Source organism: Arachis hypogaea, chromosome 2 (genome assembly GCF_003086295.3).
Source record: "Arachis hypogaea cultivar Tifrunner chromosome 2, arahy.Tifrunner.gnm2.J5K5, whole genome shotgun sequence".
Classification (NCBI taxonomy): domain Eukaryota; kingdom Viridiplantae; phylum Streptophyta; class Magnoliopsida; order Fabales; family Fabaceae; genus Arachis; species Arachis hypogaea.
The window spans coordinates 91931641-92075819 of record NC_092037.1 but is presented as its reverse complement, the minus strand read 5'-3'; the positions used below and the strand labels follow the sequence as shown (position 1 = coordinate 92075819).

Below are 144179 nucleotides of genomic sequence, written 5' to 3'. Positions count from 1 at the left end.
GTTTGACTTTTTTTTTGAAAAATAAAATTAATTAAAATTAACTAAAAAATAATAATTAAACAATTAAATCAAATAAAAAATAGTCAAATTATAATATAATTTTTTTACTATCTTTTTTTAAATTTTTAACTTCAATAAAATTGTTCAAAATAATATTTGTCAATAGAACCATCTTTATTTTAAAAAATAAGTCACATAATTTGAATATATATACGAAATTGTAAAATAAAATAAATAAAGTCACATAATTGGAACATATATACATAATTTGGTGAATTTTTTAATTTGACAGGTTTCAAATTCTAGCCCGACCCACCTTTTTTAGTGGGTTCGGTGGGTCGATTCGACAGGTTCGACCCGTTTTACCACCCCTAATATATATATATATATATATATATATGGTGTAGTCTATGGTGGCCACAAGTTTTGGTGTCTATGGTGACTATGGACTTCATAAAATAATATTTTCAACCAAATAAAATAAAAAATTGAAGCGCGTTTCAGTTCTATTAATAAATAATGACATATTTATGAGTGTAAATAAAAGAAAAAAATTAGACCATTGATCATATTTCTTGGCAAAAAAAATGATCTATCGTTTTCTCTCGTCGTCGGAAATGAAGTCACTACCAATGCCCAAAATTTAAAAAAGGATAGTATTTAAAAATACTTACATTGCATTAATATTTTCATTATCTACTTATACTTTTCTTTTTTGTAATTAATAATTTTAAATTTTACTTTACTAATATTAAAATTTAATTAATAACAGTAACTTTAGACCTCAAAATTTTTATTGCAGAATAAAATGATTATTTTAGTTAAAAATAACAGATATAAATAATTATTTATTAACGTGAGAAAAAAATTAATGCAATGTAAGTATTTTTAGATACTATCATTTTTTAAATTTTGGGCATTGGTAGCGACTCCATTTCCGACGACGAGAGAAAATGATAAATTATTTTTTTTGTCAAAAAAATGATAAAAGGTCTATTTTTTTTTTTTATTTACACTCATAAACATGTCATTATTTATTAATAAAACTGAAACGTGCTTCAATTTTTCATTTTATTTGGTTGAAAATATCATTTTGTGAAGTCCATAGCCACCATAGACACCAAAATTTGTGGCCACCATAAACTACACCATATATATATATATATATATATATATATATATATATATATATATATATATATATATATATATATATATATATATATATATATATATATATATATATAAATAAAGAAGATTATCACATATTTTATTATATAAAGATAGAAATTATTTGTTCTAAAAAATATAAAATAAATAAATATAAAAAATATAAGTTTTTTTATTCTTTAAGATTAATTATTATACAATTTTTTTATAATATTAAAATAATATTTTAAATTAAAACATAAAAATATAAAATAAATAAAATTTATTTTATATTAATTGATAAATAATTAGTTTATTATATTTAAAATTTATTAACTAATTACTTTGTTAAATATATTATTATATAATATAATTTTTTATCAAAATATTTGTACAAATAAAATTTATTTAAAACATTATATATAATGCATAAAAATATTAACTTTTTTATTTAGGTATGTATTTAAAATTATATTATTTATTCTATTTTTTTAAAAAAATTAAAAAAATTAAAAAATTAATATTTTCATGTATTATATATAATATTTTAAATAAATTATTTTTTAATGTATTTTTATAAAATATTATATTATATATTAATATCTTTAATAAAAGTAGTTAGTTAATAAATTTTGAATATAATAATCTAATTATTTATTAAGTAATATAAAATAAAATTTTACTGTTTTATATTTTTATGTTAGTTTAAAATATTATTTTAATATAATTTTTTAATATTATAAATTTTTTTTGCATAATAATTAATTTTATTAAATAAAAAATACTCATATATTTTATATTTAATTATTTAAAAATAAAAAATTCTGTTGTCGTTTAAATTATTGTGTATTAAAGTATTGCTATTTAAAACATTTATTTATGTATTAGGATATTCTATATTTATTAAAGTCCATCAATACTCTTCTTTTATATTAGCCTTTGATTTTTATCTAATAAAATCTAATGGCCTATATAAATATAGCTCATTCAATAAACACATAATTGTTGAGCTCGTTTTAGACATACCCCTCAAAAAACTAAGTGACAATGTACGGAAAACAAAAACAATTAAGTGGCTGTATGAAAATGAAAGTGTGCTGAAAATATTTGATCTATAGAAAAAAATAAAAAATAAAAACAAGAGAATAATGATTGGGAATTCTAATTTATTCATCCTATTATTCTTTTAATACTCAAAAGAGTTAAAAATTTTAAAATATGTTATTTTTTAAAATATCAAAACAAATAAAAAGTTTAAAACTTTTTAATTTAAAAATTAAAAAAAATAATTAACAGGATAAATTAATACTTTTAATTATTTTTCGAAAGCAAAAACATGTTATGCAGAATAAATCCAAGAAGAGACAATACACAAAAAGGAAAAAGAAATCGTAGAAGAGACAAGAGACTTCTATTAGCATTCTTTGGACCTGTCAAATTAAGCTACTAGGAGTCTAGGACTCTACAAATTGAAAACAAAAATACAAAATCACCTACTACATCAACCAGCATTAAAGTTGAAATATAACTTCTATTTGTACTCTTAATTATCAACCAATAATCAATTGAAGGAAATGAAAATAGTAAACTGCTGTATTTCTTAAAAGGGAAATTCTAAGGTGCCTAACACATGGGTGTTTCATTTGCCTAAAAGTTGAAAGAGGCAAAAATAGACCTTACTTTTATTTTTGTATTCCATAGTTAAAAAAAGTTAGACACCATAGTAACACACTTTCTTAAAATTTGATATTCACAGACCAAGTTTATTTTGTAAAAAATAACTAGTCTCAATTAATGCTCAAGGTCAGAAAAAATTTTCCTTTTTCTTCTCTTTCATATTTGTAGAATCATCTTAGCAAAATCAATTAAAAGTGTTAATCAAATCAAACAGTGGCACAACATGATGCTGAATTGATCTGCCAACTCAAATCATAATGCATGGAGTTAATCATGGTATCATTGTAATCATGTTCAGGATGCAAGCAATGAGACCAGACAAAATTTAAATAATATCCAAAACTTTACTGATATTCCACCAAAAAAGAATAAGAATGAAGAGAGACCTTGATAGTTACAGCTCTCCAAAAATTGCTTCAGTACCACACAACAAGTTAAGTGCCTAATCAATCCAAGATGGTAAAAAATTGCATCACCATCTCAAATTCTCAATATCCCAATCATAAAAGAAAAATCTTCTCATGACCACCACAAATATTACACATATCTTGATCTTCAAGTCAAATGCACCTTCATCCTCTTGAAAATTATTATAGATACAAATTTAACACACTCTTTTTCAAGCACACACATAAAAATTGATAGGATCTATAAACAGTGAAAGAATATTAAATGAAATTAGCAGCACTCACTTTTATTGCATAGTGTACTTAAGAAATGGTGTGTTAAACTTGTGTTCATGCAACTAGGTCTGAATTCTCTTACCATTGGAATCTTACTATGATCCAATCCTTTCAAGATTTTCAGAGACAGTTTTCATTCTAGGCCTAACTTCAGGGTCACCTTCAGTGCATGCTAATGCTACATGAAAAACAGCCAACACTTCTTTCTTTACACGCACTTCTTGTAGCAATGATGGATCAACCATTTCGGACAAGGGACTCTCTTGTTCAAAGCCTTTCCTTACCCACCTCACCAAATCAGGAACTTCCACAGAAGAAGTTGAAGTCGTCGGAGAAGATTCCGGCGTCCTGCCAGTTAGCAATTCAAGCAGAACAATCCCAAATGAATACACATCCCATTTCTGTGTTGGTCTGGAGCTGGGGAAGCGCGCCTCGGGCGCCTTATAATTGTTGGTCTTCTCTTTCTGTGATGAGTTCATGTATGGAAGAGCACCACCCATTAGGCCACCAGTCGACGGGGTGTTGCCGGTGATGCTGATTAGCCGGTTGAGGCCAAAATCGGATATGTATGGTTGGTAGTCATTGTCAAGTAGGATGTTGGAAGGTTTGATATCACCATGGACAAACTTTCTTGGACTGCATTCATGGAGATAGGACAAGCCTCTTGCTGCTCCTTTGGCTATTCTAAGCCTTGTCGACCAAGAAAGGTTTGGAGATGGTTGTCCACTTCTCCCTGTATTTTCAAAACGAGGGATGTTATTTGAACATATTTTAATACAAAAGATAAATAGATTTAAACGTTGAAGTGAAAAACTGCATAAAATCTCTAAAAATCACAGAGTAGATGTTAAAGAAACATTTTTCAATCAAATTAGATTAAGAGTGTACTAGGCAATTTCCTAAGGTGAATTGTTTGTTATTAGCAATGAATTTAGTGAATTTTATAACATCTAGAACATATTGCAAATGCAGATTCTTGAGTAGTTTTAATTTGCCAATTGCAAATTTATGCTGGCTTTAAATATTTTCTATCAATGTTAGGATTGGCATATGGTTGCATTGGAAGCAAGGAAAGGGTAGGAAAAAGTTGTAATAGGGACAGGGTTGAACCAAAGAGGTTAATGATCTTGTTGATGCTTTTATGCTTCATACGGAAGGAAGTTTAATCCTAAAAGACAAAACAAATCATGAAACCACAAAAGGCACCCATTTTCCACTAACAAATGTAACCTTGTTTAAGCTGAATGGAAGGCAGAAAGTGGCACAAATTGCGCCTTCTTTTAGCTTATGCTTTCAAGTACAACACCTTACAAGACACAACGTCAGATACTAATTTCAAAATGCGATTCAAAGACTTTAAAGAGGGTGATCAAGGAAGGAAGATAGGGATTCAAAAGTCAATAAGCAGACAATTGAAAGAAAACAAATATGACATTGAAGTTTGAAGGAGCTTTCCTAACTATTATGTCCAAGCTTTTTTTAATTTATCTTGGCGGTTAAAAGCTATGTATAAGCTGTTTTGGTCCCAAACAAATATGATTGTGTTCCTATAATTCTATCACTTCATCTCTCAGACAAATTGATGGAATAGGGTGGTCCAAGTCATCAATGAAGAAGACACGAAACTTCCATTTCCAACCCCCTCTTCCTTTCTATTTCTAATTCCAAGCAAGGAAATGTACTATAAATTGTATTTGTACAATATCATTTCTTTAGAAATAAATAAGGTGTACCGATTTTCTTCCTCTTATTTTTTTTTCTTATGATTTAAAATTATACACAGGAATTGAAAAGATTGGACCTCATGTCCTCATCTACTACACAATACAAAATTACCCATGTGCCATCTCTTTATCTCATTAAAACAAATGGGACCAGATACAGTCAATTCACAATTCACATACCGTAATAGAATCTAAATACTTGTTTTTGATGAGAAAAGAAAATTTAAGCCATTTAAAAAGTTGAAAAAGATATTATAAACGGTGGTGTTTGACAAATGATAGAGTCTTAGTGCACCCATAATTCCAAATAAGCAAAGGAGCAAAAATAGTTTATACGCATGTTTGTTAAACTCTTCTCATGTGTCACGTGGCAGTTGAGTCCCAAATTGCCATGCATGCATCATTAATTAATCGGTTCAACTCGACCATAAGTTCAAAATTTTAGCCAACCATTAGTCTTCTTTTACCCCTAATTATTGTTACCTATCAATATCATTGTGATTACGTTTTTCTTCAATTACAACCTACTATGTTTGGTTAGGTAGGCATGTCCCTCGATTGAAAGAGTGAAAATTTAGAGCAAACCCCCTTCTCCTTCAATCCAAACCAATACATCAAACCATTCTTGCATAAAACATGCCTCTCTCCTATATTCTAGGCACATTGTTAACAATCAATTACTTATACTCTACTATAGTGTAAACAAAGTATATCAATTACACATACATTTTTAGTATTAAATAAAGTATAAAATTTATATAAGTTAATGTTACATCTTGTATAATAATGTATAAATATTTCACTCTACCATAGCAGCTAAAATAAATCAAATCACACACATTAAGGATGTGAAAATGAAAGAACTAACCTCGAAGTGCTTGAGCCAAATTACCATTAGAGATGAAATCACTAATGAGAAGCTTCTCATCATGTGCCCAATAATAAGCCCTCAATCTCACAATGTTAGGGTGCCTAACCTTCCCAATGGCATGAACCTCAGCAGCAAACTCCTTATACCTCTGATCACCGCCCTCTCCCAATCTCCTCACTGCCACAGGAACACCATTAGCAAGCACCACCTTGTACACTATCCCCAACCCACTCTTCCCCAACACATATGCCGATGCCCTTAGAAGCTCATCAAGCTCAAACCTAAACCCTTTGTCTATGTTCACCAAACCCCCTTCAACTCTTCCACCTTCCCCCGCTTCCTCTTCCTCTTCCTCCTCCTCCTCGTCGCTCTTCACTCCATTCATGCATTGCAGTGCACACAGATTCATCTTCTCCTCGCCACCGCCGCTGCCGCCAAATTTGCTCTTCCCTGCACAGCTACAGGCATTGCCATCATCCTTCCTCTTCCAATAAACATATACGATTACTAGCCCGATGAGGGCGACCCCAGCAGCGTCGGCTGCTGAGATCAGGATTATCAGGCCGGGACTCAGGCCTTTTTCTGAATGGAAGGTCCCCGCGTGTGCTGCTGCGTCGGGACCTTCCTGTGATCCCCGGCCTGAATCCGAACCGTTGCATGATTTCCTCAATGGAAATCCGCAAAGGTTTGGATTCCCAAGGAACGCAGTGGGGCCCTGATTTGAAAATGAGCCTGTTTGGGGAATTTCTCCGGTTAGATTGTTGTTCCGGAGATCGAAGCTCACGGTCGCCGGTAACTTCCCAAGCGACGCCGGAACCTTACCGGATAAGTGATTGAACGAGAGGTTTAGTGTGCCAGAGAGAGAACTCAAATCGCCGAGTTCGTCAGGGATCGGACCTTCGAATTGATTATCGGAGAGATCGAGCTGGACGAGCTCATCCATCCCCGACCACACATTGGCCGGAATATCGCCGGAAAAATTATTCCTCGCCAGAATCAGTCTCTGAAGCTGCTTGCAGTCCTTGAGCTCCGGCGGCAGGTGGCCGGAGAACGAATTCTCGGAGAAATCGAGGTTCTCGAGGCGGCGAAGTGTGCAGAGCGACGGAGGAAATGGACCGGAGAGGTTGTTCCGGTGGAGGTACAAGCTGTGAAGCGCGGTGGCGTTGAAGAGCTGCACCGGAACGACGCCGTAGAACTCATTGTCGTGCAAATTGAGTCGCCGGAGGTACCTTAATGTCCCAAGCTCCGATGGAATGTATCCCCGGAGTGATTTCCCGGCAAGCGCGATGCCGACGACGCGAGGTTCAGGCTCGCCGGAGATGCTCGAACATGCGATACCAGACCACCGGCACGGCGTGCTATCGCCGTCGTTCCAATCGGAGAATGTGACTGCACCGCCGTCGACGGCAGATTTTAGAGAGAGAAGCGCGAGGCCGTCAGAGGAGAGAGAAAGCGCGGTAGGAAAGATTAGTAAGAGAATATAGAGAAGCGTAGACGGTGTCATTGAGTGATACGGCGTCGTTTTGTGTGATGAATGATACGGCACCGTTTATTATGGACCGTTTATGTTAGTGAAGTTGCAGAGCTTTTGAATGGCGAAAGAGAGTGAAAGAGAGTGTAAGGGAGTGAGAGACAAAGAGAGGTAGTTGTGTTGGTATTTATGAGAAAAAAGAAGATATAAATTTGTTTTTAATATTGGTGGGGGTCTATGACCCGCCAAAATTAGTGAGGGACTTGCTAACTGAAATTGTGAGATGAGACAAAGAGTGAAGTGTAATGTAAGGAAAAAAAGTAACACAAAAACAAAGGGGGAGATTTTTGGCTTTACACTTGCAACTTCATCTTATGTCATTAGATTTGCTGAATTACTTTCTTTGTAACAATGTTCAATTATTGGGGTGAAACTGTAATCTCACTATTCTTTCTTTTGTATTATCCTTTTTTTTATTGATGATTTAATTGTATTGCTGCAAGCCTACAACACTCTATTTCTATCTTAAAACATTTATAATTGAAAGTTTAAAAAGTTAAAAAGATGAAGATTTAATCCTCTCTTGATACACTTTAATCATAATGGGTTGGCAAATAGTTAATGAAACATTAACGAGGCTTATAAGAAAAAAAAAAACAACCATGCTATGTAATGAAATTATTTTGCTCAATTGTGTCAACTCTCAGAAACAAAAATGTTGGACATTATTCCTTATGTTATATCATATTCGCTGGAAACTAAGCATGATTCTTGGCACTTATCACCACAATTAGCATGACAAAGAGATGTTGATAAAAAGAAAATTCAACCTTTTTGTAGAAAAGGAGCTTTTGTCTACATCAGCATATATTATGTCACATGTAAATTTCTAAGAACATTAATTCTTAATTATTTTTTTTTGGGTGAAGTAAATCACTAAATCCTCAATATTTTTGCTTATTTCAGTAATGCCCTTTCATGTAAATTTTATCTTTATGGATAAACAAATCACTGGGTTAACTAATGAAAAACAAGGGGGGAAACTAAGTACAACAAAAAAAAAAAAAAAAAAAAAAACAAAAAATAGATTAACAATAAAAAACAATAAATAATAGTTACCAAGTTACAAGAAACAATATCAACATAGAAAATTAATTTTGATATAATATTAGTGTAAAATGTTATATACTACCAATAAACATTTGCTATTGCATCTGTCATCAACTACTACATTTGTTACAGCCTTTAGTACTTAATTATTTATATAATTTCTAATCATTATAACTAAAATTTTCTCCTTGAAATTTATGTATTCTAAATAAGTTTAAAATCTTGCAATCATCTACCTTGTTAATTATAGGTTTAAGTACTCTGTTAATTTCTATAATTTTACTAAATTTACAATCAGATTCTATTTTTTTTTTCAATTGGGTCCTTATATTATTTTTAATTTTATAATTAGGTCTTTCTTAATATAAAAAATATTAGAACTAATTGAATATTTGTTCCGCAAATTAAATATATCTACAATTAAAAATCTAATTAGATTATTTACTCCGCAAATTAAATATATCCACAATTAAGAATCTAATTAGATGTTTAATTACATATTTTTTGGGAGAAATATTCTACTAATTTTAATGTTTTTGATATAAAAATGATCTAATTATAATAAAAATAGTATAAGAATATAATTAAAAAATATAAAAATTTAATTACAAATTTAATAAAATTATAGGAACCAATAGAATAATTAAATCTTAATTATGTTATATATAACGCATGTGGTAGCTATCTAGAACAAACACTTACAAGAAGTCACGATCATTGTCAAGACATTTCAAACTGAAACCTCCATGTGCTTCGAAAAGGTTTGTTACAATTATATAAATTTAACTATGTAAGTCTGGTTTGGTGACTCATTACTTAGTTGTTTAACCAAGAGATTGAGAGTTCAAATCCCACCATGAAAATCGAAAGCATCATGTGGTTAGTGTTTGTCCCTTAAAGAGAATATTAGCGACGAAGGGTTAATCACTGTATTCGACGGTTTACATATTTGAAAAACCAAAAAAAAAAAAACCATATGAATTTCAATGGTGCAAAAAGAATCCTAAACTAAAAGTGGATTTTGGTTGAACAAATACAAAACGAAGTTTGAATTATCATAAGTTCAGCACCCTTTTTGTTTTTTTACAGAAAGATAATTAGTTCAACAAATTTGCATTATATTTCCTCGTTGACCACAATTATTTTTTATAGACAAATGTTATTACATTTTTGTGGGTGTGAAAATTTTTCCATGTTTAGTAAAAAGTTTCGAAATATACAAAACATTTTTAAAAAATTTAATTTCACCTACTTAATCCTCTAAAAAAAAACATATTCATGAAAGGGAGAAAAAAAAAGTCTCAAAATGTATAAATTTGAACTAGTACAAAATAAATGCCACAATAATATCATCTCTTCTAGTTATCATGCTTTCTCCATGATATTTATCCCAAACGACTAGAATTTTAAAGTGCCATCCTTTTTCCCAAACCAAACACCACTCATACTAAATAAATGAGTGAGGCCTATACCTTAAATTCTACTGCAAATACTACCGTTTTTGTTCATTCACTTAATTGGGCAATGCCCAAAGACAAAGCCTCTTTTCTAATTATTAAATCGTTGAGTTGAACTATATGCACGACAATTACACATCTTTATCTCAATCATGCAAGACAAACTTAGAAGCTAACAAAACAAAACCACACACTAACCACGACATAATAACGCAATTTCTTTTTGTACTTTTTTTTTCTGTGCTTATGATTCCATTAATGATTTCTATGAGCCACGAAAATGAAAGAACTTAAGCTTGGCCATAAAAACAATTAAAATCTTGCCCCATACGTCTAACGAATTGGTCTAACCCCGAAAGCAAATATATATATATATATATATATATATATATATATATATATATATATATATATATATATATATATATATATATATATATATATATATATTGCTTCGCTAATTTGCTTTGTACCGAAGGGATATATAAAGAGTGGTGATGAATCAATTCAACGGTAACAAATAAATATAGACGTGTTTAAAATGAAAAATTGGAAGAATTGGGTATTAAGAATGGGGCCAAAAGAAAATTAAAAACTGTTTGCTGAGCATATTGTACAAGTATTTTTTTTATTATTAACCAATGATTCTGAAATTTAAATAATCTATTTTGATTAGCTTGATCAGGATAAAGACCACACCAAAAGGGGAAGAAAATATGGAAATATGTGTTTGTTGGCTTAATTTACAAGAAAAATTAAAAAATTAACAAAGACATACCTCTGAAATTTGAATAATCTATTCCATTTGGATGAATGCTCAAGAAAAATAGAAATAGAAAATGATCACCTTTCCACTTACAAGGCGATGCAAAACACTCAAAATCAGAGAACCATTCTATTTAACACATGGGGAGCAATTCCAAAGTGCACTACTCAACAACACCACCTCTAAGTTTGTAAATGGATTTTTTTGTTATTGTTGTTGTTGGTATTTTTTCTTTTAAAGAACTCAATTGGATAGTGACACTTAGCATTGTGAGCTAATATAGATATATTATCATCTCAGACAGACAAGAGGGCATAAGTTATCTACTTATATATTATCAAAACCAAGATTAACAGAAGAGTAAGGTAGTCTGACTTCAGGATGGTCAACACACCACATCATATAGCATCCACCATCTTTAGCAGCAGTTCATTAAGGTTAGTAACACTAATCATTGTTCTCAACTCAATTTACCTAGCTCAATTTGCATCTTCTGGTTTGAGCCTTTGATTGTTTTGGGACCTCTCCTATAGACTGGGAATTAATTCTGGGGTAAATTACATCGGCTTCCTCTGAGGTTAGGCAATATATGTGCGACACTCCTTCATTTGTAAAACTATATACAAACTTTCCTTTAAATTTAAGTTATATCTTCCATGACACCAAATACCCATTGTATAAGAAATCAAAGAATGTTGTATGTAATATTACCTAACTCTTGGGAGTAAATATATGTTAACCTCAATTCTATCCATGAAGCCTTCCCTGCAATGTCATTAATCTCTCACTCTAATGGGTAATCCTATTTTTCTTAACAGGGGATTTTCAAGGTGGAGGGTAGAAGTGCTGTAAAAATAAGTTAATAATAATAAAATCTTAGGCTTTTATTTAGAGAGAAACTAGAGGTGAATACAATACAGAAGTGAATATATGTAATTACCAAAGAAATGTTCTGAAAAATATGCAACATAATCATGATAAAAATTTATCCCTTTTTTTTTTATCATAGTACACTACAAAACCATTTGCATAGATGGTAATAAAAATCAAACATTCACGTTAACTTGGCAACCTAAACTCTAGCAATACTTATGTGAAAATGAGATTGGGGAAGATTTGTTTCCAAACCATCAAGTTACAAGCTAATCAACCTTAGAACGCTGCACAATAAATTTCTCCTGCCATAACAAATTTAGAGATGATGTCAGAATCTCAAAATGGAGAATAAATGGGGTTTTGGATTTCTTCTAAGACGATGACAGCACCAGAGGTTACATTTCAAGCTTTCTTACTAATAGTAACAAAAGAGCATAATCAAATTCAAGCTGCAAAAAGTATGCATATAAACCATTTCTACTATACTTGAATAAGGTATCAAACTACTAGCTGACTCTACTGTACTTTATTTCCAGTTCCATTTACGTCAACAGCAAAACTGCTGTAGATTTGACAACTAAGATTCTTTCAATACCTTGCACCAATTTAGGAAGGAGGTGCTTCAGTGCTGGAGGGTACATTCTCAGATACTGGTGCGGTGGGAGGAGTATATATGCGTGCTTTCTTGAGAATTTCAGCAACAATCCAATGTTTGCGCTTGCTCAAAGGCCTAGAAGGATCCAGTCGAACCTGAAAGAACAACAGCAAAAGATATTGTTACCAAGTTTTCTTACAAAATCTAGAGAGTATATTAACATTTAACCATCAAGTGATAAGAATAATACAACAACTACCAAGCCTTATTCCACCAAGAGAGATCAGCTATATGGATCAAATGCCATCATAATATCCTATCATAAACCACGTCTATAGTTAAAATACTAAAATCCCAAGCTACAAAGACAATACTAATAACTAAGTTCAATATTTTAAGAAATAAACAAGGACTGCAAATTAGATAGGTAAGTAGAAAGTTGTTACTAACCCGATCACCAATGTTACATTGATTGTGCTCGTCATGCGCCATAAATTTAGAAGTTCGCTTGATGTAACGGTTGTACACTTTGTGGTGGAATAGCCTGTCCACTGCCACCACCACTGACTTCTGCATCTTATTGGAAACCACCATTCCTACAACTTGCTTCATTGTTCTAACCCAACCTACACAATCTCTAAGCCAGATTCTGATGTACAGCAACTACAACACAATAAAAAACAAAAAACATAAATAATGAATTCCAAAATTACATTTCGGGAACAATAACCAAGGACATAAATTCTGATGTATCAGAGCATGTTTTCATTACAATCACCACCCCCCCAATTTCCATAGCATAGTAGTTTCATTTATGGCTAAAATTTCAAAATTATTGAATTTATTCATTTCAAATAACATAGTTTCATGTTCAAATAACACAGAAATCCCAGCACATACACGTACTCCATAACAAATAAGTAAAAGGCATATCAATAACACAATAGAAATCAGGCCTTGATTGCACATTTGCACATAAAAACCTAACAAAATGAAGAAAGCATTCTAAGTTTCTAAGTACTCAGCTCAATTGACGCATTTTATCAAACAGGTAAAGGGCGAGGCTGTGACCACAACAATCTCACTCGTTTTGTTCTGTAATTCTTACAAGTCTCATGCTAAGTACGTTTCAGATTTACATAAAATCGTTAAAACCCAAAGGTTTCGAGAATTTTCTTAATCACTCAAATAGTAGAGTGGTTCTCAATCTCCCCCACGTATGTATTTATCTACGTATGTAGGTACGTACAATTGGATAAAATACGAGAGTGGAGCTTACTGAGATGAACGGGAAGATATTGGCAGAGACAAAGAGGGCGACGGGCGGCGGCTGAGGGCAACAGCTGGCGGTCGACTGGCGGCGACACTTGCGAGAGAGGGAGACTGCTGCACTAATCGCTTGTGAGTGTATTTTATTTTAATTTAGTCTTTTATTTTTTATTTATTTATTTTTGATAGAGATCTTTTATTATTTTTAAATTTTTTTTCTCTGGTTTGGCATGGGCTTGGGTATGAGGAATATGTAAAATCTTGAACAACAAAACAATGGGCTTGGAAATGTTGGATGGTCAAGCCAACTTTGGTTGACGCACATGGTTAGGTTCCAACCCTATTTCGAGACTCTCAATAAAGACAAAAAAAAAAAAATACTCCATGAACGACATATGGTTCAAGTCCTCCTAGAACCAATAAGTTTTTAGTAAATGGGCTACTTTCATGGGAAGATCTCTTATAAGAATAGTTCGAGACTCTATATAAAAAAAAGTTTTTGACTCTTTTGAGTGATCTTGAGCTATCCATTTTGAAGGGGAAAAGATGTTATAGAGTGAGGAGATTGGTAAAATATTAAGGATAAAAAACTAAATTTTAATTAATTAATATTAGACACAATTTTTATTATAAAACTACTTTTTTAACCCTCATTATTTGGGGCATGTTCCAAAAAAATATCTGAAACTGAAGTGACATGGGTCTAGACGTGTGATCTAGACTCTTTTATGAAAGACTCTGATTCATTCGTTTGAGTGGTAAAGTTACTTGACATCTTCGAATGAATGACCGTGAAAAATGCTTGAAAGAAACTCCGATATTTAAATTAACAAGAATTTTAGACAAATTTTATATAAAATGGAGTTGATCAGTATTAAGGTTACTGAGATATTTATAAAGAAAGTGATGGCTTGACCATGACTACAAAATCTTTTCTTTTAGGAGTAGTGGATAGTTGTTCCCTTGATATTTGGGGAGTTACTCCATGTAAGAGCAGTTACTAAACTTGTAGATATCATTAGGAGTAGTGAGATTACTAGTCTTTTTCTTGCCACGCAGGTCTTGTTGGTCGCAAGTCTTGGAGCCAATACTTTGAGTAAGTTGAGTAGGTTAACCCATGTTAATTATGATCCTGTTGATCTGGATCAGCAAGTTTGTTAGACTTCTTTACGGTGGTCCAATTTTTTCGACTCCATGGCCCTGAGTCATCTGGGCTAGACTATGAACAGAGAATTTAGAATTTGTGAGTTAAAATTTAGGATTTAAGATCTGAAATTTAGGAACTAGAATTTAAGATTTAGGATAAAAGAGTTATTCAAATCTTAGTTAGGGGTAGCCCATTCTATCAAGTAACATCTCACTCAAATCGGACCACTACTCTACAACTCAACACAAAGTGGCAAATCTAGACTTCTGATCCAATTTACACAAGTCGGATCGACTATGCTACAGAATCCGTATCCAGCCTAACTTCGAGAGCAAATCAAATGCATCCCACTACTTCAATTATCATCACTCAAGTGATAACCACCTCTAATATGGAGTGCAACTTCTCACTCTACGAGGGAATAATCACCCATAATTATCTGAAGTCATTTTTAAGAAATAACTCTGATTTATTTATTATTCTATAAATATTTCAACACTCACGTATTTTTTTTAATTTATTCTGCACTTAACCTGCTAAAATTTTTACTAATTTAAGTATTGGAGTCATTTGTAAGTACTCTCACTACCGTTCAGACGAAAATATTATCAACACTTACAAGACGCTTAGACTTTACGTCCAAGTACAAAACTACTATCCGAATTCAAATCAACACTTTGAAATAAAAATAATGTAAAGAAAATGGCTGCAGTTGACAAAAAATAATTGATCTTTTAGTTAATATTTCTTTATTAATATTTTTCAATTAAAAAAAATCCACAGCCAAAATATTTAGTTAAAATGTAAAGTTAGGTAAAGAAAAAGGCTTCATTTGGAGAAACAGTTCTTTTTAGGTGTATTATTCCTTCAATATTGATCATTACTCAATCATTCCCTTAAGTTAGGAAATTGTAGCAAAGTTAGGAAAATTAAATGTGATAAGAAATGTATGTCCATTCAAATAATCAAGACTGAATATATTACTTTCAAAAACTGTGCAATCACATAGAAATAGTCCATCAGATATACATTCTAATACAAGTAAATGGAAATGACATATGCCTACCCCAACTGTAACATGTTACTTTAAGGTTCCATCATGAAATTTTTTGCATGCAGATATATTTCCCCTGTCAATCTATCCCTCAATCATATGAAATTGATAAATGGAAATGCCTCTTCCCGAGACAAGAATACCATGTGGAGTAATAGAGAGAAAATCAGATCATTAGTAATGATGATCATTTTTTCCTTGCATCATTCAATGCCAAAATCTTTCATGACATGGGTTGCTATGCATTGTTATTGTTAACATTTAAAAGTAGCTATTGATGATAAACACCATATAATGATCACGGTTTTCTGGAGAGAATTATATATATCTGATGAGTTATGTACTTACGTTTGTTTCAAAGTATTTTGACTAACAAAATGTTAATTGTGATTTAGTAAATCACTAAATCGTAGTTTAGTATAGTGCGCGCCATGTAGTCATTAATATATGAAAAAGTTATAAATAGATAACAAAAAATTAATTAAAATTTAAAATTATTTTATTTAATATTTATTAATTATTGTCAGAATAATTATGTAATTTTAAATATAATAAATATATAATTATAAATATTATATATATAAAATTATAAATGTTATATTATATAAAATAATTTTAAATATTGTCTTTTTAGTATTACTAGCTATAAGATATTCAAGTGATAATGTAATAAATTTAAAAAATTAATATTGTTATAAAAATCTCTTTAAGATGAAACAATTTTATTGAATTGAGTATGATTATATATGTAATAACATCTATTAGTTATACTAGGAATATCAATAAATCTGATTATTAAAATTATTTAGAAATATCCTTTTTTTAGCTTCTAAAACCTATTTTTTAGTTGAAGATCTGACCCTTTTTATCTCCTTTTTTTAGTGACATAATAATAATAATAATAATAATAATAATAATAATAATAATAATAATAATAATAATAATAATAATAATAATAATATCACCCTATATTTAAAAAGTCATCATGATATAAAAGAAATGTTATTTAAATAGTTTAAAGATGTCAAATTATTTGTAGGTTAAACTAATTAAATATGTGGGTTTCGTTTATTTTTCTAACTCATGTTGTTGATTAGGTCAATCCAAAGTTAGTGGAAAACTTTGGGGTGTTTAAACTTTAAATAACATATCTTTTAATACAAAGACTTTTAAGATACTCAATTTTCTATATCTAATAGTTAGTTTTGAAGTATAATTCTCTTAAAAACTCATACTTTTTATACATCTAATAAAATAGAAAAGCAAAAAATTCTGAAAATATAATAAAAATTACGTCAAAATTTAAAAGTTACAAGATAGGTATTTTTTTTTCGATCTTTAGTTGAAAATTGAAATCTTCGACCATAAGCAGGGAGAAAATTCAAGAACTCAATGAAACAACACAAATAAAGCCAAACAAACAAAACAAGATCCAATCTCACAAGTCCACACAAACAAAAATCAAATCAACACAACATTTACAAAAATAATTCATGAGTACAAAAAACAATCATAATATATTTGTGTATATTTATATTTATCAAAATAAATGGTTGCAATGATTTACGAAGAATATGGATTAATCTATCTTTTGTATCTCCAAAAACTAAAAAATAACGTCTGAGAATAATTAAAGCGCATATTACTTTTCACAACTTATAAAATAAGAAAAGAGTCAATAAAGACGAATCTTTTGCAATCTATGAAAAATTTAGGAAGACGACAGGTGTAATTTGTTGCTTTTTGCAAATTACGAAATGTTTTTGTGTTAGATAATGGTGTTTTTGCAACCTCGCAAACTCAATTGGGTAGAACTCCCATTCTAAATATATATTCAATTTTTTGAGACTCAAAAAACGTTTACTTAATTTGGTCTCTGAATTTGTATATAAGTCTTAATTTAATTCTTAAAATTTCAGTTGTCTTTATTTAATTCTCAAACTTTACAAATACGATTCATGTTAGTCCTTAGAACAATTTTTAATGTATACACGTTAATAGAGTACTGTCATGGACAGGCGAATGACACACTAGATTCTATAAAATGATGTTTTGGTTTTGACACTCAAATAATTAAAAAACATCATAACCTAACAAATCAAGTGATGTGATATCATTTTTGAGCTATTTAAATGCTAAAATTAAAACTATATCATTTTACATATTTTAGTGTGGTATTTGATTGTCTATTTCATTGCTCCATTAACTTTTTTTAACTAAAAATCGTCTTAGGAACTAATGTAAGGCACGTTTATAAAATTTAAAGACTAAATAGAGGCTTCAGAAATTAAATTGAGACTTGTATACAAGTTTAGAAATATTAACTCCAAAAAAGTTAAAAATATTTATATATAAAGAACTTATTCGGGGCTATTTTTTATGTTAATAAAAACATTTAAAAATCTTAGAATGTAAACTACTGCTCAAATTGGTTAACTAACAAAGCCAATTAAGTTTGAAAACTAATTAAGACCTGAATGAATGCCTCACATTATATTTTTTCTAAATGTTGATGCCATTCAAGTCCAAGTCTATGTCAATCAACATATCCACATGCGATGAGCAGCAACATTTATCCATTAATTCTCACATCACACTTTTTGTTTCCGTTAGAATTTAACAAAGGAATAAAAAAAGCTCCATCAACATGAACTGTCAAGTGGCAACAACAACAACAACACTACTCATCATCAAACATTCAATTCAATTCAAATCATTGCTCTTTTTCTTGTAATAAATTAAAACCTTATGGCAATACTCAACCTCCTCCTAGAAAAACGAACACAACAAATTTTACCAAGAAAAGTTGAAGAGAAATTATGTTAGACCTGGCACTAGACCCATGAATATAGGAGCTACACTGTTGATTGAAATTAATATGTGACAGGTTTCGTAAGGGGGAAGCAGACAAGAGTGTCAAATATAGGAATCAAAATCAAAACCCATTTTTAAATTAAACCTCTAAATGGGCCTTGTAAGTTTTCCACCGGGTCTCTCTGTGCACCATGAATGAGGCTTTTATTTCAACCCTATGAGCCCACCAAATTAAAGATGGGTGGGCCCACTTTTCTTGAACGGGGTACCACTCAAACACCACATTGCATGGTGGTCCATCATTTGCTTTCATTTTTTTCTCAAGTTTTGTTTGTTTCCTAGGTTCATTGGTTTCATAGGTTTTGAACATGGTGGATATTTTAAATTTTTAATATTAATGTCTTTACATAAAAATCACATTGTAAATAATTTGATAGTTTAGTCAAATATCTTCAATTAAATATATTAATTTATTTAATGATTTGTAATGTAATCTTTATATAAAGACATTACTTGAAGTAACCAATTTGGTCGAATAATTATTTTACTTATCTGTTTAAATGTTAAAATTTTAAATTTTGGTATGTATATATAATAATTTATTGGTCAATAATAAATTCTTAAATAGAATTTTGATTTATAATAAATTAATTTTTAATATGTCTAATTAAAAAATATTGTAAAAAATTAAAAAAATATATTTATATATTTAAATTGAAATAATTCTCAAATGAAATCGAAGTAAAAATACTTTTTAGATAAAGTATTACGATAAAATAATGAGAATATGACGTGTGAATATTTTATTACTATTTGTAGATATAATGTTTATTACTAGTCATATGCATTTTTGGGTGAAAATTGTCGATATCGTTTCCACGAATCTGATGCACTGAAGTGTATAATTGTGTCTAAATGGATTAGTAATTACATTATTAGTTACAAATTACTATCACTAATTAGTTATTACTAATTATAGTAGTCAAATATGAGTAAATAATACATCAATCATGTATATCAATCTCATATACCAATATAGCGTAGGCGCATTTAGGGTAGGTTTAGCTTTTTCAATTTTTCTCCCCATAAACTATTGAAAAGCTTTAATTTCAAGTATATCATTACACTGATATTTCAATAAATTTTAATTGTTAATTTTAATTATATATATTCTTTATAATAAAAATTAATAATTAAAATTACTAAAATATCTATATATTAATATATTTAAAACAATTTAAATTATTAACAGTAAATATTTTTAAATATTAAACAAAATTTAGTATAACACTTAGTGATTAAATTTTATAATATTTTTTAAAATTTTAAGAGTAAAACAATACATTTTTTGTATATTGTATATTTAATATTAAAATATATAATATACTTTTTGCATATTATTGCATATTTAAATATTAAAAGTACAATATATTTCCTGCAAATTATCTCATCTCTAAAATTTTAAAAAATATCATAAAATTCGATAATTAAATGTTATACCAAAATTTGGACAATATCTAAAAAAATTAGCCATTATTATCATAGCATTAGAGTTGAGCTTATTTTACCTTGTACTATTGGAATTGGAAAATTTGCACGTATGCCACTTGAAAAAGTGAAATACGATATTTATATAATGAGGGTTGAAATGACTAAAATAACCCTAGTTGTAGAGGCAAATGCCATGAACAAATAGCTCTAAAATAAGGATGTGGCTAAGTGATCAAGGACATAAGGAGACTATGTATTCCTTCAATTTCTTTTAAAAGTGGATTGACTCAACTTGAAACATATTTAACAATAGAAATTGATTGGGAGTAATAATTTGGAAATCAAAGAGAGTCACAATTTGCTCTTTTTTTTGTGTTTTTTAAATGTATTTATTTTCTTATTTTATATTTTTAATTATTACTAAAATAAATAAATAATTTTATATAATATATATAAAATTATAAATATTAAATTAAATAAAATAATTTTATACTATTATCTTTTTAGTATTATTTTTTATAATCAATAGAATATAATTCATTCTAAATTACAAATTACGTCCTAAAATACACTTTACTATTTACACAATATTTGATCAAAATAAACGGAATATTAAACCAAAAGCCGTGATTACAAAAAATGAAAAAAGGGCAATACAAAAATAACATGTAGACTTTAACAGTAGATTGATATATTATTTCGGAAAAAAAAACATATTGTTCATCTCAAAATTTTTATTTGGTTACAAATATTGTTTTTGTATAAGTATGTGCAATTTTTTTATTGTTGACCTTTTATATTATATCTTGTTCACAAATAAAATTGAAAAGATTGAAAAAAATCGTGAACAGAAAAAAATCACCTTAAACATTGTGTATGAAAAATATCTTTTAATATTTTGTTATTTAGATTTAGCTTTAATACAGGACAGTAATTTAAAAGTGAAAATAAAAAACTAATTAGAATTGTTTATACTTTCAATTTTGCCACTCAAAATAATACATACATAATGTATAATAAACAAATATAATAAATACAAATTTTATATTTATCAAAATCCATTCAATTCAATTTAATGATGCGCTCACCCAATTTTTCTCTCCTCAAAAAAATCTAACTAAATCTTTGACCGCATGTATTTTGAAGAAATATTCTATTAATTTTACTTGCAAAAAGTGCTAAAGCTAAACCTAAAACCTCCAGACTTTAATTTCATCAGTTCAGACATTATGATAAAAGTTTTAAAGAATTACAAAGCACAACACCCTGACCTGGAGCAACAGAAAAGACATGAGAAGCAGATGGAAGTGGAAGGAGTGGAAGAGCAACCCACAAGTAGAAATAAAGGTCCTGAAGAGAGTACTATGCGCCTGAAGGCCTAAGATAGCATATTCTCTTATTCACCGTTAAATAATTATTCTTTATTGGAATTGTAGAGGAGCGGCCAGTCGAACCTTTTGCTGCACCCTAAAAGAAATTATTCGTATGAATAAACTAGATATAGTGATTTAATAAAAATTTGTTGTAGTGGGTTGTGGTAGATAGAATTATTAGAGATTTAGGGTTCGAATATTGACATATGGAAGAGGTGGTAGGATATAGAGGGGCATTTGGATGATGTGGAGAGATTCTAATTTACAAGTAAATGTGATGGAATCAAAGAATCAGTTTGTGCATATGAAAATTAATAAAGGAGATGAGAAAGCTTGGCTGTTAACTGCGCTGTATGCTAGTCCTCAAGAGAATAAAAGAAGAAATCTCTAGAGAGACCTTAAACAACTTAGTAGATATATTAATTCTAAATGGATGATACTGGAGAATTTCAACGAGATTATAGATCCAAGTGAAAAGCAAGGAGAAGGGAGAGTGGATTCAAATGTCTGTAGGAGGTTCAAGAACTGAATTAATGAATATTTTTTAATTGATTTAGGGGCTGTGGGTACAAAATCATGTGGAGAGGGCCTAAATGGGAGAATTTAGAAACGGTGTTTAAGAGGTTGGTCCGAATACTGAAAAATGCAAAGTGGAGAGTGAGATTTCAAGAAGCGAAAGTGGAAGTTTTAGTTAGGGTAAAGTCAGATCATCACCCACTGTTGGTCTCGTTGAAGCTAGAAGAGTTCATGATAGGAGAGAAACCTTTCCTGTATGAGGCAATGTGGAACTTGCACTCTGATTTCAAAGACTTTGTGAGGCAACAATGGAACTATAACTATCAGGAGGACAAATCGCTCAGCAACTATTTTGAAGAGTTGTTGAGATGGAACAAAAATATCTTCGGATATATAGGCAAGCAAAAGAGAAAAATAATCAATAGAATAGAAGAATTCAAAGAAAGAAGACCTATGAAAGAAATAAATTTTTAAAAGAGTTGGAAAGAAATTTGAATAAAGAAGAAATGACGTGGAGGCAAAAGTCGCGAGAACAGTGGAAGGGATCGAAATACAAAATATTTCCACACAAAGACAATTATTAGAATAAGAAGAAATCGTATATTGAAGTTAAAGACTGGTGATAGAGAATGGATGTCAGATCAGAATAGACTTGTGGAATATATCACTCTTTTTTTTAAGGAGCTATTTAGAGAAGATAAAAAAGGTATACAAAAATAGATGAAGACTATTGTTATCCACCTTTGGAAGATGAAGTGAAAAGGAACATGATCAGAATTTCAACTGATAAGAACATTAAGGATGCGATCTTCAATATCGGATCCTTAAAAGCCCCATAACTAGACGGATTTCCAACTATATTCTTCAAAGAAAACTGAGAGATAGTGGAAGGAAGTTTAGTGAAAATGGTGATATAATATTGGAAGAATCCAAAACTAATTCAAGACGTAAATGCCACTTTGATATCCCTTATTCCAAAGGTAAAATTTTCAGATTCTATAACATAATTTTGGCCCATTTTTCTATGTAATGTGACATATAAGTGTATTTCTAAAATAGTGGTAGATAGGCTAAAATCTGCTCTAAGGGACTGCATAGCTCCTTTCTAGTCAAGTTTTGTCCCAAGAAGACAAATACATGACAATATAATAATTGTTAAAGAGCTAGCACATATTATGAGAAAAGTGAAAGGGAGAAAGAGATATACGGCAATAAAATACGACTTTGAGAAGGCGTATGATCAAATGAGTTGAAAATTCTTAGAGCAGTGCCTTATAGAGCTTGGGGTGGAGGAACAACTCATCAAAATCATCATGAATTGTGTGAGTTCGATTACTTATAAAATTCTTTGGAATAGGAGAAAGACTAATAACTTCAAACCAGCAAGAGAAATAAGGCAAGGTGACCCAATGTCACCTTACCTATTCGTGATTGCTATTGGCAAGCTATCCCAAATGATTGAAAAGGAGATGGAAAGGGGGCTGTGAAATCTGATTAGAGCAGGATGACGGAGTCCCAGCTAACAAGAAATAGATAGAAAAAGTTAAAAACTGCTTGAAAAAATTCTGCAACATATATTGTCTAAAAATCAGTGTAGCAAAGATTGTCCTGATCTTCTCCAATAATGTCACCAGAAAGAAGAAAAGAGCAATTTTGAAAGTCGCTCAATATCAAAAGAAGATAAGCCTCATCTGTGGAGATACATCAAAACTATAATTTCAAACCACAACAAAGGAAGCAAGTGATTCAAGAATGTCATTAATAGGGTGAAAAGCAAACTCAAGGGATGGAAGGCAAGTTGTCTTTCCCTTACAATGAGAATTACTCTAACAATAATTTTGTTGAACCCCATCACAAATTTTGAGATGCAACACACAAAGATCCCAAAAGGAATACGTGAGCAATTGGAGAAGATGCAAAAAAGTCTTATCTAGGAAAATATAGAGAGATAGAACAAGCTACATCACATTAGATGGGACACTCTATGTCTACCAAAAGCTCAAGAAAGAATCGGATTGAGAAAAACAGAGAAGGTCAATGAGGCTTTCCTAATGAAGCTAATATGAAAGATCATGATAGTACCAAAAGCAATTAGAACGCATGTTATAAAATAGAGGTACGTGCATAGAGGTGAAGGAGAGAAAGGGATTCAAAGTAAGCAAACAGACTCCCCACTTTGCAAGGAGCTAGTAAGGTTATGGCCCAAGGTTATAAAAAATTGTTGCTGCATCATTAGTAATGGAAAGAATACGTTATTCTAGTTTGACACGTGGGTGAGAGATGAGAATTGTGTTGTTTATAAGAGACTTGACACAACACCAATCAATTAGCAAGAGAAAAGATTGGTAGATTACACAGATGCTAGAGGAGATTGGGACTATTGCAAGTTGCGAAATGTGATTCCTCTACAAGTGGTGGAGAAAGTCAGGGCGATTCCTCCTCCAAGACATAATATGGAAGACTCCTTCAAATAGAAACATTCAATGAGTGGTGAGTTGATCATAGCCTTAGCATACAGACTGCTAACAAGAGATGAAAACAAATATGCCCTCGAAATTTGAAGCACTATCTGAAAATGTAAGGGGTTAGAAAGAGTTAAACTTTTTATGTGAAAGCTAACTCATGAAAGAATTCTCACGGCAAAAAGAAAAGTAAAGATGATAGGATCTAGCCTATACTGCATTGCTGCCCAATTAGAAAGAAACCATTATTCGTGCGATAAGGGTTTGGTGTCACCCACGGCCACTGTAGCTTTTTTGACTATCCTATGTTTGATTGGCAAAATCTTAATCTATGCTGTAATTTGGGTAAGTCATCAAACTTTTCTTGAATTGATAAGTTCTGTATTACAGCATGATGAATGTGGAGGTAGAGGAATGAAGAAATCTTCTCCCGACCATTTAGGAGGCCAAAAAATGCAATTTAGGTGATTAAAAATTTTATAGAGACAGATGAAGCTGCTGACAGAAAAAAGAAAGATGAAAGAACTCAAAAGGTAGCTGAAAAAGAATTAACAGAAAGAATCAAGTAGAATCTCCCTTGAAGAGGATGGACAAAGTTAAATACAGACGGAGCAGTGAGAAAGATGGATAAGGTTGTGGGGTGCAGAGGGCTCATAAGGGACCAAGAAGGCGGATGGGTTGGGGGTTTTATGGCAAAGATTAGAAAATGTGAAGCTTCTCAAGTGGAGTTATGGGGCGATTTTTTTACGGATTCAAAGTGGCATTAACAAAATGTCAAGAAGAGTCTCAAATACATAATATTCTCTTAAGATATATTAGAGTTCAAGAAGAGACCCTGAGAGATTACATTCAAGCATACACTAAAGGAAAGTAATTATTGTGCAGACTGAATAGCGAAATAGAGTGTCAATAGTTTCTATGAGATGCAATTTTTAGATTCTCTTCCGATAAGGTAAATCCCATTTATTGTTGAAGAGTCAAATGGAGTTGTAACTCCAATTAGTTAGTTTTGTGTTTTGTTTTTGGGCTTAGGCCCCACTGGTTTATCATAAAAAAATTTTAACATTTTTTATATAAAAAAGATCTAATTTTAAAATTAAAAATAGTATAAAAATTTAATTAAAAAATATAAGAATTTAACTAAAAATTTAGTAAAATTATAGAGACCAATATAGTACTTAAACATATTTATAACTAGTATAAACTTAGTTCTATTGTATATAAAAATTAAGAATAATGTTACATGATCAATAAAATTTATAAATATTTTATTTATACTTTATTAATAAAGATATTTTTATACTAAATTTTAAATCACAAAGCTTAAATTCTAAATTAAATAGTATAAAAATAAAATATTAATTTAAAATATTGGATAATGTATGTTAATAAAAATTATTGTGAGTGACTTTTGCTTAATTATTTAGCTTGGGTTAACCACAAAAACGTCCCTGAATTATTCAAATGCTAACAATAATGACTCTCATTTTTGTTATTGGCAAAAATAACGTTAAATAATTTAAAAATGTACACAAAACACCCATCCGTCAAGAAAAACGTACTCCATTAACAGAAATGTCTGACATGGTAAATGAAAAAGCATATGTGGCAAACAAAAAAGCTGATGTGGCCCGTTATATTTTCATTCCCAATTTAAAAACCCTAGACCCTCCAATTTTCTCTCACCCTCTTCTCTCCTCTCACTTAGCTATCGCCTAACTCATTTACTCAGCCACTGTCGTAACTCTATCTCCTTCCCTTTCCTTTCCCTCTCATCTTCTCTCACTTCTTCTAACTTACTCTCCCTTTCTGTGTTTGCATTATTTCATCCATGTCTCTGTATGCTTGCCTTGCTCAACATTTGATTTGAGAAAACTTCTAGCAAAAATCTTTGGAATCCATGACTATCGAAAACTTCTATATACGGTAACTGAGACTCCAAAATATTTTTTAAACGATTTTTTGTTTCAGGTAATGTGGACAATGAAAACCACCTAAAAATTCATCTGCCGCTATGTCGCTTCGAATCAACTAGGTTTTGAGATGATTGATGCTTGAAATTCGACTTCTCACATTGTTCCTTGCTCTGATTCAAGGGGGAGAGAGCTCACTGGAGGGAGACTACTAAAAACAGTGTCACGCGAGATAGAGAATGGAGCAAGGAGGGGGTCTTCATTGCTTTCATGGCTGGTCGTCCATGCTGGTGCCATCGCCGTTTATTCTCAGATCTTCTCTTCTTTAATTTTATCTGCTTTTCAATATTTTTTAATGATTGTTGTGTTGTGGTGGTTACTGATTGTTATGTAGTAGTTTCTGGCATCTGGAAGAGAACAAAGAGTTCTGACAGCGGCAATGGCTATGGCACCGCGAAAGTGGAGGGGTGGAGGCTGAGAGAAGAGTGATTTCAGGTTTTGAATAAGGGTGGTAAAGTGGGCTGCCCCGTCCCGTCCTGTCCCGCCCCGCCAAAGCCGCCCAAAAATGGGATGGGTCAGCCCGCCCCACCAAACTAATATGAGTTTAACTCGCTATCCTGCTCTGCCAAAGGACGGATTGGCGGGCCGACTCACCTCTTTTTTTTTGAAATATTTTTTAACAAAATTTTTTGTTATGATGAAATTCAATTTAACATACTAACGATTATTTTATTTTATTTTATAATAAAATTATTTTGTCGAATTAGTTTTTTAATATATAGAATAATATCTTAAATTAATTATTAATCCATAAAAAATTTATAATTAACCATAATAACTTTTTTGATGTGAAATTAACAACAATAAAAATAACTTAACAAATAATAAGTCTCAAAGTCTTAAATATAAGTGCATAACAATGATAAAACAAACACATAATCCACACATAAATCCATTTCAAATAATTCTACTATACTTAAAACAAAACACACAACATAATCCACAAATCAATAAGACACCAAAAAAATTCATAAATCAACACACATAAATCAATTATCAACTTCCAAATTAATAAAATTTAAATCTGATCTAGAAGTTGAAATACTGACTCGCCTAGCACCTTGAGAAATCTCATCTTCACCTTCACATTCACCTACAATTAGAAGAATACCCAAATTTAGAATAAGATATAAATACTTAAATATTATATAAATATTAAATTAGTAACTAACAATCTAATTACCATCAACAAAGCCTTTATTCCAATTGCAAGTACAATCACAGCCTCAATATTTTCTAGCAACATACGACTTCTATATTTGTTAATGACATGAGCTCCAGTACTAAAGGCATATTCCGAAGCAAGCGTAGTAATTGGAATACTCAATAAGTCACGCGCCATGATTGATATCTTCGGATAACAATTTTCATATAATTTCCATCATTCCAAAACATCTAAATCTTTAAAATAATTCTTTGATAAAAGTGGCTCCTCTAAATATGTATCAAGTGGATTTTTTTTTCACTAGAGACCTCAGCTTGATGGTTATATTTCATCAATTTCTAACAAAATAGAAATAATCATATCTTGTTAGGATAGAAAAATGACAATTAATAATATAAGAGAATTAAAATATGTTAAATATTACTTACACCAATAATTGCAAGTCGCTTCTTGCTTGCACTTTCAGGGAGTATGGGCCATGGATGAAGATTGAATACTAGGTCCTTATGCTTCAACAGTTGAAAGAAAATTCTTGTCATATTTTTTAAAAAGTTTGTATAATTCCTTTTTCACATGTTCCACCTTTCCTTTTGTAGTTTCAGCATCAATTTCTTCATACATAAGTTCTAAAATAGAAATCTTAAGTCTAGGATCAAGAATAGCACCAAATGCAAGAATGACACTATACTTTTTCTAATACTTCTTAAAGTTGTTCATCATATTTTCTCCCATGCTCCTTAGAAGCTCATCTTCACTTTTTAAACTTCCCATAAAAACACATTGAATATGATAGACTTGTAGAAAATATAATTTTAAAGTAGTGTAAGATGTTCCAGAAATCAAACTAGTAGTTTCATAAAAGGGGTATAAAATTCACATATCCTTTCAGCTCTCCCGCATTCATCAACCAAATGATAATGCTTATAAGCATGATCGGTTGCCTTCAAATACTCAAAGACCTTCCGATACTTGATAGTGCTTTCGAGCATAATGTACGTAGAATTCCATCGAGTAGTAACGTCTAGATGTAACCCACTTGTAAAAATCAAACCCTGAATTGTTGAAACACATTCTTTAAACCTTATCATTCTACTTTTCAATCTCCATACATATTTCACACTTTCTCTAATCTTATCTAATGCATTATGAGCAATTTTTAATCTATCTTACACAATAAAATTTAAGATATGAGTAGAATAACGAATATGAAAGAATTCTCCATCACACAACAACCAATCATGCATATTTAAAGTACTTTTCAAATAATCTTGGCATGTATCATTAGCAGATGCGTTATCTAATGTAAGAGTCATAATCTTCTTTTCAATTTTCCACTCATTTAAAAGTTCAAAAATCTTGGAAGACAATTCAAATCCCATGTGAGAATGAGGCATATGACAAAAGCTCAAAATTTTACTTTGTAATTTTCAATTCAAATCAACAAAGTCAGCAGTTAAGCATAAACAACCCTCTGTAATGATGGATGTCCATAAATCAGAAGTCAATTAAACTCTATTAGAAATGACTATAAAAGTACTTTTAAGCTTTTCTTTTTCTCTTGAGTAAATTTTTAGCACATCCTCCTTAAGAGTATTTTTAGTCATCAGGCCTAGAGTTGGACTGATGTATTTTACTTAATTCCTAAATTTCTTATTATCAACAATAGAAAAGGGAACATCACAATCAATCACAAAGGTAGCAAACATCTCACACGATACATGATTATCTATTTTCAGAGCCCTTATTTTATTTTGTATTTCTATCAAAGTTTGATCAATATTCTCAAAGTCTATTTTCACATACCTGTCCAAATGACGCTTAAGTGACGATGTCCCATATTATTTACCACTAGCCTTAAACTTCTATTTGTATCTAGCATATTGAGTATGATCTATACCATCATCATCAAGTTCAAGCTTTGTGAAATATCTCTACACATCAGATATTGTTGCCTTTGTCTTTTTTTTTAATATCTTTTGCAGTTTCAGATCTTTCTTTATTTTCAGGATTTTATGTTACATTCTCACCATCAACTTTCATAGAGATAAAGTTATCCATAACAAAATCAATAACTCAACCTAAATAACACAAAGACATAACAATATCTAAATCAGTAATAAATCAATAAAAAAATATTGAAAAAGTAAAATTTCAAAAGCATGAAAGAAGCTAAGCATCAAAACTGAACCATCAATAATCTTCGCTAATGTTGCATCAGAGCACATACACCAAGCATCCCAGAAAGCAACGAGTTAAAACTGAAGTTAATTGATATCCTCCTACTAGTTGTATATTGTTGGAACCAACACAACATGTACATTGAATAATTTATTTTAGCACTGATCAGAGTCTCTGAAATACCTTTCTAGTACCCATTCAAAATCAAAGAATGCATATCAACTAGCACACATTCCGCAAAAGAAACCATTGGGAACATATAAAAATGGCTTAAATATCACATAACAAACTGCATGGCGAGATGAGAATAAACATTTACCACCCAATAACACCAACCATTTACCATTTTGTAGTGTGTTAGAAGTTAAGAATAAACACACACAAGGGCTACTTACAAATTTCATAAACAAATTTCAAAAACAAATACCAGAAAAACAAATTTCATAAACAAATCCACGAAATATTTCAAAAGCATGAAAGAAGTTGTCCACAACCACAAACATATGAATATATGATAGAGGCATAACAAAAACAAATGATAGGTAACTGTAATCACAGTTCCTTACTCAAAAAAAAAAAAGAAAATAAAAATCTTCACTTGCTGAATCACAGCCGCCGAGAGGCAGAGGAGGAGAGAAGAGTGCTGCCAGGAATCCACAGAACATAAAACTGCCGAGGCCCGAGAGGTAAAGGAGGAGAGAGGAGCAAAGGGCAGAGTAGAGGCAAGACGAGATAGCGCTGCCAGGACTTCGATTTGGTGAGGATTGACGAGATGCGACGACGATGAGCTACTGAAGGCTGAAGTCGAGGGTCAGGGTTTGAGGGTCTCACCGTCTTAAGGTCAGGGGAAGGGTTAGGACCGGTTGTTGTTTGTGGGAAGGAAAATCTAATTTTCTATTTAAGTAATCATTTATACCATTTGTAAATTTACAAAAATACCCTAAAAAAAACAAGATGGCAGCCCGTCCCGCCTTGGCCCACGGTTTTGGCGGGTTTTTAAAATTTGGTGGGTTCAAAATTTCGTTCCGATCTGTCATTTTTTGCGGTTTGACTCGGCGGGTTCGACCCATTTTGCCACCCCTAGTTTTGAATAAGGGGATTAGGGTTAAGAAATTGGAAATTTTGGGAATGTATTGCTAGTTAGCATCTCTATTTGTCATATATGTTTCTCCGTTTGCATATCATACATTTCTATTAATGAAGTACGTTTTTTTTTACGGATGTATATTTTGTGCACATTTTTAAATTATTTAAAATTATTTTTCTTAATAACAAAAATAGAATTATTATTGTTAGCGTTTGAATAATTCAAAAACGTTTATAGTGGTTAACCCATTTAATTTTTATTTTTTTTTACCCTCTACCCTAATTTAACCATATCCAAGTTAAGTTCATCATCAATTGAACAAAATAAACTCTCAAAGGCCATATCACATGTAATATTTTATTTTTCTTGTTATTTACAAAACTTAAACTTAAAATCTTACTCAAACATTACAAATAATAAGTTAGTAAACCCAACTTTACATAGAAGATTACGCCAAAGAGAAGAGAAATATTAACATAGCTTTCAAACAAAAAGTACTCTAATTTTATTTTCAAAACTTAAGTCGAGAGAAGAGATTTGTAAATTCTTTTTATTTTCTATAATATTTTTCAGTTTAATAAGTTAAAAATTAATCTTTTTTAAAAATAAGTTTTATTTAAGAGTTTGTTACTAATGAATAAATTAATATATACACAAAGCAGAATTCAAATCCTAATACTTATTTAAACGAACTAATGTATTAATCACTTAACCAATCCAAATTAGTTAAAAAAATATATGAATGATTACTATATCTCTAACATTCCTCTGTTTTGCTTTTCTTTATTTGTGGCAAGTTACTAGATTTGCGTGTCTTTTATAAGTTGTTTTTAATTCGTCGAGTCAACTATTTTTGTATAATAGAAATCTTGAATTCTATTTTTATTTTGTAGTAAAAAATTTTAACTAAACATCAAAAAAATATCTCTAGCATTTTTGTTCAAGTAAGATTCTCTTTTGAATTTGAAATATAATTATATATAATTTTTTAATTAATATATATATATGTATATATATATATATGACCTATTTTTAAATTAATTTTTTTATGATAAAGATTAAATTTTTTATCTTTTAATTATAAAAATATTAATATTACATTATCAAATTATTTATTAAAAAATTTAAATAATAAAAAAGATATATAAATAATTATATTTTTAATATAAATAATTAAAAAAAACAATACACCATTATGTATGCCATTAATCTAGCAGCTTGAAATTGTGTTGGCTACATTTCACCGAAGGTAACTCAAAGGGAAACAACATATATATTAAAAATATGTAGAATGCAAGGACTAAAGAATAAAGATATTCCCACTTATAAAGTTACGTTATACTATATTTGACTATATTTTTATATTTTGACCATTGATAGTAGTGGCATTATCGGAAGTACATTTACCATAAAAGGAAAGAAAATAAAAATCTGTTTAAGAAATGTTTGCTGGAAATATATTTATTAAATAATACTGTGTTCAATTACACATCATCAAATTACACATCATCTTTATTGATTTATTGCCGAACAGTATATATAAACTTCAATTACATGTGGCACGATGTTATATGCATCGGTATTTTGTAACTAAATTTAATTAAGTTGACACAAATTTAATAAAACGTGTATATATATTATTATTTTTTTATATTTTTTAATACATAAATTTTTATTAAAGTACATAAAAATTTATTAAAATAATATTTAAATTTTTACATATAATACATAATTTTTTATACATAATATAAATTTATTGATATAATAATATAAAAATTTTACATATAATAAAAAATTTTATTTATAATACATTTATTTTTATACACAACATATAAATTTTAGCTGCAAATATATTTTGTTAGTTAGATGAAACAATTGTAATCTTTTAAAAATTTGTGTTATACATTAAAAATTTTTGTGATGTGTATAAAAATTATGTTATGTATCAAAATTTTTGTATTGTATGTATTTTTTTTGTTAGATGTCAATATTTTAGACATAATCCTTCAAAGATTTTTAGTATTGTACACAAAAATTTCTTTACACTTTACACCAAAATTTCTGTATTATTTACCAAAATTTATGTGTTGTGTGTATTTTGTTGGTTTGATATTAATGTTCTAGGTATGTGATCCTTTAAAAATTTATATTATGCACCAAAATTTTTGTAGTTTGCATCAAAATTTTTGTGTTGTAAATCAAAATTTTTATATAATAATTTTTTGAATATATATAAGAGAAGAAAAAGATGAAGAAAACGATGATGATGACAAAAAATAAGAAGAAGATAGCAGAAGAAGAAGACATTGAAGAAGAACAAGAGAAGAAGAAGACGACACGAGGACAACGATGGAGACGACGTTGTTGAAGAAGAAGTGCGAAGAAAAAGAAGACAACGACAACATTGAAGAAACGTGTGTATAACAAGCAAATTTGGTTGGATTTGATTTGGAAATCGCTTTACCGCCTAACTTTATAGTATGCTGACTTGGTAAAATATAAAAGTTTTAATTTTGATATATTAAAGGCGTAAATTATTTTGTACAGTTATCTATATAATTGTAGAAAGAAAGACATATAGTCTATTCCTTAGTTAGATTTGTTATTTTTATTTAAGCAAATAGGTCCTTAAAAGTGTGACCAAAGGACATATATCTCTACTTTTTGTAAAGTTCAAGGATCAATCTCAATGTAATAAATATTTTTTGGGAATGAAAATGTCCAATGCAACATTTTTCAAGGACTTATTTGGGTACATATTCATAATTGTATTTAGAATAAAATACTATTTTTATCCACAATATTCGGTTTAAATCCTAATTTGGTCTCTAACATTTTAAATATTCTATTTTAATTCCACAAAATCTCAAACAGATTTAATTAATGTTGTCCTATTATTAATTTTGATTTGAATAATTAATAAAAAACTTTAACATTAATGATCATTGGTAGATCAATTTTACTAGGTCGATTTTACTTACCTACTGTAATCAAACGTTACAGTAACTTTTAAATATGTTAATTGTTTATGTCAAAATTATTAACAGTGGGATAACAATAATAGTATTAAACTCATTTAAAAGTTTTTGAAATTAAAATAAAGCGTTTGAAATGTTAAAGAATAAAATAGTACTTTATTTTTATATTTATTTTTTTAAATAATTAAAATAAAGATAATTTCTATTGATGTTATGATAGTAATTAAATATATATATGTAAATTTAATTTCCATTGTAAATACATTAAAATTAAATTAAATTTTTATTGTATGAGTTGAAAGTGAAAAGTGAAAATTCATACTCCTTTTACTTTATTTTCTTAACCCTAATGCATATAAAGGCTTTAATATGTGCGTACAATTTTGACCCTATATGCTCACACAGTGATTCGTTATAAGAAAAATGGCGTCTCCTCGGTATAATGTTGAAATCTGAAAATAGATTTATCTAAGTCAAATTGAAAAAGCAACTTTTTGAAAAAGAAAACATTCGATTTTTCGAAAGAAGAATACCATGTCAATAGGTTAGACAAGTGACTTTATCAATAGCAAAGGAATATATATACATTCATATTTTATAATTATAAATATTTTAAATTAAAAAATGATTGAACTTAAATATGAGTTCTATCAAAATTGATTATATTATATATAAATTAAACAATTACAAATGCAATCAAAATCTAGTACAACAATAATCGATTATATAATAATAAGTTAATAACATAAGGATGATAAATTCTAAAATTAATCTTAAAATAAAACAAACCCTAAATCCAACCCTAACTAATTTTGGTTGTCTATCAATTCAATTATAAAGATTATTCTCTAATTAGAAGCATGACTATTGTCCACTACTACTGTATGTATGAACATATATATCTTTATTCAATATATATTTAAATATAAAGAAATATTGAATATACGTTTGATTTGATTTAATTTATATACGTGAATCAATCCCAAATACACGCAATGATGTCTCCACAAGAGTCCATTCATAATTATTGAATGCTACAAACTGTATATCACAGAATTAAGGAGAGTGTGGGGGGTCATAGATACAGATAGAGAATTCAACAAATAAATATACATATACATAACATAAAATGAGCTAAAATAAATTAAATTATAATAATAAAAAAGCTTAGCTTTAAAGTTAGGCAATGTAAATGATCATGGGAATTTGGACTGAAGACCGTGGCTTGCACGAAGTTGAAGTTGGGAGTAGTCAACATCCCTAGTCTATCAAATATCAATACGCACGTGATAATGTAGCTATGTTTGGTTTATACTTAGGTGATAATAACTAGAATAGAGTAGGGTTTAGATTTAATTTTAATTTTAATTGCTGTTTGAAATGTTTATATAAATTCAATTTTATTTTATCTGTAAGTTGAGAATATTTTAATTTTAATTTTATTTGTTTTTAACTTGTGAGATATAAAAAAGATGTAACATTATTATATAATTTGATGATTATTTAAAATAAATCTAATTTTTATATAAAAAAATCTATTAAATTATTAATTAATAATCTTCTCTTAATGATTAAAGATCTTTTGCATTAGTGAGAGGTCTTTGATTTAATATCTACTTAAAACATATTTTTGTATAAGTATATAACATATACATGTATAGAATGCGAGTTAGTCAGGGTTGAAGTTCAATCCACACTTTATTCAATCTGCATGAAAATCATATTCATACTCTATCCTACTCACTGCAGATCGAATTGGCAACCCTACCCGACCGGATTGGGTCGGGTTGAATATCCACAATGTGCATGTTGCCACCTCTATATATATTTTATAATAATATTTTTATTTTTATTTTTGGGTTATTAATTAATTATAATATTATATGTCTATTATTTAATTTTCCTTTTTTTTATCTTCTTCTTCTTCTTGAATTCCTATCCTTTGCGCAATTTGAGGATGATGCCAAGTTATGTCAACAGTGAATAAAAGGGCACAAAATAATGGAAATTAAAAAGTACTACATACCCTATAGTACTCTTAGATTTAAAGCTATGCTTTCCTCAATAATGAAACTCAGATATACCTCCTCAATAAAATCAAATAAACCCTTTTCTTGCTATTTTGATGACTTCAACAACACCACAAGAAACGTATATTATGGTGATGAGAATATAATTAGAAGATCTCAACTTTTTGTGGTGTATCATCATTGGACATATATATACACTACTTCAATAATTCAAGTGATACATTTATTACAACCTTTTAAGCAACTAAAAGAATACTTTCAAAAATAAAAAATTATATATTTGTAAACATATTCTATCTCATGTTTGTATCAAATCTTTGATGTGATGCTAAAGATGAATATTATACCAAAGGACACACAAAATTAATATAAGTGAATACTTTGATGAAAACAAAAAGAGAAAGAAAATAAGAACTTGATAATCTATAGCCTTACATATTTTTTTTTCTCTCCACCATTTTTCTCCATATTCATTCTAACCAAGCTGCTTGCTCTTGAGAGGAAGCAAAAAATAGAAGGAAAAAAAGAAATAAGATAAGTAGTTAGTCACTAAAATTTGCATAACAATAAAAAAACTAATAAAAGAGAAAGTGGGTAATAAAGAAAAAGATCATCAACAAAGGAAGAACGAAAAGAAATAAAAAATAAAAAAATATATGTCATTAGTCACTAAAACTAGCATAACAAAAATGAAAGAGAGGACAATAACTATATATAGAGTAATCAAAAGATTCATCACCTTGTATAGTGCATGATTATTATGAGGGACCAATAATCCAATATTGGTGTTACGTTTTTCTTCTTCTTATGATGAAAGCATAGAACATATTCATCCACACATCCCAAAAAAAAATCCAAAGATTCATTAGAAGCAGTGTGAAGAACCCATGAAACTCAGGATGGATAGCGCTACAGAAAATCAAAGAGCATAAAAACTCTTCACAAACAACGGATCATCGCCGATGCTTTCGTGGCGCTATCCCTCCTGAGCTTTACAGATTCTTCCACACTATATTAAAAAAAAAAAAACTCACACCATTGTGAAGAAGAAGATGAAGTGCTATATATGTATGTAATAAGATCACCAATACTACCCTTTTATTGTATATATATATAAAAAAAATTGAAATGAAATGGTAGAAGGATAGCTAGCAACCATTATGTGACATTAAATGCTTCTGATACATGGTGGGGAGGAACGTAGCAGAGGTATTTATAGAAGCAGAAGAGAGAAGGGGACGTTGCAATATATATTCACAATCAAAATAGTAAAATATATTAAAAAAATTAAATTGAGAAAGGAAATTAATTTTTAATAATTAATTAAATTGTTTGTGGACACTCCTCAAACCTACCTGTAACCATATATAGTTGTTTAATCAAATATAAATTTTAGGGTTAATTAGCTGACCTTTTTGAATATAGATTAGGTGATATTACATGTATAGCATGTATCTTTTAATTTGTTGTTTGTGCTCACTTTTTTGAAAAGGGATCAACTGTGTTATATTCTATAAAATATATAAAGATATTTTGTAAATAGTCTTTAAATATTTTTTTAGAAAAAGTTCCTCAACACTTGAAAGTTGAAAACGAAGAGGTGTAGCTACACTTTATTTGAATAAATATTTAAATGTTATGTTAACTAATAATACATGTTGACATATATCATTAAAGGAAACCTTATTTGATTAAAGAAAAATATTCTAGATTTGATTTTGACGGGTAAATCAAAATACCACATATTTCTGAATTATTGGAACATGAAACTCATGTTATGTGGATTTTATATATTACTCGTGTATTTTTTATTAATTTAAATTTTTAAAATAATTAATATTATAACATAATATTAAATTTTTTATGAATAAAAAATTTAGAGTTTAATTTTTATAAAAAATAAAAAAATGCAAAATTTTATGAATAAACTATCAAAATTTTTTTACACAACAGTATGTTAAAAATATAATTATTTATGTGATAAGTGATATTATAAATTTACAACAAATAAAATATCTAAAAAGTTAAAAGCATTTAAAGACAAAAAGATAAATAACATCTCTCATGCACGATTTTTAAAATATGTTATTTTTTGAACAACTAAAAATAATGATCTCTTTCGAATTACTATTTTACTATTAGTTAATTATATTTTATAAGTTAAAAATTAATTCGTTATGAATTTAAATTTTATTATTTAACAGTTTATTATTAATTAATTAATTATTATATATACAAAATAAAATTTAAATCTACTCTAATATTTATTTAATTAGATAAATAAATTAACTATTTGAACAACTTAAATCAATTACTATTAGACAATTATTCTATCACCACCATCATCATATGAAATAGCGATGGACTGATTTTCTAAATAAGACAATCCTCTGATAACATTTTTGTTATTGACAGCTACATTTACTTAAACCATACATAATTAATAACTGCATGAGAGTTTTGATAAATTGATGCTTTAATTACCAATAACAACTTGCTCATTTAGAAAACAAACTAAACTTCTATAAATGGAGCAATGTAAAAAGCTCATCACTGTTAACGATGCTAGTAAGTAGTAACCACCACCACCAAATTGACATTTTTTAATTTTTAATTTTTAATTTTTTTTCTTTATTTTTACATTTGGTTTTACTATTGAGTAAATAATTGGTGGGTCTTAGTCTTTCCATTTTCACTATTTATCTTAGTTTTGTCCTTGGAATACCCCTGCCGACTACCATTATTATTGAGTCCATAATTTTTCATTCTGTTCAAAAATACTACGTATACAACTTTTAGAGACTTTGAATTATTATTATTATTATTATTATTATTATTATTATTATTATTATTGAAACTAGTGATGATATTTGCTCCTAAGAAATCAAATGATTATTTTTAATGAGAATGAATGCTTAGTCTTATTTGGGTAAGCAAGGGGGTTTTATCCTGAAGTCTCCCCTTACTAATGTCTTCACCTTGTTCCTTCTTTTTCATTAATCCAATCTTATCATTGCATTATTTCACTACTTTGCTTTTTGTGGGTACATAATTCAACAACTTGTCCCCTTAATTTATTTTTTACTCTATATCATAGGAGTTAGAATCTCGATTTAACTCTTAAAATCTTTTGATATTATGATTTTAAACGAGTCTATCAATTTTATGAAATTTGTACTAAATCTAATAATTTTATGATAAGATTTTATATTTTTTATGTTTTTAATTTATTTTTTTGATGTTACGTAGAATCCAAATTTTCTCTACCTGCTTTATATACAACGTTCTTATGTTTTTTTAGAACATCTGTAAAAGTTTTTTTTTCACTTAAGCCTTATAATGTTATTAGTTGTTTTCTAAAATTTCTAATTATATTATTTTTTAGAATAATGATTTTGTAACTCCTATTTTTTATAATGGCAATATTTTTTTTTGGTATTGTATGTTATGCCTACATGATTTTGCAAAGAAAAAGGAATAGCATTATTATCGAAATAGAAATAACAATATTTATTCTTTATTTATTTCAAGTTAATTTAATTTTTACAAAAATGTATTAAATATTGACTAAATTGAATAAATTCACTAACTTTTAATATGATATATATTTGGTGATAGTGAGGGAACACATGCTTAGCATTATTATATATGTATTTCAAAATTAGAGTATCTTATATTATTATAAACTTTCACCTTATTTTATAATTTATAGCCCTCTGTTTCCGTACCCTATTAATTATTTTAGAGGCATCTAATATTTGCTTTTTATAGTAGCTAGTCTCATATTTCGTGTGCTCATGTTCATACAGTAGTGTGTGTTAGATCTCATCCAAAAATAGAATGTTAACATCTGCTCAAAACTCACTCTTCACTACTCATATAAATATATCATAAAAGATAATACGTGTAACTAAAATGATTAAATATTGGGGTTTTTTTTTTCAAAATAAAGGAATTATTGTTCATTAGATTGTTTATGGGATCAACCATAAAAATAATGTTATTTGATATTATATTAACATTAAGAATGAGCCTCTTTATATACATATACATTTAGGGTTACACAAAACTAAGTCTGGCATGAAATTTTCGAATGGAATCATTTTTAATCAAATTTAATATAGCTTATTTAAAATTAGGCCCGATCCAAAATTTAAATAAATTATCCGGCCATTGCTTTGTAACCATTGCTTTGAGAATGCTCATCACTGTTACCATCGTGTCCTTTGTGATTCGATTTAGCATGTGCTGGCAAAATTTGTTTTTTTTTTATATATATATGAAACTATGAATGGTAAAAACTTTTTCTTTACTTTTTTGTTTTGAAACTATGAATGATAATTGTTGTTACTAAAATTGTTTCCATTAAATTAAAGAAATTTTAATATTTTATTTTTTGTTACATTGTTGATATTGATCTATTTATCATTAATTTTGTTGATCATTAACTTTGATTCTTAATGTAATTTTTTTGCAATGCTATTGTGGTTTTATCCATCTTTTGCTATCTAGATTATTTCTTTGTCAATTTTATTAAATTTAAGACTCGTATTTTACTCCAGTATAAACTCTGTACGAAATAAATTGAATTATTCAAGTTTTATTGAATTTATAGGTCAGAAAATGAATCTAGAAAATAGAACTAGTCATAATTTATGGTCGAATTTAGATCGAAATAAAGTCGATTTTATTCAGCATATAAACACTCTTATACTCCCATAAATTTATTGACCTTAATATTTAAGGACATCAAGTCTTTTGATCATCTACATCTATTTTTCGTTAAAAATATAATTATTTATGTATTTTTATTTATCAGTTTAATTTTTTTAGAATATAATATCAAAATTTTTATGAACTAAAAATCTAAAATTTCATTCTTTTTTATCTCAAAAAAATAATCTAAATAAATATGAGACAAAACAAAAAAAATATATATACAAAATTCACAAAAAAAATCGTACAAAAAAATGTGTTAAAGATAATTATTCATGTGTTTCTACTTACCAATTTAAAATTTTGGACAAATAATTTTATAATAAAATAAAATTAACATAAGTATTTTAAAAGAAATAAATAAGAGTCTTTTACATCGTTGTTATTGCTAATTATATATTTTATCACATATAATTTTTAATTTTTATAATGAAAATTAAATACTTTAAAATGTACTGCATGACTATTGGATTAAACCATATATTTTTTCATATAATATTATAAAAAATAATAATAATTTATATATAGCATATTTTATCTCGCTTAAATAATCATGTGAAACTGAGACAAGCATTACTGTTTTTCATTATTGTCTTGCAAATTATTGTTAAGTTTTACCCTTTTATTTATAAATAACACCGAGTAATTTCAGTTATATAAAGAAAGGGAACCAATATATTCTTTAACTTCATGATTACTTTTGGACCACTTTTTACCACTTATCTCCGATTTAATGATTAAGTAGGTATCTAATAATATTCTTAATGAGTTAAACTTGCACTATGCAATGGCATTAACACGAATTTATCGGAACATAGATATAATTAAAATCAACTTTTACCATAAAATAATAAAAACAAAATAAACTTTGCTTTCCAAAATAATCATAAACAAGCATACATTTGCCTAGTTGCCAATTGAATTTCCCTTTCATATGACTCCTTCTTGCTAGCATCAAAAAGTTAATTGTCCCCCACTATATGTAGAGAAATCATGAGATATATATTTTGCACGTGAAAATTTTAACGGCATTTAAGTGGAATTGAATATACTTATCAATTATAAATTACAAATAAAGTTTAATTTTAATATATTAATATTTTTACATTATATATATATATATATATATATATATATATATATATATTCTTCGATACGATTATATTCATGCATTTAAATAAATTTTTTTAACTAATGCGTTTAAAAATTGGTTACTTTTAATATGTAGTCATACACAAGCATGATAACTGTTAGAAACCAAGAGAAGAGATTAGAGAAAATGTTATATATATATACGAAAATGTTTGGTAACCAAAGAAAATCAGTCAAAACCAGACATAATTTGCCTTATTTAATATTTATTAATTGTTGCGATAATTAATAAATGTTAAATAAGACAAGTTCTGACTGTTTTTTTTTGTCATGTAAATCTATTATTGCCTATAAAAAATGTATTACCTAGCTATTTATATGTGTCAAACAAATAAAAAAAATCACAAAGATAATTATCTAATTTAAATCTAAATATAATTATAATTATAATCTAACTAATTAATATTCAAATTAAATGTTATTCCAACAAAAACAAAATCCTTAGTAACAAGACTGGTGTCCCAAATATAAAAATTATTAATTAGAGCATAGTTATAATAAATTATGTATGTATATCATTTATAATGGATATTCCAGCAGTTGCTAACTTGTATAGCTGGATTTCATTGTATTGGGCAATGATTTTGAAAGCATCGTCAATAAATCATTTTGCCACCATTAAAAACCGCCACAAAGTTATAAAAATATTACTAATATTTATGGAAAGTGTTGTAGTGTGTGCATTGTTGGAAATTATTGGTTTCTTTAATTTCAATATCATCTATATTAAATCATTAAAAAAGAAATATTTGAGAGTACAAAAACGTATCTAAATTTGTGAGTATAATTAAGAGAATTTAATTCTTGTAGTTCTTTGATTTTTTAAAACTGAAGTCTTTTATATTCTTGATAAGACTAAATCATAACTTTTTTAATGGAAAAATGACTGCAGAAACAATTTTAATGTGTTATTAACCAAAATCTTAAAATTACTATTTATATTTAAATGTGATATCTATTAACTTTAAAGTCCAAATAAAATAACATATCTTATTTTAATCTTATTTAATTATAACTTAAAAGTAATAATGACTTACTCAATTCATTATTTATTTATGATAATAAATAAGATCACAGTTGTATAAATTATTTAATGCAAAATAACTTAATTATAATTATAATTAATCTATGTATTGCCTATAAATAGATTAAAAAATTATATTTGTATGTGTTTAGTGTAATAATTAAACATTTTGGCCCCTCTATCAGTTGCCTTGCTCCTTCCCTACGACTTAGTAATATAATCTTTTCACTTTAATTTCTTTGAGTCCATCCGATTTAAAATTCAATCAAATGTCTATGATATACAAAAGATTATTTCAAATAAAAACATCGCGTTGTGTGATTATTGACATATAGAGCAAAACATAGGGCAAATTAAAACACCACCATATATATTGAGATAGAAAAGAAAAAAAGTTTATCTAAAACAACGATAGGGCATTATTCTTGGTGGTGATTGAGGTTGAGCGTTTTGATGTGTATGCAATTGTTGCGGCGGCAGCCGGGTTTTGAGATGGAAGTTAAGGGTTGTGGTGGTTGAAGTGTTAGTGATCACAAGGTAGCTATAGATATTGGAGGTGCTTTGTTTTCACATGGTGGTAGGGAATGAGCGATAAAATATTTCATCCAACGTTATTTTTTTTAAGGAATTGATTGGAATGGTTTATTTTTTAATTTAGTTTTGATACACTAATTATGTAAATAGTGTGGATTTAAAAATTAGATTTTTTTCTCAGATATGTTAATACACAATTAGATATATATGTAAAATTATTTATATTAACATTGTGTGCGAAAATTAATTTCTTCTTTTACTAGCTCTTAAAATTTATTTAATAATGTCATTAACATGCAAATTTAATCCAAAACAAGAATTAATATTATAGGAATTACATACTCTATTTGAGTATTTGTTCATATAATATATTTGTTATTTTTTAAATAATCAATTAAAAATTATTTATCAAATTGTTTCGGTAAAAACATATAACTATTTATGTAATTCTCTATATCATGCCTAGAGTGTTAGGATAAATGTCATAAAATTAGAATTTTTATAACATTTTAGTAACATCAATTCTTTTTTTCACAATTATATTCTTAATCCACTCCAACTTCAAATATTATTTTAGCAGAAAATCTGTTTTATTAAATTTTGAAATAATTAATAATTGAAAATATAAAATGAAAATTTTTATTGGACAGAAATTATAACTTTAAATTATAGTTATTTATGAATGGAGAGTATTCAATAACATAATTGAGTAAGAAAATAAAAAGAAATTATAGCATAAGAGAAAAGAGACAAATAATTAAAGTAAATGAAACAATCAATTAAGGAGCTGTCTTATACAATAATTTTCAATTAGGGTATTGATAAGAGAACTTCTATATAGGGCAATAAAAAAAATTCTCATTGAAAATCTTTTATACTTCTAAAAATATACCGAATACATAAAATAATATATAGATTAATATATAAAATTTTTAAAAAATTGTTAAATTACTATTCTCTTCACATTACTATGTTCCATAAAAAAATTCAATTGTTAGAATTAACAAATCACTTTGGGTTGGTTATTTTATTTGTCTACTTAAATAAGTATCAAAGATTTAAATTTTACTTTGTGTATATAATAATTTATTGATTACACAAATCTTTAAATAAAATTTAAATCTGTGACGAATTAGTCATTGATCTGTCGAATGAAGAGATATTTGGACAGTAAAAAAAAATGGTTAGAATTAACAAGAAAAAAAGGAAAAAGAAAAGAAGATGTCACTGATTCAGAGGGTGACCTCGGAAATGTAGAGAGTGTGACTAAAGAGCAAAGATCTTAGCATTTGTAAGCTTCCCTGCATGGTGAACATTACATCTTCTGTTCTCTTCTCACATTCCCCAACGCACATTCTTCCCCATTTTCCCCCTTTGATAACGACCCTACATTATCGTATTCTTATACAGCATACGGTACGAAAAATACCAGGGGCATTTTCGTCCACTTGCAATCAATATCGCACGATGATTTTGAATTTAATGACACAACCCTTTCGTGAAAGGTGTTAGGTGACTCACCTTTATAATCCATCATTGTGACTTCCTATCCGTTGGATCAATGTGGTGGAGGATTGATCTAACGCTCAGAAATTACCAATGATGCTTTTCTAGGTTTTACCGTCATGGATTAGTTGCTAATTATGGATACAATGCTTAACATCATAATAATAATACTATTTAATTATGACTCTGAAAAATTGAGGTGGATGGGATTGTGATCTAACAACTGAAAATTTGACTCTTCACTTTATTTTCCTCCAATGGGTTCGTTTAAGCAAAATAATTCTCTTAAATGTATATTAAAAATTAATTATTAAATTAGTTATTCGAATAAAATATAAAATATATATTAAAAATAAATTAAATAATATTTATATTTATATATAAATATATGATAATTAGTTTAATAACTAATTTTTTTAGATATATTAATTTTTAAAGTCAATTTCATAATTGACTTAACACAGTGTTCAATTGTGTCAACTAAAGTTAGGCATATTTGATATGATTAAATGATGTTGATAAGAAAAATTTTAGATTCGTATCTTCTTGATGGACTCTTCTTTCTTTAATTTCTTTTTTTCTTTTTTTTTTTAATTTATATTTGTTGATGGACGACTCTTCTTACTCATAGCCATATAGGGTATATTATCTTTATAAGTAATAATATAATATATATATGTCATAATTTTTAAAAGGTGTAGCATTTTCGCTAACTCATGTGATAAACCTTTTTCTTTTTCTTTCTTTCTAAAAAAACAATGGTTAGGTGAGGAAGCCAAACAATTGAAGATTTATTAGTAGTGTGTTTTAAACAGTATGATGTCACCTTTTTTAAGAGAGTTTTCCTTAAAAAATTATGAAAAAAACTTTGAACTTGCAAATAAATTGTGCTCCATGAGAGATTTATCAATAGACCGATCAAGTTGTTTTAAAGCCAAAAAGTTGAAAAAATTATAAAATAATGCACTAACACTGTAATAATGTGGACTTGTTGAGTAATATTAAAATATTTTTAAAACAATTTCATCAGTTAAATTATTGATGAACTTAAGGTCTCAAGAGAGCAAAAACCATATTATAGATACTCTCCTTTAATCATAGTTTATTTATTTAGTTAATTTTTTTTCTTAAGGTTTAGTTATTTTATTTAACATAACTTCTTTTTGTATGAAATTTTATAGTGATTTTTGATATTTACCGTTTTTACTATTTTAATTTTTTAATTTTAAAATTTATTATATTAGTATCTGAAATTCAGTTTTAAGTACTATATTAGTTCTTGAGTTTTTTTTGGCATTGAATCAATGAATAAAATGTTGAATTAACTCTAGTTTGTCATACTAGACACGTAGTTAAATGAATCTTTTTGTTTTGACGCTTAAATAATGCAAAAATAAGGTCCTTTTAGAGAAAGAAAAAAGAAAATAATTTGTACATTATATAAACTCTTATTCGTCTTCTCTTTTTATCTTGTTTAAATGTCAAAACAAAATACCACTGTTTAACCCTGTATTTAGTGTGATAATTCAGAGTCAATTTAGCACTTCATTTGCTAATTCAGTACTAGAAAAGATCTAATGATTAATATAATACCTAAAATTAAATTTCGAAAACCAATATAATTAATTTTAAATTTGAGGAAGTAAAATAGTAAAAATTATAAATCTAAAAAGGATCGTTTTAATTTGGAGTTTTAGTCCTTCTTTACACTATGATCTACAAAAATTGGTTTGTGTGCATCTCGTCCATTAGTTATGAAGCTATATTTTTTTGGTTTTTTTTTTTTAATTTTTGAACTGAGTGTGATGAAACTATATATAAATTTAAGAAAAAAAATAAAATATAACAAATATGCATAATAGGATTTCGCATAAATCCTATGTTAATAGATTTGTATTTAACAAGATTGAGCTTACTTGTAATGGAAATTTCTAATAATTATTATTATCATTATTGTATATTTATTAATAAGATATTCTGATAAAAAAAAAAGTCCACTGTTACAGTTATTTTAGTTTTAACCTACGACTATCATGATGATAATTTGCAAATATTTATTATATTTTAATAGAGGCCACTCAGATAAAGATGCTTAAAACGTCTTTTTTTTTAAGATGCTTTTATGTTGTGTTTTAATTGGTTTTTGTATAATTTATTCGGTGTTCCTCATCACATATTATTAAATTTCTCAAAAGATTTTCTTTCCAAAAATAATAAAAAATATTTAATTTGGACTAAAACAAAAAAGATAATAAATTAACTATTAGATTTTTTTAAAAGATTATTTACATAAAAAATATATCACATTCATCAAAATATATATATATATATATATATATATATATATATATATAAAACAAGCTCTTAAAATTTTTATAAATAAAAAAATAATTAATTTTTATTCGTATAATACATAAAATAATTACTATATTATTATTATATTATACATTAAAATTTACTAATTTAAATTTTTTTTATTTTTAATATAAGCATTAAAAATAAATAATTTTTTTATAACAAGATGTAATATAACAAAATATATATAATATTAATTAGTTTTTAAAAAATTCTGAAAAGATGGTTTTTCTAATAAAGTGTTATTAAAAAATTAACATTATAAAAACTAATTTCAACCAATATGATATAATAGGTTATTAAATATATTTAATACAAAACACATTGAGTATAAATTTTTATTTAGTTTAAATTTTAAATAATTTTTAATTGAATTTCGAATATTTTTATTTTAAAGGGTTAGAATATTTTAACATCATTTTTTTCGTATCTTTTTAATTGAGTCTTTGATTTTTTAAATTATAAACCTTATCTATAATTAAGAATAATATTTTAACACCACCAATTAGTCACACACATAAAAATACAAGAACAATTCTATTGTCATAATTATAATCTAACTTTATAAGCAATACAATACAATAAAACTATATATAAGTAATATAACTAAATTTTATCTATCTTTATAGTTATATTCATAAATAATATAATTAAATTATATTTATGTTTATAATTAAAATATGAATAAAAATACAAAAAATTATCAGGATGGTTAATTTGTTTCGTTCATAATTTTTTTATTATTTTTGTTGTGAAAAGTTTAATTATTTTAATAATTAATTATTTTAAAAAAAAAAAAATTGAATAACACAAAAAAGTCTTATTAAGAGTAAATTATTTATATATGATTAAAAAATAATTGAATAATTATATACTGTAAAAAATTAATATTATTAAAAAATAAAATTAAAATTTATTTTAAAATTAAAAATAAAGTTTATTTAAAAATAAAATTAAAAATCATGGTTTTTTTCTTTTTTGCAAAATTTATCTACAAGTAATTCTATAAATATTTTATGATGAATAAAAATATTAAACTCGTACTAAAATTTATTTTTATTCTACTAAACGTTAAATAAACTATTGAAAAGAATTTTGTTTTCTCCATTAGAGATCAGAATGATAAACTTCCATACTTCTATTATGTTTTGACAATAATTTGGCCTGTTATTTTTTAATGTACATAATAATAATAATAATAATAATAATAATAATAATAATAATAATAATAATAATAATAATAATAATAATAAAACAAGTATATCACAGTAAAAAAGAAAGCATGTCACCAAATAATTTATCATACGAATTATATATAATTAAATTGATAATATGAGGGCTAACACTACAAAAATCGATAACAAGGTTAGAGACTTACAAAACCTTTCTTAAGATCATAGAATTTTTTTTTTATATTTGTGTGATATATAAAACAATTATCATATTATTATTATTATTATATTATATATATATGAGAAAAAAAGTCCAACTATTTTAAAGTAACTTTTTTTTAATATTTGATTAAATGTTCTTGTATTTAGTACTTTTTTTTGCCACTTTCTCTTAGTTAAAAATATAATCATTATAATTTTTTAGTTATTATTGCTAGGGGTGTTTACAGATGGGATATGGCTGAAATTTCGATCCAATCCACACTAAACTTATTAGATCAAATTCGATATTCGCACTTTTTATGTTTGGATCAGATATAAAATATATCCATAAAATAAAAAATATTAAAAAATTTTATTTTTATAAAAAAGTCAATAATTTTTTTGTTTATTTTTTAAACATATTTACTTCTATCTGATTAGAGTGTGGATCCGATTCGATCCAATCCGATCATCTTACAGATCAGATCATATCCTCAAACTACAGATTAGATACGGATAAATACAGTGGATTTATATGGATATGATCTAATCTATGAACACCACTAACTACTACTATAGGTTTATTGTTGTAAAAGAATGTTTCGTTTATTATAAACCATTATTAGATCTTAATTACCATTAAAACAACTTAATTGTCAACAAACAGATAATACTTATTGGTCTCTGAAATTATGTTCGTATTTCAATCCATAGTTGTAAAAGCCAAACTGGATCGGCTGGTTCGACCAGAAAACTAGTGAATCGGACTAGAACCGGACCCTAATCCGGTTCAGTTTACTCCTTGGAATGTTTAAGGAATAAAACCGGTATGAACCGGTACAAACCGGTCTAATCGAACTAGTCTGCTTAAGAAAAATTTTTAAAATGTCTCCACAAGGTCTCAAACCAAGAATCTTGGAGCAAAAGCAACCTCTACTTGCCACTTAGCCATTGCACTTCTAAGTACTATATTTAACAAATACTAATTATATAGTATACATAAATATCTAATTTAATTTAATTATTATTTTTTCTATCATTAAAATTAATTATATTTTAATTATATACCATTATTAATATAAATATAAATTTCACTAAAAATTTATTAATTTACTTGATCTATTTTATTGCTAGTATTGTGATTAAAGTTATTTATTTTGATGTTAGTGTTAAGATCTACTGATATTATAGTTAGATGATAGGCTTTGTGAATTAATTATTTTTTTATTGTGTCAAAAATCAAAATAAGATACTATTGTAGTATTAAAATTTTATAATTTTTTTATATTAGTTATTTTTATAAGTTGAGACTTGATTCTTCATAAAATGTTAGTGAAGATATGTATTTCAAATTTTAATTTTAAGTTTTTAACTATTTTATATTTTATATTTATGTGAGACCGATTTTATCGGTTCAACCACTGATTTATCGGTTGAACCAATAAATCAGTGAACCAGTGAACCCGTAGCTTTACCAGTTTCATTACTGGTTCGGTTCTAACAACTATTTTTCAATCTAATTTCAAAATTTTTTATTTACTCAATTTAGTCTCCCAACTTAATAGTTATGACTCACATTGGTTCCTAATCTTATTTTTGTCACTGTCTCACAAAATCGTTAACGACATGCTAAGATGGATTAACGACTGCTACATTATACATTCTAGCGACTATTTGATGTGATAATTAAAAATTTTTTTAACTTATTTTTTTTTCAACTAAACACTTAAAACCATAATATGAGTCACGGATACCTGAGTTAAAAAATCAAACTAAGTAAATTGAAACTTTAAAAATTAGATTAAAGCTCGAATATAACTTCAAAACAGAACTTTAACTTATGTAGTGATTAATTTAAATGAGAATCAAATAAATCAAAATTCAACATAATTTTTATCAATGTTTTCAAATTCAAAATTTCTATACCAAAATTAACTAGGATTTTTTTTAAATTAAAAATTTAATGAAATAGTAAATTTAATTATCTTAACCAATGTCCTAATTAATTACTTTTATATCTTAAAAAACTGTATATGAGAAGAAAATAATTAATTTGTCTACTTTAATAAATAGTTATTTTACTAAAATGAAAGAAACCATTTTTTAGAATTTTTTAAGAACTAATTAATATTATATATATTTTATTACACTACATTTAGTTATAAAAAATTTATTTATTTCTAATACTTATATTAAAAATAAAAAGAAAATTTAAATTAGTGAATCTTAATCTATAATATAATAATAATATAGTAATTATTTTATATATTATACGAATATAAATTAATTATTTTTTATTTATAAAAATTTTAAGAGGCTTGAGCTTGTTATATATATATATATATATATATATATATATATATATATAAATGTTTTTTATTATTTTTGGAAAAAAATCTTTTGAAGAATTTAATAATATGTGATGAGAAACACCGAATAAATTATATAGAAACCAATTAAAATATAACATGAAAACATCTTTAAAAAAAGACATTTTAGACGTCTTTATCTGAGTAGCATCCTATTTTAATTTTAGATATTTAATATGTTAAGATATTAATTGAATGGATATTTGATATTATTTAAATATTTGTAAAATCAATAAGTAGCCAATAAAAAACTCATTAATTCTAAGCAATGCGTTTGATCACTACGAATAAATGGCTGAGTCTGAACTAAATAAAGCTAAGCATTGACCATGGGAATTAAACGAATTAATAAATTAATTTTTTGGTCATTCATTAATTTATTAGAATAATAATAAAAAATTAGAGCTTGATAGTTAATTATATGTCACAGTCTAAAGATTAACCAAGGATTAAAAATACAGAATGAATTATATTTTTTTTTAATTTAATTCAGATTAGTAAAATTATATTATTTTATATTGTCAGATCATCGAAAAATATTACTAAAAATTAATCTTAACTAATAAATTTAGTATGACAGATTTATTATCTGTTTAATATTAAAACTATAAAATCCGACACCAATAAATATTTTGATCTTAAAAACATTATTTAATTATTATGCTGATTTGACAAAAGAAATAATTATCTTAACCCAAATAAAATATTATTATACCTTTTGTTAGGATTAAGAATATAATAATAAAAAATACTAAATATCAATTAAGAATAATTAATTATTTTATTGTGGATTTCAAAATTTTAAATTTAAATAAAATCTTAATTGAATCTGATTGAAATTGATATATGATTTGATTTAATTTAAAAATAAGATAAGATTTAAATTTAATGTTAGAATTGACGTGATAATAAATATATATAAATATTTCATTTCGTTCATTCACATCTATATGTATAAATATATGTGAGTCGAATTTTTGGTAAAAACTTTAATGCAAGAAATTGTAAAAAATAAAAATTCAATTCAGATCAGATCAAGCTTCCATCAATAAAAAATTGACAACAATAATTGATATCGGTGTGAATATTTGTAGCGCATTTGTACTATATATCAAAAGAGAAAAATTAATTTTATTTATCATTATAGTGGCTTCAAGTACTTACATCTAATATATATATATATATATATATATATATATATATATATATATATATATATATATATATATATATATATATATATAATATTCAACTTTTACTTCACAAACCAATCTTAAAAATAAAAATGACTAAAATAAAAATAGAAATTAAATAATACACGGATCAAGATGAAGATTATGTCTCCCTTTGTTCCTAATCTTTTGAGTTCAATTCCATGCATCCACACATATAAATTAATTAAAGTGATGGTGTTTTATTTGATATGCGAGAGTTGAGTTGACAAGTCAAGTTTGTTGTTACATGAAAACCTTTTTATTCAGGCAAAGGGAACTTTGCATGTGGTGTGGCCGCACACAGTTGAAAGAAATGTTCTACCATCCATTAATTAATTTCTTATTATCAATTCAGAGAAATGGTCCAATCCGCATCCCCACATTATTTCATATAAGGTTGTAGGGTTAGAATTTAAAGCATGAATATAAATATATAATGATGGTATTGTCCTTCATGGCTTAGAAATATTGATCAAATATATAATAATTTAGTGAGAAGCCGTGGTTTATTTCGCTTAAAATGTGATATATATAAAGAGAAACGAAAAAGAAAAAATAAATGATGGATTGAAAAAGAGATGGAAAGTTTTCAATGGATTTAATATACAGTAAATTTATTTTAATTGTATCCGACAATGGAACAGAACGGACACGAAATTTGCATGAGCAAAAGTTGCACAAAAATAACGTGATCTTTTATTTATGGTTACGTTTTTCCTTTCATAAGAAAAAGACCATAATCTTTGTTTAAAAGACCATGATCATTGAATTATGGTCGTGATTAGGACTGGTAATGGTAGAGTAGAGTTTGAATCCTACCCTAATTCTATTCACAAGTTGAAACTTTTATTAAAATTCTATTCTATTTTACTTTCGAATTAAAAATTTCTCCATTTTAACCATATCTGCATTCTAAAATTTTAAATCCTACTCTATTCTACTCTACTCTATCCTACTCTACCTGTAAAATATCAAATTTTTTTAAAGTAAATATAAAATTCAATTCTTTTGAATTTTATACATATTAATAACATAAAAAATAAAAAACTAATACTTTAAATTACTAAATTAACTAATTATTTTAGTGGTTATTCACTTATTATAAGTCTTTATATAAGGAAGGTTGTGAGTTCAACTCTCACTTCCTTCACTATATACTTAATTTTTATAAAATATATATTATATATAAGGTGCAGGTAGGATAGGGTAGCATATTCTACCCGAATTATTAACCACGATAAAAATAGTAATTTTTGCTAAAAAACAGTGATCATAAATCAAAGCTTATTTTTCATACTTATAGTTACGATTTTAAAACGTGATAATAGACAAAATATTAGTATTAATACGGTTAGAACTTTATTATAAATGTTTTTTTAAATAAATAAAAATATAAGAAATTAATTTTTAGTGAGTCAATATTAATCAATTTAGAATTTAGTATTTATAATTTAAAATATAGAATTAAAAATCTAAAATTTAAAAAATTAGTTAATATTAATTAAAAAATTAGTTTCCTAAATTTACTCTAATTAAATTATCTAAAGTTTATTATATAAAAACATAATTATTAGATATTAATATTTTTATTTATTTTATATTTAAATTAATAATAGTTAACTCTTTACAATACACAAGTCAAAGTTACTGTCGTATATGTAAAATTAGAATTTAAATTTGCACCAAACATTATGGTATCAGAGCAGTTTATTCTTGTTAGAATTTTGGGAATGGACTGACTATGTTTTACTGCATACTCTGAGTATTTGTCATGCAATAGGACTTGTCTTAATGACAAGAGTTTGAGTTTTAGATGCATGACTGTCTATTGATTAATGTTGTTAGTCGACCGTTGCATCTCTCATGGTATTAGGTTTGGCCAACTTAATACTAATGATTCATGTATATGGAAACACTAATGGATTATCATAGACAAAATCAAAATAATAGGTAATGCGAATCACGAGATTTGTGGATGTTAAAGGTTACTTTTGAGGGTTTACGCCATTTTAAAGTATAATCTTTGTTCATGCCGCATAACTCAGTGCTCTATTTCCTCTTTTATCATTTGCATTGGAGTTTCTTGCTTCAGATTTTTCTTTTGGAATATGATTTGACTATATTTCAACCATTCTTTATCACTCTTACATATCTCTACTCGATTATAATCTTAACTATTCATTTGATATATTCATCCTTGATATTGCTCATATTCTTCTTTATGAACCATGTGTTATTTGATTTGGCTTTAAACTTAGTTTCTATTAATAATGTTCTTAAACCTTTGAATATGTTAAATGTTCTTTCTTGATTAGTTTGCACCAAAATATGTAATCTTACCGTGTCACATGATAGGCATACTATTTATTCATTTATTTTTTATATCTTCCGCCCCCTATTTCAATTCTTTTCGAAACCATATTTGATTATCCATCTTTATCATTACTTGTACACTTCTTCATAATTCTGTACCTTTCAATTTGACCATGAATTTATTCTGATTCAATGGATAATCCTTAATTCTTGAGAGATTTAAAACCTTAAGAGTTACGATTCATAGCAAGCTAATTATGTAATTGATTCTTCTGCTTCACATTCTGAAACTTATGCGCTTGCTGCTCAGCTTACAACTCTTAACTTTGTGTTCCTCTACATGAATGATATAATCCATCGATAAAATTTTCGAACTTGTTTCGATAAGATAAACCATTTGTAGTACTTTTTTTTGAAAGTTTTTATTTTGAAATCTTTTTTGAAAAGAGTTTTGTTTTGACTCTTTTTCTATCTGATCCTATCTGTTCACTCGAATATTTTTGTGTATTCATCCTTGACAATAATTTTATTTTTCTCGTGAATCTGATTTCTATTTCATAGATTTTGAATTTATTTTATTGTATCAATTTTTGAGAACGAAAATTTTTATAAATGAAATAAGATGTAATATTCAGGATTTTTAAAAATTAAATAATGAGTTATTCATAATTTATTATTTTATTTAAAAAAAATTATTTTTTCTAAAAGTAATTAAATTAAATGATACTTTGAATTTAAAATTTATTAAAATTTTTAAATTATTTTTATTACAATGAAATATTTTAAAAAAATAAAAGAATTATTATTCATTTGTCTTTATATATATATATATATATATATATATATATATATATATATATATATATATATATATATATATATATATATATATATAAAGCATGACACATCATTATCATTAAGTTAGATAATTCTCAAATTTCCTGTTACGGCCCGGCTCAAGAAAGAACTTGGACCTATCTGACCCAAGCACCACCCGACCTCAACGGTCAGGTGACCCGAACCTGTCCGACCCGCGCATCCGTTCGGGACAGCTGGCCGCCACAGCTGTGCAAAGAAGCTTTGAAGAAGCTGGGTTCTACTCTCTTGGGACCCACACCTGACATGGTATATAGGGGAAGGGTCCTACCCTCCCCCAAGGTACGTCACACTTTCCACCTAACCTATTCCCCGCCTGCACACTAGCTGACTAGAGCGTCGGAGTGTCTTTGCAGGTGGCACCCCCACTCTTTCCTCAACAAGAGCTCGACTACCCGGCAGATCCGAGCCCAGTACGACCACGATTGAAGCGTTCTCACTCCCCCAAGCATCCACCCGAATTGTCCAGTAACCGCCCTACCGAACATTGGCGCCGTCCGTGGGGACGTTATGGAAGTTGTGCCGGGCCTTGGAGACCAAGGCCGGGCAGCCGGGGCAGAGGCAGCAGCCTCTGTCGCATCACCGGGAGGACGGTGAAGGTCTCCCCGGCAACAAATTGGACAGCGAACAAGGACGCGAGAGACGCGACCTTTCGGAGGAACTGGCGGTGACAGCGCCCGAATAATGCAGGAGCTACGCCACAGAGTCGAGAATCTGGAACGATAACTAGTTGATCAGGAGCACGATCGGCGGACCACCGATCCTACTTACTCCCCATCCCAGGAGAGCCGGGAGAGGGATTCCTGCCAAAGCTACCCCCGGCACGCCTCCGCTTCCAGAACGGAAGCGGAAAGCACCCGAGAAGACTCTCCCATCCCGAGGAGATGAAACGACACAATTATCTACTCCCGAGGTAAGGAAACGTACCACACCGGACGAGATCGAGAAGGCGGGGAAGGAAGGCCTGTGAGGATGCGGCAACCCGTGATAATGGGCGCCACCCCGTTCCATCGGTCCATCCTTGAGGTCCGGTTGCCGAAGCACTTCGACAAACCGACGGACATGAGGTACGATAGAACTCAAGACCCTCTGGAACACCCCACGGCTTTCGAGGCTAGAATGAATCTGGAGGGAGTAGGGGACGAAGTGAGGTGCCGGGCCTTCCCAGTCACCCTAGCCGAGCCAGCGATCCGGTGGTTTAACGGCCTCCCGCAGGGATCAATCTACGGATTTTCGGACATCAGCCGTGCCTTCTTGGCTCAGTTCACGACGCGGATAGCAAAGGCAAAACACCCGATCAATCTGCTCGGGATAACCCAGAGACCCGGGGAGCCGACTAGAAAGTACCTGGATCGCTTTAACGTCAAATTCTTGGAAATCGACGGCCTAACCGACTCGGTGGCCAGCCTTTGCCTGACGAACGGCCTCCTGAACGAGGACTTTCGAAAGCACCTTACCACGAAACCGGTTTGGACGATGCACGAGATCCAAACGGTGGCTAAGGAATACATAAATGACGAAGAAGTCAGCCAGGTCATGGCCGCCAATAAACGGCACTCCGGCTACAATCAACCAAGGCAACAGGGTAACGGGGAAAGACACAAAGAACAAGCCAGGGAAGCAGGGCCGACCAAGGTACACAGATCATTTCCCCGGATCGGGAAGTTCACCAACTACACTCCACTCACTCTTCCCATTGTGGAAGTTTACCAGCAAATAGCCGAAAAAGGGATCTTGTCGAAGCCCCGACCACTCAAGGACCGAACAGGGGGGAACAAGAGCCTCTACTGTGACTACCACAAAGGCTACGGACACCAAACACAAGGCTGCTTTGACCTGAGGGATGCACTAGAGCAAGCAATAAAAGATGGCAAACTCTCTGAATTCTCCCATCTCATACGGGAGCCGAGGAGACGACAACGCGATCAAGACAGCGAAGAGGCCAAGACTCGAGCGGCAAAGCGGCGACAAGAGGCAGAAGACAAAGACCACGGTCTCACGGTGATAAACGTAGTAACCGCCGAAAACTCCGCACCGAGGTCTAAGTCAGCTCACAAGAAAGACGCCAAAGTCCTAGCGATCTCCTCCGCCCCAACGCGAAGTTCTAAGAGGCCCCATGCGTCTCCTTTGGCCCCGAAGACCAATGGTTCGACGAGGCGCCCGATAACCCACCTATGGTCATTACGGCCAGGGTGGGAACCGGCCTCGTCAAAAGGATCCTTGTCGACATGGGGGCAGACTCGAACATCATGTTTCGCAATGTGTTCGACGCTCTAGGATTAAGGGACGCCGACCTATCATCGCACCAACACGGGGTCATCAGATTAGGCGACCATTTCATCAAGCCAGACGGAGTAATATCCTTGCCGATCTCTGTGGGACAGGCACAGGGCCGAAGATCGGCAATGGCCGAATTCGTGGTTCTCCGAGATTCCACAGCCTACAACATCATCTTAGGGAGAAAGACGATCAATGATGTTGAAGCGATAATCAACACAAAGCTTCTAGTGATGAAGTTTGTTACCGACGACGGGTCCGTAGGGTCCATAAGGGGAGATCTGGAGACGGCGGTCGCTTGTGACAATGCTAGCCTGTCCTTAAGGAAGAAATCTAAGGAAGCGTCGGGGGTGTTCCTAGCTGACCTAGACGCCAGGGTAGACGACAAGCCCAGACCGGAACCAGAAGGGGACCTGGAAAAGTTCAGGGTCGGCGACACGGAGGAAAAGTTCACGTTCGTCAATAGGAACCTCCCACATGAGTTGAAGGAGCCCTTGGTAGAAATGATCAGGGCCAATGGGGATCTGTTTGCTTGGACACCGGCCGACATGCCGGGCATAGACCCCGAAATTATGTCACACCACCTGGCCGTGAAGTCGGATGCACGCCCAGTAGCCCAACGGAAATGAAAGATGTCGCGGGAGAGGGCAGAGGAGGTGGCGAGGCAGACGGCCAGCCTCCTAGAAGCAGGTTTCATACGAGAACTAGACTACTCGACATGGCTCTCGAATGTAGTTCTAGTAAAAAAGCACAACGGCAAATGGAGAATGTGCGTAGACTACTCCGACCTTAACAAGGCATGCCCAAAGGATTGTTTCCCCCTTCCCAACATAGATGCACTCGTCGACGCTGCGGCAGGTTACCGCTATCTAAGCTTCACGGACACCTACTCCGGCTACAACCAGATACCGATGCACCGTCCCGACGAGGACAAGACGGCGTTTATAACGCCGGAAAGAACCTTCTGTTATAAGGTGATGCCATTTGGGCTAAAAAATGCAAAAGCAACATACCAGAGGCTAATGAACAAGATATTCCACGACCTCATAGGCAAGACTGTAGAGGTCTATGTGGACGACATCCTAGCAAAGACAACGCGACCCGATGACCTCCTGAATGATTTGGCAAGTGTATTCGCCTCTCTCCGACAACACGGCATGAGACTCAATCCCCTCAAATGTGCCTTCGCCATGGAAGCTGGAAAGTTCCTGGGATTCATGATAACCCAAAGAGGGGTAGAGGCTAACCCGGAGAAATGCCAAACGATCCTCCAGATGAAGAGCCCAGGTTGTATCAAGGACGTCCAGAGGTTGGCAGGACGGCTGACCTCATTATCCCGTTTTCTCGGAGCCTCGACAGCAAAGGCCCTGCCTTTCTTTAATCTCATGAAGAAAGGGATAGCGTTCGAGTGGACGCCAGCGTGCGAGGAAGCTTTTACACATTTCAAGGAAATCCTGGCGACACCCCCAGTTCTCGGAAAACCAAAGGTCGGGGAGCCGCTGTATCTATACCTCGCCATAACAGGAGAAGCCCTGGCTGGGGTTCTGGTAAGAGAAGAAGGGAGGGCTCAACAACCGGTCTATTTCGTGAGCAGAGCCTTACAAGGGGCAGAATTAAGGTACAGTAAACTGGAAAAACTAGCTCTAGCGCTCCTGACCTCTTCACGGAGGTTAAAACAATACTTCCAAGGTCACCGGATAGTCGTAAGAACGGACCAAGGGATCCGACAAGTGCTACAAAAACCCGACTTGGCGGGAAGGATGATGACTTGGTCCATCGAGCTTTCTCAATATGACATACGATACGAGCCCCGACAAGCAATCAAGGCGCAAGCAATGGCAGATTTTCTAGTGGAAGTAACGGGATACCCAACCAAAGAAGCGAGCGCACGGTGGAAGCTCCACGTGGACGGAGCCTCCCATCAGACCTCTGGGGGCGCCGGAATCATCCTGGAGAGCCCGGTTGGAGTCATATACGAGCAGTCGATCAGGTTCGAATTCCCTATTTCGAACAACCAGGCAGAATACGAAGCCCTCATAGGGGGCCTAACCCTAGCAGCGGAAGTCGGGGCAACAAGGCTGGAAGTATGCAGCGACTCGCAGGTCGTCACCTCCCAGGTAAACGGGAGCTATCAAGCCTGAGATTCATTATTACAAAAGTACTTGGAAAAAGTCAAGGAGTTGAGCCAAAAGTTTGAGGAGGTCACGGTCCACCACGTACCCAGAGAAAGAAACACACGGGCAGATCTCCTATCAAAATTGGCCAGCACTAAACCAGGAGAGGGCAACCGGTCTCTCATCCAAGGTATGGCGAGGGAGCCGGCGGTCACCCTACACCTATCAAGGCTGGGTTCTTCATGGATAGACCCCATCACCAGCTTCTTAGAAAATGACAAACTCCCAGACGATGAAAAGGATGCCACAAAACTGAGAAGGGAAGCAGCCAAATACGCGGTCATTCAGGGACATCTATTCAAGAAAGGGTTCAGCCAGCCCCTACTGAAATGCTTACATCCCGACCAGACGGACTACGTCTTCAGGGAAGTCCATGAAGGCTGCTGTGGACATCACATAGGGGGCAAAGCCTTAGCAAGAAAGTTAGTTCGGGCCGGGTACTATTGGCCATCAATGATGGCAGATTCTAAAGAATTCGTCAGGAAATGCACCAAGTGTCAAGAAAACGCCAATTTCCACAGGGCACCGGCCTCCGAGCTAAGCCTGCTAACGGCCTCCCTACCATTCACACAATGGGGAGTTGACCTCCTGGGACCTTTCCCTGTGGGCCCTGGACAAGTCAAGTACCTTATAGTCGCCATTGACTACTATACCAAATGGATAGAGGCCGAGCCGCTGGCCAGCATATCCTCGTCCAATTGCAGAAAATTGCTGTGGAGGCAGGTGATAACGCGATTCGGGATCCCGGAGGTCGTTATCTCATACAACGGCACACAGTTTACCGACAAGAAGTTCACGGAGTTCCTTACCGGCCTGGGTATAAGACAGAAGTTCTCCTCGGTAGAACACCCCCAAACGAATGGACAGGTGGAGTCCGCGAACAAGATTATCCTGTTAGGGCTTAAGAAGCAACTGGATAATAAAAAAGGCATTTGGGCAGACGAGCTCGCCTCGGTCCTCTGGTCTTACCGAACAACCGAACAGTCCTCCACCAAGGAGACCCCATTCCGACTAACATACGGGTTAGACGCAGTAATACCCGTAGAGGTCGGGAAACCGAGCCCGCGACTACTTCTGAAAGGAGTAGGAGAAGCCGTGGAGAAGGACCTGATAGATGAAGCCAGAGAAATGGCCCATCTGACAGAAACAGCGCTGAAACAAAGAGTGGCCCTACGCTACAACGCCAAAGTGCTCAAAAGAGAGTTTGAACCAAATGATCTCGTCCTAAGGCGCAACGACATCGGCTTGCCGACCCCAGGAGAAAGCAAACTGGCAGCAAACTGGGAAGGCCCCTATAGAGTCAAAGAAGTGATGGGTAAAGGCGCTTTCAAGCTGGAAAGGCTCGATGGCAAAGAAGTCCCAAGAACGTGGAATGCGAGCAACTTGAGAAGGTTTTACTCCTAGCACATGAGGCGACATACCGACCATCCGAGCTAAGTATTTAACGCGTCTGAATTGTACCTTTCGTTAGGACATTTTACGCAATTTCCGAATAAAATATACTTGTGCAATTTTCTCTCTCTTTTGTTTTGTTCCACTACACAAGCGAAAACCCCCTACTCAACAACAACGCGCAACCCCGGGACTGATCACCCCGAAAGCCCATCAAATACCACAACACGAAACGGCTACACGAAAAGCCACGACCCGGCTCAACTAACTTAGCCAGAATATTACCAGTACGGTAAAACAAATGACAACCGCAAACCAATAACGGTGAATGTAAATAACTACACAACCAGACGAATAAAAAAGTGTTGATTATAATAACACGGGCAAACAACCCGGTAAAACAACAGTTCGCAAAAGCCAAAACGGCCAACCAAAAGTTTCATACAAGAAAGGAATCATTTTTTGGAAACGTCAACAATCTTGCCGTCTTTGATCACCTTGAAGACACCGATTGCCGACGTATCGAAGTCAGGAGCAACAACTTTGACCTGAGCTTTAAGGGCCTCCTCAATTGCCAGGATCGCGCCCTTCCCCTGCTTGACAACGTCTTTGTACTTTGCCTTCAACGCTGCCAGTTCAGTTTCCACAGCTTGCTTCTCCTTCTCCATCGCAGCCACCTGTCCTTGTGCCGCGCCGACCTGACTCTCTAAAGTCATTTCGCGCTCAACAAGTCGTGAAACCGTAGCGTTCGACTCTTCCAACTTCTTCTCAGCAGTAACAACCTTCTTCTCGGCAGCAGTAGCTTTCTTCTCGGTAGCGTCAAGCTTCTCATTAGATTGGGTCAACTGCTCCCGGAGAGTTTCAACTTCGCGTTTATTGTTGGCCTTCCCAGCAGACTCCAGCCTCCTGCGAAGAGATTCCATCCCCGACAACTCGAACTCGGCCTTCCGAGCTATCACTGCGCCGCGCAAGAGGGTACGATACATCCACCTCGCTTTCCCGGCAAGGGATGACCCATGAAAATGCTCTTCGGTACCAGGAATCAGCTGGGAATCTATAAAGTTCCCGGCGTCGAAATTCTTTTCCATGACAGTAAGGACCCCCTCAGGACTGGAGGACATCTTCCTCTTCCTTTTGAAACTAGGGACCTCCTCCACCTCGTCATCGGCATCAGGGTTAGACGTCGAACCCCCAGTGCCGACCACCTCGCAGAAGGGGGAAACGTGAACCACCTTGTCACCTTGAATCAAGGCACCCTGAGCCGAGGTACTGGTCTCGTCGACCGCAGCTCCTTGCTCGGAAGCGGCCTTGTCCTCCGGGGGAACAGCAGATTTCTCATTACCTCCCTCGTCATCACTCGTGCACAAGAAGGTTTGGAACAAGTTAGGGAGACCCGTTATCTCGGCAGACATTCCCATTGAAAAAAGAAAAAGAAGTCCGTTAGTCACGATGAGTTATTAGGGAAAGCAAGAAGCTAAGAGACAAAACAAGCAAAGATTTCTCACAAATATAGTTCCGACCGGCCTCCCAGTCACCCATGAGGAGGTGAGGATTCATATGATTCCTCCCAAAGATTGCCAGCAACACGTCGGCAATCCTCCTGTCCATCATAGACATGCCCTTATAGGATACTTTAGTAAAGGCATTGGATCCTGCCCCGAAGCTCCAATAAGTCGGGATGAGGCGTGCCCCCTCCAACGACAACCAAAATGGATGGCGACCTTTGACCAGGCGGACCTTGAAGTATTTATCCTTGAATCCGTGATAGGTGTCCTCAAACAGACCAAAAATCCTCCGACCTTGGGCAGACCGGAAGGACATGAACCCCTTTTTATGTTTCCCCTCCTTCGAAGGGTTTGTAAGATTGAAAAAGAAAAGAAAAACATCTACAGACACCGGCAGCTTGAGATATTCACAAACCATCTCGAAACAGCGGATTGAAGCTCAGCTGTTAGGATGCAACTGCGACGGCGCCACGGAAATCCGACATAGAAGCGCCATTTGGAAGGCGGAAAACGGAATACGGACCCCCACTTGAGTAAACATGGATTTGTAGAACCAAATCCAGTCGGCAACTCGGGGAGTGTGGAAATTGAGCTCGTGCAAGCGCTCATGAGGAGCCGGGATGAAGACGTCGTAATTGGCCTCCTCGTCGGTCCCTCCGCACAAGTACTCATTTTGGCGGAACTCAGTGAGCTCCTCCTCGCCCATTTGGTTAGGAGAGTCCTTTACATCAGAAATAACCCAGGCGTAGGGGTCATACACCGCGGGAGAAGGGGAAGCCCGGGAGGCGGTGCGAGCCATACCTACATGGGGGGACCATCCAGTCAGACTAAGAGGTCGGGTGCTCGGAACGAAGACAGAAGCTACCCTCACACTACTCCCCAACTAAGGATAAACACGATTAAGAAGTAAAGGGTCCAAACAAAGTCACACTAAGAATGGCAACCCCCCCTAGGACCTAAGATCAACCATCATGCAAGATAAACATACAGCATGCACAGAAAGAAGTCATGGCAGAAGCAAAAAAATGACAAAAAGATAAAGGAAATTACCTGTGTTGATGACAAAAATCTGGAAAGAAGGCAGCAACAAACACCCTGGAATTGATAAGGAAGAAGAAGATGGAGGACAGCAGAATTGGAATCAGAGGAGATGATCGCCGAATAAATCCCAAAAGTGCTACTGAACAGTTTTAAAACCACCATCAAAGGAAGCGCGAAAGTCGAAGGGCATATCGGTCTTTGAACAAAGGGTTTTAAACCCATTATGAACATTTAATGCTCGACGCAAAAAACGAGGCAGTTACCAATCACCCCAACAATAAACAGGCACACGTGAAAGGGGCACGTCCTCCCCACGTACGTCCGAATTAGAGACAACACAAGAGGTCAAGAACGTCGCGTCACCAGCAGCCCACGCGGCTGTTGCTCACGCGTCGGGGGCACTGTTACGGCCCTGCCCAAGAAAGAACTTGGGCCTACCCGACCCGAGCACCACCCGACCTCAACGGTCAGGTGACCCGAACCTGCCCGACCCGCGCATCCGTTCAGGACAGCTGGCCGCCACAGCTGTGTAAGGAAGCTTCGAAGAAGCTGGGTTCTACCCTCCTGGGGCCCACACCTGACATGGTATATAGGGGAAGGGCCCTACCCTCCCCCAAGGTACGTCACACTTTCCACCTAACCTATTCCCCGCCTGCACACTAGCTGACTAGAGCGTCGGAGTGTCTTTGCAGGTGGCACCCCCTCTCTTTCCTCAACAAGAGCTCGGCTACCCGGCAGATCTGAGCCCAGTATGACCACGATTGAAGCGTTCTCACTCCCCCAAGCATCCACCCGAATTGTCCGGTAACCGCCCTACCGAACACTTCCTTTCTGATCAATTAAAAGCCACCGAAGCCAAGAAAGAACAAATAGAGAGGGAGAGATCGTGAGTGAGAGAGAGATTCTATGGAAGCCATGAACCTTCGGCTTTCAATTTTTTGAGATCCGTAACTCTAATAAAAAAATTAGTGCGATAAATATGTTAGTATCTTTCTCCTTTTTATATTGGCGTTACTTTTGTTCGGTGAAAGTTGACGGTGACATAGTTCTTCTTTTTGTTAAGTTTGGTCAATTAGAATTTTAGGAGGTACAAACGATTTCTGACGTTTTCTTCTTCAACGACTCGATCAGAAAGCTTCTCCAGAGCTTCCGTTATTTTAATTTCGTACCGAAGTAAGGTTTGGTAACTTTATAATAATTAAATGTGAATTTGATAAGTAAATGTTCATTTGATTGATTATTGTTTGAGTTTGAATGAGTTAATTTGGTTGAATTATTATTGTTGATTGTGATTTGTTGGTTCAGCTATATATGAGCGGCCTGCTGGGGTGTTTTGATGAATTTTGGGCTGGAATATCATTGAAAATAAAGTATAAATTTAGTGAGATTTGATGGTCGAGGGATTAATTAAAAGTTACGAAGAATCGGTAACCGAAACTCGAGAACGGTTTAAAATAAAAGTAATATTTTGAAAGGAAAGGGCTAAGGGTTTCGATTTTGATATAAGAGAAAGATTAATAATTAAATTATATTTTTCAGGGGGTAAAAATGGATATTTTGTAAAAGATTAAAGTTGTTTTATAAATATAAAAATAAGTGGGGATTCAAATATAATTTTATAAAATATCGAAGTTAAAAATAGAATATTAAAAAGTTCGTGATTTAGAAAGTAATTAATAAAAATTTAAAAATAAAATTTTATTAACTAAGTTTTAAAAGAAGATTATAAATACTATTTTAAATACTTCTTTAAAATAATTTATTTATATTAAAATAAATTATTATTTTAATTAGTATTTATCAAAGATATTATTTTGTAAGAATATTATAATGTGTAATATTAATAAGTAAGCAAGCAAGTAAAGTAAACCTAAAAATTTTAGAAAACACTGACTTAATTAAAGAACTTTATAATTCTTTTTCATAAGGCACTTAGGGAAAGGCGAGGGAACAATGTGAGGATGATTTATATTATGAACAATAAGAAAGAAAGAAGAAGAAAGAAAAGAAAAGGAAAGAAAAATATTAAAGAAACCTCTACCATAGAAGAGTAGAGAGAAAAGATTAAAAGAATATAAAGAACCCTTGCCACAAGAGAGCAGAGAGTAGGAATAAAAGAAACGAAAGAAAGAACGAGTTAAGATGATTATGTATCTGCTGAAAACGAGCAGAGATATGGTGGTGAGTCCACCGAGATTTACTTCCAGAGATACATCGGCCAATCCAACGGTGGTCGCACCTGAAAGACAGAGGTTGATTACAGAGATTATCGCTATACACATTGGCTAGAGAGAGCCTCACCTGTAAGACAGAGGTTGCTTACAGAGGTTATGTTTGCATACATCGGTTCAAGAAAGTCGCACCTGTAAGACAGATGTTGCTTACAGAGGTTATGACACTGAAAACTAAACTCAGACAAAGGTCGCTGAGTTGTATCGGGAGCGGGTCGAAACCGATTCATTACCTGGACTAGGGATAGACATGCATCATACTTGTTTGCGCATATTTGTTTGTGAGTGTGTTTTCTATGATTGTGTGTACTTGTGACTGGATTTTGTGTTCTATAATTGTTGAATTGGCTCGTACTTTGTTGACTGTTGTTGCTGACGAAGTATATATAAAATGGATATAACTGTATACCCTGACCCTACTAAGAACTCCCCAGTTCTTACCTCCAATTTCCACCTCTTTTAGCTACAGGTGGGAAGGTTTAGTGCAAAACTATAAGAGTATAGAAGATTCTGTTTACAAGTTGAGCTCTTAGATTTTATTTTTCCCTCGTCATTTATTGTTTTAGTTTTTTTAGAGGGATAGGAATTGTATTTGAGGGTCTTTGAATAAGTCTATATATATATCATGTTATGTGAATATATATATATATATATATATATATATATATATATATATATATATATATATATATATCTTTGTGATTAAGTAAGTGAAAGCAAAAACTATTTCATTTTCTTAATTAAAGTTTCGTTTTGTATTCGCAAAGGCTTAATATTAAATAAACATAGTAAATAGTTAAAGGAATAGAGGTTAGTAGTGCTCGGACTTTTAGTACGATAATGAGGTGCTAAAAGTTAGGGGTTACACTACTAAAAAGATTGATTGTGTATTCATTATTTTGATAGTAGAAGATTTTACTAGACCAGGTCCCGTGAGTTTTTTGTCCATCTTTTAAAGGATTTTTTCACGATAAAAATTTCAGTGTTTAATTGTTTAATTCCTACAATTATATTTGCTGCTTGAAGTATCTTTGGAGTTGCCTATTTAGTTATATAGGTTGTGAAAAAAAGTTATTTTTGGTGCTTTCACAGTCAGACAGATTCTTGTCTGAACCTCAGATTTTTTTTTTTCTAATAAAATGGCATTCCAGAGCTTTATTTGTTTATTTATGTGCTGATTAAATGGAGAAAAATATTCAGGACCAAATATGGTTAAATTGAATTCCAAATATTACTCGATTTAGAAGATTCTCATGGAAGATATGTTATATAATAAGGACTTATATAATCCTATGGATGGTGATAAATCTAAAGGTACCAAATTAAATCAGATGTTGAATGAAAAAAGTTGAATCGGAAGGTGGTTGCTTTGATTAGGTAATGGCTTGATCTTAGTGTGTATCCACATGTTGACACTGAAATTAATGCCGTGAAAATGTGAAAGAAATCGAAGAAATTATATGAGACAAAGAACGTGTAAAACAAAGCATTCCTGATTCGAAAGTTGGTCAATATGAAATATATTAAAGTAAATCAATGATTGAGCACTTGATCATTTTTAGGAGACTATAAACTAACTGACAAATAATGACATCAATTTAAATGATGAGTTGCAAGTCTTGCTATTACTGAGTTCTTTGCCTGATAGTTGATAAGTTGTGGTTGTGACACTATTTCGTGTACACTGCCTTGGCACTTGCTTCAGTCCATATAATCTTTTCTTCAACTTGCATACAATATGCTCCTTTTTTTAACTTCGAAACCCTCTAATTACTCTATATAAATTTCTTTATCTATGTCATTATGAAGAAATGCAATCTTCACATCAAACTGCTCAACCTCTAAATTCAAGCTAGTTGCTAATCCGAACACAATTCGAATAGAGAACATCTTTACAATTAGAGAGAAAATCTCTTCAAAATCAATACCTTTCTTCTACTCAAATCTTTTCATAACTAACTGACCTTTGTACCTTTGCTATGAAACATTTTTATTTTCTTTCAATTTAAACACTCATTTATTCTTGAATGCTCTCTTATCCTTTGGTAGCATCACCAATTTAAACGTATGATTCTCATGTAAGGATTTTATTTCTTCTTATATGGCCTTCAACCAATCTTCTTTATGCTCATCAGACATAACTTCCTGGTAGCTCTCTGATTCCTTAATTTCAGTGTTCATCACATATTCATGAAAAAAGTATCTTTAAGAAGGCTGATTCTTTCTAGTAGATCTTCTCAATTCAGGCTCAACTAGTGGTTCAGATAAAACTTCAACATCTGATAAAATTTCTACATTTGGCACCTCACGTTAAGGTGTAGGTTTATCATGTAAATTATTACCATTATTATCAATTTGTGCGTCTCTTCCATGAACAAGAGGTATAGTGGAAGGACTAGGTTTATTATTAGTAGAACATTTAACAGTTGTTATAAGATTATTTGTCTTCTCAAGGTCTTCAATAGTTTGGTCTTCAAAAAAAATCACATCTTGAATTCTAATTATTTTCCTACTCACCGGATCCCATAATCTGTAACAAAAGTCTTCGTGATCATAATCTATGAAGATACACTACTTTAACTTCCCACAAGTTTAGACATTTTATCTCTTAGAATGTGAACAAATTCCTGTAGTCGAATACTCGCAATTGACTATAGGAGACATCTTTTTCTCTCCAAATTTTCTCTAGAACATCACCATTTAGTTAAACTGAAGGAGAAAGATTGTTTAAATCTACTGTAGTCTTCACTGTTTCACCCCAAAAGAATTTAAGTAATTTTGTATGAGAGAGCATATACCTAACTCTATCATTGATAGTGCGATTTATTCTCCAACAATTCCATTATGTTAAGGAGTCTTAGAAACTATTTTCTTAAGTTTAATCTCATGTCCTTTGCAATATTCTTCAAACAGACTCCTATATTCACTATATTATCTGCTCGACCATATTTTAATTTCCTTACTGTTTCTCTTTCAACACTTGTATGAAAGTACTTGAAGATGCCGATCAACCAGTTTTTAAATTTCAAAACAAAAGCTCATACTTTTTAAGAATAATCATAAATAAAAGTAACAAAATATAATGTACGTCTTAATATTTTAGCATCTATAATATAAACATTAGTGTGAACTAAATTTAGAATATGTGATCTCCTATAAAATTTAGAATTATAAAATGACACTCTAGTATGTTTTTTCAAAAATTTCAACCTCATAAAAAGCTATACTCAACACTAAATCTAAACGAAACAAAATACCCCAAATCTCAACTAATGATACTGAACAACAACCAAGATTCACATTAAACCAAGCAATGAACCTCACATCATTATCCCTCCAACTATCTTCCCAAGACGCCTTTCCCTCTTTGCAAACTCAGACTGAGCTAGATGGTATATAGTCCTTTGTCATATGAAACGCGAGCTCATGAATATTCCTTCCATCAGGCACTAAAGTTTTTATCAAAAATGAATTTATTTCTTCAAAATCAGAAAACATTTAAAGTACTAACAAAAAGAACTTTTTTATTATTCATTAATGAAACATTAAGATTTATCCATTATTTGTCTCATTTTAAAATAACGATCATTTTTATCTTTTTAATATATTAAAATAGTCCAAAATATATTAATTGATATTTTAATATATTAAAAAGTCAAAACTGTTGTAAATAAATAAATAAGAAAGAGAAAATAAATATAAAATAAAGATATATAAATAAAAGACTTTAGTATTAATATTCATTAATATTCTCATCTATTATGGCTTGATAATAGTAGGGATGAAGTTAATCACAATAATAATATTTGTTTGTTTGTTTAAAATGCTAACCACGATGATAGTTTTAATCTTAAATAAATAAAATAAAGCATACTCTAAATCAGTTCTTAATTTAAAAAAAAAAAACAGATCATATATTTTAATTCTAACAATTTTTTTTTATTTACATTGAGACTAAACGTCTAAAAAAAATACTGCACCAAAATTAACTCTAGAAAGAACAGTCCTAACCAAATCTACATAGAAACACAGAAAAATGCAAGCGGATACTATAAAGTAAATATGACAGTCATAAACTAAATTAAAACAAAAAATACAAGCTTATCTACATAAGTATTAGCCTCTTTATACTCATGAAGGAAAGTATAATTGTGAAGTTCGTTACAATACCTCTTGAAAGTTGCTACGAGTGATCTTGAGGAGTGCAACTCGTATAGATCCTGTAAGCATAATCGGACAGTTGCAGCAGAATCCACCTTAATTTCTTTTGGTGGATCTCCAATTTAAATGGAGTTCACAATTTAAAATAAAAGGAAAAAAATAGTTAAAGAAGAGAAGTGGAGTTAAAAAAAAAATGTGTATTATCACACAAAAAAAAAAGAAAAGAAAAGAAACAGAGTGCAGAGAGGAGAAGAGATCAATGAAGAGAAGAAGAAAAAAAAAAGGACAGCTATAATATACTCTTATTGAATTGATAAATTTGTTCTATTTTTTATGAAATTTTAATATGTTCTTAGTATAAAGATGAAAATTATGATATAATTTGTTAGTTGTATTATTTTTTTTTTGTCTGATTTGAGATACTCACTTTATGAAGAATTTATATTTATTCTATCAATTTTGATGATATATTTTTGTTGATTATTAAGATGCTTTAGTGCTACTAAAAAATTGGTTGTGTATCCATTATTTTGATAGTGAAAGATTTTACTGAATTAGGTCCCGTTAGTTTTTTGTCTCTCTTTTAGAGAATTTATTCACGATAAAAATTTTGGTGTTTGATTGTTTAATTTCTGCCATTATATTTGCTGCTTGGAGTATCTTTGAAATTGCTTATTTAATTGTATAGAGTGTCAAAAAAATTATTTTTAGTGCTTTCTGTAAATCCCGCAAAATAATGAATAATTGGCCAATAAATGAATTATTATCTAAATAAATTAGGAAATTAAATTTTATAGTTTGAAGAAATAAAAATAATTAAAATATAAATTTTAACACTAATTTTAAAGAATTTACCACAAAATTAAATTGTTGGACCAACCCATTCATGCTCATTTATTGGCCTCAGCCACTCCTCCCTTATGCTTCAAAGAGAAACAAGCTGATTTTGGGAAGGGGGAGCAAAGAAAGAACAAAAAACCCTAACCTCACATTCAATTTCACTTATCTCTCAAATCGGAGTTCCGATTACCGTACCATTTGTGGGTACGTGACCATCGCGTTAAACTCTATAAATCCATCTGAACAAAGTGGTAAGAAAGTTTCATTTCTCACCCAGTCCTTCACCCTCTTTAATTTCAAAATTTTAAATCATTAGTATTGAGATATTGTGACATCTTGATGTTTAAGATCAAATTAGCTTTGGGAGTTTGTTGGGTCTTGTCCCAAATGTTCGTCAATAAGGTGAAGAATTTCTAACCCTTGTAAAATTTTTGAAATAACAAACCCTATGTTAATTTTAGTGATATTTGTGTGAAATTAGATTGAATTATGTGAATTGAAACCAAATTGATGAAGTTAGAGACTTGAATTGAGTATTAGGAGCTGGAAATTCATTTGATGGAGGCTTGGAGCTTGTGAATTGTGGATATCTGAGGTGTTCTGGGTTTAGGGAGGAATCGGCTAAAGTATAGTTTTGATTTCTCGTAGATATTATATAATGTAACTTGAAAATGTAGGCTAGTTAACAATAGGATATGTTGAATTATGTAAACTTGTTAAGGTTTAGTAACTTTGGTGATAATGTTGAGTTTGTTTATGAGAATGTGTTGTTTAGTGATGATTGTGATAATGGTAGATTAATATGTAAGAATATGGTTGTTGTCTGCTTGGTGGAGGAAAATTATTGAATGTATATGTGGAATTGTTAAATGATTGAAGGAAGATTGGGTGTTGGTATGAGGTGAGGTGGTTGGAAGGTATGTGTGTATGTTTTGGAAAGTTTTGGTGCTGTTTTGGATATAAAACTTTATTTTAAAATTGAGGATTTGGAAAGAATAGAGGTTTTTGGTGTTTTTGGTAAAATTCGATACCAACTTCGGTGGGTCATAAATTAGCTTTTGGACCCTCAAATTTTGTCAAAGTTATTTCAAATGAAAATTGGGTTCGTAAAGTTTATGCTGTTTGAATAACAGACTAAAAATAATTTTTAACGAAAAAGTTATGCACGTTTGAAATTTGATGTCAAAATCTGAAATTCTGTAGACTTAACAACTTTTTACAACTAATGATGGGCTTGCGTATAAATTTTTTTATATATGTCATTATGAAGAAATGCAATCTTCACATCAAGTTGTTCAACCTCTAAATTAAAGTTAGCTGCTAATCCAAGAGCAATTCGAATAAAGGACATCTTTACAATTAGATACAGAAAATCTCTTTAAAATCAATACCTTTCTTCTACTCAAATCCTTTCATAACTAACTGAGCTTTGTACCTTGACCATGAAATATTTCCATATTCTTTCAATTTAAACACCCATTTATTCTTGAATGCTCTCTTATTATTTGGTAGTATCACCAATTCAAACGTATGATTCTCATGCAAGGATTTTAATTCTTCTTGCATGACCTTTAACCAATTTTCTTTATACTCATCAGACATAGCTTTCTGCTAACTCTCTGACTCCTTAATCTCAGTGTTCATCACATACTCATGAGCAGAGTATCTTTGAGAAGGATGACGCTTTCTAATAGGTCTTCTCAATTCAAGCTCAACTGGTGGTTCAGGTAAAACTTCAACATCTAGTGAAACTTCTGCATCTGGCGCCTCACGTTGAGATGTAGGTTTATCATGTAAATCATTACCATCATTATCAACTTGTACATCTCTCCCATTAACAAGAGGTCTAATGGAAGGACTAGGTTTATTATTAGCAGAACATCTAACAATTGTTATAGGTTTATCTGTCTTCTCAAGGATGCTTGATAAAGATACTTGATAAAGATTAACTAAGTGCCTTAGGGTATGACAGGTACGTGACCAATGACCCTTTCCACCACAAAAAAAATATTTATCCTCTGTTAATTTATTTTACCCATTATTTCTTTCTTTATCCCACTTTTGGTGAGATCCTTTCTTATGAAAATAATTTTTCTTTCTTTCATATTTTTTTTTTGTTACCAAAACCTTGCCATTTACTTTTCTGGAGTCATGATTTAGCGCATTTGCTTCAGAAAATGGGGCGGCGCTAGCTAGGCGCGTTTCATGATTTCTTAAAAGTAATTTATTGTTATGTCCAGCAACAAGAAGGCAATAGATTAGTTAAGAATATTTTTAAAATTCTTTTTCTCGATACTACTATTGCTGGAGCACATTAGAGGCATAAAAAGTTGAGAAAATTTTCTCTAACATGTCATTATCAGTTATCTTTTTTCCACATAATTTCATTCGTGGGGTACTTCAAAACATTGCTGAATTGTATTCATTTATGGATTTAAAATCTTGTAAACGCAAGTGTGTCCACTCATATTGGGCTTGAGGAAGTATCACTGATGATTATACCTTTTATCAAGGTTCTTCCATAGATCTACAGGATCTTTTAGTGTGAGATATTCATTTTTTAATCCTTCGTCAAGATGACGACAAATAAAGATCATGACTTTGACTTTATCCTTTTGGAATGCATTATTTTCAGCCTTAATAATATTTTCAAGATCTATTTAATCAAGATGAATTTCAACATCTAGTATCCATGATAAGTAGTTGTTTCCGAATATATCAAGAACATAATAAATTCAAGATGAGAGAACTTTAACATAATGAAAGTTTACTACCTGAGTCTTCTTAAATTTTGACAAGAGTCTCATGTTTATAACGTGTTGTAAATAAGTAAATAAGAAAGAGAAATAAACATAAAATAAAGATGTATAAATAGAAAGCTCTAATATTAATATTCACCAATATTAATATCTTAATATAATAGAGATGATTCATATATATATATATATATATATATATATATATATATATATATATATATATATTGCAGCGTATAAAGAGAGAGATAAATATTTATGTTATTGTATGTTGTACTAATTTTCAGAAGTTTTAACTTTCTATTTATACATGTATCAAATTTTTTATTTTCACATTTTATTAATAAAATTTGAACTTTTTTTATTAAAAAACTGAGCCGTCTAAATATTAACGGACATCATCTTTATCACAACAAAAACAACAATTATTTTAAGAGAGAGGGAATCTTATATTTGGAATCTTTCTCTTAGCTTTCCATCTCTCCATACAAGCATATATTGTGAAAATAATAGTAACAATATTAATATAATGAACCTACAATCTAAAGGGAATTATTGATTGTTTGGTTGAAAGAGGCATAAACCGGATAAAGTATAAATTTGTGGGGGCGTTTTCAATATCTTTTTTACGATGGAATTGAATGATTGGGAATGGTCTAATCCGTAACTTTTTATTTTGTTATCTTCCATAGATTCTGACCATTATAAAACTTTTGATATTCTCCGACTTAGTAGAATTAAAAAAAACCCAATTTTTAGTCCGTATATTTTTTTTATTTTAATTTTAATTAAATTGAGTTGGTATAGTAGTTAATTTATTAATTTATTTAAATAAGTATTGAAAGTTTGAATTTCATCTTGTGTATGTAGTAAGCTATTGGTCAATAACAAATTCTTAAATAGAATTCAATATCACAGTAGATTAATCTTTGACCTATCAGACTGAAAATATAGTAAAAAATCAAAACTTTAGTTTTTGTTTCCCGTAGTAAATTTGAGATATTATAGTTAGGTTTTGGTTTTCTCTTCCATGTTTTAGTTCTTCTATTATTATTTAAAAAAAATGAGAGCTAGTTTTTATTTTAATGCTTTATGACTATTCTTATAATTCAATTAATTTTATTTTCAATTAAATGAACGATAAGAAATTATATAAGTATTATATAATAGCTTAATTAATAAGTAGAACTAAATTTGATGCAACCATAATCTTATACGGTTATATGTAAGAAATAGTGTTCTTGTATGGTAATGATAAATTCAATACATTAAATGTTTATTATTGGATAGACATGATTATTATATATAAATGTATCATGCATCAACTAACTTTGTTTATGCAAAAATTAAATAAAATTGAATCTTGATGCATGGAAATAAATTAATAATTTGAAATTTTGGATTTTCGGACACTAGTACACATCTATATTTTTTTATATAAATAAAAAATACTTTATTTAATAAAATAAATAATCTGTAAAATAATTACAAAAATATGTATGTCGCATATCTTATCTCGTTTAGACTATAAATGAGATAAGACAGATCAAATAATACATGTATATCTCGTTTATACTGTAAACGAGATAAGAGTGCGCGCATCCTATATATATGTCGTTCACAGCAACGTTTTTGGCCCCATTTGCAATCTTTCGACCATTTTTTCTTCTCTTCTATAATTTTCTGACCATATTATTGAGTAACTCTAAGATGGCGCACACAGATGTACCTGATCCGGACATCAGTCGACTGAACGCGACATGGCACGTTGCCGGGGCAACCAACTTCACGGTTAGTTTTGTTATCTTCACGTTTATATTATTGACCTCACCAATATCCGAGGTTCTGTCAGAGGACTACACGGAGACTCCAAGGACATCCAGCTGCAGATTAGCGGCAATGCACATGGTACTTTAATCGGTCCGATTTGACAACTCGGTACTTAGCACTTTTGTAAATATTGTAGTTCTTCACACCCTACATTACTGCACTCTGCTTTTGAATCTATAGACGACCCGAATCTTCACCCTACCGTCTAGGTTTTAATCGTCTTCTCCGATGTTGGAAAATGGAGATTTCTTATGCATCGCATCCAGATCCAATGCATGATAGTAACTTGGTACATCTGATAACGTCGGAATCGGGTGCAAGGGAGGCAAAACATAGCAGACCACTGCCTCAACTGGCGTCTCTAGTACAGACTCCTCCTCATTATCTTCAGAAAAACCACTATCATTGCTATCCACAATATACACTTCGTCGGAGTATTCATCATCCACGTCCATGATTTCCACTGGACTAGCAACATGAATCAGTGGTGTGAGAGGTGGTTCATCTTGCACAAAGGTCAAGTGGATGGATCCACCGCCACCAACATCACCAACCTTCACGGAAAGCTCCATCACTTGTTCCTCCATGATTCTCCCATAGATGTCAAACATGAGGTATACATGCTCGTCGCCATGGAGTCGAAATAGACGAAACCAAAAAACTATATTTTCCAACGGTGCTAGCAACCTATACTCCACCCTTCCAATCTCTTTTCTCTCTAAATCACCAAGGTTACTCAATATCAGACTCTTCAACTAGGATAAGGAACTTACTCACTGAGTGCACAATAGTAACGGATTATCACACTCAAATATCACCATATTGTCACTGTTTCTCGTACGACAATTGGGATACAAACAGACAACCACATATCCATTACTATTGGCCATTTTTGCCTATTTTTTGGAAGAAAAATAAAGGATAAGAAGATATGAAATGTATGTGAAGAATACCAAAGAGTGTACATCCTTTTATATTGTTGAAAATTTGCTCGTTTACACTATAAACGTTATAATTTTTCACATATCTCGTTTACAGTGTAAAGGAGATAAGTTTACACATATCTCGTTTATACTGTACACGAGATATAGATGTGTCATTTGACCTGTCTTATCTCCTTTACGGTATAAACGAGATATGTATAAACTTATCTCTTTTACACTATAAACGAGATAAAAAATGCAATGTATTTTCATAATTATTTTACAAATTATTTATTTCAATAAATAAAATATTTTTTTATTTATTTAACCATGCATATGTAAATCAAATTTACTACGTTCGATTTAAGGATTTAAGGGCTTTGGTAGTAAATCGAATTAATAAAATTCGATTTATGCTTAATGCTAGTAAATTGGCCTTATTAGATTCGATTTACCTGGTATGATGATGAACTAAAGTAAATCAAATGGACTAGCTTAGATTTAAGCTTGAAAATACTCTAGGGTAATTCAACTCCACTTAATTCGATTTACTCTTAACCAACAACATTACTAAATCGAATTAATTTAATTCGATTTAAAGTACATCTCCAACCTCTATAAATACGAACAAGATGCTGAATCCACATAAGAGTGACACTTAAAATAGCTACGAAGGATCTAGTTCTTGTACACTACAAAGGCATGATCAAAGAAAAAAATGCGATGGGAAATTAAGTTTGCTGATAAAGATTCGTTGAGCGTCTTTATCAAACCTTCTATGAGCCTGGTTAATTTTCATGATATCGTACTACGAAAATTGGGTCTGCATGGAGTGAAATGGATCGAGAAATTATATTATCGAATTCCAATTTCGGTTGTTAAAGATGGGGTGAAGTACGACTCGTTTGTGATAGGCAGTGACGAGGATTTGCAAGTTTTATTTCACTGCCATCGCCAGTTTTCGGAGGTGAGAATCCCTGAACTGTTGGCGAAGCTTGTGGATGTTGTCTCTAGCTCAAGAAATTGGTTAGTAAGGCAATTTGACTTTAACAATGCATTCTTAAATATTGATATTCATTGGGACCGCCAAAATAAAACAAACCCATTGGGCCAGCCCGTTTACCCATTTAAATGGGTGGGTTTTGTCTCTAAAATTAAGCCAGTTTAAGTTTCAGGCTAAATGGGCCGAGCCTGATTTCTTTCGATTTGACCTGAAAATCTGACTCATCAACTAAAGAAATACTATTTGTTTAAGATATTTGACCTAAAAGTGATATTTTTTGTCAAAATATTTTTTAAAAAATAAAATAACAGGGTAAACAGGCCAGCCCGTTTAGCCATCGGGCTGACCATAAATGGTCCGAGCTAAAAAATTATGGCTCGAAAATGAAACGGGATTAAACAGGCTGGCCTAAATGGATTGGGCTGGCCTGTTTGACAGTCCTATATTACTCATCAAGTCATTTATATGTCATAGCATGTTGGTTTTGAGAAAAATTCAGATAATTATATTTGCAAACTTAACAAATCTCTCTATGACTTGAAGGAAGATCTAAGAGAGTAGTTCTTAAATTTGAGTTCTATATTACACTCATTTGGTTTTGTTAATGATAAATTTGACACAACGCTCTTTATTAGAGATTATAATGATACAATTTTATATATTTTGTTCTATGTGAATGACATCATTATTACTGAAATAACTTAAAAGAAATTACTAGCATGATTTATAAACTAGATAAAGTCTTTTCTCTAAAGGATCTTGGAGAATTGAATTATTTTCTTGGAATTAAAATGCATAAGACTGGTCGAGGTCAATTACACATATCTCAAAACAAGCATATAAATTATCTTTTATCTAAATTGAAAATAGCATAGGCTAGTCCTATGCCAACACCCATGATTAGTTCACTTCAGCTTTTATCCTCAGGTTCTGAGAAGTTCAAAAACCCAAAATTGTTTCGAACAGTGGTTGGCTTATTGTAGTACTTGTGTATTATCAGGTCAGACCTTTTATCTATTGTGGCCAAAATAAGTTAATTTATGCATTGTCCATTGTTAGGTTATTAGAAGGTTGCTAAGAGGGTATTGAGGTATCTAAAAGGAACTAAAGATCATGGTTTGCTGCTGCACAAGTGTAAAGATTACATGCTCTAAGGATTCTCTTATTTAGATTGGGCAATAGATCTAGAAGATAGAAAGTATATCTCAGGTTATTGAATCTTTTTAGGTACTAATTTAGTCTCTTAGTCTTGTAAAGAATAAACTACAATTAACAGGTTATCTACTAAAGCAGAATTTAAGAGTTTAGCATCTTGTGAGAGAGAATTGGTGTAGCTGCAAAATCTACTTTAGAAGCTTGGTGTCAAAGTTTCAACACCTCCCAGCATATTTTGTGATAACTTCTCTACTGTTGTACTCACAGCTAATTCCATTATGCATGACAGGACTAAACATTTTCAATTAGAAGTACAATTGATTTGGGAATGGCTTCAAAAAGGTTTGTTACATGTTCACATCCCAGGAGCAGATTAGGTGGTTGGTGTGTTAACCAAACCAGTGTCAACTTCTTTTGAGAAATTTAAGAGCGAATTTCAAGTTGTTCCTAGAACTGTCGAGAGTTTGAAGGAGGTTGTAAAGGATAGAAATGTAATTGAACAACGACTAGTTATAGTTTTGTTAGTTCCTGTTCGAGTCTATTAAGTTAGCTTAGTTTTTGTTTTTAGTTTTTAGTAGTTGCTGCGTATATAAATAGTTACTATACAGTAGCTAATTTCTGTAACTCTCATTCATTCATTCATCTCAATATAATAGTTGTAATTCAATTTTCTAATCTTTTTTCTGTTTTTGTCTCTCTTCTTTTTTCTTCATCGTTTTGTATCTTGCATAACAAGATTCATCAAGAATACTTTATAGGTGACCAATATTTTTTATTTTTATTTATATTTGAATTAAAATCAATTAATTTTTCTTTTTTACACTACACATACTGACTCTTAGTAATTATAAAGAAAAAGAGTAAACATTCAACCTGACCCTTGTCTATTTTTATGAAGAACAAGGCGATCCTTATCCAAAAATGAAGAACATTTTGGTCCTCAACCTTTTTATTTTAGGACAATACGATTTTTCTATTAGAAAATCCGTTAAATAGTAACGAAATTAATTTTGTAGGAATTTTATTTGTAATTTGTGGGGTTTTAAACTCTCACAAACTATTAATATGTTTATTTTTGAAAAATTCCTTTATCGACAGTGCTTAATGGAGAGATACCGTTGCTAGAAATGATGTCGCAAAAAAATAATTGTAGTAGGAATACCTTTTAAAGAAAAAAATAACATCGAAAAAGAAATAAAATAAGAAAACGTTAATATTTATGATATTGGTATTGTTGATGATGACAGTAGACGAAATAATGATGATGATAAAGTATGATTACACAATAAAAATAGCAGAGGTAAAAGTGATAATGATGATAATGAAAAAAATTTTGTGAGTGTTTAAAACCCCATAAAATACAAATAAAATTTCTCACAAAAATAATATTAACAAATTTTTTAATAGAAAAGTTATATTGTCCCAAACAAGGGCAGAGTTAGGAATTTTTTTGGGAGGGGCAAACATGAAAAATATAAGTTAAGAAGAGAGAAAAATTGAAAATTAAAAAGAAACTAAACTGAAAAATTAGAAGTTTGGGAGGGACTATTTTCCCCATTCCCACAAACGTGACTCCGCTATTGGTCCCAAAATAAAAAAAAAAAAACTGAAGATCAAAGTGTCTCTTTTTTTTTTAACAAAAATTGTCTTATCTTTAATGAAAATTGATAGAAACTAAATTAAGTCTTTACTTAAAAAAAAAATTTAAGAGAACTTTTATTATTCTATGAAGCTTTCTCTAATTGGATCAAATTAATCAACCTTTCTTTTATATAATAAAGCCTAAATACCAATGGTTCAATTGTGACACAACAGTGTTTACAAAGGAGTTAATTCAATTTGTAACCCAAAATTAAAAAATGTGCAAGAATTTAATAATAATAACAACAATATGTGTATTTATTGGGGTTGGAAGAGATGGGGCATTGAAGTGGTGGATGTGGGGTTATGTTACTGATTTGTATGCTCTAAATTCTGTTCCGTAGGAAGCAGATTAAACTGTTTGTAGAAGGAAAAGTCGTCATCAAAGATATCAAGTCAAAAAAAGGATCTAATATGAGTCACCCTTATCCGTATATGTATAAATGTGGTCACCAATATCAGCATGAGAATATCACAATATAATTATTAATATATACTAAGGTGTAAGTAAGGGCATGCATTGTGCTACCCCACATATCTTTAATGGCAGTTTTTCAATTTTCGCTACGATTTTGTCGTCACCACACTAATGCAAACCAACGCCACACCCGGATCAAGCACCCTATACCCCTACAACAAGCTAAGGGATTCTGTGTATGATCCATCTTGGAGTATTATTAGATTTTATTGGAATTTTCAAAATGCCAAATAGCCTTTTGGCTGATTTTGTATATTAGAGAGAGAGAGAGAGGAAGTATCTCATGAAATTTAAAGAAAAAGGGTTAAATTATTCTTTCAATCCTAATAATTTTGTCAAATTTTTAATTAAATATTGAACTTTTTTTTTTAAATTTGGAGTGAGACTCGAACCCACAATCTATAAGTGAGTATGAGAAAAATATATTATTTGAGTTATAGTTCGTTAGCACTAAATATTAAATTTTTACACCACATTTAATTTTATAATTACATTCTTACCATTTTAAAAAATATTTAACTTATGCTAAAATATATTTATTAGTGAGGTAAGATAGATAAAAATATTTTTGTAATTTTAATGTTAACATGGATCTAATTATAAATTAAAAACTATTCTAGGTTAGTAAAATTATAAAGATTTAATTATATATATATATATATTTGTATATAAATATATGTATTGTTTTATTTTAAATATATGCTTTATTTTTTATATATATTCTACATAAATAACTAATTTAATGACTAATTTTTTTATACAAATAATATAATTGCATAAAATTATCTATAAAAAGAGAACTTATAAACAAATAGAGCATAAAATGATAATTCTATTTTTGAAAATTTTTCATCAGAGATCAATTTAGTAGTTTTTATTTAATATTTTTATTTTTAGAAATTAATTTGTCTGATGCAAAATTTTCTAAGAAAAAAATTGTCACTGGAAATAAATAGTTGCCAAGTAGAGCTGTACAGGAAAAGTAATAAACAAAATATAGGTTGTCCTATACCAAATTAACAAATATCAGATTTTTCTTTTTGTCTGAAATGCAAGATAGGTTTTGGGTCAAAAAGATTCAACACCAACACTAAAGTTCAGTTTGAATAAATAATTTAGTGAAGTTTTTTTTTTGAAAAAAGAATTTAAATAATAAATATATATATTAAAAATAATTTATAAATAAATTATTTTATATTTGATTTTTTAGTTTTAAAAATTTTTATTTAAAAAAAATGATAAAAAAATTATTATAAAAAAAATCTTTTTTTTATTTTTTCATAAACACTTAAATAACTTTTCAAAAAATTACAATTTAATTTTAAAAATTACACTTAATATTAATACTGTAATTTTTCATAAGTTAAAAATTAAAAAAAATTACTTATAAACTTATCCAAACTAATCATAACAAAATTTGATTCATCTTATATATAGCTTAATCATATTATAATTGGGTGGGCCAGAATGAAGGCAAATCCATGTTTTTTTTTTTTTTTTTTTTTTTTGGTCGATGGATTGGACAACCCCCAATCCTAGGTACCCCAGTGGATTGGACAACCCCCAATCCTAGGTACACAATACACACCCACACATACCTCATATACTTACCAATTTTTCTTCTCGGTTGCAGCTGGTAGGACTCGAACCCGAGACCTTTGAGATGAGGAAGGGGCGGAATGCCGTGTGAGCTACGGCTCATTGGCGCAAATCCATGTTTTTTAAATAGCCCATTTCAGAACTTTTGCTATCTGGGCTAGTATTATTAGGCCTGAATGGGACAAAAATATAAACAATATTTTGTTTTTGTCTTCTTTTTTGGTACATTTTGCTTTAAGAATTTGACAAAAAAAGAAACCAAATAAATAAAATATTTTTTCCATATTTTTCTTAAATTGAACCAAAATAAGCTGCTTCCCTTGAATTGCACATCATTGACAAATCCTAAATTTTAAACCCTAAATTGAGAATATTAAAATTAAATCATTTTAATAATCACTTAATTTATATTTGAATACTTTAGTTAAAAATTAGTTTTAAGGTAATCTTTTTTTAATATAAGAAAAAATATTTTTAAATAGTATACTTACAAAAAAAAAAGTTCAAAATAATTATTTAATTAAGTCAAATTGGTAAAACCATTATAATTCTAAAATAACCAGCTTTTGTTATAATCAGAAATTTTAACACATTGTACATAAAAGCTATTTGTCAACTTAAAATTATGAGTTTCAATTATAATCTATTTTCAAGTTTTTGTCCAAACATGATTTTCTTTAGGTGAACAGCTTCTCCTTTAAGACAAAAGTCTTAAAATCTGACATTGATTATTTTCACATCTATTTCTCTAAAGTGCAAGAAAATTTATGATAAGCCAACAACATGCAACAGATGATATATGAGTGGAAAAAAAGAAGAAAAAAATTGCATTCAAAAGAAATAAAATAAGCAATCTTATACCCTGCCAATTTTCTATATGAAACCAGATTTTACCATGGAACATGAGCATTAAGATCCCTTGACTTTCTAGATTCTCTTCACTTATCAGAAGCACTTCCACATTAGCAGCATCATCCTCTCCGAGATGCCGACGGCCGGCCATAGCCGACCAAGAAAATCGAGTACTATTCCTTTCATATAAGGTTTTGCTTTATGGAATAGAAGTGAGAATCACAATAAAAATAAATCTTGCTTCTTTTCAATTCCTTAACAAGTATCCTTTGGATATTTGTTAGCAAAACCATTCATAAAAAATGGAATAGCAACTCATTCCACACATCAGGCACCCCTGGTAAGCACCAATGTATGCAATCGGAATAAGACGGAGGATTCGCCAACTTTTCGGGTCGAAGGGGCTCCCAGAACTTGCGGAAAATGGAAGGGTGGCCGTCCTTTCGATACTCAGATAGTTGAGTGATGTTAATGACAGAAACTTTTGAACTTAAATTGCTTAGGATCTTCTCCACTGAGTGCATTGTAGGTAAATCAGAACCACTTCCCCAGTAGCCTTCAAAATCAATGGGATCCTTCTCTCCATAACAGTTTCCCTCGCTTCCCGGTTTCCACTCTCGGCTCCTGAATGAGATAGTGTTCGGTTTCGGTGGGAAAATATACAGCATTAGTACATTACATACTCTGATTGTGTAAATTGATGATAAAGTGCTATGCACAAAGTGTGACAATCAAGAAACAATTTTAGTTTCAGTCGAAACCACAAGTATCCACCTAATAGAGGCAATCCTATTAGACCATCCGAGATTCCACCGGAGACAAGACTTCAAGAAACAATTTTATGAACTATGTTGTGTAATAGAATTATAACACCATTGATAAGAAATGGGATGATTCTCTCTCTATGAAGCAATTTTCCTTAACCGTTTTGCTAGCATGACACCGAAACAAGTTCTCTCATGTATTAGCCATGATAGTAAGAATTTTTAACTGTACCAATTTCAACAGAAGTGCATATTATCATGGAAATGAGCTTGACATGAGCCAGTGCGAGTTATCAGTTAAAACTCTAGCTTAGAGACAGGCAATGATAGTGTCCTTTGGAATATCATAATAACAGAAAAATGAGAGTCATCAAAACAATTCAGCCAAAACTTCTAAGAATGCAACATTTTGTCCCTTAACACAAGTATAATACATCATTCTTGGCGCACTCAGACAAAAGTTGATTGGGTCCACGAAAAGTGTAAGCATCTTGAAAAGTTCAAGGGATCCACTTTTGTTGTGAGCGTGCCAAGCGATGATGCATTAAAATCGTGTTCATGAAAGAACCTTCCCTAGCTAATATGTCATTCAAATAAAGAATTAGCACAAACTTTGTGGCTAAAGGCTCATGCCCAAGAATGGACACCAACAAGCAAAAGTAGTTCCTCCGAAAAAAGGATCGTGTAAAATCTAAATTGGGTGCTTACCATAGATGTGTTGGGGACATGGTCACAAAAAAGACACGCTTCTTGAGAGGATCAACTTTAGTAGATACCCAATCAGCCCAAGCTCCCATGGCCAACTCCATCGCTTCTCGCCCATCCAATTGTTCACAAGCTCCATTTTCTTCGTCGGTCCATCTGCACAAGTACAAATCACAAGATACTATGAGAATCATCCGAGGAGACAAATGTTCGGCAAAAATTCCATTTGTATTGCGATGAACTGATACAGACAATAGCTTGACTGGTCCTTGTCTCCACCACAAGTATGTGTTGAACACTAGTATATCAGCATGCTCCCACTTTGATGCGTGCTTAAGAACAGTATCGGGACGAATTATGCGTTCATCTAGTCTGTGATTTACTGGATCATCAGAATTAGATTCAACAAGAAGAGGAGCCCAAAGGAATTCAACAGTTGCATTGTACTCCTGAAAATTGTCACAAAAATTAGAAGTTTACATGTAATGAGACCTTTGGAAAGTAGCACACATGATATCAATATTTTTAACAAGTGAAAACCCCATCAACAGAAATCCTAAGGAAATCAAAAGCCTAAATAGGAAGTATAGAAAACATGTCTCTTGTGTTCATCTATATAGGAAGTATAGAAATTATCTTTAAAATGATTCCTAGACATATGTTGCCTTATGCTAACATTCGTTCTTTTGGGAGTCAACAAGAATTGAGTTCTAGACCTTTCAGCAATAAAAGCTTTGATAGCAGTACGAAACCACTTATTATAAAAAGATTAAACTTTTTAGGTAGAGGTACATAAATGATTATATATCTCATAACTTTTGTCCCCATCATCTGTCTCAAGACATAACCAAATGCAAGCAGAAACTGAGTGTGAGAAAATGGAAGAAGGCATATATGGTACAACTGTACAAGAAACTACATTAGAAAGCATTATACAGCAGTTTCCAGTTTGGGGTTCCTACTTTACCTCTGCTCGGAATATGGTAAGATGGGCATTTGGTGACATTGATCTCTTATCTGCAGGGATAACTGATTGTAACAAGCATACCATTGATATCCATTGCCCTCTGTTTAGTGAATCTCCAACAAACATTAGCCTTTTATTTCTTAACTTCTCCCACATCTCTTTCACATCAAACCTGCTTTGAACAAAAATAAATAAATAAATCAAGACTAGTGAAGAGAATCTACTTTGTGACAAACATTATTATTATTATTTGGTAAAAGTCAAAATTTATTACTATTATTATTATCTCAAATTTCTATAGCAACCCATTTTGGCATTTTTGGTGTTGCATAATTAATGCAATTGGGAGAGAGAACAATTAGAAAAAAGAAAAAGATAATTATTGCAACTCTTAACTCCACAAGAACAACTTCTATGCCACTTGAACTCAACGAAATTCAGTTTTGGTCATAGATCAATTTCACAAAATAATTATACTAAACTCTGAATTTTGTCATTCAAGCTCTCCCTTTTTCTAATAGAAAATTTGATCCCAAGCCATGTCACTGAGGGGTGTTTGTGATTTTGGAGTTTGAAGGGGGAAGGGAAGAGAAATGGAGGGCTTGAGGTGTAAACTTTACTTACACAAGTCTTCCCTTCACCCTCCGCTTCCCTCCAAAACCCAACTTACAAGTGACAAACAACCCCTAAATGGTTGTAAACTGCAGAGTGCAGATGCTGCAGCAATATTGTGGTTGTGGTTGACTGCAACGCCAATTTCGGTGTGTCTTCCATTCACATAACTTGACTACAACATCACCACATTTCGGCTATTACCAACTGCAAAAAGACTCGAATTCAAGTTGCAAACACAAGAAATCTACACTTTAACACATACAATCCCAACAACCGCAACTGGACTCAGTCGCACAAAATCTAACTATGCTTAACAACAACAACAACAAAGTCTTATACCATTAGATGGATGTGGTTGGTCACAGAGATTAGATGACCCCATGATGTTTCATTATAAAAGCCTAACTATGCTCACAGAGAATAAGTGATAAAACACATTTTGGCAATTTAGTATCATGCCAGATAGCCTTTCTTTTAAATAACTCACAAGAAATAAGTAAGAAGAGCTCAGAAGGAAAGGCACCTCTTCAAATTGCAGTTATGAGGTTGCCATCTCCAATGCTGATAACCCAAATCATTCCTTCCATGCTTATGACATGCCAATTGGTCAGACATATAAGGGCAATCTGCCTCATTGTACAATGGATATGAACCATTATCAAACACCCATTTTCCCGAGAATACATCACATTTTTCCGTCTCCAAACTCCGGTGGCCGCTGAAACCCCGAGAACCACCGCCGCCGCCACTACCAAGGCAAGCAATTTTCCTGCCACTATACTCTACTGTGGAGTTGCATCTACTGAATCTATCCAAAACCTCTATCCTCCAACAAAACCCACATAAACCCATCTCAACAAGTCAGAGACAAAGCACAAATCAAAGTCACAAAGTTCAAAACTTTAACTAAACCCAGAAAGGTTCTCTACTTTGAACATAAGAAAAACCACACCTGAAGCTCGATTGAGAAGGTTGGGTTTGACATAAGTAACTGAAACATGTTCTTCTTGATGAATACGAGCATGATCTGGGTTCTCATGGATTTGGTGAATGCTGTGCTCACTGTGAAGTGTTGAGAAAGCTATGAACGCCACCAAGAACAGCACAAGCAGTGGAAAATAAGGGGTTTTCTTTCTGCCGCTATTGCTCCACTTCCACCTCTGCATGGTGGTAAAGTCTCAAACTTTGATCCAAAGGGTATTCAAAAAAGAAAGAAAAAAGCATATATCAACTGAAAACAAAAAAATCAACTTCAGATTTATGATGGGGTATAATATATATGATTGAACAATGATTCAGTGATGGTGCATCTGGTGGTGGTGATGGATTGGGACCTTTTAGATTTATTAGAATTGGGACACAAAAGGCGTTTGAATTGTGCTGTCATAACTAGCTGTTCTATGCTCTTACTTTATTTTAATGGCAAATACTTAAAAAATTTAAGGATGTTAATAACAACCAAGATCCTTTCACCGTTTTTTACCTGAGCTATCACCATTTCTTGTGACAGTGGTTGTTGTTGGAAGTTGGGAACCTGCCATAATACTTTTTCTTAAGCGCTTAAGGGTGTTGACTTGTAATAGGATTTAAGTTGACTTTGGATTGATAGAGATGGAAAGAGAAAATTGCTATTGTGAGTTCTATGGTACTTAATTTGTCTAATTTTTTTTAAACTAAAAAATAAAATATTTAAAATAAAAAATAAAATATTTAAAATTTATTAAATATTATTTATTTATCTTTTTTAATAACTCAGATACAAAGTGATAAATATCATATTATTTATCATTATTTAAAACTCCATAAAAGAGGTATATATTTGAAAAGTATTTAAAAACTGAATTAGAATTTAGAAATTAGTAAATGATATAAATATATATATTAAAAATATATAAAATAACATAATTAATTTAATAATTAATTTTTAGTATATATAATATTTTTGTTAATTAAAATAAAATTTATTAATCTCTCAACTGATTTTATTTTTTAATTAAAAAAGTTGATATATAAAAGAAGAATACTATAATAACAATCTTACATGATGTCATATTAGTCTTTTTTTTAACAATGAAAATAGAACTATTTAACAATTGATATCTTTATTTTAATTTTTTATAACTTTTTAAATTTTTTATTATTTCATCTTCTGAAATTATTTTTACTTGTACTTAAATTTTTCAATAAAGAATAAGATAAGATATTTCTATTGGGTTTTTGTTTTATATGATGTGTATATATATTTATTTACTAGTGAACTAAGATTATGACTAATTTTCTATAAATCTTTTTTTCCATCTAAAATTTTGTATTATTTTTATGTAAATAATTAAATAGATATATACAAATTTAATTTAAGAAATATAGAATAAGGAAGAGAAGAACTAAATAATGATTGAAAACGGGTAGAATCTCATTTGTTGTTAGGATTTTGTTTTATTGGTGTTTTGGACAGAATGGCTGAATTTATTTGATAGATATTACTAAATGCATTATCAAACGATTATAGAGAAAGTCACCAAAAAAAATGATTATAGAAAAAGTACAGAAGAATAACATTTTTTTAAACACGTAACAATAGGTTAAAAATAAAAGTTAATTTTAATTTTAAAATTTAAAATTTAAATTAATTAGGTATAATTTTTTATTTAAATTTGACTTTCAATAACCACAAACATTTTTTTTATACTGCATCCCACTCCTACAGTCTTACTCCCTACAATCTCGGCCCTGCCGTCTCTTGCGAGTCACTGCATGTGTTCCGACTTACTCATGTGTTCGTAACCGCCGATCGCAGTCCAGCCTCGTCATGCCTCTCCAACTGCCGCACGCAGCCTAGTCTCGTCGCGCATTCATCCCGTTTGTCGATGCAGGCAACCCAGCCTCGTTGTGCCTCTATCGCGCCACTGCAAGCAACCCAACTTTGTAGTGAGGTACCTTTCTTTCCGAGAACGCCGTTGTTTCCGTATCCCGTGCAGTTATAGCTATGTGTTTTTCAAGAACTTGTGTTCCCGTCGTCACTGCGATTCACGACACCAACGTGATGACAAGGTATGCAGTGAAAATTTTATAAACATGCGCATGTTTATTTTTCTTATAAATGAGATGTTTGTTCTTAATGCAAATGGAATATTTGTTCTTCATGCAAATGAGATGTTTGTTCTTAATATGAAATGGCTCACTTGCACTCGGGATTGGTGACGACGGGAGACGGTGGCACTGGGGAGCTTCCTCGCCGGAGAGGAGGGCTGTATGCTGGGATAGATGGCGGATGGCTGGTATGATGAAAAGGAGGTTTAAGTTAGAAGAGGTGTAATTAGGGTAGTAAAATTAGGTAAAAGTAATGGATTTAGAATAAAAAAGAAATTGAATGGTTAGTAAATTTGAAACCTAGCCCGTTATTCATGTTGTTAGCACTTTTCATTATTGAAACAATTAATTAATAATAATTACATTTAATTTGCATCAACATGATAGTGATATCTTTCCCAAATCAAATTGAAGATGAGAAAGTCTTATATAAGCAAATGAATCTTTTGTTAACATTTATTTATTATTCTTAACAAATGTTTAGAAGACTAATTTGATCAATTTTTGGTTTGTTTAAAGGATTTGACAAATTTTTTTTTTGGACAAATAAGAATTTGACATTTAAAACATTAAACAATGTGTTGGGTCACTGGGTGCTTTTTTCTTTAAACTAAAAAAAAATCATGAAAACCAATAGGCAGCAAAACAAAAACCTGTCATGATAAACCGACCAAAATGAAATAAGCTCACATCCAATTACCTTTAAATATGCCTAAAATTAGGCCCAATATAACAGAAAAAAGGAGACAAATTTTTTTACAAAACAAGAAATCATTATAAATAAGTTAAATAGTAACCAACTTGAATTGGTCTAGTGCTTAGATCATTAGTTTGTTTAAATAAGTGTTATTGATTCAAATTTTTTTTGCGTGCATACAGTAATTTATTGACCAGCGACAAATTTTTAAATGGAATTCTAGTATATGACAAATTGTACTTATATATCACATAAAAAACATTAGTTATATATGAAAAAAATCTTTTATATTGAACTATAAATTGAGAGGAAGCGCAATATTCGATTACAAAGAATTTTAAAGAGTACAAACAAGAACAAGTTTAGTTTGAGTCTCATTTGTTTCTAAATTTACATAAATATATTGTAATACAACAGAATATTTATTCTTTTTCTTCAAGCAGATCTGATCATTTTTCTAAAAGTAAAGAGTTTTACACCAACACACCAACCTCAACCATGAGGAGGCTTTTTTACTGTAATGCGCATGGAAAATTCTTCAATTCCTAGAATGCGCATGTGTGGAAATATTTCTCAAAATGTGTAGGGCCATTACTAGCATGGCGGGCATGAAATGGATTTTCACACCATTCCTGGCATGGTGGCCACGAAATGGGAGGATCATGTCACTTAGGGCAGGCACGAAATGGGGACCCCATTTCAGGCTTGGCTGCAGCAAAATGGACAGACCAAATCAAGGACGGTAGACACGAATTGGGGGCAAGGCAGAGGTGAGATGGGGAGCATCTCAAGTTAGGCTACCACGAAATGAACACCACATATCGATTGTACCGCACACGAAATGAGAGAATTCAGTATGTACCACATATGAATTGGAACAACGGCTAGGCTATAAAAACCCTTCTCCTGAAGAACTGACTCCACAATTCCAATTCTCACTTATTCTACCCTCCTTTCCTCCACTGTCATCATCTTGGCTAGCATGATGTCTGCCTCATCGTGCACGATGGCGCCTCTTGTCGTGTGGAACTGCGGGTAGGTGAACTACTGGGGCTCTCCCATACTTTGTCGGTGCCCCATGCGGAATGTCATCTGCTCGGGGATCGTGCAAAACATCCGGGGATGACAAAACCTCTTCGCCTTTGTGTAATACCACCTATAATAATCATGACCGGGGTGCAAGGTATCTGCACGATCAATCTGTAGCCGGTATGATACAGTCTGTCAGTTTGCCCACACTTCAAACCATGTCTGGAGGTGGATGGGCCACCATCCATAGTCGTTGTGAGCCGATTGGCGATGGAAGGTGTCGATGTTTAGCGGAGGGTTCGGCGGACCTTGTTTGCCATCGAATTGCCGCATCACTCTATCGATGTTAACAATATCGATCCACCGAAACAAAATCAGTGGGACGACTGCGGTATAGAACTCACCATGTGGGGCTCCAAGAAATTTCGCAGGCACCCTCGACAGAATACGTGCATCCCTGTACGACATCCACGTAAACTACCAAAACCAAATGTCACAAAAAAAGTTAAACGAATCCTCATAGAGAAAACAAAACCATGCTCTAAAAAACAACGAGAATAATTACCTCATCCACCTTCAGAGTGTCCAACTTCAGACGGTGCCTTTGCAAGTGTTGCTCGGCATAGTCATTCTTTCCTCTCTTACCCGCCCACCTATAAAGAAACATGATGAACGTAACCACATTTAAATTTCGAAGCACATGAAATAACACAGGAGTCATCCAAATGGATGTTATGTGACATAATATATTACCTTGTATCTAACAGAAACGTGTATGGGCTCGTCACGTCCGGTGCCCAGAAAGGAAGCCTGAAGTATATCCAAGACATCAGCAATGTATGACAGCCAGACAATCCCTCGATGTTATAATCCGTCGCTAGGCACATGGCTCTATACAACCAACAGAGAACGGCACTGCCTTAACTATATGTACTAATGGCATCATAGTTGGCCAACAGAGGAAGATAGCGAACATGAACCGTGTTGTTCGCTTTGTTAAGAAGTAAAACGCCACCCAATAAATACATAATGTAACAACGTGCATATCGTATGACGACATCCTCGGGAGAGTCAAGAGGCATCTGTTGGAGTCTACTCCCGAGCCATTTCAATTTTATGTTATACTTCGTGGTCCCAACATGTCCATCGAGAACTTGACCAAGGAGTTCCTCACACCATTGCCAAATATACCTCTGGTGGAACTTACTCCTAGACCTTAGAGTGCCGCTAACCAACTCACCGTCAATTGGTAACCCCGACTGCATGGCAACATCCTCCAGAGTAACAGTACACTCACCCTATGGCAGGTGGAATGTGTGGATCTCAGGACGCCATCTTTCCACAAGAGCGCTAATCAATGGGTTGTCGTATTCAAAACACTTTATCAAAGATGCATAATAAAATCCGGCTCTTCTTAGATACGGTTCGAGCATCTGCCTCCTAATCTCCATACTTGGATCTGCGTCATCTGTACTAAAAACGTCGACTAGTGTGTCGTGCGGAGTCAACACACGTGCCGGCTAAAATAGAAAAGCATGAAAACAAAATTATTCAATTTACAACAAATGTTATAGTCATCAACAAATTTTTATTAATTTATAAAAAAACTCACCTTCATATGTAAATGCGCAGAAATGTGAATTTCATCCAACCTATTAAGATTTTCTTCCACATTCATTCCACTACTACTCATTTTTATGAATTAAAAAAGATATTTTCCCACCACAAAAAAAAGTTTTTCCCCACGCTAAATACAACAACACAATAAACCCCACTACTCCTCTCCTGTTTCCTACCCTACAAATTAGTCCCCTTCCCTTCACCCCCTTTTATATTGTTTCAGCCACAAGACTACAATAAATTGCCTCCCAAACTACCCACTGCATGCACGTACGGGAACTGTCACTGCTGGGAGTTGCTGCCTTTACTGCCGCATCACCATTTCGTGCCTGCCATAAGCAAAATGGCCCATTTCGTGTGTGTCTGCATTGAATTGGTCCATTTCGTGTGTGTCATAGGTGAGGTCTCCCATTTCCTGCCTGCTGTAGAAGAAGTGGCCCGTGTCAGACCCAATACACCATTTCGTGCTCACCATTCTTGACATGGTGCCTAGAACCATTTCGTGACTGACTCTTACAAAATGGCTGTGCGTATTTGAGGAGGAAGTTCAAACCGTGCGTATATTAGAAATTAAAGATTTTTTCATGCGCATTTCAGTAAAAAAAGCCCCATGAGAAAATCAAAAATACCACAAAAGAGGAGAAAACACGTCAAAGAATTATTAAATATGAAATCTAAAAGTAAGATTAGGTTTGAAATAGTAAGTAAAAAACATGATAAGGAATAAGGGAGAGTGAGAGAGGAGGAGTAGGAAAGGAGACGAGAGGGGCTAAGAAATAGAGGAGGTTAAAGGAGGGAATGAGAGAGAGAGAGAGAGAGAGAGAGAGAGAGAGAGAGAGAGAGAGAGAGAGAGAGAGAGAGAGAGAGAGAGAGAGATTTATCAAATATTTTTTATTTATATAAATTTTTAAAATAAGGTTCTAAAAATCATGTTGGCCATCAAACCGTTCTAATTATTAGTCTAATCGATTGGTTTCTGAGTGGTTTAATGATTTAAAGACCGATTTTATATTAGCGGTTATGATGTATAAATCGAACCATATAACTTCTTGGTTCATGGTTTAACTGGTTCAACCGGCTGATCTGATCTGATTTTCAAAATATTGTTTTAAAATTAAATAATAAAAATTAGAGAGAAAAAAATTGTATGACGCAATGTTCTAAAAATTGAATCGGATCGACTAGTTCGATCAAATTAATCGGAACTAGTTCTCTAGCCAGTTCAGTTGATGTGAAGAACTGCCTTGCAAAAAATCGACAAAAGAACTAGCTGAATCGACAGTTAACCTATGAACTGTCAAAATCGGCCCTTTTTTAGAGGTCATTGGTTTGAATTTTTTTTAAAAAATTATCTATGCCAAAATGGCGACATTTCAATTTTTAAACAAAAAAGAGAGCAGAAAGCTAGAAAGGTCCCATCTCACAGTCTCACCCATCTCCCACATCAGAGAAGAGAAACTTCACTTAACCTATCCCTAGCAGCTGCTCACCTCTACCTTCTCCATCACCGAGTTACTCCCGTCGCCCAAAGGGTGCCATCGCTGCCGGACTAGCCTCAACTGAGCCTCCCACTTCTCAGGTTGCCATCGCTCATGTGTAAAGAACCCACAGAAACACGTTCGTTTTCTCGTCGGCACTCTTCGTTTCTCCGCCGTCGTCATCCTCTTTTCGGTGTTGCGATGGTTTGTTCTCTCATTAGCATCTCTCCCTTTGTAAGCTCACTCTCTTCGCCTTTGGTTCACTTCTTCTTTGAATCATTTTTCTAAGCTAAATATTTTCTCATTTTTCTATCTGAGTTAATTTTATTTTTGTTGCTTGTTAATTTTCTTAGTTAATTGTTGATTGTTGTTAATTTTATGAATTAGCAAGGGACTAATTTTGTTTTGAGTTAACAGGGACTCCTTTTATTCTGAGTTAACAAGGATATGTGTTTGTTCTGAGTTAACATGAATCTATTTTTGTTTTGAGTTAATAGAGTTGATTATTGTTGATTTTCTGACTATTCTTTGTCTTCTCCAACTCATGGTATATTTGTTTCAACTCTATCTTAAGATCTGTTATAACATCCTCCGCCTCATTCAATTGTGCTTCAAGCTCTTTGATTTTTCTTTGCAGATTAATTGGCGCTCTCTTTGCTTCGGCTGTCTGCATACAAAGAAAGCATCATTTATGGTATTGTCTCTCTAAAACAAAAAACAAATGCAATATTTGAAAACAAATGCAATTAAGGATATTGTTACAATGAGAGAGAGAGAGAGAGCGAGGTGGAGAAGCATTGGGCGGGGTGGGGGTAGGCAATCACAACCTCAAGGTAAGGATTCCAGAATTTAGAATCGAGAAGAGTATCTTCGTTTGGAACAGGAATTCTTTACCATTTTTGTGGACAGATTACCAATTGATATATTAAAGCATGAATTATATAGCATGTTTTCTTGGATGGGGCGGATCAGTGATATATACCTATCACGGAAGAGGAGAAATGGTGTGATATATCTTTTTACTTTTATAAGGTACACCACAAAAGAAGAAGCTCTGAAAGCCATATCAGAGATGAATAGAATGCAAGTAAGAGGAAGTGTGATCTTTGTGGGAGAGGCAAAATATTAGAAGGGATAATCTTCAACAGAAGCAAATGGTGGTTGTGGAAGTTACGAAGAAGCGTGCAGATGATGAGGTAGTTGAACGTGGGAAAATCTGGTTCAGGGAGGGGAACACTTGGAATCAAGGAAGAACAGGAAACAGCTAAGGATCCTTATGGGAATGGATGGAAAAAGAAGCTTGCAATCTCGATGGCACAGAATAATTTGAGCTGGTTGTAGATGAGTATTGTTCGGGGTACGACAACCACTATTGACTTTTGCATGTTGAACGCAACAGTTTGACAGAACTGGCCTCAGGTAGTAAAGAGTTGTGAGATGGGGGTGTACAAAGCTTTGCTGACCTTTGAAAGTGTCCAAAGTATGGAACAGGCGCTTACATTTAATAGAGATGGTCTGTTGAAGATGTTCCATAGCGTATGGAAGTGGGAGGAGAATGAACGCTGGAAACTAGAAGGGTGTGGCTTGAGTGCTTCGGTGTACCGCTACATGCTTGGTCAGAAGAAACGTTCCATACGATTGGTGGACTATAGGTGAGGTGGTGAAGTGTGATGATATAACCAAATCATGTATGTCATTTAGTGTTGGACGAGTGCAAATTGATACATGTATGTTTGATGTCATTCATGAATGGATACACATTACTATAGGCATGAGCAAATTCGATGTGTTCGTGAAGGAGGTGGGGACTGAAACTTATAGCTCGGCGAATGATTTGGGATTAAATAGTGGGCTTATTATGAGAGGAGAATATGCTATTGGACACAATAACAATGGTGGTACTGGAAGTAATACACGGTTGTTGGATTGGGATGCCGCGGCGGAGTTGATAGTGATGACAGTTATAGAGAAAGACCAACGGAAGGATAGAGGAGTAATTCAACTTGAAGATTTGAATGAATGGAGGAACAATTTTTTAATACAAAAACAGTAAGTACAAGAATCAGGTCAACCAATTCTGATATACTGAAGGCTGATTTAGTGGAATCCCCTGCTAAAAATACAGAGGCTAATTCGAATAGAACTGTATCATGGGATTATGATAGGGATCGGTTGGCAGATAGAGTGAAAATTACTAGTAATAATAAGAGGGGTTTGGTTGCTAGGAAGCCCAATGATGTTACTAATCACATTGGGGCTATTCCTTTGGCATGAAAACTAAGGAGGGTAAGGAGGGTCAAATGGGCCTCACACAACACGACCCACATGCTGGACCTGAGGCTGGACATGTTGTGGAATGGGTTAGGGGAATCCTGGAGCAGCAGACTCACACGACGATGGCTAAAGGAGGTGTGGCGGTGGAAACGTGATGCGATGTTGGGGTGAACCTTTACGGCGGTGCAGTCAGCTTTGGCGATGGGAAGGGCCGATCGGATCGCAGAGGTGGCAACTCGGATGAAGGGGCTAGTCAAACTTGCGCTGGAAGCAGGAGAGAGCAAATCCGTATGTTGGAGAACGAAGGAGGGTAGGGCGAGCCAGGATGATGGTGGCAATGGGGCCAGCGTCCATTCTAGGTGGTTACAATGCATGGGAGGGACGACCAGTAGTGGGCGCATGATGCAAGAGTGGCGTCGGTGTGCGGTCCGAGAGGCTTGCTGGGGACATAAAGCTAAATAGAGGAGAAGGGATGGGGAATGGGTCTGATGCAGAGACACCAATGCGGACAGGTGGCAATGCGGTGAAAGACCAGATTGCAGTTGGAATTATTCCTGGGTATGAAGATTATGGTGGTGTTGATGAAAGACACAAGGAAGATTGGTGCCGTGAAAGGTTGGAGATTGGAAGAATGGAGGGTAGGCCGAATTCGAATCTTATTAAGTTAAAAGGGAGTAGTTCCGGAGGCAGACGTAATACTATAAGGTATAGGGCATATATGTCGGTAAGTTGTGAAGGTGGTTGTTTGGGCAAAATATATTTGACAAAGGACAAAACAGATGATGGTTCAGATGCTGGTGAGGTAAAAGTAACATTAGAAACGTTAGAGGTCAAGCATGATGAGACTGGAGGGAATTCAGAGGACTTGGAAATGCAAGAATATATGAAAATAGTGAAGCTAGAACTGAAACTTCCAGAACTAAATAGGTTGATGAAATGCAGGAAAACAAGAAAGCGTGGGAGTTGGTAGTAGTGTCCGACGCTATTCAGTATAATGAGGAAGACGACATTATGGCTATACTTCAAGAGCAGAATGAGGCAATTGCACTGAAGAAAAAGCAAGCAATAAGAAAGAGATGGCAAGAAGAATTTTAGCTCTTGGAATGTTAGGGGTTTAGGGAGAGTTGAAAAATAGAGTATAGTGAAGAATTTTAGAAGGAAGTTTAAATTGCATATATTAGGTTTGATAGAGACAAAGAAGGAAGTAGTAACTAAGTTTGATGTAGTACAACTTTGGAAAAATGATGTGGTAGGATAGGAGTTTGTAGGGTCGGAAGGTGCTTCTAGTGGGTTATTATTGATGTAGGATGAAATGGTGTTTAAAATGAGCACCTGTTATAAAGAGGGGAGATGGTTGTAAGTGGATGGAGTATTGTTAAAAAGTAATTTTGTTTGTACTTTTTGCTTAGTGTATGGGGCGCATGATAGAGAGGAGAAGCTTATTGTATGGGAAGAGCTGAGTTTCTTATATAGTGTATATCAAGTTCCTTTTTATTATATGAGGGACTTTAACGAGGTTGTTCTGGTGGAAGAGAGGAAAGGAGCTACTACATTGACAGTGTCTGTAGCAAAGTTTAGATCATGGATTCAAGATACGGAATTAGTGAACCTTGCTCTAACTGATCGTATGTTCACATGGTTCAGGGGTCGGTCTTGTAGTCGCATTGATAGGGTCCTGGTTAGTTTGGAATAGTTGGAAGAGTTTCATGAAACAAGATTACGAGGAGGTCCAAGAGAATTATCAGACCATTGTCCAATGATGGTGGATATCACAAGGTTGGGAGGGGGGTCGAGACCATTTCGAAGCTTGGATTCTTGGTTTACTCATGAGGGATTTTTTAGAATGGTGAAGGAGGAATGGAGGAATTTAGGTGAAGTGCAATTCGTTGACAAGTTGAAGGCTTTGATAGGTCCCCTGGGTAGATGGCATAAGGTGAATTTTGGTAAATTGGATATGAAGATCAAGAAGATTGAGGAGGAGATCAAGAGAGTAAATGGTATGGTTAGTAGAGGGATAGATGATGGAACCATGGAATCAAGAAGGAAGGCACTGGTGAGCTCTTGTAAGAAATGGTATGTTAGAAAAGAGTTACACTAGAAGCAAATGTCACAACCCAAGAATGCAAAAGAGATGGATAAAAACACTCGATATTTTCACAATTTAGCCTCAGCTCAAAAGAGAAATAATCAGATTGATGCATTAATGATTCTTGGGAGATTAGTTATGAATTAAGCTAGGATTAAGGTTGCTATTAGAGATTTCTATAAGGATCTATATCACCAGGAGAACTCGCCTAATATAGGCTTCCGTGATGGGCTGGTAAATCGGCTAAATAAGGAGGAGGCTACATAGTTAGAGTTGATGCCATCTATTGAAGAAATAAATGAGGCATTTTGGGATTGTGAATCAACTAAGGCATCAGGTAGTGGTGGATATAATATATATTTCATTAAGAAGTGTTGGGAGGACATTGGAGGGGAGTTCACTGAAGCGGTGATGGGATTTTTCCAGTCATTTGTAGTACCTAGATTCGAATGTTATTTGGGTGGCTTTGGTGCGAAAGTTTGTTACAGCAAAAGAGATAAAGGACCTTCGGCCGATTAGTATGGTGGGTTGTGTATATAAGGCTATTTCAAAGGTGCTTGTTCCGAGGATGCGGAAGGTAATGCCAGGTTTAGTAGGAGAAATGCAGAGTACTTTTGTGCAGGGCATGGAAATACATGATGGGGCGTTGATTGCATGTGAAACTGTGCAGTGGTTGAAGTCGAGGAAACAGAGCTCAGTGATAATTAAACTGGGTTTTCAAAAGGCTTATGATAGAGTTATGTAGAGCTTTGTGGATATTGTGTTGCAGAAAATGGGGTTTGGCTATAGGTGGCGGAAGTGGATCAGAGAGTATATGCTCGCCGTCTATGTCAGTACTCATAAATGGGTCTCCTTTTAATCCCTTCAAAATGGAAAGGGTCTGCGACAAGGAGATCCATTTGTTATAGGGGATATGTTCTAGGGGATTGTGGATTTTGGGATGGGTTAGAGTGGATTTGGAATTTTCAATGGTGGAGAGAATTATTTCAATGGGAGTTGAAAATAGTAAACCAGTTTCATGAGGTTCTACAATCAGTTAAACTAACAACTAAGAGAGAGGATAGAGTGGTTTAGAAATTTGATAAAAAAAGGTATTTACTCAACTAACTCAGTTATGCAGGTGTTGCAGGCAAAAGTACTATCGAAGGATATAACAATCTATAGCTTCACTAGTACTATTTGACGAGGATTTGTCCCACCAAGGGTTGAGTTATTTACTTGGTTTGTGTTGGTTGGCAGGGTGAATACAAAGGAAAGACTATGTAGATTTGGTGTTATTGACCAGAATGATCATATGTGTGTATTTGTTGAAACGTCTTTTCACCTGTTCGTTGGGTGTGAGCTCACTTGGCAGGTATGGTGTGTTTAGTTGTTTGCCGTCATTTGGACAATTTGATTAGAAAGAAATGATAGAATCTTCAACAGTCACGGTTCAAGTGTGGCAGACATTATTAACATATATTTTACAAGCTTTGATGAGTGGTTTAGTGGTGAACCCTTTGGTTGTTAATGACTTGATGGCATTGCCGGAGATAATTAGGGGTTATTTTTTCGTTACTTTTGGAGTTGTAAGTTGTTGTTTCTTTTTCTTTGCTCCATCTCGTTGTATTGAACTCCTTTTACTTCAAAAAAAAAAAAATATTCGAAACTTATTTCTGAAGAACATTCATGTTTATAATCCGAGCCATTTAAGTAAACAATTCTTATTTCGGTTATAGTTATTATCCCTCTAATTCATTAAACTTTTAGGATTTTGGTTAGTAGGTGCAATCTGCTCAAATTTCATTATAGTTATCATCCAAATTTAAAGTATTTTTTTGTCTTAAATTTGTCTCAAATTTGAAATATTTAAAATTATATATTCAATTTTTAATAATTTTATTTTATATTTAATTAAATTGATTCAAATACAGTTCGATTCCGGTCAAATAATTAAATCATTGAATCAGTCATTTGATCGGTTCGATTCTCGCAACTTTTTTTTGGAGTATTTACCCATTTTGGTCCTCAAAGAATTTCGGAGCAGATACTTTGGTCTCCAATTAAAATTAATTACTCGATTGGTCTTTAATAATTAATTTTGTCAGTCACTTAGGTCCTTTACTCTGCCAACTCTAACGGAGGACAAAATAGTCTCTAACAACTCTAACAGGGGATAAAATGGTCCCTGGCCCCCTCTGTTTGAAAACGACATTGTTCTCTCCCAATTTCCATCATATCTCGCATAACCTTAACAGTCTAACACTGTAATTTCAAGCTACACAATGCACACTCTGTAACTTCATTGTTCACAAGAAAAAGATTCTCAACTTGTTCTCAACCAATTCATACTTAGGAAACTAATGACTATGTCGCTCAAGTATTTGTCGTTTTCGATGGATCCCATGAATCTAGACAGCAAGTCTGATTTGTTAAGACCCATCATCGTCGTTGCCATATCCCTCCTCCTCTGCCCTATTATCTCCATGACCACATTGTCCACCACTTTGAACACTTCTTTCAGCTTCTTCTCCGAACCAATATTCAGTAATCGTTTCAGTTTCCATATGAGAGTCAACGACAACATTGCTTGTTGTACTGATAGCTTAGATGCGAGGTCGAAGCTGTCTGCCAGGTTGGACTCTGAGAAAGAAGGAATGAAATAATCGGAGTCCATTCCAAATGAGAATTTGCATATGATGTCGAAGGAGAATCTTCTGATGATGTCCTAATGTCCAACAATCTATATTGCTTGTCGGAGAATAGAGAAATGTGTGCTCTTGGAGTAGTTGTGGAACTTGGTCTTGAGGATGTGGTGGATGTTGTCGGGGGTTGGAGGTGGATGCTTGTGGTGGGTCAAGTACGAAGGAGGTGGGTGTACCAATCACAGAGATTTAGAAAGTGTGTGGTTCATGACATGTTGAGGTAGGTGCGACACGCATGACAGTTACACCATGGCTTGATTTTGGAGTTGAAGAGGAGGAAGAAAAATATGAAAAAGAAGATTGTGAAAGGTGAAGAAGGAGAGTATGAATGTTAGAAATATGTGAGATACGATGAAAATTGGAAAAGAACAGTGTGGTTTTCGAACAGACGGAATCAGTGATCATTTTGTCCTCTGTTAGAGTTGTTAGGGACCAGTTTGTTTTTCGTTAGAGTTGACGGAACAAAGGACCTACGCGATTGACATAATTAATTATTAGAAATCAATCGAATAATTAATTTTAGTTAAAAATAAAGTGTTTGGTTCAAAATTTTTTGAGAACTAAAATAAAAAAAATTTTTTTTTTTGGTCAAGGGTTCTCGCAACCTTGGTACTAGGGGTGTTCAAAACCGATTCGGACCGAACAAAACCGATCAACCGAACTAATAAAACCGAAAACCGAAAAAACCGAAAACCGAAAAAACCGAAAAAATCATGTTTTGCTGTTTTTTATGCGGTTCGGTTCGGTTTTCGGTTCTGACACTAAAAACCCTAACCGAACCAAACCGAACCGGTAACTAAAAAACCATTAAAAAAATCATTAATTAACCCAACCCATTAAGCAGCCCAATAGCCCATTACCCCATGGCCCACGTCCACACCCCCCATCCGATAACCCTAGCGCCCCTATTACCCCACCCCCACACCCCCCTGCAGCCAAAACTCTCAAAGAAACCCTATTACCCTAACCTCCGAGCAGCCCCTCCCAGCCCCTTCCATCCCCGCCGAACAGCGCCTCCCTGCAGCCCCTCCCAGCCTCGCCGAATAGCGCCTCCCAGCCCCTCCGATCCCCGCCGAATAGCGCCTCCCAGTAGCCCTTCCCAGCCCCGCCGAACAGCGCCTCCCAGCCCCTCCCAACAGCCCCTCTCAGTCCCGTCGAACCAGCGCTTCCCAACCCCTACCATCCCCGCCGAACTAACGCCTCCCAGTCAGGTATTGATTTGAATAATTTCTATTCTATGTATTATGTATTTGTTGTTGATTTTAATTATTGTTGATTGTTCATTTATTTGTTGTTGATTTTTTTAAATGGGTAATAATTTTATTTTGTTTGAATTTTTGCTTCTGTTTGAATAATTTTTGTTCTATGTTAGTGTATTTCTAAAATTGCTGGTTGTTGTTGATTTTTCGATGCATCAAATGTAACGGACACAAATGTGAGGAACCTCACTCTCAACACAAATGTGTGTGGCCTTCCTCTCCAGTGGAACATTCCATCTTACCGAGATGGGCTTCCATGGCGTGTGTTACGCGAGAGAGCAGGGTCATTTCTCAATTGTTCTGCCTCTGGAGAAGAAGTAGCGGCCATGGTATCTGTGGCTGATTGGCTTTGTGGTTGGATTTTTCGGGTTGATTGCAGTGGTTTATGTAGGGGTTCTTTGTTTGAGACTTCTGCAGCTGTCACAAGAACTCAGCCAGTTCTTGAGAGTGGTGTTCAGTAATTTTTTTGTTAGTATTGGTTCAGTTACTTTACTGCTTTTCTCTTTGATAAACAGGGATCTTCTATTATTATAAGCAATGAAGAAAGCATTTGTATCTTCATCATAACATGAAATTCCGGTTTTCTTTTTATACTAAGATCACACTACCTTGTTATTACTCCCTTCAATGTCTGGCACTATACTTATTTTTCGCCATGATAAACATGTATTCGATCGTCAAGGAATCATCAAGAACGGACGTGATATATTTGTGACGTGATATATTTGTGGTATTTGTTTATGCAGTTTGTTCACAGCTTCACCAATCGCCACTGTCTCTGCCTCTTGCCTGCCTCTGTTCCGCAGTTGTCACAGATTTTAATATATGTTTTGATTTTTTATTGATGAAATTGCTAAGCTTTGAATTCTGTTAATGTGAAATTAGGATTAGGTTTAGGGGTTGAATTCTGTAATTGATAAATTTGGATTGAGTTATATTCTTGCTCTGAAATTGAGGTTAGGGTTTGTGAAATTGGGACAATTTAGGGTTTGGTCTCTGTTAAATGTAAATTACTTTTTTTATTTTTTTGTTTATTTAAATCTTTTTTAATAATTAAAAAACCGAATAAATCGAACCGAATCAAACCGATTTTAATTGGTTTGGTTTGGTTCGGATGATCTCGACAAAAAAACCGAACCAAACCGAATCGCAGTCTTAATAAACGATCGAATCGGATGACTTTTTCCTAATTAACCGAACCAAACCGCACCGCGAACACCCCTACTTGGTACGAAGTCAAGTCTCGTTCCCGTAGAGTACTTTTCGTGTTCCCCAAATAAGCCCAAACAAAATTAGACTTGGAGACAAAGCAAGTGCCTTCTTCACTGCTCTCGCTTGCTTCCCCTTCCACTCCGAAGCTCGCTTTCTCCTTCAAACGGTGCGTTTTGTTTTCCCTGTACATTCCTCTTTCCATTCATTATTTACTTCTCACCTTCGTTGCGTTCCCCATTCTTCGGTACTTTCAGCCATTTGTTAGTTGAATCTGAGCAAATGATCGCATTTTTTTTTATCGACGAATTAAAATTTTGATCATAGTTGTTTAAGAACTAAGATTTAATTATCCATGTTGATCCTCTAGGTTAACGTAGCTTTCACTATTTTACATAGATTGCTGCATTTTCAGTAGTCAAGATTGGTTTTGGGTTTAGGTTTAGGGAAAATTTTCCCCCTCATTATCTTCAAAGCAATGGCATGGCTCCTACAGTTAGTGTTGCTTTCAAGCAGGGTATTTTTTTTCTCAATTGTCATGCGAGATATTGGAAGTTGTTGCTTAGAGCCCCTAAGTTCAAAATCTGTCAGATGGGAAATATGCGAAGAAATTTGATTTTAGAATAGCATATATTAGAATAGAATAAAACTAGCTGAGTTCTTCCAAACTTGTGGAGTTTGGTGTTTATTCTAGAATCTTAGCGTGAGAAGTTTGTTTCCTTCTTCGGTAGGAACTTATTTAGTAAGCGACAAATGAACTCTACTGAATCCTTATTCTTTACTTACACTGAATACCTAAGCTAAGCCCAAGAAGTGTTAAGGTCAGTTACATTGGTTTGTATCTTTGATTGTGACAAGTTCCAGTTAGTTTTCTCTATTTGATGAGTTGGACTCTGCTTTTGTACTGGTTCACGCGGAAATGGTGCTTTGATATTTTTTGTATTTTGATCAACACCCATTAGTTCGCAATTGAGAACGCTTGGTGCTGGCTTAAGCGGGGATTTGGTAAATCTGATTGAAGTTAGATTGTGATCTGCTGCTTTGATTTTGCTATCATGTGCCATAAAATCTTTCCAATGATATGGCTGATAGGACTCATATATTAGTTCACAACTGTATTTTAGTTAAATTTGTTGAGGTCGTTGAATTCAATTATTATGGATGAGATATCAACTCAACAAGCCATTCATGCTTGTCCTTGGAAGTTTTAATCCTAGGCTTGTACTTTGTTTAGACAATCAATTTCTATAGCCTTTCATGATGGTTCTTCCATTTGGTTTTGGGAGGTTGTTTGGATGAGAAATTGCACTATCACCAGATTTTCTACCTTGCATAACTTGCTCTTAAACTGTTTGAAAGAGTCTCATTTGTTTGGTGATTCCTTCTACGAAGAGGACACGTTTACAAATATGGTGATAGTAGCAGACTCACAAGGAAAGATCTACACAAGGAAGGGCAAGGGTAAGGATGTCAAGATAAATCAGCTGAGTTAGTTAGCTATATATTTATATATACTTAGGGAGAATGGAAATGGCAGGAAATTAGTTTCTGGTTGAGGGAAGCTTGAACGACTGTTCTAACATAGATCACACTGATCTTGGGTAGAGTTCTTCACTAAAATACATACCTATACCCTAAAATTTCAAGATTTCAGGGTTCTCTTTTAATGTCAATGGAACACTTGTCTGTAGTAATGTTGATTGGATAAAAATACCCCTTGTAATTTTTTTCTCTTTCAAAATCCTTGATATTCTATTAATGCTTCATGATAATAAAAATTGGTCTTCAGTTCATTGTCACTACACGCATGTTTTGCATATGGTTTGCTATCTTTGTGTAGTCTTTGCTTTTAGCAGATCTTGTAGGTTTGCATAGAGAAAAGTATCAAAAGCTTAGATCTTTGATTTTTTATTTTTCTGTTACTAAGAAATACATTATTGATTCCTCTCTTCTTTAGTGTTTCCTTTAAACTAGAAATCAGGGAATCAATATGTCGCGAAGATATGATAGCCGTACAACAATCTTCTCCCCTGAAGGACGTCTTTATCAAGTGGAGTATGCAATGGAGGCTATTGGAAATGCTGGTTCTGCCATAGGGATCTTATCAAAAGATGGTGTCGTGTTGGTTGGCGAAAAGAAGGTAACATCCAAGCTGCTGCAAACCTCTTCATCCACTGAGAAAATGTACAAGATTGATGATCATGTTGCATGTGCTGTTGCCGGGATAATGTCGGATGCCAACATCCTCATCAATACAGCTAGGGTCCAAGCACAACGCTACACATATGCCTACCAAGAGCCCATGCCTGTTGAACAGTTGGTTCAGTCTCTTTGTGATACTAAGCAAGGATACACCCAATTCGGTGGTCTTCGACCATTTGGGGTCTCATTCCTGTTTGCAGGTTGGGACAAAAACTTTGGCTTTCAACTCTACATGAGTGATCCTAGTGGAAACTATGGCGGTTGGAAAGCAGGAGCTATTGGTGCAAACAACCAGGCGGCTCAGTCAATACTGAAACAGGACTACAAGGATGACATTTCGAGGGAAGAAGCCGTGCAACTTGCATTGAAGGTATTAAGCAAGACTATGGACAGCACAAGCTTGACCTCAGAGAAGATTGAATTAGCAGAGGTTTTCCTCTCACCTTCTGGAAAGGTCAAGTATGAAGTTTGCTCCCCAGAGGCATTGAATAAACTATTGGTGAAGTTTGGGGTGACTCAACCAGCAACAGACACTGCCTAGTTTGCTCTGCTCTTCCATTTCTGATGCAGGTTTAATTAATGACAATGCTTTTATTTTTGTAATGCAAGTGACATTGTATTTGCTACACCTATAGTTGATTTTCAACACAGATTGATGATATTTGCTTTCTTGTTGTTGACCTATGATGATTTGTTGAACTTTCAATTATGTTTTATTGTGTTGTATGACTTATTGTGTCAATTTGTGAAATTAAATTTGTTTTGGTATTTTAGTGCATATTACTGGTTGAAAATAAGATAGAACCTTTTAGTACACGGATTATGACTAGGATAGATTGGTTTTTTAACTAGTTTAAAAACCAAAAAACCAACCAAACCAATCCAATTGAATTCTGTACGATTGGATTCCTACCAAACCAAACTAAAGCGCACCACGGACACCAGTAGTACCAAAACTAAAGCGCACCACGGACACGAGTAGTACCATGCAGATGAACCACAATAAACTGAAAGGTCAGTGAATAATTAGTCTTAATAATATTGTTTGCATTTTTCAATTTCTTAGCAGTCAATTTGGGAATTTCATAACCTTAGGTTTGCTATTTGGCATTCACTCTAAGGTTATGTATCTGTCTAAGATACCAAGAGTCAGCTAGTGGTCACTGAATTAAGTTGTCACTTGTCAGTGTCCTTATGGATTGTTTCAGTCAAACGGAACAAATAATCAAAAGCTCAGCAATTCAATTACTATTTTTCCTTGGCCACTTGCATATTTTTTATGTCACTAATAGTTAAAACATGCTTTGCTTTTCCATGAAGCAAACAAGGTAATGTCATATTGTCATGCATTATTCCAAGGAAAAAAACTTAGTATAGAACACAAAAAGAGAAACAAAGACAAAATATAAAAAGTCACTAGCACATGTGTGATATTTTGAGGATTAGGAGAGGCAATATGCTTTACACTTATACACCCTCAAAACCAATTAGAGAGGGGAAAAAAATTAAAAAGTAAAAAGTAAAACTCTAATGACTATATTGCCATTGCATATTCCAAATTTCTATAATCAGTTTTTGGTCATTGATGGAAAATATAGGCATAGAGAAGCTCATTCCAAGTGTCAGAAACTCCTGGAAGGCACCAATGTATGCAATCTGCATAAGTTTTTGGGTTAGAAATCTGTTCTTCTGTTAGAGGCTCCCATTGCTTCCTATAGATAGATGGGTGACCTTCTTTTCTATACTCTGAGAGCTGTGTGATGTTAAGCATCTGAACATTCAAGCCTCTTGATTTCAAATCTTGAAGTACATTTTCCACCACCCTCATCATTGATGGAAAAGTACCATTCCCCCAGTAATCCTCTTGTGTAATCAAATCTGTTTCTTTGTAGCAGTTTTCACCCTTCACTCCTCCCCATTCATGAGCCCTGCAATTTGCTTAACTTGTATTACAAATATAGCAAACAGAGGTGTTGGCATAGACCCAAGTTTAATATGAAATTTTATAGAGCACATTCGGTATTAAAGTATGTGCTAAGATAGCATATTAAACTTGTATCTACACAAAGTTTCTTAATTGATTGTGAGTACAAATATAGGCAGCATTTTTGCAGCAACTAAGGATGCGTTTAGTTTGTGCTTTCATTTTCTGTTTTTCATTTTTAGTGATTTTTGTTTTCTAGATTTTGTGAAAGAAAAAGTGAAAACAGTGAACAGAAAATAAAAAATAAAAACACAAACCAAACACACCCTAAGAATTTCTAAAATCATAAACATCTCATATGGAAACTCATCATTAAACTTAACATCATAACAAATAACTTTAATTTTTTATCATAGTTTTAGATGGGTTCTGTCTCCCAAAAAGGCATAGTGCATAAGAAGGGAGGAGTTAATGTGAAAATAAATACCCATAGATAAATATGCAAATATCATAATTATATTATTCTTTTAAGGTTGGTGAGAAGTCAGATTGTAATTAAACCTTTGGTGAGTGGGTGACATGCTAACAAAAAACAACTGTGTCTTGCTACGATTAACATGGACCTCCAACCAATCTGACCAAGTCCTCAATGCCATTTCATAGACTCTCACCATTTCAACCCTTTTGTACACTGCATCTGGATCTTCAAATGATCCCCACCTACTCATTTCACATATTGTAATCATATAAAGAAAAAAGAAGAGGAAAGAGCTATGTTATTTGTATTTCAGGATTTTCACATATAAAATAAGGTAGAAATTTATATGCAGTTATTTTTTTGTAAAGTTGATTGTTAAAAATTATTAGATAATTTGATGTATTTGACTAAATTGTTATCTAATAATGTTTAGATATTAACTTTTTACATAAAGAGATATATATTAGTTTCCACCAAAAAAATAAACACTTCTATAATCAGACATTGTAAGGGTGACTAGAAATTAAATTAGTATTTGTACTTTGGTTCCTTTCCTTAAGTTTAAAATATTCTGATTGACCATTATGCTAACAATATAACTTTTTGGAAAAGTAGTTCTATCAATGGAGTAATAGTACCATACTTCACAAATATCTATAACTACAAAATTCAATATTTTACTCTACTTTTTCTTGCTTAGCTTCTAATATTGTGTGGCTGATATTTATATGGAGCATGAAAAAGCATTTACTCTATATAACATACATTTTTAGGGGATGAAGTTGCATATGAAGAAAAAATTCACCTTTTATTTCTTATATTGGGGAGAAGATAGTGTTCTACAACATTATTAAAGTATGGTGTGTTTAACTAAGATGTGGAGGACATAAATCGAACCATCAGATTTGTTATTTAAAACATAAATTTGCTATTTAAAATATAAATCTAACCCTCAGATCTGTATACTTCACTCAAATCGAATCCTTATATTTCATTTTTCTTCTCTTTTTAACAAATCTAGCCGTCCGATTTATTCTATAACAATTTTTAAAAAAATAACTTCATACTAAAGAAAAACACCAACCCTTTCAATAATTATATATTACACACCAATTTCCTCCGTATCGAAAAAAATAGCCAAAAAAATTATGGGCTAATCGAACATAACCTAAAATTTAAGTATAATGAACTTATTTTAGACAACAATCTACCCATTTTCAGAAAGTTCATGGATTTATACTTTGCTTATCATTAAAATTTTAAAATAAATAACCAACTTGGGTTTGTTTAGTAGTGAGTTCACTAATCCACTTAAGTAAGTGTTGGAGGTTTGAATTAGTTTAAATCTGTAATGGATTAATCTTTAATCTGCCGAATTAAAAAAATCATGAGAAACAAAAAAAATTAAAAATTAAAAATACGCCACAAATCCAAGAATAAACTACAATTACACCCTACATTATATTTATAGTTTATACCCCCAATGTTTATACATACACATTTAAATACATAGGTCATTTGATAATTAATAGTAATAATAAGAATAGTAATATCTATACAACTACTTAGTACTTACTATGTTTAGAAAACATTTCGAAAACACAATCATTATTATACAAATGGTGGTTGGAAATTAACATTGGAGTAGTTGTAGATGATCACATAACATAGGCAATAAAGCAGTAAATTAAATTAGTTGATGAAATTAAGAAAGTGATGGTTAGGTAAAAGATGTGTGTATACTCACAGAACATTCATTGCACGCCTTCTCCACCAAAGGAAAGTGTTGAAGACCAGAATGTCTGCATCAGTCCAATGCCTAGCATGCTTCTCAATGCTCTTGACCCTCACAATTCTATTTGCTACTCTATGGTTTATTGGATCATCTGAGTTTGATTCTACTAGTAGTGGGGCCCAATAGAACTCTATGCTTGCATTGTATTCCTTTCATTTCAATTTTGTCAAAGTTAACATCCATAAACTGTTATTTAGTCACATAATAATAAGTTGTTTTCTTTTGCAATTGTCAAATGTTGGCTAATTAATAATCAAACCCATGTGTCTAATCAGAACTTGTTTCTCTGCTCATGTTTTGAAACATGAGAAAATTAAAGAATTAGTTTAATAGTAGTGTAGTGGGTTTTTTCAAGAATAAATTACAATGACTTCGCTCTTTTATATTTAGTAAAATTTATTGTGATTTTTCTTTATGAATTTGATTTTACTGCATTGTTAGTACAATGTAAAATAGTTTTATACGTGCATTCAATTATGTAACATTCTATTAATAAAAATAATTATTTTTTTATATTAATTACGTAGTCATTTAAAAAGACAGATGTAATTTGACGACTGTGTAAAATAGTTTACACCATCAATACATTAAAATTAAATTTTTTTTATTTATTCATTAGTTGATATTAATTTCCTTTAATTTCAGGAGAGGACAAGATTATATTTATAAGTGTTTAATATTATATTTCACAAAATATAAAACTATATATCTAAATTTTAAATTTGATCAATGTTTAATTTTAGAAATAAAGAAAAATTAATTTGGATTTCAAGGATATCAAGTGAATATATAGTCATTATACTTGCCATAAAATATATATCATAAATTAAAACTCTTTTAATTATATAATCATATTAGCTATAAAATATATTTTGCATAGTATTTTTTATTAGGTTTAATTATCCTGTCAGTTCCTATAGTTTCATTAAATTTTTAATCAGGTAGGTCTTTTATACTTTTTTTTTTCTTTTCAATTAGATCCCTATACCGTGTCATATTTTATAATTAAGTCCCTACCGTGACAAAAACGTTGAAATTAAGGAAATATTCTGTTAAATTATATAGAATATTCAGTCAAGTGTTAGACATATTCATTTTGTTTGACAGAATATTCTGATAATTCTAACGTTTTTGTTACTATGGACTCAATCAAAAATAAAAACCTAATTAAAAATTCAGTAAAAGTATAGAGATTCATAGGATAATTAAATTTTTTATTATTGTTTATTGTTCCATGTTCATGCGACAATAGAAGCAACTATATATAGCTCTATTCTTCTTCTACTTATAATGCCTAAGATTACTTACTATGGCCTTAAAAATACTTAGTGATCCATTGGCAATGGTGCGCATTGATTTAAGAGATGGGAGCACTGAAGACTCAACAAGGCAAACCATTGAAATCCATTGGCCTCTATTGAGTGAATCCCCAACAAACACAAGCCTCTTGTTCCTTAGCTTTTCAAGCATTGCTGTTGCATTGAACCTATAATTATTATATAACACAAAAAGATGGGCCACATTCAACAAAGCTAAAAAATATAATATAAATTGACTAAATTAATACATTAAAAAAAAAACTAATGTATGGTAAAATATATCGTTTGTTATTGAAATTTGTTAAAAATTTTAAAAATATTCATAAGTTTTATGTTGTTTTAATTTTATTCTAAGTTTTTTATTCGTATCAAATATATTCCTTACAGCTAAATTTTCAAAAAATTTAGGACTAATCTAGTAATAATACATGACAAATATGTTTGGTTTACTTGTGTTGAAGGATGTTTTGTGAATATTGTTACTGAATTGGTCCTAAATTTTTTGAAAAATTAGTCGTCAAGAGTATATTTGATTCAAATAAAAAAATTTTAAAACAAAATTAAAATAAAATAAAACTTAGATATATTTTTAATAAATTTTAAAGACAAAAAATTATGTTTTACCCATTAATTATGTATCAATAATTGTCTAGAGAAGTTTGAATGCTTTAAACAGTGTAAAAAAACTAATTTTAGTGACAATAGTATTATATTATGACCATTTTTTTAAGTTAATTTTTTGTAACAATTATGTATTTATTATTATTATTATTATTATTATTATTATTATTATTATTATTATTATTATTATTATTATTATTATTATTATAAGTTATAGAATTTTTTTTAACCTTAAGAAAGGTTTTTACCGATAATTAATAACTGTCACTAAAGCTTTAGCTTTTAACGACAAAATAAAAAACGATTAATAATATTAATTAGGATAAATCTATTTACGGCAATTATAGCCGCCAAAGCCAAAATACATTACCACTGAATTAAAATTAGTTGTCTCTGAGCAATAGTCTTGTCAAAATATAGGTCTATAGTACTAATATCTGAACAAAAATTTGTCTCTTAACACAAACCAACAATTGTCTATCTAGATATGTATTGATGATTTTTCAATGTACTAAATTAGTCAAACTAACCTGAAAATTGAAAGAATAGATATCATAAAATTATAATTTTCCAAAATTAAAAGAAAAAATGTGATAATAAGCTAATACTTAATTAAGGGGATGGAAATTAATTAATTAAAAGACCTTGGTATGTGACATTGGTGTGGCTGCCACCTCCAATTCTGGTAGCTAAGGTCCTTCCTTCCAAACTTCTCACAAGCCAATTGATCTGACATGTATGTGCATTGCTTCTCTTTGTATAATGGATGAGTTATGTTGTCAAAAACCCACTTACCATTAAACATGTTGCATTTTGATTCTTCAATAATTGATGACATACTATTACTACTACTCTCTTCAAACCATTCTCCTCCTTCTTGTGTTAGATAAACGCCAGTCACAACTACAATTGTTGTTAGTACTAAAACAAGTGATTGAAATGTGCTTCTTATTCCTCCATTATTAGTACTAGTGTTTCCTAACACTATTTCTTGTGATGCCTTATTTGCCATTTATTACAATAATTGCTTGCACCTTTCTTTGTTTTTTTCAAGATGCAATGCAATATAATGATTCCTCAATTTTAATTTTGAAGCTTTCTTGATGATGGATAGTGAGGTAGAAGATTATTGTCATCCATAGCCAAACATGTCCCACTGAAAATGGTAGGTGGAGAACAATGATGCATTTAGAAGTTTAGTGTACTTGATATTTCTTAACTCATAGTGTTTTACAATAAGAATCAGATAATAATGTACTATATTCAACATTGACTAATTAAAATTTAGCTCCAATTTATATAGATTAAAAATTAATGTTAGATGTATAATTATTTGTTTGCTTTCTATTTAAGATTTAAATTTATAGAATAAATAATTTTATGAGATAATGCATATTAAACTATTTAGAAAGATATTTTATGCTTCATCTACTAAACTTTACTATATACCTTACCTTATTTTATGTGGTTTAATATGATGGCAATTATTTGAAGCACTATTTTTTTAAAAATATTCTATAGTAATTATGTTGTTTGGAACTTTGATTTGATATGATATGATATGATATGTGGAGGGAAGGATCAATTAAATGATATATATTAAGGTTATGTTGTTGACGTTTTCACAACCAATGACATTGCTTGAAGAATGGTCGAAGCCCTTACTGTCCTCTCCACTATCTTAAGTCCTTTTCTACCTCAAAACACAAATGAGGAAGAGATAAGAGAAACCAACAAAGTAGTGTCACTTTCTTAATTCCCTCATGTGTATGTATGCATGCTTCATATATCAAATCTTCTTTTTTAGTGGGTTAGCAAACTAAGGTAACCACATACTAGGTAGATTTATTTGCAACTTTTAAGAGTGTTTCTGGTAAGAGTTACATTTGCAATTTACTCTTTTAGTATACTAGTATATTTTTGGGTTACGTGTTTGGTTGTTGAGGATAAATATATAATAAAAAGAAAAATAATTAACGAATTTAGTTAATATGCACGATATAATAGTATACAATTATGTTAAGCGTGCTATTATTCAATTATATTTAAGAATCTGAACAGACTTTAAGTAGTAGAAAATACAGTACATGCAATAATTGTAATAATACATAATTAGATTATAATATAAAATTTTATTTTGGAAATATATTCAAATTAACCAAAGCATACAGTACATGCATATGTACCAATAATGTACCAATTAGCTGAAATACATAATTAAATCACATAAGCTAATTTATCATGATACTACTTTTTTTTAATTTAGGCTGATAAAAAATATATATAAATGATTATATTTTTTAAATAAGAGTTTTTTTTTAAATTTGGTTAAATTTTTATATTTTTCTTAATTTGCCTTGTGCTAAATTCTTTTTCTTTTGGAATCTTACAAGATTTGAATTTTAGATTTTTCGATTATAAAACTTTGATAATATATTATGATATTAGCTACTTTTCCTAAGTTGATCATAAAAAAAGATATATGAATAGTTATATCTCTACCACAATTATTCTACTCTAATTCCTAATATTTGGACACATCCTTGTGTAAGAAATTACAAATAGTTTAACTTTCTTTATAAATTTTAGTGTTAAAAAAATTGCATACACAAAATTAATTAAATGCTATCAATCATTTAATTTACAAAACTTTTGAATTTATTGATAAATTTAATTATAATATACTAATAGTGTAAAAATTTTTATATAGTCATCTTGTTTAGATAATTTTTTAAGTAATAAATTTAAAAATTAATTATTTTTATTAATATAATAAGAATATATAATTAATTGTTTGTGTAAAATTATTTTATACTAATAACGTATAAAATTTAAATCTTTTATTGATAGTTGAGCCGCATATTTCAATTGATGCATGTACTACTACAGAAAAACATGACTAATTATTTATATAATTTTTTTTCTACAGTCATTTTTAATATATAAATTAAAATAAAAAAATAAAAATTTTTATTTAAGTAAGGAATGAATTAAGGTTATATATATATATATATATATATATATATATATATATATATATATATATATATATATATATATATAAATAAAGGCATTTAAGTAAATTTTTTTTGCAAAAGTTTTAAGAATCTAAATATAATAATGCAGGTATCTTAATTTCTACTTCCGTCTCTATTTATCCACAAAAATAGATTTCATTTCTATGAAAATTTTGTAGATTTCTGTTAATCTCTATTGCGGATAATCTTTGTGAGTATCTGCAAGTTCGGGACAACCATATATGGATGAACTTCTTCTAATAAGGTGAATAATTGGTAAAATGAAAAAATGAATGTTAAATATTTCTTGAATTAAAGTAGTAGGACTTATGTATAATGAAGGCTAGAAATTTAATAGTGATTACATATTTATTTTTTTATTTTATTAAAGTTTCCATAATAATAATTAATATCTTTTCTATTATTTATATCTTTTATTATGAATTAATATATTTTTTTTTTGTCTGTCATGGTGTTTATCGTGGCCAATAGTAACTAATTCTTTATCACTTAAACTTCCAGTTAAAGATTATACATCTAGTAATAAATTTTAGGAACTGAATCCTCACCACTTGATTAAGGGACTAATGATCGGATAACCAATACTATATATACTAGACCTTCGTTTAATTTTGATATACTTATAATATAATAAATTTTATATTGTCATCTAATCAAATTATTTTCTTAAATTTTTTTAAAATAATATATGTAAGCACTATATAATTAATTTTAGTGATATGATCATTAATTTGATATTTATGATTAAATGTTTGCATAAATTTCTTTAATTTATACAAATAAAGCTTTTGTTTTCAATTATACCAAGGAATATCTTTGGATAAGGATGGGTTGAAGATAAATCTATGGCTCAGGCTGTTCATTAATGGAGATCTCATGAAGTCAAAAGTAAAACAAGTTCCGTGAAGACAAGAAAATGCATGGCATTCTTTTTTTTCCATCACTTCTTTTGGTGCAAACTTATCCGAGGTTCCACAACTTTTGTCTTGCCCCTTTTAGAAGTTTTAGTATGAAAAAATACTATGTATTTTGGTATATTTTATTGTTGTAATATTGTTTAGTTGGTCTTTTTTTTATATGTCGAAATTAGGACTTATATATCTATTCTGGATTGTATATATATTTTTCTTTGATTTTTTGTATCAATATTTTTTATCTTTATCATTTTAGAAGTAAACAATTATTATTGTTTTTTTTTTCACAGACTCCTAATTATATTATTATTCTTTGAATATATGTATAAAAGAGAAGAAAAAGTGTCAATATATTCCCATTATTTGAGTTCTCATCACAAAACTTCAAGTTCATGTGATGTGATGATCAACTTGTATCTTGATGAAAAAATATATTTTATCAAGTAAAGTTTATAACAATATTCAAAAATTTTATCAAATTTGTTAGAGATATAATCATCTATATTATCTCTTTTTATTAGTTTAAATTTTTGTGATAAGTGATTTTATGATATGATATATCTATTGTTCAAAAGGTCAATAATTTAATTTTTAATAAATTTCAAAAATAAAAAAATTAGTATAAAGCAAATAAAAAAAGATAATTTATGCAAAAATATATAAAAAAAGAAATGTTAAAAATATAATTATTTATACTGTTTCTTTTTATCTAACTTAAATTTTTTGAATAATGAGTGATTTCATGATATATAAGATTTAACAATGTTATTATTAAATGACTAATAATTATAATAATTTAAGATTTAATAATATTTTTAAATGTTAATATTGCTTGTTCTAAACATGACTAATAATTATACATAGCTTAATTGAAATCCAGTAATGGAATATCTATGAACCTTACCCGTTTGTTGGGGCTTTACAGTAGTTGTACTTGGCACAGCAGTGACAAAATGAGTGATACAATGCAAAAGTTCAATTAAATAATATGGTTACTGACTTGTTGTAAGGTCATTTTCAGAATAATATATAGAGGGTATAGGAAAATTTTCCAATCAAAGTTTTAAAAACTATTAAATTCATTCGGAGTAATAATGAAAAAATATTTTTTATCATTAGCTTTTGCTTTTCGTTTTACTTGAAATGGATACCAAGAATCCATGATATTTCCCAGAGCAAGAAAGATATTTCTTTCTCTCTTAGAATAATAATATGGGAGTTAAAAATAAAGAAGATTACTTAACCTATGGTCATTGTAATAAGTAGTTTAATATTTATGTTGAAATAATTGTTTAAGTTCAAATTGTATGGATGAAAAAATTTAGACTTAAATTACAAAAACTTACCCTTCTACTTTTGAATCAAAACAAACCACCAAAAATGATTTTGAATTATCAAATTACTTACAAAATTAAATATACCCCAAATTCGTTAACAATACAAAAAATCTCAAAATATTTTAAAATGCGACAAAACTATTTAATCATTAAATATATATTTTCAAAAAAATTTAAAAATTAAATTTTAATGTGATTTTTTAAATATAATTATAAAAATGAGATATTGTATTCTTAAAATTTGATAATTCTGAGATAAGTAGATTTTTTTGTAATATGAAAATAAAGTCTAAAATTGAATTTTAGTTTTATTTTTTACATGCACTATTCAAATATTTTTGCTAAAACTTCAAATCAAATACACTTAAGAGGTTTGTTAAATATATATAATTCATTTATTACTTATAAAAAGTTAATTTTTTTGTTATTTTATTATAATTTAAAATATTTTAAAAATATTTTTGTCTTTATCATATTTAGAAAATTAGCCCAATCATTTAGAGAGAATTTTTATTGGTTTGCCCATTGAATTAATTTTCAATTAACCTTATTTTCAGATCAAAGAGAATAATTAAATTTTTACATTATTAATTTTAATAAATTAAAGCCTAATTGGACAATTTCAGAGATGTCTCTATAACAACTATATAAAAATGGGCTCTAATATTGTATTATAATTAGTATGTCTAATTTAACATTATATATTATTAACTCCATATAAAAAATAAATATTCAAAAAGTTTAATTTAAACCTTATCTTTAGAAAGCCTAACAAAAAATGTGAAAGAACTTAAGAAACACTCGAGAAGGTAGCGTGACAGGTGAATGGAATTAAGTTGAAGAGAGGCATTAATATTCTTCATATTCAATATTCAAAAATTCAATATTCAATATTCAACTCATCCCCAAAAGTGGACAAACAAAAAGGATGGTGCAAGGAACAGGGATTATTATTAAGACCATCTACTACTCTCTCTTTCTATCCCTTCTTCCTCTTGTACGTATGTGTTCTCTCATAACTTATGAAAAATAATTAATTGATAAATACTTGTATTTTAAAAATGTTACTAATTTTTCGAGAAAAAATTAATTTATTTTTGCTAAGGTAACTTTAGACAGGTTGAAATAATTGCATATTCTTAAGTCTTATCGTATAGTTAGGTTTGATATGGTAAAATTTTTTAAAGAAGTGCTTGTGTTTTTTAAAAGTTCAAACTCTTCATTTTGTATTTGGTAAATAAAAAAGATCATGTGCCTATGTTTGCAGTTTTTAAGAGATCGGAATACTTTTGAAAATACCTAAAATAGAGTTTTTTAAAGTTGACTTGTGCTTTTTAAAATTTAAAAGTCTAATATATTAACTAATTTTTAAATTTAATATTTGTATTTATGTCTATTATAATATTTTTAAATTTTAAAAACTATTTTATCAAACATAATTGATGTTACTTATGTTTATTAAAAGTTATTTTTGATTTGATTTACCAAACATAAATACTACAACTTTTAAAAATTATTTTTTAAAAGTTAACTTTTATAAGCTACTTTTAAAAATAAAAATTTTACCAAACACTTAGTGATTTTTTATGAATATGCATACTTATTATTGTGAATGCTTAGTTTTTCTATAATTTATAAATACTAAAAATAAAAATAAATAATTATTTAGCTAATTTAAATCTTGTACTCGTTTTACATGTAATAATTTATTAACTAACTACAAAATCTTTAAATAGAGATAGAATTTTTTATGAATTAATTTTTAATTTATATACAATACAAAAAATTCACTTGTATAGTACTTATTTTTTGAAATAAAAACATATATTTAAGTCATTTTTATGTATATTTTATATAATAATATGTTTTTTTTATATAATTGACTGATTTAACGCAGTTGTTTTTGAAAATAACTGCTTATTTTCTCTATTTTGTAGATTTAATAATAGTGGAGTGTTAATAAAAAGAAAAAATATTATTAAATATGTGCCACTTGCAAGGGCAAGTTGCAGAAAGCGACGATGAATACTATTCATGATTCACACTCAAACAAACATGATGCCACCCTTTTCTTATCTTTCTCTCTCTATTTTAAGCATTTCCTTCTTCAATGCTTCCCCCCTTTGATTTCATTTCTTTCTCTTTCCACGCTCTCTCTCACCAAATTAAATTCAATATAGAAAAATATGCAATGCAACTTGTTCAATTAAAATAACACTAAAGTACGTCTGCATATATATAGTACCATTATTATTATTATGCAACTTGCATGTATGTATCGTTGTTTCATATGCTTTTACTCTTCTCTGCCTCATAAATAATAATAATAATAATAATAATAATAATAATAATAATAATAATAATAATAATACATAAATGAATAAATACATATATATAATTTCAAATTGAAGTTATATAATGTTGTTTACAGCTAACGACAGCTTGGTAGATATATCGTAGTATATACCTTTTAATATGCCTTGCTTCATTTGTTTTTTTTTTTAAACTAATATTTTCACTATTTTTCTAATTTATATTATAGATATAGGCAGGATAAGGTAACTTAAAAATATTCTTATTTATTCATAAATTTATTTATTTTTGTGTATGACTAGAAATGTAAAGATAATTCAAAGTCGTATCCCGAAAGGACCTCTCCTAGAAATGTTACTAGATATATATAATTCGAAAGATATAAAATGCTTCTATTGAAAAAGAAATATACTCCGCAATCAGTGGATCATATATATATATACATATATATATATATACATATATATATATATATATATATATACATATATATATATATATATATATATATATATATATATATGGGAAATTACCAGGAGCACATGAAATATTTGTCAAAAATAAAAATTGAAAGATGCACTTAATAAGCTACACTAATCGTCCAGATGATGATAATTCTAATAAGTATCTATGTACTCATACAAATTTTTACCAATATATAGAGTTTAATTTTGATTCATTCACAATGCAAAATATTTTATATAATCACTTAATCACATTTATTCGTATAAATAATTAGTAGTTATTTACTAATATGGTGATATATAATTGAAATATATATATGTATATATAATATTTTTAACTTATACTGAGAGTAGATTAAAATTAAATTTTATATATTTGATTTATATTTATATATATGGTTAATTATATGCAATAGGAAAAGCGAAAGGCAAAAATCTATACCGGAAAAGGAAACAGCACCATCTTCATCCATAGATTCGCCTTAGCTTGTGATGGGAGTAATGGGAGCTCAAATTTAAAATGCTCAAGAATATATTATTTCATGTGGAAACTTGCAATTCATCATGACATAACAAAACACTACCCAAATTTTTTTATGTTCAATATAACACTAAATTCACACAAACTCATCACCAAATTAATTTATCAATGAATATATGTACTTAGTGCAATTCTCTTCATCTCATCACCATCCTTCCACTAATTAATAAATAGATTCCCAATCGCATTAACTTTTTCACTCCACTTACAAATTGTTACATATACTATTTTCTTACTTTAATAACAATGTATATATATATATGATATATTATTCTACATACATATTATCAAAAAGGACAATCAAATACCAATGTTCACAAATTATATTCATATTTCATCATAACACTTAATCAACAATTACACCAACCCAAAATTGGTTGATTTTGTAGATCATCAACTTTACATGTAGCAATAATGTTAGGGGATTATACTTTAGAGAGTCATCACCAACTTAGCTGTAACAAGAAATAATAATATCCCACCCCCTAACTAACCCAAGCAAAATGTGTTAAGTCCAAAAGCTTAACTAATAATAATTCCCAATATATATAATATATAGACACATAAATATTTATATCTTAGTTATAATAGAACTACTATAAATTAAAAATGCAAAAATTAAAAATTAAGGGAAAAAAAAAGAAATTAGGTACAGAACTTGGTGTTATTGTTGTTGATGCAGTTTCGTCCTGTTAAATTCTCAGCGATATGCGCCAAAGATTGAAGGTTGCATTTTACGATTGTGTCCACAAAAACGCACGTGTCTTCTTTTGTGTTCCCCGGAGGCACATCCACCACGTAAGATTCCACAACCACCGTGCCGGAGCCGGAGGAATCTCCGCCGCCGGAGGAATGAAGCGTAGTAACGGATCGGTAGTTCGCGAGGCGGTGGTCTCCGCCGACGACGCTAAAGCTGAGGACGTGCTCTTCTTCGTCGAGGATCTCGAGTCTCTCGGTGCTCCGGCCGGCGGGGAGGCCGGAGATGACGTGGACCTCACGGACTGTTCCTACGGCGCCGTCGCCGCCGATGACGTGGCAGCTCTTCACGAAGTGCTTGTAGGCCTGGGGGTTGTCAAAGCGGCGGACGACGGACCATACGGCAGAAACAGGCGCGGCAATCTCCTGCACCACCGCTGAGCAGCACTGGTTCGCCGCCACAGCATGCGTGTGGTATCTCGCCACAGCGTCAGGGATGACGACGGCCGGTGAAGAATTCTTCTTAAGATGATTGCATCTGGTGACAGTGGCCGCACCACCCGTGGTAGTGGTGTGGTTGATCCGGTGGACTAGCATAGAAGACTTTGGTGGATTTGGAGGCATTTTTTCTCTTCAGCCTTTGTCACTTTGATTCGTTTACAGCACAGGAGACTTATACAGTTATACTAGAAGTTTTTAAACTGTAACTAAATTTAATCAAATCGGTAATATGACGAATAGTATTTAGGGTTTTAATGAGATTTTGATATTTTGAAAGAGATTTTGTTTTAGAAATGAAGAGAGAAAGAGAGGAGGAGGGGTTTTGGGTTGGTATTGATGTTAGGGTTATATAGTAGTTTTTTTTTATCGTAGGTCCTATATATGGTGTCTGTGGGCGATGAGAGAGAGAGGGAGGAGAGGGGTGGGGTGTGGTCAGTGGTGTGTGGGGTTGGATTTTTCAAAAGATGAAAGGGGTTAAATGAGGTTCATGTGGGGGTCATGTATTAAAATAGGGACCAACTTGGTCTACTTCAATTTACCAAAATGGGTTTCTCTCTTTTCATTTATGTTCATGTGAATACATATGCAACTTTTATGCAATCTCATGAATCATCCTACTAGCTCTTTCTTCATGAACAAAGGAATTTACATGTTTGCCAATTTAGAGGTATATTTGATAATTCAAACAATTGGATTCATCATACATAAAAAATAAAGCAAAGTTGAGGGTTTACCAATGTGTTTTTGTATTTCAATTATGCTTTTTTTATTGTTAGATGGTACATTTTTTTTTTTGTCTATCTTGCATTTGAGGTAATATTAGTTATAATGCAGGCAATTTATTTTTTTAATAACTATATTATTAATGACTGCAAAAGGAAAATGAGAAGAGATAATAATAAGATTATAAAATGATTCTTTATCAAAAGGGTGCATTTATTTCAAATTCTAAAAAGGTGATTTTGATTTTTGAAACTTAAAATTTTCTATAAAATTAGAAAATATTAAAATGTCTCTCTTCATAAATTAGTTTTTATTTATTTTAATTGGTAAAAAATAAATATTTTTTAAGAATTGGAATATTTTAGAAATTCAAGCTGGTGTTTATAAAAGTAATTTTTTACCATAAAAAATCATAACACATGCACTACCCTAATTTACATATATCAAAAAGTAAGATGCCCAATTGCCCATAAGTATGAAACAATTCAAAAAAGAAAAAAAAAACCTGCTCAATATAATGAAAAGCAGGGAATCAATTAAAACGACATGGAATTGATAATATATCTTTCATTTAAAAATATCAGGGTAAAAATATCTAAAATCTATATTAATTTAATAAATAATGGATTCCCCATGACTATACCAACACATTATATTGTTGGACATTGGGACATGTTTTTCCAGCGAAGAGTATCCTTACTCCCATCATTATCTCTTTTAACTATATTCCTACTCAAGAAGGAAATATTTCACTTGTTTGCATAAGTCCTTGCCTTATTTTTATAAGGCCAGGGAATATGAATTAATTTGTGAATAAATTAAGGCCACATATATATAATGGCAGGCAACAATAATGTGTTATTATGTGGGATGTTTACTACTAATTTATCATATAATTCATTTGTTATAAATTTCCACTAAAATAATAAATTTGAGTTAGTTGGATATATAATTATTTTATTTATCTGTTTAATTAAGTATTTAAGATTTTTAATTCTGTGTATATAAAAATTTATTGACTAATAATAAATTTTTAAATAAAATCCTAGTAAGGTCGTAATTAATGAGAGTCTTGCTTAATGCTAAAATCTTCAACTCAAAACTAATGCGTCCTTAACATGTAATGTGCATAGTCATAGAGCAGGGTTACATATATCAAATATTAAAATTTCAAAGTAAATTCATTTGGAATTTCTCTACTTTAATTACATTTTGCTTTTCACATTATTGCATATAGTAAACTTATTTTATATATAACAAAAGCAAAAATAATATATATAGACACACACACATTTTTGTCCATTAAAGAAAAAAGAAACACATCTTCCTGCATGGTGAGACCTATATAATTAGTGTGTTACAACTTTTGAAGACTATGATCTGTTCAGTATTAGAAAAATAATAACAAAAACTTGTACAATCTTTAGTGGTTTAGCAAGATAATACAAATAAAAAAAATTTATATCCTTTTTAGTTTTTTCATAAAAAAGATCCACTAATAATAATTAAATGAAGCAAAAATATATAAAATAGGATTAAATTTACAAGTGCCGTGGGATATTCTTGACTTTATGCATGATGGACGCTCTAATTCATTTATTTGTCAACAAAGAAAAGAATGGCAGTTTTGTAATTTTCGCAAACATGGAGGCTAGAATGCCCTAACTTCTCTCACATTATATGCAACTTGACGATCAACTTGCAAGCAAGATCGTAAGCTATGAGATCAGAATTCAGGAACAAAGTTTGCAAAAGAACAATTAAAAAAAATGAAAAAAAAATAAAAATACACATTATTACACTCAAACCTCAATATTACAATTAATTAAGAATTAAAAATAAATTTAACCCTATACTAGCTACTCCACAGTCGGCAGATACAAAGTACAGGAATAAAAATTTGAGTCGGTTCCTCCATCTTTACTTTACGTACTAATATTTTTTCCCAATAAACAAACTTCTGGAAACATATTTAAAATTCTTCATCATGCAATATTTTGTATGGGTATTTAAGGCAAATCACATAAATAAACCATTAGGGTTTGAAATTTATGTGAATATCCTAAATGTAAAGAATGAATGTATGTGAATGTTTTAATTTTATGTAAATCGAATCAATTTATTTTGATTTATTTTCATTTTATATAAATCAAAATAGTCTAAATCGATTTAGTATAATTTTATATAAATCGAAGCAATGAAATTGATTTACTAGGATATCATGCAATTTGAATCAATATAATTCGGTTTACGTTAAAAAATATTGATACATGTAATTTAAATCAATATGGTTTGATTTACGTTGGATATTCATACATGTAATTCGAATAAATATGATTTGATTTACATAAAGAGTAGATCATGGTAAATTGAAGTTTACTATCAAAGTAATACATATGATAAAATCGAATTGATTTAATTCGATTTACTTAAAGAGTGTGTGCTATATAAATAGGGCATTAATGTGGAGTGTTGAATTGAGGTAAATTCACAATGGCTAGTGAAGAGAGTTTTCTAGTTCTTGTGCACTACAAAGGCACGATAAAGAAAAAAACACGATCAGGTATAAAATTTACTGATAAGGATCCGTTGAGTGTCTTTGTTAGAGCATCTACGAGTCTTGTTGATTTTCAGAATACTGTACTACAGAAATTGGGACTGCAGGGAATGAAATAGATAGAGAAGTTATATTTCAGAATTTTGATTTCTGTAGTTCGCGATGGGGTGAAGTATGACTCGTTTGTGATAGACAGTGACAAGGATTTGCAAGTTTTATTTCACTATCGTCGCGAATTTTTCGACGTGAGAATCCCTGAACTATTGACCAAGCTTGTGGATGTGGTCTCTAACTCAGGAGTATCGAACCGGAATTATCAATCAGTACCAATGGCAGCAGCCTCCAATTCAACCCCTATTGTTGCGTCTTCATCTCTGCCTGTAATGACATTTGTGGGAGATTTGGTGGCATCTCCATCTTTTGCAGCTGATCTACACCGCGATGAGAATACAGAAATAGGTGCTAACATGAATACTCCTGTTATGATTCTGATTCCTGGGGAGGTTGGAGTACTAGATGCGGTAGAAGACTTGGTAGGGGATGACGATGAGGTTGAGCCCGCCATGATTGACAATGAGAGCGTGATGATATAAGTAGGAGTGTTCCTGTTGGGGTCGGTGGAGCATCAAGCTCGGAAACTCAGTAGTACTCGCCGCATTTTTTGACTCTAGACTTAGATGCCATGAGACAGTAGGGGTTCCCGGATGTGGAATCCAGTTTTGGGGCCAGAGACTCACAGGACACCACAGGTCTAGCTGAGTTCTAAGTCGGTCAACAGTTTTAGAATAAAGAGAAAGTTATCTTATGTGTGAAGACTTATAGCACTGGGGGTTGAGTACAACGTGCTTAAATCAGACCATGCCAAGTACTACGGAAAGTGTAAGGAGTTTGAAAATAGCTGTAGATGGTTGAATTGGATCATTCTACGATAGTGGAAGGGTATCTGGGAGGTCAGACGGTATAACGAACCTCATACATGTTTGGCCACCTCAATCTCCATTAATCACAGAAAGTTTGATTATCATGTGATATCCGCTTTCATCCTTCTTATTATCCGAGTTTATGCAGCTGTATCCGTCAAGGTTCTGCAGAATGCGACAGAAGCTTATTTTGGGTTTAGACTAGCATATATAAGGGTTTGGTTGGCGAAATAGATGGCCGTCGAGTAAATATATAAGGATTGGGAGGAGGCCTATAATGAGTTTTCAAGATGGGTGTTAGGTGTGCAGATAACGATGCCATGCAGTATGCAGTTCTGAATACAAGTCCTGTGCGAGTTGGAGGACAGGTTGATGAGTAACATGTGTTTTTCCACCAACTCTTTTGGTCATTCCCACCGTGCATCAAGGCATTCAAACATTGTAAGCCTTTGGTCAGTACTAACGGGACCCACTTGTACGGCAAATACAGAAGAACTTTGCTGGTTGCGATTGCTCAAGATGGAAATTTTAATATCGTCTCTATTGCTTTTGCCCTAGTGGAGGGTGAAAATGTGGAGTTGATGCGTGAGCATTTTTCTTATCGTTTCTCAGTGACTTTGCATTTGATTTTGTTGAATTAAATCAAGATTTAGGTGTTTTATGCCATCATGAATGCTACTTTGAGTTGTTTTGCAATTTAATTGATTTCAGGTAGCATTCGAGCGAATTTGATGAAGTTCAGAAAGAAGAAAAGGAGTCAACTGCATGCAGGAGGTGGCGCCAAACTTCATCTAGCTCAAGTTTTGTGCCAGGATCACAATAAAGCTCCAATTTGTTTCAGCCATAGTGGCGCCAAATGCCACATCCCAGCATTTGGCGCCAGAAAGCTTGGGAATGCGTGCAACGTTACAAGTACGTGGCGCCAAACTTCACTTAGCTCAAGTTTGGCACTAGTACACTGAAATTGAAGGGCTTCCCGTGATTTGCACCAAATCTTAATAATTTAATTTGATTTCTTATTTAGTTTTTAATTAAGAAAAGATATTTGTAGGTTTTAGGAAATATATTTTACATTAATTAGGATTAGATATAAAAGGAGAAGATATTCTGACCTAGCTCTTCTTCTCCTCTTCCGCACTTTATACTTTTTTTTGCTAGGATTCTTCCGCACCATGAGCAACTAAACCTCTATTGTTAAGGTTAGGAGTTTTGTTACCTTAATGGATTAATACTATTGTCACTCTTCTCTTAATCAATGCACTAGTTTATTTTCAAGGATTGTTTTCGTTCTTCATCCTAGGAATTAGAGTATATTGGAAGATAACTCTTTCTAATTGAATTCTTGTTGAATCTTGGAAAAGTTAAATCACTTGAATAATAGCTTGAAATCAATTTCTCACAATTCTCTAATTACCTGAACTTAATGTGACACGTGACATATAATCATCTTATCTTTGGGTACTTAGGATTTGTGTGGCTCGTAAATTAGGATTGGACTTAAACTTCTAAATTAATTTAAGTGACCATGGAATTGGCAGTTTGTTTGGTTAGAAGAGATTAAATTATTAAGGAATTATGGTTTAATCAATTAGGGTTTGCCATGAATTGAACCTTTGCATGATTAAAGTGAGTGATAAGAACTATTAATCTAGAAATTTAACATCTCGAAAGTCTTAACTGTTCTCCTTATACTATTTTCACCAACCATTCATTACTTGCTTTTTTAACTCTCTGATTTATTGCTTTATGATAATTAGAACCCAAAACACTCCTTTTTTCTCATCTGACTAAGTTAATCACTCAACCATTGTTGCTTGATCCATCAATACTCATGGGATCGACCCTCACTCACTTGAGGTATTACTTAGTACAACCCGGTGCACTTGCCGATTAGTTTGTGGTTTTCGAAATTCGCACCAGGAGTCATGGCCATTTTTCTTATTTCACTTACGGAAACACGTGACCCCCTAGCCTGGCATTCTCGTGATATCAGATAGGCACAATGGTACCTAATGGTGGTTAGATTCCATTTGCTGCTTATTGTGCATTATGTGTTAGGTACGTTGCAGCAAATTTCGTGCTAAGTTTCAAAGGAAAGAATGCGAGGAGGTTTCTAGTCAACGCTGCTTATGTGAAGACTGAGGCTGAGTTTTATTATTGGTTTGACATCCTTCGGACTGAAGACCCAGCAATGTGTGAATGGGTCAACAGGATGGAGTATGATAAGTAGACTCGGTACCGGGATGAGGATCATAGATTCGGCCATATGACTACAAATATTTTCGAGTGTGTTAACTTGATACTCAAGGGTGTCAGGAACCTTCTAGTTTCTTGCTTGGTGAAGTCCATCTATAGGAGATTGGCAGAGATCTATGTTCACAAGGGACAAGAGGCTGAGGCCCAGTTGAGGACATGTCAGCAATTTAGTCAGTCACTAGTTAAGACAATATAGGCTAATCTAAAGGCATCGAGGTGTTTCACAGTGACCCTATATGATAGGCATAATTCAGAATTCAATGTGGCTGAGACTACTCCGACAAGTAACTTCTCACTTGGTACTTACAGAGTCTCGTTGAGAGATCGGAGTTGCGATTGCGGGTACTTTTAAGCACTTCATTACCCATGTCGACATTGCTGTGCATATTCCCACCTGAGTTGGGCAACTTATGTCCACGAGGTATATCGCCTCAGCACAATTTTTAATGTCTACCAGATGGGATTCAATCTACTGATTCCAGAAGGCTTCTGGCCACCATATAATGGTCCAACCGTCATCCCTGATCCTAGTAAGAGGCGTGTATATCAGGATCGTCCAATGAGCACAAGAATTCGCACCAGTATGGATAAAACATATCCGAATAGACCAAAGCAGTGTGGGTTGTTCAGACAGCATGGTCATACTCGGCGGAGTTGTTCACAAGGGGAGTCACCGGGTTTGGAGCAGTGGGTAAAGTTTAGTGTTTTCTTTATTGTGTTGCCTTTTCATATGTCCATTGTATTACGGTTTATTTTTGTTTAGCAATGCTTGTTGAAAGATGTGTTATCTTTTCTGTGTTTCTAGTTGTTTTATTGTTGTCTTGTCCAATGAACGGTCGTTATTGATGTTATTGTGTTTTTTTCTTCAGCACAGTGTACCATCACTTTTTTTTCTCGTGATTTTTCAACATAGATTGATTAAGAACATTATTAATGTATACCTTCCAAAGTCATTCAAGTATTATATAATGACATAATAACATGTTAATATGATAACATAATAACATAACAACCACAATAGCATAGCATGATGACATAATTCTGAATACAATAACTCGATACTAATGACATAACATGATAACATAATAACATATAACATAACAGTCATCCAAATAGTCGGAATAGATGTGACCCTGTGAAGCAGCGACGAGGGCGCCTGATCCTCTGCGCTCTCTGAGCGAGAGGTACTTCATCCTCGTTTTTGGTCGGTCCGGGTGGCCTAGATGGACCTGTACGATCGGGGGGTGCAGTAGCAACTACCAAGAAAGGAGTGTCACCCAATGCAAATGTCTCGTCCAAAAGCCCTGACGGAGGCTCGTTTAGGTCCATATCAATGGGTGTCTGTTGTCCGGAGACTTGCGGTCCACGTCGAGCTGCCTCATCTTCCTAGATAATGATCCTAATCACCTCAGATCTTCCGAAGTCACTATCAAGGCCATTCCTACCTATCAAATCCTAAAGGAGCTCACCTGAGCTCATGAATGTCTGACTCTTAAAACCCTTGATATCCTCCAAACCCTCCACCATCCTCTAACCCTAAAGCACCACACTAATAGCCACTGTCACCCCACCACCACCTCCACGACCTCCACCGCCACCATCTCCACCTCCATAAGCACCTCTACTAACATCAAATCCACCCTCTAAATCATAACCACTACCACCACTATCATCTCTACCTCCACCACCACCTCCAGCTCTACCCTCATCATCATCTCCACCACTGTCATCTCCACCTTCACCATTGTCATCCCCGCCTCTTCTAATACATCCACCCCTCCCTCCCTCTCGATTGCGCCCCCTTCCTCGTCGACGACCTTGACCCATCCCCTCCATTGCATCAATCACATCATCAAGCCATCTCCATTCATGATCATTGGCTCATGTACCAATACGACATATGCGCTCCACTCTACATCTGTTAGAAATATCTGGCACCTGGTTCATCTCAGGTACCCGTTTTGGACCTCTCTGTATTGCCTCAACTAAGATAGCATTTGCTCTAGGGTCTCCGAGAAAGATCTCAGGTGATAAAAATTTCCTCCCATGCTCGTGCCACCACTCCAAGTAATTCGATGATGGTCCTGGGTCTGTCACCACATCAAATCGTAGTACATGGTCGGCCTGACTGGTCTAATATATGTGCCAACTTTGTAGAGTATTCTAAAATCATCGGTCTCCGCCACTGCCATTCTTCGCCATAAAAAAATTAATGTTGGGTGTAAGCAGTGGAAGATGCTGTACTCCACCAAGTTGTGGTAGCACCCTATCCACCTGATGCCACTCTATCATGACAAAATAGATCAATACCGTCATTGCCCTCTATAGTGCCATATGTCGGGGCTCCAAGATCTCAGGCTAAACTTCCTGAATAACATCCAATACGCTATATGGCATCCACGTGAACTGATAAAGAATAAAGAGTATTGAAAGTCAATTTACATCCAGTAAGTAGTTTAAACAAACTTAACAATAAATGCTTGAAAGCTAAACCACTCACATCCCTTGCTCAGAATAAATCTATCTTGAGCCTCCACTACGCGACTCTAGGCCCCTTCTCACTCAATGTTGTCTGATAACCAGAGCATCTGACACCAAATACATGTTATGAACATTGGCAATAATCTTTTATATATTACTAAACATGACAACCATAAGCGGTAAGTAACTCGTCGCTAATGGTTAATGAAAGGCGTCAAACCCATCTAACCTAAAATCCGGGAATCACCGAAAGATCCATGACTGGAAGAGCTGCAACAGATTGGCTAACTTAACCATATTTTTGTTGGCCACACGACACAAGTACTGTTATAACCACGATAGAGCGACGGATCCTCAGCTATATCAACCCATGTCCTCTAATCTCGCTACATACGGTAGCCAACAAATATGCATGCGTGTATCAGACTTGTCACCGAAGAGTTGGGTGGATAAAAACATCATAATGTATGTCCTCATGTACCTCCTGATTGTCTCCTCATCTACGTCTTGGAGAAGTTGACTGAATGTCTCCTGCATCCAAGTGCACTTTACAGTTAACTTGTCGATGCAGTCCACCAGAGAAAACACACCCAATAACTCCTGGAACCAATCCCATACAGGTCGCCTGCCATCAATGTATCGCTCAAAGTCTATCAGGTATCCATTGATGTACTATTTGTTGATGGAAAGGCCAAACTGGTACACAACATCATGTAGCGTAATCGTGCACTCCTCGAATGGCATATGTATTTTGTTATGCCTTATGTAGCATGAAAGATAATGTTTCAGCACATATAAAAAATAGATAAAATGACAAGGGGTCTCCTTAATAGATTTTTTTTGTTGGCTTAAAAAAACTCATATGGTTGACCCTCTACAATCACATAATAAGAAACAGTGAAAACTAGTTCCTTTATCCAATCAATCCATTTAACATCAAAATTCATATTTTGCATCATAAACCACAATAAGTGTCATTCAATACCTATTTTAGTTTTCAAATAGTACATGTATTCATGAGCTACTAATATATTATCTGAGATCAATCTATCCTTTAGAAATATGCTTTGAGTAGGGATAATAATAGTGGTTATAAAATTTTGTAATCTATGAACTAACACTTTATGGATGATTTTGTAAATAATCGAAGATAAACTAATAGGTCTTACCTGCGTCATATTTTTGGCATATGGAATATTTGGAATTAAACAAATATGGGTGTGGTTAAAACTCTTCAATATCTTTCCACCTCCAAAAAAGCTACAAACAATTCTATAAACATCTTTGCCAACTTTGTCCTAATATTCTTGAAAGAACTTTGCCGTAAAACCATCCTCTCCTGAGAATTAATAGCATATATACTATCCTTGTCAGTCTACGGTTCATGCTAGTTGTCACCGTAAACTGAAAATCATCAAAGAAAGGGGATGAATCATCATTTTTATTTGTAGTAAATATATTTTTGAAGTAAACTTCGGTTACACTTGCAATGCCCTCCGAAGTTGAAGTAAGAATACCATCATCTCCTACTAGTCTCCAAATTTTATTTCTCCAATTTCTAGCATGAAATTTATGGTGAAAGAACTTTGTATTACAATCCCCTTCATTCAACCATTTACATCTAGAATATTCTTTCCAATAAAACTCCTCTTTTACATAGATATCTTCCAATTTCTTTTCAAGATCAGTCACCTCAATACTCCCATGTGTTCCTTCTCCTCTCAATTTCTCCAAACTCCTCTTTTACATTGGAGAATCAAGCACCTTTAGATATCATGCCTCTTCTACACCATCTTATTTAAAATTTGAATATTTTTTATTTTTCTAATTAGGTGGATCAGTGTCAAGTAAGAGGGGTGAGTGATCATAATCATTTTGTGAGAGCTTTTTTACCACAGCTCTTTAGTACTTTTTCTGCCATAAAGTACCTACTAAGGCTTTGTTTGGATATAAGAAAAAAATGGAAGGAAAGAAAATAAGAGGAAAGAAAATGAGAAGAAAGAAAATAGAAGGAAAAGTGAAGTTATTTGTGTATTGTTTGGATGAAGAGAAAATAGATAGAAAGAAAATAAAGAGAAAATTTTCTTTTGTTTGGATAGAAAAAAAAGTGAAAAGAAGAAAAATTATAATAATATGAAATTACATTAATATTCTTAAATATTTTGTTTTCTTTATTAATCAAAAGATAAATTTGTAATTTGACTAACTTTTATCTATTTTTCTTCTATTTTCATTTTATCTATAGAAAAAAAATTTATAAGACCTACCTTATATTTTTATTTCTATCCAATTTTTTTTCTCTATCCAAACAACAAAAAATTCACTTTTCCATTTTTTTTCTTTTCATTTTCTTTCTCTTCATTTTCCATAAATCCAAACAACCCATAAAAATCTATCCAACCTCTCTCTTATAAGATCATCTTTATGTCACCTATTAGATCAAGTGAAAGGTTGACCAACCATTCTTAGGTCTATAAAAATATCATCATCAATAAACTGATTAAATATATTAAGTGCAACATTTTTCTACAGGTTTATATGGCGACTATATGTAGTTCAAAATTTAATGTATATGTATAGCATTGTTATTAATTAAAAATTAAAATTAAAATTTAAGAATAAATTTTAATGCTATATATGGCAATTTCCAGCGAAATTTCCAGAGTAGAAAACGGAGGCAAAGCAGGCGCATAAGCTATCTGTGTATTGATATAACATTTCATTTCATCCCAATTTGCAAATGACTTTTTTGGTGCTTTAACGTGATGTGCCACACCTTTTTTTGTGCTTTTCCCTTTTTCTTTCTTCAGTGTCTCAACTCTCAAATTCTACGTGACTCGCTGCGTCGTTGCAGTAAAATTAATATTTAGTTAACAATTTTCTGTCCCAAAACTTGGAATAATTATATAGAGGAATTATAGGCCAATTTATTTATTTTATTTATCCTTCTATTTTAACAAGAAAAGCTGCGCTATGTATATATAATTAAGAATAATATCATATGTGAAAATTATCTTGTCAGATTCTATATATATGTTTTATAATAATAATATTTCTGCAATTAAAATTTAGAACTTTTGTTGATTAATAGGTAATATCTTGGATTTAATCTAATCTAATGATACTATAGAAATAAACAAAAGCAAAACTAATGAAAAAAAACTATTCAATTAGCCACGTTAAACTATCGAAAATGCTACAAATTGTCGCAAAAATATTAGGCAAAATTATTCAAGTTAGTTACGACAAAAAAAATGTGATAGAATTGTGCAAATTAGCTACAGATAACGTGTGAAAAAATTGGCCAAGTTATTGACCATAAAAGTATGTGTAAAAAAAAACACTAATTAAAAAAAAAAAAAACCTAAACCGCTAAATAACTACATCAGTGAAGAAAAACATAGCAAAAAATCCGTCTTGCCCAAGTTAACTACAAACAAAATGTGAAAACATCAATCCCTTTTATTTTTTAAAACATGGTTAATTGCGTAAAACTCGTGATTAATATCTCCCTAGTTTTCAAAACAGTATGTTTAATTTTTTATTATTGTAAAAAATATTGTCATTATAATTTTTTTTCAGACTTTAAGCTAGTGTAATGTATATAAATAATTCTATTATGCAATATTATATATATTATTGTAAAAATTAAATTGACTATATATAAACTCTTAAAGTGAGATTAGAATACCAAAATGAACCTTTGGTCCAATTTTATTTGGTGCACGCAACATGGAAATTAATATCAACATGTGTTCATGTATGTGTTTCCCTTTTCTTTATGCAATTGATGCTATGAGCCTATGACTAGTTGAGTAGTTGTTGGTAAGTGAATATATGTGATGTGCCTTAAGCTGGGACCAAAGTATGGGTAGATATATATCGTTTAATTTCCATCATTGATTGATTTAGAACTTTGACATTCACTTATACCCCTATGGGGGTCCCTTCAAAATAATGCTAGTTTTCCTAACTAAATGTACAAACATCAAATTAAATATCAATATTTTTGTTTTATAGATTTTCATATATAGATATATATTTAATGATCTTGAGAATTGATCTACAATTTATATAATTATTTCTTAGATAGAAGTGTGTTAAATGTGGGTAGTATTTATAAATGGAATCTATATCTATAACATTTTTATTATTAGAATATCACATTTTTAGCTGCATATTATTCTGATAACGAAAATATTACGATTATTTCTATATATATAATAATAAAGTAGAAACTTTTAACTAAAAACTTTAACAACTTTTCTTAAAAAAAAAAACAGAAATACATTTTTTCCCCTTTCATACATTCATACGTACATGTAAATTGTTATAATACTTTTACATTCACAATCAGAATAATTATACAAACATATATATATAAAGTCATATTATAAAAATTACAACTTTTATCTGTCTTTACAAAATGTAAATAACAATAATAAAAACGAAAAAAAAATATTTGAGAAAATAAAATAATTAAAATACAATCAAATGCTCAGTCAAATTTTCATAAATTTTTTATCTGTTTTCTAGAAAAAATAAGACTGTAGAAGATGAGAACCTAATCATACAGTTTCATTAGAGAAATTTTAGAATTGATATATTATTGCCTCACCAACTAGCTAATCAGACGCGAGCCCCTTCTCGGGCGGATTCCTCCTTTTGCTCCTCAGCCTACGGGGTATTAGCAGCTGTTTCCAGCTGTTATTCTCCTCCCAAGGACAAGTTCTTACGCGTTACTCACCCGTCCGCCACTGAAAACACCACTTCCCGTCCGACTTGCATGTGTAAGGCATGCCGCCAGCGTTCATCCTGAGCCAGGATCGAACTCTCCATGAGATTCCTAGTTGCATTACTTATGAATCTTCTTGATAATTTAATTTTATTCATTCTTAATTCTACCCAATTCTTTATTTATTAATTTACCAAACCTCAAACTTTATTTTAAAGTAATGTGATTATCCATTTAAAATTAGAAATCATCAAAACTCTAATCTCAACAATATTCCATAACATTTCACTACATACCAAAAAAACAATTTTATCAAACTTACCAAAGGGTATAACTTATTCAATCACAATCTCCAACCCAAACAATCACCACAACTCATCAAGAAACGTAACTCAAATTAAACACGACCTCCAACCCATAATACATCCATCATTCAAATCATCATAAAATCAATCAATCACGACCTTTAGCCAAAAATATAATCAACCATCAATCCATCACAGTTAAACATAATCAATCACTTACAAACCTTCACATTCTATCAAATTTGAACCAACAAACCACAAACACAAACAATCAATAGACAATGAGATAGTGTAAAAAAGATATTAAAATTAATAATAAAAATAAAAGATAAACGTAAAAAGTATAGTTATTATAAAATGAAGAAATATATCAATATAGTGTAAAAAAGACTTATTGGTATTTAATATAATAAATCTTAACTACTAACTAGTCTCAAAGAAAATGAGGTAGTGGCTTCTAGATATCACATAGAGGGTTTGATAAGTCATATGTGTATGTCCATACAATTGTAAGATTATAAAAATGTGAATATTAATTGTTGGCTTTATAAGTTATATCCCACTTGCATGCTTTTAAATCCCAATTGGCTGGAACTATTTATTGTTATAGTTGTATTCTTCCTTTTAAAAAAAATTCCTAAAATATAAAATAGAAAGTTCTGATTCTCTTCATATCCTTGTAGCCAACTTGAGTCCCGAGCTTGACTGCCTCAGCAAAATAAACGTGATTGCCAATTGGGCCATTAATTAAGAAGACTGATTCCATGCCCTTACCCCTACCCCAATTGAATTGATTGAAAAGTAAGAATTTGAAGGAAAAAAATTAAAATAAAAAATTATTGCAAATTGTAGATTGTGCTGTTGTTTTATTTTTGTCCTTAAATAAGACATTTACTATTCCTAAATTTTTACTTTTTTATTCTTAACTTGTTTTCGTGAAATAAATATTAGTAAAAAATAATAGTGATATATTAGTAAATTTATTTAATTCATTTTTTTATTGGTTATCTTTTAGACTTTTTTACCTTATCGGAAAAAAAAAACTCGGTTAGACTCTTTTAAGGGCTTACTCATGTATTTATAAATATCCACTAAAAAAAACTTTTATGTATAAATAATAATAAGAATCAAATTCGAGTTTTTATGGAATTCAATAAAGTTATAAAAATATATCAAACTCGAATTTTTATAATGAGAATTTTTTTTTGTGAAATACAAAAAATATTGAATTTTTGGAAATTTTACCAAAATATTAGGGTAAAGTATAAAATCAGAAATTAGATGAGATTTCTGTTGGTTTTTTTAAAAAAATCAAAATAAGAAATCGTTGTGTGAAAGTTCTGTTTTTTAATTTAAAATGCAGCACGTTGGGTGTGATTTCTGTTTTTTTTTTTTAATTTAAATGAGAAATTGTTGGGTAAGATTTATTTTCTGTTTTTTAATTAAACAAAAAATAATCACCAAGTGAGATTTTTTTTAATTTAAATAAAAAATTACTAGGTGTGATTTCTATATTACATTACACACTCGTAAAACACTAAAATACACTATTATTTGGTAAAACACCAGATCTATTTTCATAAAAAAATAATATGCGACTTGTCTCACTTGGCTTGGGTTTTATTATAAACGGTAGGGTTGGAATTGAGTCAAGCCAATTCGAATTCGACTCGTTAATAGCTCGATAAGCTAAATTTGTGAGCTGGTGAGACAAGCTTGAGCTTGGAATTAAGTGCATAAATTAAATGAGTCGAGCTTGAATTTTGATAAACTCAACTCATTAACTCGTGAACTAGCTCGATTATATATATATATACATATATATAAATATATTATATGCATTTAATCTATATTTTTAATATAATATATATATATATATTAATGATCTTAATTATTTAAAATTTTATATTTATTTTTTATATATAATTTTAATATAGGACAAAAATAAAAACTTTATAATTTATTGATAGATTAACAATATATAAAATTAATCTTTTTAAAGAATTTTTAAAATATATAAGTTATAATTTATTGATATAGAATTATAGATTATATTCCTATTATTTGAGTCATCTCGTGAGCTTTCGGTGAGTCGAACTTGAACTTAAAAAATAGGCTCGATTGTTAACGAGTCGAATCGTGAGAAGCCGAACTTAAGTTTGGTCCAGCTTAACTCAATTTGACTCACTTCCAACCCTAATAAACTGTGATTATAATAGTAAATATGAGTCAACTCACTTTTCTGTTGAACCAAAAAAATACCAACTCGACTCACTTCAATAAAATTGGTGATGAGTTAAATAGATTAGCTCGCTTAGTTTTTTTTTTTTTTTTTTTTCAAAACCTGTTATTCTTGTATTTGTTCCTAGACATACAAGTCATCATGTTTCTGTTAGTTTAATCCATCATTTATATGCGAGTTATTCGAGCCAACCCATGAATTTAATAATCTTATTCAACTTAACTAAGTAGTAGAGTTATCATCAAAAGAATAATATAATATAATTTGAAATTTACAAAAGAATCCTTCATTGGACGGAGGAGGTACAATATAATTTTCCACATGCCTGAATGGAGTGAGAACTTTTTAAATTAGCATGTGGGAAAAGATTCATGTTCCGCACACAGAAACACACAATGGATTTGATGCATTCATTGTATTAGCTTATTAGGATATGTATAGTACTTGAGTGAAAAATAATAGTACTTCTAGTTAAGCAATAATCCATTTCTTATATTGACATTGTTGTTCTATGGAATGAAGAAATTCTGGTTAGAAAATTATTTAATTTTTTAATTATTTGTAAATAATATATATATTCATTATAATTACAAGTTATACGCACTATTTTAAATTAAATGACATATAATGTTGATTTTATTTATTGTTATAAATATTTAATTCAATAAGTTATAATTATTTTTATTTGAAATTAAATAAAAATAAAATAAGATATTATCTTTATTTGAGTTTTAGATATTATTTTTTATTTGAATTTTAGAATTTAATAGATGTAATGTTTAAATATAAATAGTGACTTAAAGTTTCGATTCTCAATATATCAAAAATTGTTTATAGTTTTTTTATTAAAGAGTTGTGATTTAACTCTATTAAAAATAAAAAAAATTAATTAAAAAAATTAAAGAACTAAATTCTTTTAATTATTCTTATGAATATAAATATATTTTTATACTATGATATATATTTTTGGTAATTTAATATAAATTATTTAAATTAATAAAATAATATATTTTAATAAGTGGTATTAGGACCATCCTCATTTGAATAATTGAGAATATTTATTTTTTAGTATATATTTTGCTGAATTGATATATGTGCATATTGATTATATGCATTTGGTTTGTAAATTTCGAATTGCATAAAGCTTGTTTGGATTATATACATATATATATATATATATATATATATATATATATATATATATATATATATATATATATATATATATGAACCTGCAAAAGAGCTTTTTTTGTCATAAAATAAGGATTATTATTATCACGTGATGAAATTGGAGATTGTTCAAAAAAAATTCTTATATAAATGTATGTACTGTAATTTTTGACGTTGTAGTCTTCTGTAGATGTGACTTTTTTTTAATAATCTATTGCAAAATATTAGTAATTCCTTCATATATTATTATTATCTTTTGTTAAAATCACTGATACGCAATTGTGATTTTGAAATAAATAAATAATAATAATACCGGTGTTTATATTTGATTTTGTCGCGTCGAGAATCAAAATTAATATATTAATTGTGTAATATTTTATATTGAGTACAGATTTAATTGTGTGTGTCATTAATTTAGTATATAATTATTTAATTATTTTTTAGAATATAAGAATTACTGTGTATGTTACTTATGCGTATATTAATCTATCTGAATAAAGATTTATATTTAGCTAAATTATATGTACGCATTAATAACATTTGAATAATAAAAAATTAAGAATAAATTGATGTTTATTATCTATGCGAACAATAATCGATGCAAAAAAAATTATTATTTGGTCAAATAATAAGCATTGTACACTTTTGTTTATTTTTTATGAATTATACGATCAATAATCGGTCCAAAGGAAAGTTATTGTTTTGGCCAATTAATGAAAAATATATGCGGTAATAAATAGGTTGTAAAGTTTAAGTTTCTATGTGCACATTCAGTCAGTCCAAAGAAATACTTAATGTATCATAGGAATTTTTAACAATATTTGATTATTGCAATAAAAGTATCACTTACAGTTAATTTTTCTATTTAAAAATTAAAAATTAATATTGTTCTAAATATCTCAATATAGACTCCTTTTCCTATTATTTAACTAATATTTACTGTATGTTTTTGTTCTAATCCAGAAACTATGACTTCAGATACTAATATTTTTGCACAAATTAGCAGTATTCCTATGCTGAATGATTCAAATTTCAAGGTTTGGAAGAATACCATGGAAATTATCCTCGATTGTATGGATCTGGATAAAACTCTTTGAAATAAAAAACACACTTACACTCTAGAAAATCTTAATGAGGTTTAAATAGAGAAGTGGGAGAAATCCAATCGAATGAGCATTATGATTATGAAATCTTTCAGGGCTCAATTACTGAGGATAAAGATGCTAAAAAGTTTTTGAAAAATGTTAAAAAATTCTTTACTAAGAATGAAAAGGCGGAGACAAGTAACCTTTTGAACAAACTTGTCTCCATGAGATATAAAGGTAAAGGGAACATAAGGGAGTACATTATGAAAATATTTCATCTTACTTCTAAATTGAAAGCACTAAAGTTAGAGTTGTCTAATGATTTACTCGTACATTTTATTTTGATCTCTCTTCTTGCACGCTTTGGACAATTTAAAGTGAGTTATAACACTCTAAAGGACACTTAGTCCTTAAATGAGCTTATATTTTACTGTGTGCAACAAGAAGAGAGGCTACAGCGAGATAAGATTGAAAGTCCTCATATAGTTTCATCTTTTCAGTATAAAAGAAAACGTGATACTACTACGGATACGCCTTCTAAGTAGAAAAAGGCTAAGAAACAGGATTAAGGTTCAACCTGTTTCTTCTGTAAGAAGGTGAGACACATGAAGAAGTATTGTACCAAATATGTCATTTGGCGTGCAAAGAAGGGTATGATTTTTACTTTCGTTTGTTCTTAAACTAGTTTAAGTTATGCACTTGTTAATACTTGGTGGGTAGATTCTGCTGGCACTACTCATGTAAGTGTTACTATACAGAGTTGCTTGTGGAGCTGACCGCCAAGTGATGCTGAAAGATACATCTATGTGGCAGACGGCAATATAGTTGTAGTCGAAGCTATATGAACCTTTAGATTATGTTCCTCGAGTGGATTTTACTTGGATTTATTTGAGACATTTTATGTACCATCGTTTATATGAAATTTAGTTTCTGTTTCTCATTTGGACAAATCAGGTTATTTTTGTTCGTTTGAAAATAATAAAGTCGATCTGTTTTATAATTCGAATAATATTTTCTCTGTTCCTTTGATGGATAATCTATATAGGCTTGATTTGAATTCCTATAATAATGAAATACTGCAAATAGGTACAAAACAAAAATTAAATGAGAATTCAACATCATTATGGTACAAACACTTAGATCACATCTCTAAACAGATAATCCAAAAGCTCGTGTCAGATGGGATTCTTGGATCCCTAAATTTGGCAGATTTCGAAGTATGCATTAAGTGCATAAAGAAAAAAAGGACAAACAAAAGAAAATTAGGTGCCAAAAGAGCTAAAGATGTCTTTAGAACTGATACATATCGATATATGTGTTCCATTCCCTGCTGTCTCTTGGAATGGACAACGGTATTTTATTACATTTATAGATGATTACTCTTGTTATTGGTATCCATATTTAATTCATGAAAAGTCTCAAGTTTTGGATGTTTCCAAGTCTTTCAAAGTTGTAGTTGAACTTCAATTTGGGAAAAAAATCAAAGCTGTTAAATTTTATCGTAGTGGTGAATACTACGGAAGATATGACGGTTCAGGTGAGCAACATCCTGAACCTTTTATGCTTTTTCAAGAAGAGTGTGGTATTATTCCACAATACACTATGCCAGGTAAACCTAGCATGAATGGTGTTGCAGAGTGAAGGAACCGAACTCTTAAAGACATGGTGAGAAGTATGATTAGTCATTCTTCCTTGCCTGAATCGTTCTGAAGATAAGCCTTAAAGATCGTAGTATACATCCTTAATAGGGTGCCAAACAAAGTAGTTAACAAAACTTCTTATAAAATTTGGACTGGAAAAAAGACCCAATATAAAACATTTACACATTTGGAGATGTTCAGCTGAGGTGTAACCTTATAGACCGCATGAAAAAAAAAACTGGATTCAAGAACAATTAGTTGCTACTTTGTTGGTTACGCTGAGCGTTCACAGGGGTACAAGTTTTACAATCCTGCATTAAGGTTTATTTTTGAAATGAAAAATGTGAGATTTCTTGAGTATATTGGGTTTGGAGGGAAGAAAATATTAGGAATGTTGCTTTTGATGAGAATTCTATAACTGACAATGATTAGGTCTTTATACTTATTATTGTTTAAGATGCAATTACAGTACAAGAGTACAATAAGAATCCTACTGTAGATTCAGTTACAGTACAAGAGAACAATGAGAATATTGTTATTGCTCAAGATACTGTTATAATACAAAAAAAATAATGAAAAACCTCCTCAACCCCACCTTATACAGCAAGCTCAACAACCTCAAGAAGTGCTATTAAGGATATCCAACCGAGAAAGAAGAAGTACAATTTCAGAAAAATATGTAGTCTATCTCCAAGAACATGAGGATGGTATTGGTTTGATAGAAAATGACCCAATTAATTTTTTTCAAACCATGAAAAGTTCTAACTCTAAAAAGTAGATTGATGCCATGAAAGAAGAGATGAAGTGTATAAAAGACAATGACGTTTGAGATCTTGTAGAATTACCTGAAATGTGAAACTAATTGGTTGTAAATAGATATGTAAAACTAAAAGGGATTCTAAGGGTAATGTCGAGAGATATAAAGTTCGTCTAGTCGCTAAAGGCTTTACTCAAAAGGAAGGCATAGACTATAAAGAGACTTTCTCTCTGGTATCATCGAAAGACTCTTTTAGAACCATAATGGCACTAGTAGCTCATTTTGACTTGGAGTTACATCATATAAATGTAAAGACAATGTTCTCAATTGTGACATTGATAAATGATGTATATGGTACAACCAGAAAATTTTGTATCAGACAATTCAAAATCTATGGTTTGTAAGTTAAAGAAATCCATCTATGGTCTCAAACAAGCCTCGCATCAATGGTATTACAAGTTTCATCAAGTTATTACCTCGTATAGTTATGAGGTAAATATTATAGATTAATGTGTATACCGCAAGTTCAGAGGGAGTAAATACATATTTTTTATCTTATATGTTGATGACATTCTACTTGCCAGTAATGATATAGGCTTGTTGCATGAAATTAAAAAATTTCTATCGAACAAATTCGAAATGAAAGATCTTGGTGATGCCTCTTTTGTATTAGGAATTAAGATACTAAGAGATCACTCTCAAGGTATTCTTAGATTATCACAAAAGAACTATATCGAAAAGATTTTAAGTAGATATAGCATGTAAAGTTGTAGACCAGCGGATATATCCGTAACTAAAGGAGACAAGTTCAACCTCAAACAATGCCCTAAAAATGATCTTGAGAGGACAGCAATGCATGATAAACCTTATGCATCAGCACTAGAAAGTTCAATGTATGCTCAAATCTGCACACGTTCTGATATATCATTCATAGTGGAAATTTGGGTAGATACTTGAGCAATCCTGACATGAATCATTGGATAATTGTTAAACGCGTAATGCATTATCTGAATAGAACAAAGGATTACATGCTTATTTATTGGAAATAAAAAAGTTTAAAGATCGTTGAGTACTCTGATTCCGATTTTGCGGGATGTTAAGATAGTAGAGGCTCTACTTCAGGTTGTGTCTTCATGTTGGCTGGAGGAGCTATTGCATGGAAATCTAACAAACAGACTCTTATAAATTTCTCAACAATGGAGGCAGTGTACGTTGCTTTCTTTGAGGCATCCAAACATGACATTTGGTTGCAAAATTTTGTCATTGAGATTCATATAGTAGATGACATTGAAAGGCCATTAAAGATATTTTGTGACAACAAGTCAGTAGTACTATACTCCAACAACTATAAGAGCTCGACAAAATCGAAGCATATAAACATCAAGTTCTTAGTTATCAAGGAGAAAGTTCAAGAAAAATAAATTTTTTATAGAGCATATAAGAACAAAGTATATGCTAGCAGACCCATTAACCAAGGGATTG

General features: G+C 31.6%; 6 protein-coding genes and 2 long non-coding RNA genes across 12 annotated transcripts; 2 read left to right on the top strand and 6 right to left on the bottom strand.

The window, feature by feature from the left end:
• Window positions 1–3150: 3150 nt before the first annotated feature.
• LOC112751043 (receptor protein kinase-like protein ZAR1) lies at window positions 3151–8028 on the bottom strand. Its single transcript, XM_025800028.3, has 2 exons — window positions 6102–8028; window positions 3151–4242 (listed from the first exon to the last, which is right to left on the bottom strand). Exons 1-2 carry the CDS (start codon window positions 7606–7608, stop codon window positions 3605–3607), a joined length of 2145 nt encoding a protein of 714 aa, XP_025655813.1. The 5' UTR covers window positions 7609–8028; the 3' UTR covers window positions 3151–3604.
• A 3743-nt stretch (window positions 8029–11771) lies between these two features.
• LOC112751046 (uncharacterized) lies at window positions 11772–13826 on the bottom strand. Of its 2 annotated transcripts, none has more exons than XM_025800034.3 (4): window positions 13659–13826; window positions 12830–13042; window positions 12380–12534; window positions 11772–12086 (listed from the first exon to the last, which is right to left on the bottom strand). In XM_025800034.3, exons 2-3 carry the CDS (start codon window positions 12989–12991, stop codon window positions 12391–12393), a joined length of 306 nt encoding a protein of 101 aa, XP_025655819.1. In that variant the 5' UTR covers window positions 12992–13042; window positions 13659–13826; the 3' UTR covers window positions 11772–12086; window positions 12380–12390. The 2 variants fall into 2 exon arrangements, with proteins under 2 accessions (XP_025655819.1, XP_025655828.1); XM_025800043.2 differs by having other exon boundaries at window positions 13629–13803.
• A 20703-nt stretch (window positions 13827–34529) lies between these two features.
• LOC140179958 (uncharacterized) lies at window positions 34530–37103 on the bottom strand. Its single transcript, XR_011874225.1, has 2 exons — window positions 36656–37103; window positions 34530–36409 (listed from the first exon to the last, which is right to left on the bottom strand). It is a non-coding gene; the product is annotated as an uncharacterized lncRNA (long non-coding RNA).
• A 41197-nt stretch (window positions 37104–78300) lies between these two features.
• On the top strand, window positions 78301–79330 carry LOC140177930 (uncharacterized). The gene is made up of 2 exons (XR_011869599.1): window positions 78301–78481; window positions 78926–79330. It is a non-coding gene; the product is annotated as an uncharacterized lncRNA (long non-coding RNA).
• A 2947-nt stretch (window positions 79331–82277) lies between these two features.
• Window positions 82278–87877, bottom strand: LOC112751039 (protein trichome birefringence-like 35). The gene is made up of 7 exons (XM_025800022.3): window positions 87741–87877; window positions 87210–87417; window positions 86781–87078; window positions 85643–85814; window positions 84928–85124; window positions 84679–84831; window positions 82278–83830 (listed from the first exon to the last, which is right to left on the bottom strand). Exons 1-7 carry the CDS (start codon window positions 87753–87755, stop codon window positions 83500–83502), a joined length of 1374 nt encoding a protein of 457 aa, XP_025655807.1. The 5' UTR covers window positions 87756–87877; the 3' UTR covers window positions 82278–83499.
• Window positions 87878–102134: 14257 nt separating this feature from the next.
• Window positions 102135–106611, top strand: LOC112751021 (proteasome subunit alpha type-4). 4 transcript variants are annotated; one of them, XM_072220303.1, is made up of 3 exons: window positions 102136–102426; window positions 103221–103852; window positions 105641–106611. In XM_072220303.1, exon 3 carries the CDS (start codon window positions 105674–105676, stop codon window positions 106424–106426), a length of 753 nt encoding a protein of 250 aa, XP_072076404.1. In that variant the 5' UTR covers window positions 102136–102426; window positions 103221–103852; window positions 105641–105673; the 3' UTR covers window positions 106427–106611. The 4 variants fall into 4 exon arrangements, with proteins under 4 accessions (XP_025655793.1, XP_072076404.1, XP_072076423.1 ...); XM_025800008.3 differs by lacking the exon at window positions 103221–103852 and having other exon boundaries at window positions 102135–102426; XM_072220322.1 differs by lacking the exons at window positions 102136–102426; window positions 103221–103852 and adding an exon at window positions 104268–105144.
• A 584-nt stretch (window positions 106612–107195) lies between these two features.
• Window positions 107196–113088, bottom strand: LOC112751012 (protein trichome birefringence-like 34). Its single transcript, XM_025799989.3, has 5 exons — window positions 112667–113088; window positions 111391–111568; window positions 110035–110231; window positions 108371–108529; window positions 107196–107813 (listed from the first exon to the last, which is right to left on the bottom strand). The coding sequence occupies exons 1-5, from the start codon at window positions 113032–113034 to the stop codon at window positions 107465–107467; spliced, it is 1251 nt and encodes a 416-aa protein (XP_025655774.1). The 5' UTR covers window positions 113035–113088; the 3' UTR covers window positions 107196–107464.
• A 7854-nt stretch (window positions 113089–120942) lies between these two features.
• On the bottom strand, window positions 120943–122449 carry LOC112751008 (abscisic acid receptor PYL4). Its single transcript, XM_025799979.3, has one exon. It carries the CDS (start codon window positions 121947–121949, stop codon window positions 121275–121277), a length of 675 nt encoding a protein of 224 aa, XP_025655764.1. The 5' UTR covers window positions 121950–122449; the 3' UTR covers window positions 120943–121274.
• Between the last annotated feature and the right edge of the window lie 21730 nt (window positions 122450–144179).

Bases quoted from the DNA above. Each gene is read 5' to 3' on its own strand.
- LOC112751043 (XM_025800028.3), bottom strand. From the start codon at position 7,608: ATGACACCGTCTACGCTTCTCTATATTCTCTTACTAATCTTTCCTACC. The intron at 4,243-6,101 runs GTTAGTTCTTTC...TTGAAAATACAG, and splicing joins TTTGGCTCAAGCACTTCGAG to GGAGAAGTGGACAACCATCT.
- LOC112751046 (XM_025800034.3), bottom strand. From the start codon at position 12,991: ATGAAGCAAGTTGTAGGAATGGTGGTTTCCAATAAGATGCAGAAGTCA. The intron at 12,535-12,829 runs GTTAGTAACAAC...TTGTTCTTTCAG, and splicing joins AATGTAACATTGGTGATCGG to GTTCGACTGGATCCTTCTAG.
- LOC112751039 (XM_025800022.3), bottom strand. The intron at 85,815-86,780 runs GTGCCTTTCCTT...TGTTCAAAGCAG, and splicing joins CATAACTGCAATTTGAAGAG to GTTTGATGTGAAAGAGATGT. The intron at 84,832-84,927 runs GTCTGTATCAGT...GTACTTGTGCAG, and splicing joins CAAGGACCAGTCAAGCTATT to ATGGACCGACGAAGAAAATG.
- LOC112751021 (XM_025800008.3), top strand. From the start codon at position 105,674: ATGTCGCGAAGATATGATAGCCGTACAACAATCTTCTCCCCTGAAGGA.
- LOC112751012 (XM_025799989.3), bottom strand. From the start codon at position 113,034: ATGGCAAATAAGGCATCACAAGAAATAGTGTTAGGAAACACTAGTACT. The intron at 111,569-112,666 runs GTCTTTTAATTA...TAATAATTATAG, and splicing joins CACCAATGTCACATACCAAG to GTTCAATGCAACAGCAATGC. The intron at 108,530-110,034 runs GTGAGTATACAC...TGAAATGAGTAG, and splicing joins AGGCGTGCAATGAATGTTCT to GTGGGGATCATTTGAAGATC.
- LOC112751008 (XM_025799979.3), bottom strand. From the start codon at position 121,949: ATGCCTCCAAATCCACCAAAGTCTTCTATGCTAGTCCACCGGATCAAC.